This window comes from Malus domestica, chromosome 04 (genome assembly GCF_042453785.1).
Source record: "Malus domestica chromosome 04, GDT2T_hap1".
Lineage (NCBI taxonomy): Eukaryota > Viridiplantae > Streptophyta > Magnoliopsida > Rosales > Rosaceae > Malus > Malus domestica.
The window spans coordinates 3,652,797-3,794,801 of record NC_091664.1 but is presented as its reverse complement, the minus strand read 5'-3'; the positions used below and the strand labels follow the sequence as shown (position 1 = coordinate 3,794,801).

The 142,005-nt window shown below is 38.0% G+C and overlaps 12 protein-coding genes and 1 pseudogene across 27 annotated transcripts; 6 read left to right on the top strand and 7 right to left on the bottom strand.

The window, feature by feature from the left end:
- Positions 1-16,893: 16,893 nt before the first annotated feature.
- Positions 16,894-26,162, bottom strand: LOC114824326 (disease resistance protein RPV1-like). Of its 7 annotated transcripts, XM_070819901.1 has the most exons (5): positions 25,350-26,162; positions 20,163-20,322; positions 19,216-20,059; positions 18,483-18,767; positions 16,894-18,394 (listed from the first exon to the last, which is right to left on the bottom strand). In XM_070819901.1, exons 3-5 carry the CDS (start codon positions 19,894-19,896, stop codon positions 17,108-17,110), a joined length of 2,253 nt encoding a protein of 750 aa, XP_070676002.1. In that variant the 5' UTR covers positions 19,897-20,059; positions 20,163-20,322; positions 25,350-26,162; the 3' UTR covers positions 16,894-17,107. The 7 variants fall into 7 exon arrangements, with proteins under 7 accessions (XP_070676002.1, XP_070675998.1, XP_070675999.1 ...); XM_070819897.1 differs by having other exon boundaries at positions 19,216-21,160; positions 21,332-26,162; XM_070819898.1 differs by having other exon boundaries at positions 19,216-21,160; positions 22,704-26,162.
- On the bottom strand, positions 25,132-25,921 carry LOC103424981 (toll/interleukin-1 receptor-like protein). Its single transcript, XM_070820940.1, has 2 exons — positions 25,350-25,921; positions 25,132-25,222 (listed from the first exon to the last, which is right to left on the bottom strand). Exons 1-2 carry the CDS (start codon positions 25,919-25,921, stop codon positions 25,132-25,134), a joined length of 663 nt encoding a protein of 220 aa, XP_070677041.1.
- A 38,155-nt stretch (positions 26,163-64,317) lies between the features above and the next one.
- LOC103443580 (pentatricopeptide repeat-containing protein At1g06710, mitochondrial) lies at positions 64,318-71,571 on the top strand. 2 transcript variants are annotated; one of them, XM_070820430.1, is made up of 6 exons: positions 64,318-67,412; positions 68,788-69,083; positions 69,486-69,642; positions 69,819-69,880; positions 70,132-70,288; positions 70,850-71,571. In XM_070820430.1, exons 1-2 carry the CDS (start codon positions 64,419-64,421, stop codon positions 68,830-68,832), a joined length of 3,039 nt encoding a protein of 1,012 aa, XP_070676531.1. In that variant the 5' UTR covers positions 64,318-64,418; the 3' UTR covers positions 68,833-69,083; positions 69,486-69,642; positions 69,819-69,880; positions 70,132-70,288; positions 70,850-71,571. The 2 variants fall into 2 exon arrangements, with proteins under 2 accessions (XP_070676531.1, XP_028956711.2); XM_029100878.2 differs by having other exon boundaries at positions 70,132-70,297.
- A 966-nt stretch (positions 71,572-72,537) lies between these two features.
- Positions 72,538-75,317, bottom strand: LOC103443581 (B3 domain-containing protein REM10-like). 2 transcript variants are annotated; one of them, XM_008382452.4, is made up of 5 exons: positions 74,458-75,317; positions 74,135-74,236; positions 73,316-73,628; positions 73,091-73,203; positions 72,538-72,954 (listed from the first exon to the last, which is right to left on the bottom strand). In XM_008382452.4, exons 2-5 carry the CDS (start codon positions 74,216-74,218, stop codon positions 72,634-72,636), a joined length of 831 nt encoding a protein of 276 aa, XP_008380674.1. In that variant the 5' UTR covers positions 74,219-74,236; positions 74,458-75,317; the 3' UTR covers positions 72,538-72,633. The 2 variants fall into 2 exon arrangements, with proteins under 2 accessions (XP_008380674.1, XP_008380675.1); XM_008382453.4 differs by having other exon boundaries at positions 74,135-74,279; positions 74,458-75,316.
- Positions 75,318-75,581: 264 nt separating this feature from the next.
- On the top strand, positions 75,582-82,765 carry LOC103443582 (B3 domain-containing protein REM5-like). The gene is made up of 4 exons (XM_008382454.4): positions 75,582-75,754; positions 76,261-76,573; positions 81,796-81,905; positions 82,261-82,765. The coding sequence occupies exons 1-4, from the start codon at positions 75,671-75,673 to the stop codon at positions 82,579-82,581; spliced, it is 828 nt and encodes a 275-aa protein (XP_008380676.3). The 5' UTR covers positions 75,582-75,670; the 3' UTR covers positions 82,582-82,765.
- Positions 82,766-83,066: 301 nt separating this feature from the next.
- LOC103443583 (probable phospholipid hydroperoxide glutathione peroxidase) lies at positions 83,067-87,846 on the bottom strand. Its single transcript, XM_070819895.1, has 7 exons — positions 87,567-87,846; positions 86,721-86,797; positions 85,332-85,393; positions 85,121-85,239; positions 84,628-84,795; positions 84,498-84,538; positions 83,067-83,345 (listed from the first exon to the last, which is right to left on the bottom strand). Exons 1-6 carry the CDS (start codon positions 87,708-87,710, stop codon positions 84,506-84,508), a joined length of 603 nt encoding a protein of 200 aa, XP_070675996.1. The 5' UTR covers positions 87,711-87,846; the 3' UTR covers positions 83,067-83,345; positions 84,498-84,505.
- An 8,553-nt stretch (positions 87,847-96,399) lies between these two features.
- Positions 96,400-100,566, top strand: LOC103443588 (protein WHAT'S THIS FACTOR 9, mitochondrial). 7 transcript variants are annotated; one of them, XM_070820423.1, is made up of 4 exons: positions 96,400-96,689; positions 97,239-98,713; positions 98,870-98,929; positions 99,121-100,566. In XM_070820423.1, exon 2 carries the CDS (start codon positions 97,349-97,351, stop codon positions 98,624-98,626), a length of 1,278 nt encoding a protein of 425 aa, XP_070676524.1. In that variant the 5' UTR covers positions 96,400-96,689; positions 97,239-97,348; the 3' UTR covers positions 98,627-98,713; positions 98,870-98,929; positions 99,121-100,566. The 7 variants fall into 7 exon arrangements, with proteins under 7 accessions (XP_070676524.1, XP_028956709.2, XP_070676525.1 ...); XM_029100876.2 differs by having other exon boundaries at positions 96,494-97,147; XM_070820424.1 differs by having other exon boundaries at positions 96,548-96,689; positions 99,283-100,566.
- Positions 100,567-101,296: 730 nt separating this feature from the next.
- LOC103443586 (tyrosine--tRNA ligase 1, cytoplasmic) lies at positions 101,297-104,731 on the top strand. The gene is made up of 10 exons (XM_008382458.4): positions 101,297-101,472; positions 101,577-101,724; positions 101,973-102,262; positions 102,344-102,440; positions 102,883-102,988; positions 103,095-103,177; positions 103,367-103,512; positions 103,681-103,786; positions 104,252-104,311; positions 104,429-104,731. The coding sequence occupies exons 1-10, from the start codon at positions 101,360-101,362 to the stop codon at positions 104,447-104,449; spliced, it is 1,170 nt and encodes a 389-aa protein (XP_008380680.1). The 5' UTR covers positions 101,297-101,359; the 3' UTR covers positions 104,450-104,731.
- A 1,214-nt stretch (positions 104,732-105,945) lies between these two features.
- Positions 105,946-109,515, bottom strand: LOC103443585 (uncharacterized). Its single transcript, XM_008382457.4, has 6 exons — positions 109,094-109,515; positions 108,624-108,819; positions 108,382-108,454; positions 107,818-107,867; positions 106,609-106,722; positions 105,946-106,181 (listed from the first exon to the last, which is right to left on the bottom strand). Exons 1-6 carry the CDS (start codon positions 109,431-109,433, stop codon positions 106,049-106,051), a joined length of 906 nt encoding a protein of 301 aa, XP_008380679.1. The 5' UTR covers positions 109,434-109,515; the 3' UTR covers positions 105,946-106,048.
- A 727-nt stretch (positions 109,516-110,242) lies between these two features.
- On the top strand, positions 110,243-120,065 carry LOC103443584 (transcription factor IIIB 60 kDa subunit). 2 transcript variants are annotated; one of them, XM_029100874.2, is made up of 19 exons: positions 110,243-110,653; positions 110,743-110,864; positions 110,987-111,068; positions 111,345-111,420; positions 112,274-112,359; positions 112,454-112,530; positions 112,786-112,842; positions 112,981-113,093; positions 113,694-113,773; positions 113,883-113,969; positions 114,321-114,401; positions 115,215-115,370; positions 115,442-115,600; positions 116,129-116,269; positions 117,024-117,104; positions 118,183-118,296; positions 118,458-118,547; positions 119,282-119,335; positions 119,631-120,065. In XM_029100874.2, the coding sequence occupies exons 2-19, from the start codon at positions 110,806-110,808 to the stop codon at positions 119,832-119,834; spliced, it is 1,797 nt and encodes a 598-aa protein (XP_028956707.1). In that variant the 5' UTR covers positions 110,243-110,653; positions 110,743-110,805; the 3' UTR covers positions 119,835-120,065. The 2 variants fall into 2 exon arrangements, with proteins under 2 accessions (XP_028956707.1, XP_028956708.1); XM_029100875.2 differs by having other exon boundaries at positions 110,290-110,653; positions 111,345-111,450.
- Positions 120,066-120,831: 766 nt separating this feature from the next.
- Positions 120,832-121,942, top strand: LOC103443686 (probable glutathione S-transferase parA). Its single transcript, XM_008382576.4, has 2 exons — positions 120,832-121,225; positions 121,414-121,942. Exons 1-2 carry the CDS (start codon positions 120,893-120,895, stop codon positions 121,756-121,758), a joined length of 678 nt encoding a protein of 225 aa, XP_008380798.1. The 5' UTR covers positions 120,832-120,892; the 3' UTR covers positions 121,759-121,942.
- A 4,104-nt stretch (positions 121,943-126,046) lies between these two features.
- LOC103443687 (UDP-glycosyltransferase 92A1-like) lies at positions 126,047-127,959 on the bottom strand (annotated as a pseudogene).
- A 1,705-nt stretch (positions 127,960-129,664) lies between these two features.
- On the bottom strand, positions 129,665-131,348 carry LOC108169224 (UDP-glycosyltransferase 92A1-like). The gene has a single exon (XM_017334186.3). The coding sequence runs from the start codon at positions 131,280-131,282 to the stop codon at positions 129,759-129,761; it is 1,524 nt and encodes a 507-aa protein (XP_017189675.2). The 5' UTR covers positions 131,283-131,348; the 3' UTR covers positions 129,665-129,758.
- Positions 131,349-142,005: the final 10,657 nt, after the last annotated feature.

Sequence of the window (142,005 nt, the reverse complement as noted above, 5' to 3'; positions counted from 1 at the left end):
TAGAGTAAGGTGGGGCTGGGTTCGGTTTGAAACACTTCGGTTTTTAGCCAAAACCGAAACCAAATCGAAATTTCGATTCAGTTAAATTTTTTTTCGGTTCAGTTTCAGTTCGGTTCGATTTTTTCCAAGATTTTTTTTTTAATTTGGCACAAAATCTGCAACGAATGAGCACTGAAGATGCAAAAACTTCTGCATCAAATGAATATGAACTGGGACGATCGGCCATGGATCTGACATTATTGGGTGTCGATGAGTCTTTCTTGTGGTGGATTCGAGAGCTTTTGTAGAGAAAACACATGCATGTGTTAGTTCTTTGATTTTTCCATGAAAATAAACCAAATAGAACTAAATAGCAGCCATGAGAGATTTTTACTTGGGGGTTTGTTTTTAGTCCCAAACTTCTCATCAGCCATGGGAAAATAATTAAAAGAAAAACCCTACAAAATAATTAAAACAAAAACCCATTTTAATTAAAAAAATCACAATATAAATCATATTCATTTTGATTCAAAAATTACCTGTGAGAGAATAGAAAACTCGGATTAGAATCTTCCAATTTGGAGGGGGTTCTGATTCGAAAGGGGCGAGTGAAAATCATGGTTTGGAAGAAGGAATCCACGAGGAGGATAGGTGAAGACTGGAAAGAGAGAGTGATTTGGAGGAAGAAGGGAATGAGAGAGAGAGAGAGACTGAGGAAGCAAAGGTAGAGATGAAGCAGCAGATGGGGAGAGCGAAGGTTTGAGAAAAGGTGAAAGCTGAAATGGGAGTGAGATGGCTAGGGTTTGTAAAGTTAAGAAATTTTATAAAGAATTAAATATTAGAAACTATAAATAACTTGCTAGTACATTTATAACAACACAAAGCCTGCAGTCAAGTTTGGCAATTTCGGTTCGATTTTTTTCGGCTTCGGTTCAGTTTGGTTTTCAATTTTCGGTTTTTTGAACCCACCCCTAGAGTAAGGATTATGCAACAAAAATGAACCAATATGATCAATGGATAGACCTTTACCATCACCAATGTATACTTTGTCTTCTCCATGATATGAGATGGGAGATTGAATGTTGGAGATGTCATTTGTAATATGAGAAGTGGCATCAGAATCAATTAACCATGATGGAGTATTAGGCTTCATTGAATGATGAACACACATCTCAGCCAACTTTGCAGAAGGTACTTTACCAACAATATCAGGATTCATAAGATCATAACAATCGATAGCCTTATGACTAGTAGAACTACATATTTACATGGTATACGATAACCATATGGATTATAATTGTGAGAGCCATGAGAATTGCCACGGTGATTGAAATTGTTACCTCTAGAATTAAAATTGGAACCATGACTGCCACAATTGTTGTAACTATGGCCTCGATTGTTATAGTTATTGCCCCGATTACCACGATTGTGCTTCACAAAGTTCTGTGATTGAGAATACTGAGCAGCCAAGACTTGCAGTGCAGGAAGAATAAGAGCTTGAGAGGCCTGAGCTTGAATTGAAAAGGCTTGAAATGGTTATGTGACATTGGAGGAAGCAAGTTTCTTTCTTCAAGACAAGGAAAATTCCTTGGTGAGAAGTAAACCGTGCAATTCATCAAGTGTTGTGGTAGAAAGACGAAGCATGATAGAATCAATAAACGTCTCAAATTCATCTGGTAATCCAACAAGGGTAGCTGCAATGAAGTCACGATCGGTAACAGGAGCTTTAACAACAGTAAATGAATAAGAAATCTCTTTGATTTGTTGGAGATATTCAGAAATTGACAAAGATCCTTTCTGAAGAGATTGAAGACGAGATCCCAATTGGTGAATATGTGCATCAGAAACACCACCAATCACAGCTCCAATTTAATCCACAGATTGCGAGAGGATGAAACCCTAACAGTAAATGGAATAACTTCTTCAGAAAGCGTAGAATTTAACCAAATGAGGAGATTGCAATCTTTTTCATACCAAAGTTCAAAGGCCGGATTGATTGAATGATATGGAAGCAGAGGAGAAGGACACGGTTTTGTGCCATCAATGACGCCAATGAGTTTGTAGCGACGGAGAATCGGAGCAAACAACGCACGCCATGGAAGATAGTTGGAGCATTTCAGCTTGATCGGAACAATTCTAAAAGACACGAGTACAAGAGCAAAATGATAGAAATTGAAACCTAGAGAGTGTGGTTGAAGCGCTTAGACTTCAAGAGCTGAACGAAGACACGACAAAGTGAAAAGAAATCTAGGGGTGAGGGTTGAATTCTTGATGGCATTTGGTATTTATACCACACACCCTCTTATCCATCAAAATCCATCACTCATTAAAATCCTAGCAAATCTTTGGTATTTTCACTACAGCTAGACATTTGAAGACTTATTTAAAATCGGCTATCCTTGGATTTCAATGTATTTTTAAAATCCTCTAAAATCAAAATTTGACTACACCATAATTTCAAAATCTTTTAAAATCTTCGTTTAAAATCCTAATTGAACACACTCAGATTTCAAAATCCATTAAAACTATCAAATCCTAATTTGACTACACCCCTTTTATAAAAATAAATGAGCGCGCGGATCATCACCGTGAAACCAATAAGACGAATATACTCGAGCACATAAACTTTGTTTCACCTCTGAAAACCTAAGTTGGCTTAAAGAGGAGACTTATCTGCCATGTATGCTCATTGTTTATTTGTTTGAGCATGCCTTTTCTTCTTCTTTCCATCTATTCTGGCCTTTCTTCTTACGTACTACTCAAAGGCTTGTTGGCATGTCCAAGTAACAAAATAATCTTGAGCACAATCAGGTCCAACTTTTTCCCATGGGTTGGATTGTAGCAGCTGCATTCCATGAGCTAGAAACGGATACCGAATTCAGATAATTTAAAGTGATGAATATTCACATGAGGATAGTGTAGTCCATATCCGCACAGTTTCGAACTTCGGATCTCTGCCATTGTAGAAGAGATTGTTCCAGAATAATGACAACTTGTACATCCAAGTAGCTAAAAATTGGTGGCTCGAATTATGATCAAATACATCTTATCACAGAGTGTTTCTTGGTGCTCTTTTGTTCTGGCTCTTAAGATTATGTGATGACAGTCACGTGGAAGAAATGAGATAGGTTCTGAAAGAGGGTGTCCTTAGACTTGAAATTACAGAAAACTCTCTTTGCTTTGTAACTACAATTTAAAACTTTCAAACCGTTGGTTGGATAATTGAAGCATCTTATGTTTCTCAGATTGAACCCTGCATGCAATCCAACATTTGTAGGAGGAATTGGAAAAGCATAGCCTCATGGGTGTTTATTATGACACCCAAGTGTGCCATATGGGCACATTATTGGTAGGAATAAGAACCCAATTGTGTCCTAAATATGTGCTCATTGAGAGGAGTAATCACTCATGATGCTAGGTTCATTCCATTTCCTCATACACATGTCAGACTGCATGCAGGTTTCAGTTTCAGAAACAGAAGACACTTCCAAGTCTCCAGCCAACGTATTGAAAGTTTCAGATTGTCGTTACAAAGCTAAATGAGTTTTCTATAATTTCAAGTCTTAGGATACCCTCTATAAGAGCCTTTCTCATTTCTTCCATGTGTCATAACAAATCTTAAGAGCTACAAGTCTTAAGAGAGTATATCTTGGTGCTATTTTGCTGTAACTCTTAGGACTATGTGATGACACATGGAAGAAATGAGATAGGTTCTTATAGAGGGTGTTCTAGGCTTGAATTATGGAAAACTCTCTTTGATTTGTAACGGCAATCTAAAACTTCCTATATGTTGGTGGAGACTTGAAGCGTCTTATGATTCTTAGATTGAACCCTAAATGCAATCTGACATCTATAGGAGGAACTGGAATTAACCTAGCGTCATGGTGCTCAATATTTCTCCCAATTGTGTCATATGAGCACATTATTGGAAGGAATAAACACCTAGGTGTGTCCTAAATATGTTCTCTTAGAACATAATTGAGAGGAGTGATGTTAGTTTCATTCTGTTTCCTCATACACATGTCAGACTGCATGCAGGGTTTAGTTTCATAAACATAAACACTTCAAGTATCCAATCAACAAATTGAAAGTTTAGATTGCCGTTACAAAGCAAAAAAGTTTTTTTTGAGCAAGTAATCCTATTAGGAGTCTGGCTCTCGAGATTCGGAGAGCGATGCCTCTTCGATTTTTGAGTAAGTAATCCTGTTGGGAGTCTGACTCTCGAGATTCGGAAGGCGGTGCCTTTTCGATTTTTGAGCAAGTAATCCTGTTGGGAGTTTGGCTCTTGAGATTCGGAGATCGGTGCCTCTTCGATATTTGAGCAAGCAATCTTGTTGGGAATGTTTTCTCAAATGTGAGTAAAGGTTGGGCATTTTTACCAGTCAACCTTGCCACGGAGCACGGAGGTTGACACATATAGGGACTTTCCAGTTATCAAGCAGTGGTGTTGTTCCTTTACCCTTGTGGGTAATGGTAGGGTAGCTAGACCTTCAAAATTTATGTGTCTAAACTTTGTCAGAGATCTTTGGCAAAGTTATCTGTGGTACCCGAGGAGCTGATGTTGCATGTGGGGATTGTCGACATATTTTACTCAGGAAAATCTGCTTCTCAAAATCTGGAGAGTGATGCCTCTTCGATTTTTGAACCAACAACCTTGTTGCCCTTTCTTTTATAGGGGCACCAATTGTGTGCAAGAAGTACGTTCAGAGAGTTATTGCTTGCATGAATTTTCCCCTTATTTTTGTACTTCAGAGATTTATTGCACCTCATTTCTCCTTCATCATTTCTGAGAATGTCTGGCCCATCCGACCATCGTTTTGACTTGAACTTTGGTGAAAAGGCAGTCATGCCTTCTCAAGACAACATATGGCGCCAATCCTTCTTATCCCCTATTGGTCCTCTTACCGTTGGGGACTCTATGATGAAGAATGATATGACCGCTGCGGTGGTGGCCAGGAACCTTCTCACTCCCAAAGATAACAGACTATTTTCCAAACAATCTGATGAGTTGGTTGTTAAGGATTCTCTGGCTCTTAGTGTTCAGTGTGCAGGTTTTGTGTCTAATATGGCTCAATGCCTATTTGCTCGAACCCGCCAAGTCTCAAACAGGAGATCAGATGGCTCAAGCATGAGAATAAACAGTTGCACAGGCTCGCACATGACTATGCTACAAACATGAAGAGGAAGCTCGACCAGCTGCAAGAATCTGATGGTCAGATTTTACTTGATCATCAGAGGTTTGTGGGTTTGTTCCAAATGCATTTATTGCCTTCGTCTTTTAGGGCTGTATCTCGTAATGAAGGTCCAAATGATCAACCTTTGGTGCCTCCTCCTTCTGGGGTTCTGCCCAGTACTGAGGCTCCGAATAATCACCCTCTGGTGCCTCCTCTTTTTGGGGCTCTGCCAACTGCTAAGACTTCTCCTGAGCAACCTTTGTGAAGGCTCCCTCTTGTTTGTTTATTTTGATTCATGTATATGTACATACTTGTAACTTATTAGAGATATTAATAAACAAGTTTTGCTTCATTTCAACGTATTGTGTTAAATACACCAAGGCTTCTTCACTAAGTTCTTTGAATTTTTTCTTTTGTTGAAGCTTGTATGTTGAAGTTTTGTGAGTGAAGCATGTATGTTGAGGTAGTGCTCCCTTAATTTCCCAAGTGAGGAAAACTTCTCGGTTGGAGACTTCAAAAATCCAAGTCACTGAGTGGTCGTGAGACTTCCGAGTATCAAGGTGCAGTAACATATGGTAGGAGTCCCTCAATGTCCGGTCAAGGGAGTTGACGAACGAGGCATTTCCTTTCTAAGTGGTAGCCCAAAACTCCTCCTTCATATATATTTGTTATGAAAGTTGTTAGGCCCAAACAAGAGGAGGCCTAGGCAATTTTTTTTCTTTCGAATTTCCGAATTTTCGAAAAAAAAAAAATATATATATATATTAAGCTTTGTAGGTGAAGCTTTGGTGTTGAAGCTTTGTAGGTGAAGCTTTGGTGTTGAAGCTTTGAAGGTGAAGCTTTGAAGTTGAAGCTTTGTTGGGTACCATGAATTGATTTTGCTTCACACTATCTTGATCAAGATAGTGTGAAGCTTTTGTAGGTAAAACTTTTGTGTTTAAGCTTTGTAGGTGAAGCTTTTGTGGGTGAAGCTTTTGTGGTGGGTGAAGCTTTTGTTGATGAAGCTTTTATGGGTGAAGCTTTTGTTGGTGAAACTTTTATGGGTGAAGCTTTTGTTAGTGATGTTTTTATGGGTGAAGCTTTTGTGGTAGGTGAAGCTTTTGTTGGTGAAGCTTTTGTGGGTGAAACTTTTGTAGGTGAAGCTTTTGTGGGTGAAGCTTTTGTTGGTGAAGCTTTTGTAGGTGAAGCTTTTGTGGTGGGTGAAGCTTTTGTGGGTGAAACTTTGAAGCTTTTGTGGGTGAAGCTTTTGAGGGTGAAGCTTTGGAGTTAAAGCTTTGCAGGTAAAGCTTTTTTGTTGAAGATTTTGTAGGTGAAACTTTGGAGTTGAAGCTTTGTAGGTGAAGCTTTTGTGTTGAAGATATGTAGGTGAAGCTTTGGAGTTGAAGCTTTGCAGGTAAAGCTTTTGTGTTGAAGATTTTGTAGGTGAAGCTTTGGAGTTGAAGCTTTGTAGGTGAAGCTTTGGAGTTGAAGCTTTTGTTGGGTACCATGAATTGATTTTGCTTCACACTATCTTGATCAAGATAATGTGAAGCTTTTGAGAATTTGTAGTTGTCCTCCATTGATGAAGCTTTTATTGGTGAAGCTTTTGTTGGTGAAGCTTTTGCGGTGAAGCTTTGTTGGGTACCACGAATTGATTTTGCTTCACACTATCTTGATCAAGATAGTGTGAAGCTTTTGAGAATTTGTAGTTGTCCTCCATTGATGAAGCTTTGTTGAATTTCCCAATTTTTTTTTTAAGGAAACTAGAAATTTGAAAATGTGGGAGAGACAACATATACACATTTTGCTTCCACACTGTTGAGCAAGAGATTGTGATGCAAGCCATACCTTGTAGTAGTCGAAGGTTTGGATGAACTATATAAATTGAATTTGCTTCGAACAGTCTTGATCAAGAGTGTGTGAAGCTTTCTACGAGTTGTAGTTGCCTTTCATTGATGAAGCTTTTGTTGGCACCATAAATTGGTTTTGCTTCACACTGTCTTGATCAAGAGTGTGAAGCTTTTGAGAATTGTGGTTGCCCTCCATTGATGAAGCTCTTGTTGGTACCATAAATTGGTTTTGCTTCACACTGTCTTGATCAAGAATGTGTGAAGCTTTTTAGAATTGTGGTTGAACTCCTTTGATGAAGCTTTTATTGGCACCATAAATTGGTTTTGCTTCACACTATCTTGATCAAGAGTGTGAGAAGCTTTTAAGAATTGTGGTTGCCCTCCATTGATGAAGCTCTTGTTAGCACCATAAATTGGTTTTGCTTCACACTGTCTTGATCAAGAGTGTGTGAAGCTTTTGAGAATTGTGGTTGAACTCCTTTGATGAAACTCTTGTTGGCACCATAAATTGGTTTTGCTTCACACTATCTTGATCAAGAGTGTGAAACTTTTGAGAATTATGGTTAAACTCATTTGATGAAGCTCTTGTTGGCACTATAAATTGGTTTTGCTTCCCACTGTCTTGATCAAGAGTGTGTGAAGCTTTCTACGAGTTGTAGTGTTGCATTGTTACAAATGAGAAATGTCTAAAGTAGATGCAAGCGGGCTGAATAGCTTGATCTTCGTATGTCATGCACTGAAGTTGTTGTTGGCTTGCAATAAGACTTTGTTGGTGACTATAATTCTTGTTGGGCATAAGTGCTCCCCTAGTTGAGTTGTCAAGCTTGAAGGTTTTTTATTATTTGTGAATGTTAGGAGTTCACATGTACAAATTGTACCACTCGTCTTCTGGTATGTGGAATGAATGGTGAGTTACTTTCATTACTTGGTTGGTGGTACGAATGTGAGTTCCTTCATCACCTTTCATCACATTTCATCACCTGGTTGGTGGCACGAATATGAGTTCCTTCTTCACCTGGTTGGTGGCATAAATGGCAAGTTGCCAAATGATATTAGAGTATGGGTTGTACATTTCATCACCTGGTTAATGGAATGAAGGAGAGTACGGGTTGTACATTTCATCACCTGATTGGTGGCATGAAGATGAGTTCCTTCTTCACCTGGTTGGTGGCATGAGTGACAAGTTGCCAAATGATATTAGAGTACGGGTTGTACATTTCATCACCTGGTTGGTGGCATGAAAGAGAGTACGGGTTGTACATTTCATCACCTGGTTGGTGGTATGAAGATGAGTTCCTTCTTCACATTTCATCACCTGGTTGGTGAGAATAAGGGCAAGGTGTCAAGGCACATTGTAGCAAGTGTCGAATGACACCAAGTATGTTGAACCCTTTCGAAGCACAGTTGGCTTATGTATGAATGTGTTGGAATGTATGATTGAACGAATATACTGTGAAGCTATTCGTTTATTTGTATAGTCTTGTTAACGTATACTTAGACTTTGTTTCATGTTGGAAACATTCATGTTGAAGCTTTGAACCCGAGTGCTTCATTGCTAGGAATGTAAGAGGATTAGGACTGATTTGTCTAAATCACCTCTTTATTGAATTCATTCCAAATAATCTTCGTTACATAGGATGCCAAACGGCTGAAGCTTAACACTTGTACAATGTGAGTTTAGTTGTAATAGTACTTCGAGTGATCAGCGTTTCATGGATGGCCAAAGGTCTTATCATCGGAGCTTCTAAGCTTGTAGGAGCCAGGGTGACTGATGCCAACAACTTCAAACGGTCCATCCCAGTTTGGACTAAGTGTTCCTTCACTCAGGACTTTGTCGCAGAGTAATCTTTTCTTCAGTACCCAGTCCCCCACTTTGAAAAAACGAGGTTTGACCCTTGAGTCATAGTAGTTGGAGATACACTGCTTGTAGACGACATTCCTCAAGTGAGCGTGGTTTATGTGTTCCTCAACTAGATCTAAGTTTAGGGTAAGTTGTTTGTCATTTTCGCTTTGCACGTAGTTCTGGACTTGGAACATTGCTTGCTCAAGCTCAACAGGGACAACTGTCTCTGTACCAAAGGCAAGTGAGAATCAGGTTTTTTCTGTTGATGTTCGATACGAAGTGCGGTATGACCAAAGAACTTGGGGTACAAATTCTGGCTAACAACCTTTATCCTTATCCAAGCTAGTTTTCAAAGTTCACTTGATTATTTTGTTGATGGCTTCGACTTGTCCATTAGACTGGGGATGAGCTGGGGAGGAAAAATATAAGTTGATCTTGAACTTAGAGCAAAACATCATGAACTTATTGTTGTCGAACTGTCGCCCGTTGTCAGTGACTATCACATTGGGAATACCGAATCTACAAAGGATGTTCTTCCATACGAAGTCTTCTATTTTTGCCTCAGTAATGGTTGCCAAGGGTTCTACTTCAGCCCACTTTGTGAAGTAGTCAACTGCAACAATTGCATAGCAGACCTTACCCTTCCCTGCAGGCATTAGGCCGATCAAATCAAGTCCCAATTGGGCGAAGGACCAAGGGCTGATCATAGGAGTGAGCGGCTAGGGAGGGGAGTGAAGAATAGTTGCGTAGTGTTGACACTTATCACATAAGCGAGATATTCTGATAGCATCTTGGTGGAGTGTTGGTAAGTAATATCCTTGGAGAAAAGCCTTGTGTGCTAGGGATCGAGATCCAGCATGATCTCCGCAGACTCTTTCATGTATTTCCCAAAGGACAATTTTCGCCTCTACGGTAGTAAGGCATCTTAAGTATGGTAGGTTAAAACCCCGCTTGTAGAGTTGTTCATTAATGATCAAGTAACAGGTAGCCTTGTATCAAATCTGCTTAGTTTGGACTTTGTCATTTGGAAGGGTGTCATGAGCAAGGAATGTATAAATCGGACTTTGTAAGTTGCACACTTCCGCAGCCATGGTGCTTAGTGCTGCCAACAATTCAACCTGAATTTTTCTCCCAATCTTGTCTTCCACCGCTAAGGCGAGGCGAGCCAAAGCATCTGCATAACTGTTTGCCGCTCGAGGAATTTGGGTGATCTGGTAGTGGAAGTGCTTGAGCAACAATTGTGTTTGTGCCAGATATGCTGCCATAGAGCTATCCTTAGCGTCAAAGTTGTTGGTGACTTGGTTAACCACCAATTGGGAGTCATTGAAGATATCAATTCGTTTAACCCCAAGGTGTTTGGCCAAACGTAAGCCTGCTAAGAGGGCTTCATATTACGCCTCATTGTTTGACACCTTGAATTTCAAATGAAGAGCATACTCCATCGCCACTTTGTCAGGGTCGTAAGGACTAGTCCTGCTCCACAACTCTATTGGTTGGACGAGCTATCAACATATAGACTCCATGCAGGGGCTGTTGGTTCTATTTTCTGAGCTTCTGAGGGTAATGAAACCATTTCTTTAGGCGAAGAAACCATGTCAACATGATATGTGAAGTCGGCGATGAAGTCTGCCACTGCTTGGCCTTTCTCAGCTGGCTTTGGTTGGTAGGCGATGTCAAACTCACCCAATGCTATCGCCCATTTTATCATTCGCCTCGAAGTGTCAGGACTTTGGAGTATTTGTCAAAGATGATGATTGATAAGCACGATGATGAAGTGTGCTTGGAAATAAGGGCGAAGTTTTCAAGCAAACATGACCAATGCTAGAGCCAATTTCTCAATGTTGGAGTATCATGTCTCTGCATCTTGTAAAGCCTTGCTAGCGTAATAGACAGGTCGTTCGACATTACCATTCTTTCGAATGAGAACGGAACTTACTGCTAAAGCCGATACCGAAAGATAGATAATGAGAGTGTCACCAACCTTAGATTTGGAGAGCAGATAGGCTTTACTCATGTAGTCTTTGAGGTTCTTGAATGCCTTGGCACATTCATCAGTCCATGTAATGTACTTCTTACTTCCCTTAAGTGCTTTGAAGAAAGGTGCACATCTGTCTGTGGCCCTAGAGATGAACCTAATTAAAGCTGCCATCTTGCCAGTAAGGCTTTGGATGTCTTTTGAAGTTACTGGTTCCTTCATGTCGAGGATTGTTTTGATTTTCTTAGGATTTGCCTCAATGCCTCGTTGGCTTATCATGAAGCCTAAGAATTTGCCAAAGCCTACGCCGAAGGTACATTTTTTAGGGTTCAACCTCATTCGATACCACTTCAGAATGGTGAAAGTTTCAGATAGGTTAGCGATGTGTTGGTCAGCATGTTTGCTCTTGACTAGCATATCATCAACGTAAACTTCCATGCTCTTCCCAATCTGTTCGGCGAACATTGAATTGACTAGTCTCTGATAAATCGTTCCTGCATTCTTTAGGCCAAAGGGCATGACTGTATAGCAATATAGTTCCCTGTCAGTAGTGAAGGTTGTGTGTTCTTGGTCCGGAGGGTTTATGAGGATTTGGTTGTATCTTGAGTAAACATCCATAAAGCTCAGCAGTTCACACCCTGCCGTAGAGTCTATAAGTCTGTCAATGAGAGGAAAAGGAAAGCTATCATTCGGGCATCCTTTGTTTATGTCAGTGTAGTCGACACACATTATCCACAAGACCTTTTGGAGCAAGAGACTTTCTTTGGTCGAATTTTTCTTAACAATAACCACATTTGTTACCCATGTTGGGTAATTAACTTCGCGGATGAAACCTATGCCTTTGAGCTTTTCAACTTCTGCCTTCATTGCTTCGTATCATTCAGCGTTATAAGATCTTTGCTTCTGTCTCACCGGCTTGGTCTTGGGGTCAATACTCAAGCGATGACATATGATATCGGGAGAGATGTCTGGCATGTCCTCATATGACCAGGCGAAGACCTCAATGTTCTCTTGCAAAAAAGAGATCAATGCCAACCGAATGGGTGGTGACAAAGTGGTGTCAATCTTCACCATGCGATCTGGATAATCTTTTGATATAGAAACCTTCTCTAACTCTTCAACGGGTTGTGTTTGTTGGGTGAAAGAGTCATCTCGAGGATCGTCGGGTTGACTGTTGCCACCGTGAAGATCCAAGTTGGCTTCGTCTGGGCTCGTCTTTATGACTTGGTCATGTATAGAAAAGGTTTCCTTGGGCACAGGCAGGTGTTGTTGCTTGACCGAAGTGTTGTAACATGACCGTGCACTAAATTGATCTCCTCTGATGTAACCATTGCCATAGGAGGTTGGAAATTTCATCAATAACATATGTGTGGATACCATGGCCTTGAGATCATTGATGCATGAGCATCCAAAGATGACATTGTATATCGTTGGGCAATCAACTACCAGGAAGTTAGTGGTAATGGTAGCTGTGTAAGGGCATGTACCAATGGTGAAAGGTAAGTGTATGCTCCCTATAAGTTGCACGATATCACCGGAGAAGCTTATCAGAGGAGAAATCGAGCGATCGAGCAAGTGTTCAGCTACATTAAGTGCCCTGAAAGCTTCAGCAAACATGATATTGACCGAAACCCCCATGTCTACTAGGATTCGTCTTACTTCAAAGTTGGCTATGTGAGCCTCCACAATCAGTGGGTCGTTGTGAGGGTAGATGATACCTCTTTCTTCCTCAGGGTAGAAACATATTGGATCCCAGTTAGACTTTTGATACTTGCCTTCCCTGATATCTTCCACGTGAAACACTTGGTGGCCAGGCCTTAAAGCTCGTTCGCTATTTTTCATGGCCCTATTGGAAGATTCGGATATGGGTGTGCAGCCGCTTATAGAATATATCACATACATTTGGTGTTAGTTACGGTTACCCCTTGAATAGTGAAGGAGGAATCGATCAATTTTTCCTTCACGCGCCAAAGCTTCAATATAATCACGAAGAGTGATACACTTCTCGCCGTCATGGCTGTTATGCTCGTGGTAGCAGCAAAATGTGCCCGTGTTCTTCGTGGGCTTGTAACCCGACTGCCTCGGCATTGGCTTCAGTATCAGGTGTGCTATGCTGGGGTAACTGACCACGCATGTGCCGTTCAAAGGTGTGTATGTCTCATACCTCGGGGTAGAGCCTATCCTGACACGTGTTTGGCCCACTGTGTTGACTGCCTAGGAGCAGGCATTATCATGGCGATACCCTTGGTTATCGCAATAGTGTCTCTTACTCCTTTTACTAAAATGAGACTGGTGAGGATGAAAATCTTTCCTTTTGCCCTGAGATTGATATGTCTGTTGACTTGGTGAAGTATTAAGTAAGGCAGGGGGAAGCACCGCTGCAGATTGGAAGGTTGAGTTCTTCTCATTTGGTTGGATATGGCTTCCACTCCCTACTTGCTGATAAGGGGTGGCTGTGGAGGGTTTCCCTTGATATGTCCTTGCCTCAGCGGAGGCATGGTTGTAAGCATGTGCCATCACCTCAGAGTAAGTCTTCCAAGTGTTGGCATTGATCGTGTACTTGAAGAAACAATCACGTAGGCCTGCCGTGAAGGCTTTGAGGGCAGTCTTATCATCTGCCTCGGCACAACGGGAATACTCATGGCTGAAGCGGCCAGCATACATACATAATGACTCGTCTGGCTTCTGGCGAATAATGTGCAAGTCATCCGTAGAGTGCAAGCGATCGATCTGGAAAATGTATTGAGAAACAAACAATTTCCTCAATTCCTCAAATAAGTCTACCGTCTCAAGTGAAAGACGGCAATACCAGTTTAGAGTTCCGCCAGAGAGGGTGGAGGGGAAGAGAAGACATCGCTTTTCGTCTGTGTGTATCCAGTATGCCATGGTGGACTCAAAGAGGGTAAGGTGTTCAATCGAGTCCTCCTTTCCAGTATAAAGTTCCAAGCCAAGCTTCTGCTTTGTCTTTGCTTTGAGGGGGTGTCGAGGATCCTCCTTGTAAAAGGGCCAGGCCTAGGTTGGTTCCAATCATGTATCTCAGCTTGTCGTTCGGCCTTCAACTTGTTTACTTCTTTAAAGAGCTATAGGACAAGAGGGTCCTGAGTGGAGTCATGTACCACTGGAGCTTTCTTTCATAAATCTCCATCTCCTCTTAGAAGTATGAAGGTTTGATCAAGAGCATGTGATTTTTCCCTGGACTCGCCATATTGACTTCCAAGGTATGTCTGTCGGAACATCTCTGAGTCCCCTATACCTTTGTGTTTCTCTAGGACTTGTTGCCCCTTCCCCAAATAGCCAGCCTGGGACATGGGAGGGGACCGAGTCTTCTAGAGACCTTTGGGTCATTGATCTTCGAGCTTACATGGATGGGATTGTCTCGACGTTGCTTTAGGAAATCTCAATAATCGCGAAAGATGGCTTTCGATCCTTCCACTCATTCTATAAGGAGGTGTCTTCCTCCACTTCTCCTGCTTCAGGTCGAAGTAGCTGGGTTGAGAGAAGTCTCATGTTGATCAATGTTTTGATGATTAACTCGCTCCTCATCAGGGATACCCATGTCGAAGGAAGGTGACCCTCCGTGTTGGGGGGCACCCAGATGATGGTTGATGTCCATAGGGGTAAGGAGCTCATGTGTTTGAGTACGCCTAGTTTCGTGAAGCGTCTCAAAGAGCTTCTCATACTGCTCCTGGAAGACCTCATTCTTCATTGCTATCTTGTTGTTCTGAGCTTCTAACTCATCGACTTTGGCTTGAAGAGCAACCCTATCTCCTTCCTTCTTTCATTGCCTTGCACCAAGTGCAAGAGTGGTGTCATTCTACGTGCTATGGCTTCCTTCGCTCCCCATGTTGGAGAAGGATGCCTGGTCAAAAGAGAGTGTATGAATGGTGGAAACCAGTTTAACAAAGCTGAAGAGAGTGGGAATAAGTGTCGTTCCCACAGACGGTGTCAAATGTTGATGCACAAAATCAGTGGGGACTTTGGTACAACAGAAAGTGTTATGTTTGTGACCTTCACTAGATTGCTCCGGTCACTAGTGTGGATAAGTATGTAAATGGATAGAGACAGGGAAGCAAACACAAAATGTATGTGATTCACCCAGATTGGCTACATCCACAGAGTATAGGAGTTCTCATTAATTGTGAAGGGCTTACACAAGTACATAGGTTCAAGCTCTCCTTTAGTGAGTACTAGTGAATGATTTAGTACAAATGACATTAGGAAATATTGTGGGAGAATGATCTTCTTTTATAGAAGAGAGTTTCTAGCTTTGTTTTGACATTGACACGTGTCATGTTGTGATTGGCTTCTGATGTTGACACGTGTCACGCTATAATTGGCTTCTGATGTCGACACATGTCGCGCTATGATTGGCCTCCTAGTTTGAGGGAAACTCTTCTGGATCCTTGACGGTATAACGTTGACCGGTGCTCAATAGTTTCAAGATTGGTCAAGTATGGTACAAACAAAAATAAACCTCAAACTAAGAAATGTGCACGGAGAACATCTAATTTGCAATTAAGAAATATTGAATAGATAAAACATTGAACTACTTCTTCTATGTTAATGGTTTTAATTTTGAAAAGTGTTGAATTTAATGTGACATTTTGTGTTGTGCGAGCACATACACAATTAAGGAAGCACAGTAACAAGTCTATTTGTTTCTGTATAATCTGCATGTTGATTTTATGAGTGTTGCATCTGTGCATGGACCTTCAAGCCATTATTGACTATTCAAAGGATTGAATTAAGAAAATGTGATTATATTGGAACTCATGTACAACTACTTGAACGGATTTTTTGTTTGTGTATCTTATATTAAATGGTTTGGCGGACTTGTCTGTTAAGGAGTCACCACAGTGTCCGGTAGTTCCTTATCATGATGCTTTCTATTTCTTGTAAAGCGAATTTTCTTTATGACGTATAAGATAAATGGTTACTTGAAAACTCTTTCAGTCAGAAGTTTTTTTTTTTCCGCATAAGTGCCTTTTGGTTTGTTGTGGATGAGCTATCTTACTCTGCCTCAAGCTGTAAATTTACGGTATCTACCTATAAGTTGTCTTTTGTGCTTTTTTTAAGGTTAGTCCAGAATTTTGAAAAGATCTTTGTAACATATTGATCACAAAGATCTTTGATACCACAGCAGCAGCCAGTAGGATTGCTTCTGCTCTCTAGGTCTTACAACGGGACTTTTTTTTTCTTTTTTTTTTTTACCTAGAATGAAATCAACAATTTTTTTCTTCTCCCAAATTTTCTATTTAATGACTTAGATATTACAACTTACAAATGCTCTTTGGGATACTTGGAAAACTTTTTGCAATCATGTAATTCAATTATTTGGAGCGCAGGGAGAAACTCAATTGATGAGTGTAGCTCTTGAACCGCTATTCCACTTAAACGAACTTCAAATCTTTCATTGGCTCCAAGATCTCGGGGAAGTTTTCAAGTTCAGAGCACGAAGAGAGATCGAGATGCTTGAGACATTTCAACTTACAAATGCTCTTTGGATTACTTGAAAGCCTTTTGCAATCATGTAATTGAATTATTTGGAGTGTAGGGAGAAACTGGATTGATGAGTGTAGCTCTTGAACCGCTGTTTTACTTAAATTTAAGGACTTCAAATGTTCCATTGGCTCCAAGATCTTTGGGAAGTTTTAAAGTCTAAAGCAATAGGAGAGATCGAGTTCCTCTGAGATATTTCAACTTACAAATATTTGTTGCTACTCACAAGTTTATGGCAATTAACCAATGATAATTTACCTATATCCCTGGGAAGCTCAGAAAACTCGCGAAGGACTTATACGTTCACTACTATTTAGTTTTTTTAGCCAGCTAAACTATCAGGAATATAAGAAATGATAAAACATGGCCACTTATAGGTTCACTACTTTAGTCATTTTAGCCAGCTAAATTAGTTCTTTCTTAAACTAAACCAATAACATCAGGTTAAAGAGACCCGTGACTTATTGATGGATTTTGCAAGTATGGGAAGCTAGATGAGCTGCCTGAACCTGTAAATTTATGGTGTCTACCTATAAGTTGTCTTTTGTGCTTTTTTTTAAGGTTTGTAAAGACCCTTTCTGTAGCATGTAGAGGTTAGTCCAGAATTTTAGATTCATTTTGAAAAGATCTTTGAAACATAATGATCACACAGATCTTTGATACCACAGCAGTAGCCAGTAGGATTGCTTCTGCTCTCTAGGTCTTACAACGAGGCTTTTTTTCTTCTCCCAAATTTTCTTAAATGACATAGATATTTCAACTTACAAATGCTCTTTGGGATACTTGAAAACCTTTTGCAACCTCGTAGTTAAATTCTTATGAGCGCAGGAAGAAACTGGATTGATGAGTGTAGCTCTTTAACCAATGTTCCACTTAAATTTAAGGACTTTAAATGTTCCATTGGCTCCAAGATCTCTGGGAAGTTTTCAAGTTCAGCGCACGAAGAGAAATCGAGTACCTCAAGATTCTTCAACTTACAAATGCTTTTTGGGATACTTGAAAACCTTTTGCAACCTTGTAGTTGAATTCTTTTGAGCGCAGGGAGAAACTCGATTGATGAGTGTAGCTCTTTAATCGTTGTTCCACTTAAATTTAAGGACTTCAAATGTTCCATTGGCTCCAAAATCTCTGGGAAGTTTACAAGTTCGGAGCACAAAGAGAAATCGAGTACCTCGAGATTCTTCAACTTACAAATGTTTTTTGGGATACTTGAAAACCTTTTGCAACCTTGTAGTTGAATTCTTTTGAGCGCAGGGAGAAACTCGATTGATGAGTGTAGCTTTTTAACCGTTGTTCCACTTAAATTTAAGGACTTCAAATGTTCCATTGGCTCCAAAATCTCTGGGAAGTTTACAAGTTCGGAGCACAAAGAGAAATCGAGTACCTCAAGATACTTCAACTTACAAATGCTCTTTGGGATACTTGAAAACCTTTTGCAACCTTGTAGTTGAATTCTTTTGAGTGCAGGGAGAAACTCGATTGATGAGTGTAGCTCTTTAATTGATGTTCCACTTAAATTTAAGGACTTCAAATGTTCCATTGGCTCCAAAATCTTTGGGAAGTTTTCAAGTTTAAAGCAGTTGGAGAGATTGAGTTCCTCAAGATATTTCAATTTCCAAATGTTGGTTGGTAGACTCACAAGTCTCTTGCAACCAACCAATGATAATTTACTTATATCCCTGGGAAGCTCAGAAAACTCGCCAAGAGATGTGTGCCAATCTAGATTAAAAGAACCAGAGATTTTCAGTTTACACTTGTTGCTTGGAAGTTTCTCAAGGTATCTGCAATGACTTATATTCAAGTAAGAAATTTTTTCGTGAGACCAAACTGATTGGGGCAACTCCTTTATACCACTGCCCAATAAATCTAAGTATTTAATATTTCCTGGCATCTCTGGAAGATACTTGAGACTAGTGCAGAGTGCAAGATGAAGATGAGTAAGCTTGCCAAGATCTTGAAAATACCCTGGAATTTCAGCCAAACTTCCACAACCAGAGAGATCTATGTGCACAATTTTTAGACTCCCAGAGAGATTTGGAACTTCAGTGAGATTTGTAGAGTACTGCAAATCGATCACTTCTAAGTTCACAAGTCTCTGTAACAAGAGTAGAGAGAAATATCAAGATTTAATATAATTTCTACACCTAATTTTATACAAGAATTAAAATAGGCATATAATATACCTGGTCTTCTTTCCAAAGCTTCTTAACTTCGCTACATGGCATATGAAGCTCAACTAGATTTTCCGGTGAAAAATTTGACGGCAAAGATTCCAGTGGATATCTATTCCAGTAAAGGTAACGAAGAGAACCAGGAAGGTCTAGAGAAGCGGTGGATTTGCAGTCAAATATTCGAGAATGCACACTTAGCGCTACTAGGTTTGACATCAGTTTGAAGTCTGCACGTTTCAATGGTCGCACTTCACTGTTATGCCAGTTAAGCAATATAGCTTCAACAATTGGAGTTCCCTGACAATAAGAACAAAGTTTAAATGTATATATTTTCAACGATGTTAAGATGTAATGCTTATTTGGAAAAAGAATTCAACAAAGTTATAGAATAGTCTAGAGTACTTACGATGGTGATGATGTAATAATATATTAAAAATTACAGACTTCCTAGCAAAATAAAAATAGTAGTGTTATTCTTACCACCTAGTTGTATCATCTTTCAAATAGAGGTAGAACCCGCCAATGCATGTGAGTTTCATCTCTATAAGAGAGAAGGTACAAATGATAGTATAGATAGATAGTAAGAATAACATTTTTGCAATAAAAATTCAATCAAGTTAATTTTTTAAGAATCTGACTTCTTTATTATAAATGAGTTTTACTTTGTTTTGTTATCATCTAAAGTTTGTTATTTATTTTTTCCTAAAAAAGAAAAGAAAAAAAATTGAATGCATTTGGCTCTTACCGTGTTACTCTTCAGCACACGATAGACATCCTCATCTATGAAAACCCTATTTCGTTTACCGGGATCTTTAATACATTGTTCTTGAACAATTGTCCTTCCCATTTCTTGTAGTGAATCGTGCATCTCTATGATTTCCCCTTTCCATTTATCTGAATAAATTGATATGAGAGACGTATCAATGAGAATTCTAATTCCGACTGTCGCAAAGAATCCACGAACAGCTAACATTCGTTTTACCTCCTTCACTTCCTTCCCTTTATGAAAACATGCTATATCCAGAAATATCTGCTTCTCATTTTCTTCCAATCTATAATAACTTATTCTCAACACTTTCTGGATATCTTCATTGGGAAATTGTTTCAATTTGTTGAATTCATCTTCCCAGTCTTCTTTGCTCTTGCAATTGAAGAACAAAGACCCTAGAATTGTAAGAGCTAAAGGAACGCCTCTGGCATAACCCCCAGTCTTTTTTGCCAACTCCTTATAATCTGTTCTACGAGTAGTGTTATTCTTGAAAGCATGCAAACAGAAGAGCTGAAGAGCGTCATCTGGTTTTAATAGCTCAACCTCATAGATATTATCCTCTTCAACAGTTTGTCTAAGTGTGCCCCTATCTCTACTTGTGATAATGATTCTACTTCCAGTGCCATACCGAAGATGATCGCCAGCTAAACGTTGCATTTGCTTTGAGCTACTCACATCATCAAGAACAATGAGGACCTTTGTGCGGATGAGCCTATTTTGAACACCAGGTGATCCTATGGATAGGCATTCTTCCTTGAATATCTCACTCAGAAGTTGATTTTGCAAACGATCTAGTCCATCTGGTTTTTCTGATTTCTCCCTGACATTTTGTAGAAAACAAGAACCTTCGAAATTAGAAGAGAGTCTGTGAAATACAGTTTCAGCAAGGGTGGTCTTGCCAATACCATCCATGCCCCAAATACCTATAGTGATGCAAGCGTCCTCTGAATGAATGCCCAATCGCGATTCAATTTGCTCGATGCGGCTTTCAATTCCAACCAGGCCTCTAAATCACATGATGGTTCACAATTCAATTTTGTCCAAATATGATCGACAACATTCTTAATTAGATTTGCCTCCGTCCTAGCATATATATGTATGATTATGTAGAGAGAAAGAAAAAAAAAAGCAATAGTTAGTCTTAAAGGCGGGTCGAAAAAATTCTCATGTAAATAAAAAAATACACTAAAAGTTATAACACCATATATTTCTAGAGAGAGAAAGAGAGAGAATCCAAGAGAAACTTGAAGAGAGAGAGAGAGAGAGAGAGAGAAACTAACTCTTGTTATTTGTTTTCTTAGCATCCAAACTATTACATCATAAGGGTATTTATACAAGAATCTTCACAACTACACATCCTAGCAACCATAACTAACTTCTCTAATCTTATTATAAGTGTCACCCCCCCCCATCACTCTACAAGATTTTCACAGAAGTTGAAACAAATGCACAAAATGTAACAAACACATCATAAAAGTCTGATTTGTGAGATAAAGGAAACAACCAACATAAGTGAGTGCATTCATCAATAAGGGTAACATAGTATTTATAGCCATCAATCGAAGTACATGGTGCAGGACCCTAAAGGTCACTGTGTACAATTTCAAAGGGTATGACAGACTTATTATGGGAAGAAGAAAATGGTTACTTTGTAGTTTTTCCCTCGAGACAACTTTGACACAGCAGAAGTTGTGTCTTTATTACATGTGATATTAGCTTGTTTAAGTAGTAATGAAACTATATGATTGGATGGATGTCATGACCTATTATGCCATAAGCTAGAACCAACAAGCTGACCAAGATAAACAACAGATGGAGATTGAGAAGACTGGTGTATATGAGAACGAGTGGAGAGTGACTGAATGGGATAGAGTCCATTACTGCAACGCCCTTTGTACAGAATTCTCCCTGTGGCCTTGTCCTAAATCCAGAAACAAAATGCATCAAAGATTAGCTAGCAATTGTTATCCAAACAAATCCTATGAACTGACAGTAAGTTGTGTCAATTTAGGAACATAAAGAATGGAATTCAACTTGATAGAATTGACAGGAGTTGTAAGTATAGAAATGCTAATGTGAGAAACTCTCAAACCTTCACCATTAGTAGTTTGAACAACTTCATTATTGGGATAAGGTGAAGCTAGAAACAGGTTGTTAAGATCAGCTGTCATATGATTAGTAGCTCCTGAATCTGTCAACCACACTTGTGGTGACTGAGAAGTAGATGTTACAGACCCAGTTGTGAATGTGAAGAAGATGGCTGAGAATTAGACATCACATGAGGGCCATGATAGGAGTTGCCCTGCATTGAAGCACATGCCCTTGAAGCAAACTGAGGTCCCTTTTCATTGTAAAAGCAATACCATGTGGTATGATTAAATTTACCACATATTTGACATTATTGTCTGTCAGAAGATTTATTAAAACAATAAGGGGCAATGTGACCTGTAGCATTACATAATTGGCACGTCTGCAATGGAGGTGATGAGGGACTTGCAAACTGGTTTGGAGATGGTCCAAGAACACTAGGAGTAGGTGTAGGTAAGACATGAGTTTGTGTAGGATACACTAACCGAAGATTGTAATATCGTTGTGCTGTATTAAATTTGTTTTTGCCTTTTGTTCTTGTCGTTAAAAGACTTGAACCCTCCAGACACAACATATGGCTGACCCCCATTATGATGATATGATGGACCACCACCAGAGGTAAAAGACTAATGAGGTATGTTGGAACCTTTATGCATAGCTGCAGAAGTATTAGCAACCATGGCAGAGAGAAATGAACCATTAATGTGATTGTCTACAATTGTTTCTTCAGCAAGTAATTGAGACCGAAACTCTTTAATTGTCATGACATTTTCTCTACCTCTCACAACATTACGAAATGTATTGTACTCTGGAGGTAGGCCATTGAGAGCCAAGATAATAATATCTTCATCATCAAGAAACACACCAGCGGTTGACAAATAGTCACGAGCTTCTTAAATTTTTTGCAAATACTGTGTCACATAATCGGAACCTTTCTTGATGGTTTGAGGTTAGACTTCATCTGAAAGATACTAGTCTTTGACACAGTGGAGAATTGTTCCTTAAGTCTAGTCCATAATCCCCTGGAACTAGAGCTACCAATGGCACATGACATAGCAATTGGAGACAATGTGGCAATAATGAGCTACATAAGTGCACGATCATGCAATTTCCAGAGTATATTCATCAGTTTCTGTGATAGTTGATGAATTACCAGAATTTACACCTGATTCACCAGAATTCGACCTAAATCGTGCAGGACAAGGGGTTGAGCCATCAACAAATCCTATAATACCATTACTTTCCAGCAATAATTGCATTTGAAAATGAGAATTAAGATAATTTGAATCATCAAGTTTCACATTGACTGGCGTAGAAATTGTAGAAATTAGAGCAGTTATCGGTGACTGAACAAGCTGAAGTTGAGAAGCAGTTACCATTTTTGCAGAGATCAAACCAAGAACTGCGAGTAGAAGAGAAGCTAGCACGACGAACACTTTCTTGAAAACCTAGAATCTTGCAGAAGAAGCTCCGTGAAACCCTAAAATCTTGCAAAAGAGGCTGATCGGAGCTCGTCGGAAGTGATCACAGCTTCCCAGAAGACGATCGGAGAAGATGAAGTTGAAGAGTGGAAGCTGAGTCAAGGATCGAGAAATGCAGCAGCAATAATGGCGATTGATACCATGTTAACCAAGAAGAAGAAGCTTGAATGCGGAAAATCTAGAGAGAGAAAGAGAGAGAATCCGAGAGAAACTTGAAGAGAGAAAGAGAGAGAAACTAATTCTTGTTATTTGTTTTCTTAGCATCCAAGCTATTACATCATAAGGGCATTTATACAAGAATCTTCACATCTATACATCCTAACAACCATAATTAACTTCTCTAATCTTATTACAAGTGTCACCATCCTATGCATTCCAACCTTATGTATTATCTCTATCACCGTCGATATACCAAGTAACCCAATTTTAGTGTTTGTTGATATAAAACATGAAAATCTTGGACAACGACTCTATAACTAATTCTATAACTAATTTTACAAGCGTCTTAATAAAAAGCAGACATTATTTTCTCTTTGTAATTGTTCCTCATTGAGGAAATACACTTTGAAATGATTATTTTAGGAAAGAAATTTGACCTAGACGACGTCTATAGATGAATGCTAAATCCAACGTCGTTCAAATCGAATTATTGGTGCATGCTTACACTTTCGTCTTTCAAGTATACTTTTATTATAATTGGCATGACACATTTTCAGTTGCCAAATGGGAAGGGTCTGCAATCTGTGTGTTTTCCCGTTTTGTTTTTGTGTTAGTTCAGTATTTAGTATTTTCATTTTTCTCTCCTCGTTTCGTGTGAGGTGAATATTAGTATTTTCCTTTTTATCTCCTTTTCATTAGTTTGGCTGCTTTTCCAATAGTAATTTTTGAATGGGTTATAGGTTGCAGCAGTATTCATTTGTGTAAGATCGAATGTTTTGGCTGTTCAATCAAATGATCCTAAATTTCACTACATATGCTGCTTTATTGGATATATTTATATCTATAAGTTCATATTCTTCAGGAAGTACTTACTCCAGAGTTGTAATTAGATTGGAGACTCACTGAGTAAAGTTTTTAGCGTTGTGTTTTGGGTAATCGTGAGATTTAGGGGGTGTATTCAATTGAAATTTTAATTTTAATTTTAATTCTTTTAATGAATTTATGAATATTCAATTAGGATTTTAAGTAATCCTCTAAAATTCAATATGCATTCAATCAGAATTTTAGATAGTTAATTAAAATTTTACATGACATCTCTACAAATTAAATTCCATCAAAATCCATGGATTTATAAATTCATTAAAATCCCTCAGGTTGGGGATTGTGATGGTTGGATCGAAATTGGAATAATCATATGCTGTTTGGTTGCTTGCTTCAAATATAATAAGAACAGTGACACAAAAAATGAATACCCAGTCATTGGTTTACTTTTTCCTCCTTTTCGTTCACAAGTTAAGTGGGAAGGGTAATTGCTACTCATTGTCTACACTTTTTAAGATCTTATAAATCTTTTTCTACATTTATGCATATTTTTCTCTCAAGTGTACAATTCAGCAAAATGAATGTTTATATTTCCATTTACAATAGGATGAAAATAATCACATTAGTTAACCTTTATTCATACTTGCATGCAAAGAATTGTGATAGAAAAGTTTATTGTGGTCAGCTTAGTGGAAAATGTGATATGAACAATTAAAAAGGTCCACTTTCTTCTTATATGTACGCTTTAACATATGTCAGTTTTAATTATTTATGAGCATAAGAAATTTTATTTTTCTCCTCACGGTACACTTAAATTTGTACATCAACATATATTTGTTTTTAATGTATATTATTAAACGCACTTGAGAGAGTATTCAACTACTTTTAGCAATTAAGAAAATCTCTCCTCAATAATTACACTTTTGTTCCATCATCTTCACTAAAATATCATTGATTTACACTAACAACTTCTATTTTTTCAATTTGGAACATAGAAGCAGACCTATCAGGGCAAAAAAAAATTGTATGTGTTGATCAAGGAAGTTCGAAAAGGCTGATTAGTATATGTGTAAATAGAATTGTAAATATGATTGTACATATATGTGCTGATAGAGTTGTTGGAAATATGTGTAAATAGAGTTGTAAATAAGTTCAAAAAGCTAACTGAACTATGCTACATCCGTTTCTTATAAAAATTGAAGACATTATATTTTGTGATTACGCCGTCTATTAAAATGTTCTATTTTGTTCCATTATTTATATTACATGCTACTTACTTTGATGTGATGTTGTTCTCTAAATTACAAAAAAAATTCCACTCTCCTTTAGGATCTGATTTTAATTACATGACAAATTTTTCGACCTGCAGCAGTGTGTGGCCATGAAGTCTTGCTAAAACCAAAATCTCCCCTCTCAATTGCATTGTAGCTAAGCTACAGTGCCACCAATCCCCAAGTTTAAAATAGAGTAATGCTTTACCAAATCTTAGGACAAATCAAATTGTCACAAGTTTAAAGAAAATTTATAATTTTATACAAGTTAGAGAAATGAGTTACTTACCCGCGTTTGTTTGAATAATCAAACCCAGACAAATCGGCTGCGGTCTTCAAAGCATCCCTCCACTTGTGCACCTTATCAATATTGTCCTTGAAACGTTTTTCAAGTTGAGCAAATGCACCCGCATAACTCCCGTGTTGCTTTCGTACATCAGATGGATTGATGTCGTAGAATACGGGTATAACCATATGACCATATATTTTCTTGCATTCGAGTATATGCACGAGTTCATCCAAACACCATGTGGAAGAAGCATAGTTTTGTGAGAAAATGATCACCGAAAGTGTGGATTTCTCGATTGCCTCTTGAAGGGCAGGTCCGATTTCTTCTCCTTTTTGAAGTCTGTTATCTATGTAGGTTTCAATTTTCTTCTGAAGTAAGGCAGCATGAAGATGGCTGGTAATACCATCGCGGGTGTCCTCGCCTCTGAAATTGATAAACACATCATACTTCTCCCGACGAGGGGGGATATTCGCTTCAACACAGTCATCATCATTATCATCAGCAGCAGCAGCTGCAGCAGATGACGGAGAAGAAAATGTTAACGATCTGCAGCACATCTGCAAGATAGTCATTATACACTCCATCTGTTTGTGTTTCTCTCAAGGAACTAACAGTAGACTTGTAACTTGTGAGTAAAAAAGAAGAGAAAGAAGCGAGCGCTTGATAATATATCAAAGAAAGAGAAGGGGATACTTGAGATGGATGAGATTTATTCAGTTCTTGAAAATTTTATGGTCCTCAGGCTTTCCTAGAAAATCATCAAAGAGATGAAACCAACTCAAGCACCTTTACCTTCCGCGTATAAAAAATCAACGCGTTCACACATGAAGAAAGACAGATGAAGGAAACATCACCATCAGTTCATACCTTTTATTAAAGCAAGCTGACTACTCACAGGTCACAGAATGGCAGTGGCAAACACACGGTAAGCCAATGGGCCCCCTTTCCCGGCCTTACGCGTTTTCACTACTACGATACTAATTTTAGGTGTCGGACGATCTGACGGTTAATAAGTTATTTTGACAGATAAAAGATATTCGACACATAATTTATTTATTGTCAGATTAAAGTTACTTTCTGTCCGATATATTCGATATAAATTCCTAGCGGATTTAATCGTCTGAAATTATTATAACCCTCAATATTTTTTAATTCTTTTTTTTTTAATATTTTTAACATATTCTGGCAGTTTCTAAGTTAATGATGTCGGTTATAATCGACATAAATTGACTATTTTATTATTTTAAAATGTTACATTGATTAAAAATAAATAAATAAATAAACAAATAGTTTAATATTTTTTTCACTCATGGTCTTGCTACCTAATCTCTGAATGTTTTTTTTTTTTGCGATTTTGTACACATGCTATCTCGGAGTACATACAAACATATTTGACGGTTGGATCGTTGAAACTAGTTTCGTAGAATGCATATCCTATCAAATTGATATATTTAACAAACACTTAAGAGTTATACTTCCATTAAGTATAACAAATTATCCACTAGTGTAAATATTTTAAATTGAAGATCGAATTCGTTCAATGCATTCTTATAAGGTCGAGGAGTGTAGCTGTAAAAAAATCATCAAAATTGGAGCTAAAATAACCGTTCAATTGTGATTTTTTGTTTATAACCATCGAAAAATTTTGTTTCGTTACCTAATCTCTGAATGTTTGTTTTTTACGATTTTTTATGTATACAATCTCGGAATGTGTAAAAATAAGTTTGACGGTTGGATTGTTGAAAAAAGTTTAATAGAATGCATATTGCATCAAAACTGTAGATTAAACAAACACTTAGAGTTAATATTATACTTCTATTAAGTATAAAATAAGATTTTGTAGTATCCACTAGTGTAAATATTTTAAATTAAAGATCAAATTTATTCATTACATTCTTATAGGGTTAAGGAGTGTAGCTGTAAAAAATCATCAAAATCAAAGCTAAAATAACCGCTAAATTGTGATTTTTCTTTTATAACCGTCGAAAACTTTTATTCCGTTGCCTAATCTTTGAATGTTTGTTTTTTATGATTTTTTACGTATGCAATCTCAGAGTGTGTACAAATAATTTTGACGGTTGGATCATTGAAAAAAGTTTCATAGAATGCATATTGTGTCAAAACGGTCAATTAAACAAACACTTAGAGTTAATATTATACTTCTATTAAGTATAAAATCAGATTTTGTGGTATCCACTAGTGTAAATATTTTAAATTAAAGATCAAATTTATTCATTACATTCTTATAGGGTTAAGGAGTGTAGCTGTAAAAAATCATCAAAATCGAAGCTAAAATAACCGCTAAATTGTGATTTTTCTTTTATAACCGTCGAAAACTTTTATTCCGTTGCCTAATCTTTGAATGTTTGTTTTTTATGATTTTTTACGTATGCAATCTCAGAGTGTGTACAAATAATTTTGACGGTTGGATCATTGAAAAAAGTTTCGTAGAATGCATATTGTGTCAAAACGGTCAATTAAACAAACACTTAGAGTTAATATTATAATTCTATTAAGTATAAAATAAGATTTTGTGGTATCCACTAGTGTAAATGACACACTCCGACCGAAGTCAAGGCATGCTGGCCGTCACGTGAGCGTGACGTAGCCATGTGCGCTGTGTGGAAGTGATATTTTATAAGGAAAGTACGAATAAATTAAAACCAAATACGATAGGTTCTAATTTGAGTTTAAGTGTGAATACACAACCAAAGCACAAGGTCTAAGTGCAGTCAAACATAAGATGTACATATTTAACAACACTCGAAGTTGGTCCTACATGAGTGGTGGTTTGTCAGAACTTTCAGCTGGACACCTCGAGATTCACCGATATACGCTACCTAGAACTTGGAGGGGCGCAAAACAAAGTTGAGTGGGTCAGCAAAACAAACTTATTCAAAACCTTCTTTTTTTCTTTTGAATGTACTAACCCCTCGCCGTAAAACAAGTATAATTTTCCAGCAATAAAGTATATAATCATATACGTAATATATATCAAATCATGCTGAACAATATGAATGTATGTCATGCCAAATATCATAACTGAATGCTTAACATCCTATGTGAATCTGATGGGATAACATATAATCAATTCAACGCTCGGCTATAAACATAATTCATAATCATCTCATCACAATCAACTCAGCCCTCAACTACATATATAGCTCATAATCATCTCATCACATCATGTATAAACATGTATATCCTGCACACATTCAATACCACCTCACGTGGTCTACAATTCATCATCGTATATAATATAATATGCTCTAGTGCTATAATCACGTGAAGCTGTGCGATAAATCGCGGGTCACCTACAAGTCGAACCCACATAAGTGGTCTATACGACATGTTGTACACCTAACTTGGATCCAAGGCGAGCATGCGATGCGGGAGGTGAACATCACGTGAAAGACTGTGCCCCTATCTCTGGGCGGGAGCACTAATATACGTGTGCAAGTAAATGAGCTTTCAATCACATCTCAATCGAATCATATAATTCATCATATTCCAATCTTATCTCATGATTGTTATAAGCATAATATCTTAATTGTATCTCAAATCATATCACAATTATATCTTAATCACATTTCAAACATATCTCAATCACATTTCATACGTATATCCACTGTATTTCATATGTATTTCAAACGTATATCAAATGTATATTATACGTATTTCAAACGTATTTCGTACGTATTTCAAACGTATATTATATGTATTTCAAATGTATATTATACGTATTTCAAATGTATTTCGTGCGTATTTCAAATGTATATTATACGTAGTTCAAATGTATATTATACGTATATCAATCATATTTCAAACGTATATACTTACGTACTTCAAATGTATTTCATATGTATATCAATCGTATTTCAAATGTATATACTTACATATTTCAAATGTATATACTTAAAGGTAGCTTACCTGGGCCTCCTCAGCACCATGCAACAATATGCATAATTATAATAATGCACATACTAAAATATGATGCATACATGATAAGTTGCTTAATTCGTATTTCTTTTAAAATACGTTTTCTGGGAAATACGTCAAGTATACGTATATATATACTGAAAAATAACTGCCCACTCACTGATAAGTAGCCGGTTCGTAAACCCCTCGCCTATTTTGGTTACGTTCTTCGTCCGTATAATTTTCACCTATACAAAAATAATTATAAAACATCATTTAAACGCACATACACAAACATACGTCAATAACTTTCTCATACGTTGCTCAATTTGGGTATGTGAATATACCACGGTGATCTACACGATGTCACGAACACGTGACAATTTTCAGAACTTGATTTGGGTCTCTCACACGCCCTCACACGCCACCTATACGCGCTGCCCACACGCGCGTCTTCTTCCTCGCGTCGGCGGACTGGTTTCGCCGGAGGTGGGTGTTTTGCCGGAATTTCTGGGTAAACTTCAAAGTGTCATAACTTCTTCATTTCTTAACCATTTTCGACGTACTTTATATCAAAATGAAGGTATTGACGAGATGAACACATCCATACCTTCCTTGACCCCTAACTCGGCGTGGATTCACCGGAAAAAGCCCCGAAAGCTCCGGCCAAACTTTGAACTTGTCGTTCTCCGTGTTCTTACGTCCAAACACTTCCAACGAACTACTCCAAGCCTCCTAAGGACCTCAAGAAGCTTCCTATAAGCTTGAAAAGTCCTAAAAATCAACCAATAAAAAGTTGATGAATAGTACCTAAACCGGAGTTCGTATTTTCGACGTGAAAACGTTATAGTTCTTACCTGAAATTGGTATGGTTGGACTCGTATCGTCGAAACGAAGAAGATGGTGATTTTTGTTTCGTCGATCTATGAAGTTTTGATGAACTTGTTGTTTAGTCCGTGGGTTTCGAGAGAAGGAGAGAAAGAGAGCTTGAGAAATTGACGGGAGAGAATGAGAGTTGAGTTTGAGGGAGCTGAGGGAAAATAAAAGAGAGGGTGATTGAGGGAACAAAGTGGAGGGTTTCACAGAAAAGAAAAAGAAAAGTAAGGGAAAAGGAATGATTTCTGTAAGCCCGTGAGGGCATAGGATTCCAAGCTTAATCATTCATACATATACCGCCGAAAACATCCCTATCCGTCCATTATTACCCAAAATATCCATGATTATCCAACTAAAAAAAATTAGGGTAATTAAACACACTTATGAAAACGTTAATTCGGGATGGGCTGTCACAACCTACCCTCCTTATAGAAATTTCGTCCCCGAAATTTACATAATCAAAATACAACACTAATAGTCATAAAACAATCTCGGATACATCTCTCTCATCCGATCCTCTGTTTCCCAAGTAGCCTCTTCCACCGAGTGGTTCCTCCACAAGACTTTTACCAACTGCACCGTCTTATTTCTCAGAACTTTCTCTTTCCAATCCAAGATAGTTACTGGTTATTCATCATAAGTCAAATTCGGGCTAATCTCCAAAGATTGAATTGGAATCACATGCGATGGATCTGCAACATAATGACGAAGCATCGAAACATGAAATACGTTATGCACTTTAGATAGTTCCGAAGGCAACTCAAGTCTGTAAGCAACCTCACCAACTCGCTCGGTGATCTGGTAAGGTCTGATGTACCTAGGGCTCAGCTTACCCTTTTTCCCGAACCTTACTACTCTTTTCCACGGCGATAGCTTCAAAAATACCCAATCATTAACCTTATACACTCGATCAGTAGCATGCCTGTCTGCTAAGCTCTTCTGCCGATCCTGGGCCACTTTCAAATTAGACTTAATTACTTGAACATTCTGATTAGTCTCCTCCACTATCTCAGGGCCCACCAAAACTCTTTCACCAACCTCTGACCAACACAAAGGAGTACGACACGATTTTTCATATAAAGCTTCAAACGGTGCCATCCCGATGCTAGAATGGTAACTGTTATTATAAGCAAATTCCATTAAATCCAACTTTGCATGCCAATCATCGCCAAACTGCATTACAGAAGATCTTAACATATCTTCCAAAGTCTGTATTGTCCTCTCTGATTGACCATCTATCTGGGGATGATACGCCATACTATATAGCAATTTCATACCAAGAGCTTCCTGAAAAGCTGTCCATAACTTAGAAGTGAATCTAGGATCTCGATCTAAAACAATACTTACTGGAATCCCATGGTACTTCACAATCTTAGTGATAAACAGCTCAGCCAACTTGTTCAGAGAATACTTTTCCCTCACTGGAATAAAATGCGCTGACTTAGTAAGTCGATCTACAATCACCCAAACGCCATCATAACCGTTCCGTGTACGAGGAAGCTTGTACACAAAATCCATAGTGATATTCTCCCATTTCCACTGTGGAACGGGAAGTGGTTGCATTAAACCAAACGGTTTCTTCCTTTCAGCTTTAACATGCTGACAAACTGCACACCTACTGACATACTCTGCAATTTCTCTTTTCATACCTGGCCAATAGTAAAATGGCTTAATGGTATGATACATCTTAGTACCCCCTGGATGCATTGCATATGCTGAAATATGCGCTTCATCAAGAATCTATTTCTTCAATTCCTCATTATTTGGCACGTACATCCGCTTATCCTACATAAGCATGCCATCAGATTCTCGAACATTGAGGTCATTTTTCTTTCCTTGAAAAACTGCCAAGATTAAACTCTGAACTTCTTCGTCAATTCCTTGGGCTTCGAGTATACGATCCATTAAAATAGGCCTAACTTGAAAACTAGCAAGTAAAGCTTCTTCTCGTCCGACCACCATTTCCTCTTGTTCTTCAAATCCCAATTGCACTCCAGTGGACCTCAAATCTGCAAGAAGAGGAACACGAGAAGCATACAATGCGTTAACTCGACCTTGAGATTTCCTACTCAAAGCATCAGCCACCACATTAGCACGACCAGGATGATACTCGATAGTGCAATCATAATCGCTAAGCAGCTCTAACCACCTTCGTTGTCTAAGATTAAGCTCTTTCTGGATGAAAATGTACTGAAGACTCTTGTGATCCGTAAAGATCTTACATTTTTCACCATAAAGGTAGTGTCTCCAAATCTTCAAGGCAAATATAATAGCTGCTAATTCCAAATCATGAGTAGGGTAATTCTTTTCATGAGGCTTTAACTAACGTAAAGCATAAGCAATCACCCTACCATGCTGCATTAAAACACATCCCAGGCCATTCAATGAAGCATTGCTATAAATCTCGAAATTACCGCTGTCATCAGGAAGTGCCAAAACAGATGTATGAGTGAGACAATGCTTAAGTTGCTGAAAACTCTGCTCACACTTACTATCCCACTCAAACTTGACTTCCTTTCTGGTTAACCTTGTAAGTGGTAAAGCGATAACTGAAAAATCCTTCACAAACCGTCGATAGTAACTTGCTAAGCCAAGGAAACTCCGTACCTCTGTAACTGTTCGTGGATGTTCCCAATTTTCCACAGCTGAAATTTTTTGAGGGTCTACCAAAATACCCTGATCTGATATGACATGTCCCAAAAATGCCACTTCACTTAACCAAAATTGGCACTTGCTAAACTTAGCATACAAACGGTGCTCTCTCAATTTCTCCAACACCAGAGTAAGATGTTGAACATGATCTACTTCAGACTTGGAATGCACCAGAATGTCATCAATAAATACAATGACAAATCTATCCAAATATTGCTAGAATACTTTATTCATCAAACCCATAAAAACTGCAGGTGCATTCGTCAATCCAAACGGCATCACAAGGAACTCATAATGACCATAATGAGTTCTAAAAGCAGTTTTGTAGACATCGTCACTCTTAATCTTCAACTGGTAGTAACCTGACCTTAAGTCGATCTTTGAGAATACACAGGCACCTCGAAGTTGATCAAATAGATCGTCGATACGCGGCAATGGATAACGGTTTTTAATCGTTACCTGATTCAATTGCCTGTAATCGATGCATAACCTCAAAGTTCCGTCTTTCTTTCTTACAAACAAAACTGGAGCTCCCCAGGGTGAAGTACTAGGTTGAATAAAACCTTTATCAACCAATTCTTGTAATTGAATCTTCAATTCTCTTAACTCAGTAGGAGCCATACGATAAGGAGTTAAGGAAATAGGATTTGTACCTGGAAGCAAGTCAATACTGAACTCGACATCTCTATCAGGCGACAATCCAGGTAAATCATTCGGAAATACGTCAGGGAAATGCCTGACTACTCCCACTTCTTCCAAACTACTAAGAGCAACATCATCTAATATCACATGCGCCAAATATCCTTGACAACCTTTCGATAATAATTTTTCAGCTCTCACAGCTGAAATAACTTCATGCCTCAATCCACTAGACTCACCTACGAACGTAACTTTAGGTAATCCAGGGCGATGGAAAGTCACTGTTTTCCAATAACAATCAATTTGGGCACGATTGAAATGCAACCAATCTGCGCCTAATATCACATCGAAATCCACAATATCTAACGGGACAAGATTAGCTGGCATGACTACATTCTCGACCATCACTGGACACCCTGGATATACATAATCTACGCAACATTTTTCCCCTCTAGGCATAGCAAATTCTAACTCAAACCCTAGATGTGTAGATCGAGGTTGAGTCGATTGAGCAAATGTATGAGAAATTACTGAATGTGTAGCACCACAATCAATCAACACTTTAGCACGATAACCAAGAATATTTAACGTACCCATAATCAAGTCAAGATTATTCTGAGCATCCTGTAGAGAAATGTTGTGGATACGTCATTGGGCTTGCTGTCTTCCTCCTCGACCTCTGCTAGCATGAACACCTCTGCCCTGTGAACCACGTCCTTGACCAAACTGAATGTGCGGCCTAGACGATCCAGCACTACTAATACCAATATCCATTTGTTGTGGTTGTCCTCCTGGCTGCCACTGTGATCCACCAGCTGAAAACTGCTGACCAAGGTTGTTCTGCTGATAAGGCATATAACCTTCTGAATATTGACCAAAACGATTCTGCTGGTAAGGGTCCTGAGGGTATTGATAATGTCTCGAAAGATAAGTAACTGAATCCCCTTGAAGATGATAAGCGCTACCACGACCCATCTGAGTGAAACCACTAAGTCCTGAAAACTGTTGAGTCGGAGCTGGATGTGGCACAAAAGGCTGTAGAGCTCTCTGTTGGCTCTAAGGACAATACTTAGCTATATGCCTCATCTGACCACAATTAAAACACCCACTGTTACCTTGACGACATCCTCCAACGTGTCGATTATTGCACCTTCGGCAAAGAGGAACGCCTGAACCTCCAGAACCACCAGAATCTCTCTGTCCCTGAAATTTAGGGCCTCCAGAGAATCTACCTCCTCGCCGCTGATTTGAGAAGCCGAAACCTCCGCTAGAAGAACTCAAACCCATACCATTTCTTTTGAAACTTTGTGCTTTCTTAGGTCCTTGAGAAAACTGACCTTTACCTTTATCATTTCGCCTTTGATTCTTATCTCTTTCTTCTTCTTCACTGTCACTGGGTAAATTTTCTGAGTTCTCAACCCTCAACAAAACCTCATAAAATTCCTGATAAGTGGTACAGTTTGCAATGGTAGTCATAGAACGCCACTTCTTTTTAGTACCCCTTTTGAAACGTCTAAGAATCTCAACAGGATTAGCAGCAGTATCAGAATCATATTGAGACAAATCAGTAAATTTCCGATAGTACTCATTAACAGACAACTTTCTTTGCCTCAAACTGACTAATTCTTGCTTCTTCTGGTCAAGATATGTTGGAGGAATAAACCTTTTATAGAACGAATCCTTAAAATTCTTCCAGTCTGCTACTTCTTCAGGCAACCATCCACGTTCTTATTCTGAGCCTGGTTTTCCCGATATCTCTCAATTAGGGGAAGCTATAACTAATGCCATTCAAGCTTCACTTCGCCCTCCTCCGAAGACTCCCTTAGAGGCAGTGTATAATTTGAAATTACCTACTTTTATGGGTAATGAAGGACATGAAGGGGCCGAGCGTTGGCATGAGCATGTAGAGAAGACTTTTCGGGTTATGCAGAGTCAAGGCAATCTCCCTGCTAAAAGGTGGGTTGAGACTACCACTTGCTTGTGACAGCCCGTCCCGAATTAACGTTTTCATAAGTGTGTTTAATTACCCTAATTTTTTTTAGTTGGATAATCATGGATATTTTGGGTAATAATGGACGGATAGGGATGTTTTTGGTGGTATATGTATGAATGATTAAGCTTGGAATCCTATGCCCTCACGGGGCTTACTAGGGGTGGGCACTTGAAACCGAAAACCGCAACTGAAACCCGAACCAAACCAAACCAAACCGAACGGTTTGGTTTTGCCGTTTCAAAACGGTTTCGGTTTGAAACCGAACCGAATAGGGGGAAAACGGTTTGGTTTCGGTTTCGGCCCTCCAAAACCGAACCGAAACCGAAACCGCATACCTTTATTAAATGTTAAATTTTAATTGGTTATTTTCATTGAGTCCATACATTTAGTATGGACTCAACCACATCATAACATGGCCACATAAAATAACCTTTTATTCTTTCTTCTAGTCTCTAGTCCGTGGACTAACAAGACCAAAGACTTTTCTTTCTCAAGTTTTTATTCATCCGTGCATTCTTCCTCTTCCACTTCTAGTCTCCAGGCGCTGTCTCTCTCTCCCCTTCGGCCTCATTCTAGGCTCTCCAGCTCCTAGCTTCTAAATTTCAGAGTTCTAATATGGTAAGAACTATGATTTATAACTTGTTTTAGTTAAATTTACTTATAGATTTGAGATTAATTTTAGGGTTGGGTTTTGAATCAAAAGGGGATTTGGTAAGAACTATGATTTATAACGTCGTGAATGATTCAAAATTTCGTAGAAAATTCTGTATTTTTACCTAGAGTCTGTATTTTTGGGGTTGGAAAAGAAATGCACAGACTCGGAGCTCAGAGCAACTCCATCTTTTCTTTCTTCCTTGCATTCCTTTTCACTTAATTTTAACTATAATTTTACTTTTTCCTGGGTGATTTTATGTATATGATTATATGATTCATCTGTTCTACTTAACGTGGCATATTTAGTAGTAACGAAGTTTCTAACGTGGGGATCGGTTAATCGTATGCAACATATAATTTCGAAAGTTGCGAGGTTTGTTCTTATACAATATATGAGTTTTCTTTGTAATTTATATGTACAGTGGTTAATATTTGTAGCTGTGATTGAGTTGTCCTACAAGTTTAGACTCAATGCAGGCCTGAATGAAGAGAGGCACTACTTAACGGAATTGTACTAAAAGTATCTGCTCTATAATCCTTGGTTTGATCATGTACTCAAATTGCATCCTTCCTTGTGGAAACATCTACCCATACGATAAAAAAAAAGTTATCAAACAATACAACATAGGCCAAGCAGGATAAGTGATTCATAACTATTTAACATGTTGAAACTAAGCATGACGTGTTCAATGGAAAAAAAAAATTGGATTTGGATCACAAAACGAACCAAACCTGTTACTCATATGTTGTCCAATAGGGAGTCCAAACACTACTGATAATTGTTAATTGTTGTTGCTGCTTACTTTTCTTTTATGTTTCAGTCAAGATTTGAAGAATCTAGCAAACATAGTTCGGTTGCTCTCTCTTCAACGGGTGACTCCCCTGAGAAGCCGGAGGATGAGACAATAGAAATTGATCCAGAAAATCAAGAAAATGTTGAAGGTGACCCAAAAAATGATGGAAATGAATCTGAAGGTGAAGATGATGCACAAGTAAGTAACTCTGATTCAAGAAAGCGTAGTTGGGTTTGGGAGCATTTTACAACATACTATGTGACGAAAAAAGTGAAAACAATCAATGATAAGGGGGAGGAAGTTTGGGTGGATAAACAACTTAGGAGAGCTAAGTGTAATTATTGTTCGAAAAAGAGCAATGATGGTGACTATGCAGCTGAACCGAGAGTAAATGGCACCTCAACTATGAAACACCACATTGAAAAATATTGTAGATTTTATCAGGGGAATAAATGTAAAAAGCAAAAAGTGTTTTGAGGATAAAAGTAAAGATAACAATGTGGTTGTTGTTGGCTTTTCACAAGTTAATGTATTAGAAGCATGTGTCAAGATGGTAGTCATAGATGAGATGCCATTTAGTACCGTTGATAAGATGGGGTTTCGGCTTTTTTGTGATGTTGGTATTCCATTGTTTAATGTGCCTTCTAGAAGAACACTTGTTAGAACTTTTCTCAACATGTATGAAGAATGGAAGACTTCTTTGAAGAAAAACTTAAGTGGGCACAGAATCTGTCTCACCACCGACACTTGGACAAGCACACAAAATATCAATTATATGGTTCTTACTGCACACTTCATTGATGATGAATGGAATATGCACAAGAGGATCATAAACTTTTGTGTTATTCCTAACCACTATGGAACCACAATTGCAAAGTTAATTGAAAATTGCTTGTTGGAATGGGGGATAGATAGAGTTATGACAATCACAGTGGACAATGCTTCCGCAAATAAAGTTGCTTTGGATCAACTTATGGTAAAAATGAATAGGTGGGAAAATTCACAAGCTATTTTAGGTGGCAAGTATTTACATGTACGATGCATCGCTCACATAACCAACATAATTGTGAGTCATGGGATGAAGAGGCTAAAGAATGGTCTTTTAGCAATACGAAATTGTGTGAGGTTTGTGAGGAGCTCTCCACAAAGATTGCAGTTTTTTAGGCAAGCCGTGAATTTGGTGAAGTTGACGTGCAAAGCAACGGTTTGCCTTGATTGTCCTACTCGGTGGAATTCTACATTTGTTATGTTGGATGTAGCTTTGAAGTTTAAGAAGGCCTTTGCCACTATGGCGGAGGATGTAAAAAGTCCCTTTGTGGCTTACTTTAAGGAAGTTGAAGATGAAAAAGATGAAGATGGGGTGTTTATTGCTTGCCAAATTAAAGGGAGGAAAATGGTTGGACCACCTACGGAAGAAGATTGGCTCAAGGCGGAAGCTTTTGTCAAGTTTTTACGGGTGTTCTATGATGTGACTTTGAGGGTTAGTGCTTCTACACATCCCACAGTTCATACCGGCCTCCATGATGTCATAAAAATAGAGACCGCTATAAATAATTTAGAGTCCCGAGCCAACATGCAAGTCGGTCTACCTTCGGAGCAATTATTGAAGGCCATGGCTTCCGACATGAGATCAAAATATGAAAAATATTTTGACTCATACCATGAATTGAACCCTCTAATTATGATTGGACTTGTTTTGGATCCAAGGTTCAAGTTGAGGCATGTCACACAACTCTTTAAAAAGAAACTTTCCGATTTTGAGGCATTATTGAAAGCTAATGAAGTAAAAGATCTATTGCATGCCCTTTATGATGCATATGCTCCTAATGTTGAAGGTGGAAAACACATGAAGAAAGGCCCTTCACAAGCACAATATTCTTCTACTTCATCCGATGTGGTGTCAATGGAAGATGATCTTGTTGATGAATGGATGCATTTTGTTGAAGATAGTGATGAGAAAGTGGTGAGAGATGAGGTGGACTCGTATTTGTTGGATCCTTTGGTGCAAATTACAAAAGAGGAGTCCACGAAGCATTTTAACATTCTCTTATGGTGGAAGATGAATGGTACTAAGTATCCTATCTTGGCCGCCATTGCAAAAGATATTTTTGCTATTCAAGTCTCTACCGTGGCATCGGAGAGTGCTTTTAGCACCGGGGGTCGAGTAATTTCAGATTTTAGGAGTTCTTTAACTCCTAAATCGGTAGAGGCCTTTATATGCATGCAAAATTGGTTGAGGGGCGATAGCATTATTACTTTGGAGGATGATGCACCTTCGGTTGAGCACATTGAGTTCTATGAAAGTATTGAATCGGGTAAGTATATCATTTCAAGTTAAAGAACTTTCGTAGTTTTCTTTTTCAATATATTTTGTTCTTTTGTATGTTTTTTAAAGTTTCTAACAACTAATGTGATTTATATTGTTTATGTTTTGTATTATGTAGAGGTGGCCAAATCAACCTCAACTCTCGCCTCTCTTACTCTTAATCCACAATCACAACAAGCTCCAACTCCAAGTCAATCAAAAAGTTCTAGTGCACAAGGATCAATGGCTTCCCATCCATTGTTTTCAAATTTACAACGTGCAAATTCTTCACAAGTATCGGCTTCTCAAGCCCGCTCACAAGTTCAAAGACCTCCTAAACCTTCGGCTAGTAAGTGTGCAAAAGGAAGGGGAAAGGCAGAAGTTTGAAACTTGAATGATGCAAAGTAAGTGTCCTAAACCTTATGGTATTTTGATTTTTAATGTTGAACTTTATTTTAAGTTAAATTTTAATATTGTCATCATCAAGTTGAAATATTTTGTTGCGGTATGAATTATTTTTTTTGTGCTGAAAACTTCCTTTGTCTCCTTAACTGGTTATGTTTAAGAAAATTCTAACTACAATCATTAATGATGCCAAACTGTTTTACTTTTAGTTTAGCTTATGAAGTAGTGTTTGGCTATTCATACTTTCTTGTGACAGTAACAAAGAGAGCATACAATGTAGTTTTTAGCACTTTAATAGTTTTTTCAAACAACGAAACCAAACCAAAACCGTTTAAAACCAAACCAAACCGAACCAAATGGTTTGGTTTCATTTCGGTTTTAGCTTCAAAACCGCACCAAACCAAACCGCAAAAACTTGCGGTTTTGGTTTTGGTTTCACTCAAAACCGCACTAAACCAAACCGTGCCCACCCCTAGGGCTTACAGAAATCATTCATTTTCCCTTACTTTTCTTTTTCTTTTCCGTGAAACCCTCCACTTTGTTCCCTCAATCACTCTCTTTTATTTTCCCTCAGCTCCCTCAAACTCAACTCTCATTCTCTCCCGTCAAGCTCTCAAGCTCTCTCTCTCCTTCTCTCAAAACCCACGGACCAAACAACAAGTTCATCAAAACTTCATAGATCGACGAAGAAAAATCACCATCTTCTTCGTTTCGACGATACGAGTCCAACCATACCAATTTCAGGTAAGAACTATAACGTTTTCACGTCGAAAATACGAACTCCGGTTTAGGTACTATTCATCAACTTTTTATTGGTTGATTTTTAGGACTTTTCAAGCTTATAGGAAGCTTCTTGAGGTCCTTAGGAGGTTTGGAGTAGTTCGTTGGAAGTGTTTGGACGTAAGAACACGGAGAACGACGAGATCAAAGTTTGGCCGGAGCTTTCGGGGCTTTTTCCGGTGAATCCACGCCGCGTTAGGGGTCAAGGCAGATATGGATGTGTTCGTCTCGTCAATACCTTCATTTTGATATAAAGTACGTCGAAAATGGTTAAGAAATGAAGAAGTTATGACACTTTGAAGTTTACCCAGAAATTCTGGCAAAACACCACCTCCGGCGAAACCAGTCCGGCGACGCGAGGAAGAAGACGCGCGTGTGGGCAGCGCGTACAGGTGGCGCGTGAGGGCGCGTGAGAGACCCAAATCAAGTTCTGAAAATTGTCACGTGTTCGTGACGTCGTGTAGATCACCGTGGTATATTCACATACCCAAATTGAGCAACGTATGAGAAAGTTATTGACGTATGTTTGTGTATGTGCGTTTAAATGATGTTTTATAATTATTTTTGTATAGGTAAAAATTATACGGACGAAGAACGTAACCAAAATAGGCGAGGGGGTTATGAACCAGCTACTTATCAGTGAGTGGGCAGTTATTTTTTAGTATATATATACGTATACTTGACGTATTTCCCAGAAAACGTATTTTAAAAGAAATACGAATTAAGCAACTTATCATGTATGCATCATATTTTAGTATGTGCATTATTATAATTATGCATATTGTTGCATGGTGCTGAGGAGGCCCAGGTAAGCTACACGTAAGTATATACATTTGAAATATGATTGATATACATATGAAATACATTTGAAATATGATTGATATACATATGAAATACATTTGAAGTACGTAAGTATATACGTTTGAAATACGATTGATATACGTATAATATACATTTGAAATACGTACAATATACATTTGAAATACGTACAAAATACATTTGAAATACGTATAATATACATTTGAAATACGTATAATATACGTTTGAAATACATACGAAATACAGTGGATATACGTATGAAATGTGATTGAGATATGTTTGGAATGAGATTGAGATATGTTTGAGATATAATTGTGATATGATTTGAGATAGAATTGAGATACAATTGACATATTATGCTTATAACGATCATGAGATAAGATTGGAATATGATGAATTATATGATTCGATTGAGATGTGATTGAAAGCTCATTTACTTGCACACGTATATTAGTGCTCCCGCCCAGAGATAGAGGCACAGTCTTTCACGTGATGTTCACCTCCCGCACCGCATGCTCGCCTTGGATCCAAGTTAGGTGTACAGCCTGTCGTATAGACCACTTATGTGGGTTCGACTTGTAGGTGACCCGCAATTTATCGCACAGCTTCACGTGATTGTAGCACTAGAGCATATTATATTATATACGATGATGAATTGCAGACCACGTGAGGTGGTATTGAATGTGTGCAGGATATACATGTTTATAAATGATGTGATGAGATGATTATGAGCTATATATGCAGCTGAGGGCTGAGTTGATTGTGATGAGATGATTATGAATTATGTTTATAGCCGAGCGTTGAATTGATTATATGTTATCCCATCAGATTCACATAGGATGTTAAGCATTCAGTTATGATATTTGGCATGACATACATTCATATTGTTCAGCATGATTTGATATATATTACGTATATGATTATATACTTTATTGCTGGAAAATTATACTTGTTTTACGGCGAGGGGTTAGTACATTCAAAAGAAAAAAAAGAAGGTTTTGAATAAGTTTGTTTTGCTGACCCACTCAACTTTGTTTTGCGCCCCTCCAGGTTCTAGGTAGCGTATATCGGTGAATCTCGAAGTGTCCAGCTGAAAGTTCTGACAAACCACCACTCATGTAGGACCAACTTCGAGTGTTGTTAAATATGTACATCTTATGTTTGACTGCACTTAGACCTTGTGCTCTGGTTGTGTATTCACACTTAAACTCAAATTAGAACCTATCGTAGTTGGTTTAATTTATTCGTACTTTCCTTATAAAATATCGCTTCCGCACAGCGCACATGGCTACGTCACGCTCACGTGACGGCCATCATGCCTTGACTTCGGTCGGGGTGTGTCAGTAAATATTTTAAATTAAAGATCGAATTTATTCATTACATTCTTATAGGGTCGAGGAGTGTAGCTGTAAAAAATCATCAAAATCGGAGCTAAAATAATCGTTAAATTGTGATTTTTTTTTTATAATCGTCGAAAACTTTTGTTCCGTTATGTAATATCTGAATGTTTTTTTTTACGATTTTTTATGTATGCAATCTCGAAGTGTGTACAAATAATTTTGAAGGTTAGATCGTTGAAAAAAAATTCGTAGAATGCATGTTGCATCAAAACGGTAGATTAAACAAACACTTAGAGTTAATATTATACTTCTATTAAGTATAAAATAAGATTTTGTGGTATCCACCAGTGTAAATATTTTAACTTGAAGATCAAATTTATTCATTACATTCTTATAGGGTTGAGGAGTGTAGCTGTAAAAAATCATCAAAATCGGAGCTAAAATAACCGTTAAATAGTGATTTTTCTTTTATAATCGTCGAAAGCTTTTGTTCCGTTACCTAATCTCTAAATGTTTGTTTTTTTACGATTTTTTACGTATGCAATCTCAGAGTGTGTACAAATAATTTTGACGGTTGGATCGTTGAAAAAAGTTTCGTAGAATGCATATTGCGTCAAAACGGTATATTAAACAAACACTTAGAGTTAATATTATACTTTTATTAAGTATAAAATAAGATTTTGTGGTAACCACTAGTGTAAATATTTTAAATTAAAGATCAAATTTATTCATTACATTCTTATAGGGTCGAGGAGTGTAGCTGTAAAAAATCATTAAAATCGGAGCTAAAATAACCGTTAAATTGTGATTTTCGTTTATAACTTTCGAAAACTTTTGTTCTGTTACGTAATATCTAAATGTTTGTTTTTTACGATTTTTACGTATGCAATCTCGAACTGTGTACAAATAATTTTGACGGTTGAATCGTTGAAAAAAGTTTTGTAGAATGCATGTTGCTTCAAAACGGTAGATTAAACAAACACTTGAATTAATATTATGCTTCAATTAAGTATAAAATAAGTTCTTGTATCCACTAGTGTAAATATTTAAATTGAAGATCAAATTTATGCATTATATTCTTATAGGGTTGAGGAGTGTAGCTGTAAAAAAATCATCAAAATCGGAGCTGAAATAACCGTTAAATTGTGATTTTTCTTTTATAACCGTCGAAAAATTTTGTTCCGTTACCTAATCTCTGAATGTTTGGTTTTTACGATTTTTTACGTATGCAATCTCGGAGTGTGTACAAATAATTTTGACGGTTGGATCGTTGAAAAAAGTTTCGTATAATGCATAGTGTCAAAACGGTAGATTAAACAAACACTTAGAGTAAATATTATACTTCTATTAAGTATAAAATAAGATTTTGTGTTATCTACCAGTGTAAATATTTTAAATTAAAGATCGAATTTATTCATTACATTCTTATAGGGTCGAGGAGTGTAGCTGTAAAAAATCATCAAAATCAGAGCTAAAATAACCGTTAAATTTATGATTTTTCGTTTATAATCATCAAAAACTTTTGTTCCGTTATGTAATATCTGAATGTTTGTTTTTTACGATTTTTTACGTATGCAATCTTGGAGTATGTACAAATAATTTTGACGGTTGGATTGTTGAAAAAAGTTTCGTAGAATGCATATTGCATCAAAACGGTAGATTAAACAAACACTTAGAGTTAATATTATACTTCTATTAAGTATAAAATAAGATTTTGTGGTATCCACTAGTGTAAATATTTTAAATTGAAGATCAAATTTATTGATTACATTCTTATAGGGTTAAGGAGTGTAGCAGTAAAAAATCATCAAAATCGAAGCTAAAATAACCGTTAAATTGTGATTTTTCTTTTATAACCGTCAAAAACTTTTATTTCGTTGCCTAATCTCTGAATGTTTGTTTTTTACGATTTTTTATGTATGCAATCTCGGAGTGTGTACAAATAATTTTGACGGTTGAATCGTTGAAAAACATTTCGTAGAATGCATGTTGCGTCAAAACCAGTGTTCTAAAACGCGCTCTAGGTGGCCGCCTAGGCGGCGCCGAGGCGCTAGACGGCAGTGTTCCGCCACGATTATACCGAAATCGTTAATTAAATCGGCAAGGCAATTAGGTGGCGTAAGGCAGATGCATAGGCGGGAAGACGAACGCTAGGCGGGCAAGACAGAAGTTGGACGGTCTGGGCAGTCTTGGAAAATACGAATTCCTACCCAGAAGCAGTCCAACGTTGGGCAATCTGGGCGCTCTGCGTCTCGCTGTCTTGTCTTCCCGGGTCTGGCTGTCTTGTCTAACCGAGTCTTAGTGTGACGATGGTATACGAGATGAGGGAGAGAGAGATAGAGAGTGCATCTGCAATTGCAGAGATGCTGACGGCGGCCATGGTTTTAGAAGCGAGCAGTCGTAGTTAGGGTTTTGTTTTCTAAAGGTGAGTTGGTGACTGGGATGACCATTTCACCCATAAATACAAGTGCTCTTAATTTTATATTCTAATACGATAAATGGGTTAGCCGGCCTTTGGGTTTTTTGTTAGGATGCTATTCAAAATTTAAAACAAGCCCAATCTTGCATTTTGTTAATTAAAATAAAAGGCCCAACAAAAATTAATGGCTAAGATAATGATACAAAACTAAAAAAAAAGTCTAAAATTTTAGACATGTATATTTTTCTTTAAAAAAAATTAACATATTATTCAATGTTAATTACATATTATATAATAAATTGAATTAATTTATATGATATATAACAAATTTACTTAAATCCGCCTAGTCCGCCTAGGCGTCCGCCTAGGCCCCGCCTAGCCGCCTAGGCGCCAGGCCCTAGCCCGCCGCCCGACTAGCGCCTAGCGTTTTTTAGAACCTTGGTCAAAACGGTAGATTAAACAAACATTTGAGTTAATATTATGCTTTAATTAAGTATAAAATAAGATTTTGTAGTATCTGTCACATCCCGGCCCGGGGCGGATCACTTCCCGGGCCCGCTCCACCACCGTAGCACGATATTGTCCGCTTTGGGCCCCGACCACGCCCTCACGGTTTTGTTTCTGGGAACTCATGAGCAACTTCCCAGTGGGCCACCCATCCTGGGAAGTTGCTCATGAGTTCCCAGAAACAAAACCGTGAGGGCGTGGTCGGGGCCCAAAGCGGACAATATCGTGCTACGGTGGTGGAGCAGGCCCGGGAAGTGATCCGCCCCGGGCGGGGATGTGACAATTGGTATCAGAGCTTCGAAAGAAGTGAAGCTAGAGTTAATTCTCCAGCTGAGGTGCGGAGTTTTCTTGGCTTGGCAGGTTATTATAGACGGTTTGTTCAAGACTTTTCTATGATTGCCTTGCCATTAACGAAGTTAACCAGGAAGGATGTTAAGTTTGAATGGGATATGTTATATATTCTTAAGGAAGTCCCAAGGAAGCTCGGAGTGCTTCGTTGGCATGAATTGGACGTCAGGATCACGAGTTGTAAGTTTGGCCGATTTCTTGAATTTTTGAAAAGTTTGATCTCGTAGTTTTTAGGCCCTAAAATTAATCCAACGTGATAGTAGGTGTTTAGGGCTTCATTTTGTTATAAATTACATGAAAAATGGACGAAAAACGAAGGAGAATAGTGGATTTGAAAAATTACCCAGTTTCCGGCGCCGGCGACGGTCGCCGGAGCTGAAGGTTGAAGGTGACGGAATATTCCGTCAAGTTTGACGGAATATTCTGACGCCGTTAGTCAGTTTTAACGGTTACCGTTATAAGTTAACGAAATATTCCGGGAATATTCCTAACTGCCGTTACTGTGCCATCAGCATGCATGTCACGTGGCCGCGCGTGGGGGGCACGTAGGTCCGTGCCACGTCAGGCGCGTGGGGGCGCGTGAGGACTCCAAAAATTATTTTAAAAATATGGGGATGATCCTGAGATTGTGTAGGTCACTGTGGTATATTCATATACCCAATTTGAGCATCGTATGAAGAATTAATTACTTAGTTTGGTTTAGGTGTGTTAAATGTGCGTTAAATGACGTTTTTAGTTATTTCACTTCTAGGTGGGACTTATAACGAGGACGAGCACTTCCAGGGGCGTCAAGGGGGTTACGACCCGGCGACATACCAGTGAGTGGGCATTTATTTTTATATATATACCTATATACTCGATTTCCCCAGAAATCAAAATTAAATGAAAAGTATATTGAAATGAAATGAAATATGATTTGATTGCCATGCATAGAATGTTATGAATATTATGAACTGTTGTATGATGCATATATGTAAGATGGTGCTGTGGACGCACAGGTGAGTATCAGGTGAGTATTTAATTACTGTTATGTTGATGATGATGATATATATTGAGCTCAAATCCTGCACCATGGTTTAGTGCTTATAGTATTCACCGCATCGCACGCTCGCCTTGGATCCAAGTAGATGCTGGTCGCACAGTCCACGCGGAGTGGGTGCGACGTGCCAGTCGTAGAGTGTTAGTGAGATTGCGACTGGTGGGTGACCTTAGATTATGTGTACAGATGATTGATGAGAAAAGCACTAGAGCGTAATATTAACCATTAAGTCGTACAGACTACATTAGGTGGTTCCGACTTATGTGCAGAAGGTCGGACAGGTCACAGAGGTGACTCCGGCAGAGTGAGAGTGATAGATTTTGAGCTCTAGGTTCAATCGTTCAGGGCCATTAGAGGGCCTCCGATTGATTACTTTCTTTTACCTGATTTATATTATGTCAATGCATTCATACTAAAATGTTGAATTTGGCATGGTACATTCTTTATTGAATCTGTTATAAGATTGATGATCGAGATGGTTGAGATTTATATATGCTATATACTATTTTCTGGGAAAGTATACAGGTTTTCAAAAAGGGGTTATAAATGTGGATTTATGAAATGATTTGGAAAAGCTTTATTTTCGCCCACTCACGTTTTCTGTTTTTCGCCCCTCCAGGTTCTAGTTGATAGTTGAGGCGTTGGTGGCCTACGAGGACTACTTCGGCGTTCTGACAGACTAAATAAATGTAGGATTCACCCGAGGGTGTTGTAAATTAGTTATGGTCCTACTTGACTGCACCTAGACGCTTATGCTCTGTTTATGTGTGTTTAGTACACTCTTATGCATATAGAATGCTAGGTTGTTAATAACTGAAATTAGTGGTTTTCGTTGACTCGTATTTTATTATTTAATCGTTTCCGCTTGCGTTTATGGTTACGTCACGCTCACGTGACGGCCAGCACGTCCTAGTCTTCGGGTTAGGGTGTGTCAGTATCCACTAGTGTAAATATTTTAAATTGAAGATCAAATTTATTTATTATATTCTTATAGGGTTGAGGAGTGTAGCTGCAAAAAAATCATCAAAATCGGAGCTAAAATAACCGTTAAATTATTATTTTTCTTTTATAACCGTCGAAAACTTTTGTTCAATTACCTAATCTTTGAATGTTTGTTTTTTTACGATTTTTTACGTATGCAATCTCGAAGTGTGTGCAAATAAATTTGACGGTTGGATCGTTGAAAAAAAATTCATAGAATGCATATTGCATCAAAACGGTAGATTAAACAAACTCATAGAATAAAAATTATACTTCTATTAAGTATAAAATAAGATTTTGTGGTTTCCACTAGTGTAAATATTTTAAACTAGTTTCGTAGAATGCATAAATTTGCCAAAATTTTGAAGTGGGAAGAGTAATTTGTGCTAAATTTTTATTTATGTTTTTCAAGTATTGGTTTAACCAATATTTAGTTTGTGTGAAGACATTTTCATTGTACAATTCTCTTTTTGTTTCTTTATCACATATTTTACATGGATTATTATCTATTCAACCAAAAATGTAAAAATTATATATTAAACCATACAATTATTTATTTAATTTTTAAACCATACAATTATCTATTAAATCATACAATTATTTATTTAATTTTTAAAAACATATTCTATTTAAATACATATTATTTATTAAACCAAACAATTATTATTTTATTATTTAAAATCGTAACAAAATTTTGGGGGGGGGGGATTTTAAAATTTAGGGGAAAGTTTAAAATTTTCAGAGGGAATTTTGGGGGGATTTTTGCATCCATTTTGTTTCTGTCAGTTATAACCGACATTAATGAGAAGTTTCTGTCAGTTTTTATTTTTAAAAAATATTTCTGTCGGTTTTAACCGACAGTAATAAAACATTTCCACAATATCAACCCTCCATCTCTTCCTTGCGCCGATGCTTCTCCCTTCCCCCTTTTCTCCTCTCCTCATTTCCTTCTCCTTCTCTCCTCTCCTCATTTACCGAAAATATAGATATATTTATTTATTTATTTTGGTTGCATGCATGTTGAATGTTGAATTTAAGTAGTTTGATAGCAGACTAATATTAGAAATAGAAATGTGAAATTAAATAGTTTGGAACTTTGGAACGTCAATTTGACTTGGTAGGAATGAATTGGTATTTCAATGGATATGAAATTTCAAATTGGTAAGAGGTAAAATGTCTAAATTTCAATTGATATGAAATTGGGCAACAAAATTTCAGGCCAAAAGCCCAAGTTTTAGCCCACAACCCAAAAATCTCAAATTTCAACCCAAAAGCCCAAAACTCAAAATCCAATCCTGATCCATACCGAAATGTTGTTCCGAAATTGGTTTTCAAATTCTCGTCCCAAAAAATTTTGGTTTGGGATTTGGGATCTCATTTTTGGGTTGGAATCTCATACTAAACCACCTCTAGTTAGTGCGGACTCCGGCATGATGACACAAGCCTGTGTAGATTGCAAGGAGCCAGTGAGGCTAGCAATGCAGAGATCAAAGACTTAGGAGCGATTAGGTTACCCCTTTATTCTTCCTTGTATTATTTCTTTTGGGACTTATATTTTAAGCGCCTATGGGCATGTCTTTGCCCTAGTGAGAGTTGTGTCTTTTGAGAGTACAAATTTGTATATATTTTGTGAGGAGAGCCCATTATGATATTTATTTTGAGGTATTGGTTCTAGTATTTTATTTCATATCTTGTACGTATGTTAAGATGTCCCCTACGTCCCTATGTCACATGTGGATTCTGTATCCCTATGTTCATATTCTTTAGGAAGTACTTACTCTAGAGTTGTAATTAGATTGGAGACTAACTGAGTAAAAAATTTTGGGCTGTGTGTTTGGGTTGGCGTGAGATTTAGTTTCAGGTCAGGGATTGTGATGGTGGATTGAATTGGAATTATCATATGCTGTTTGGTTGCTTGCTTCAAATATGATAACTACAGTGACAAAAAATGAAAACCCAGTTATTGCCGTTGGTTTACTTTTTCCTCCCTTTCGTTTATGCAAATTCATTATATTTTGTGCTTACACCGTCTATTAAAATGTTCTATTTTGTTCTGTTATTTACATTACATATTACTTTGACTTTTTTTTTTTTTTTTTTTTTTTTTTTTTTGGTTACCCTCCACCACCCACACAAATACAAGCACAAACACACACACCAGGTTTCGAACCTGGAACCTAGAACTACCCCACCCCTTACCCACACCCTCACCACTAGGCTATTCCTAGTGGCTTATATTACTTTGATGTAATGTTGTTCTCTAAATTAAAAAAAAAAAATATTCCACTCTTCTTTAGGATCTGATTTTAATTACATGACAAATTTTTTGACCTACCGCAATGCGCAGACATGAAGTCTTGCTAAAACCAAAATCTACCCTCAATTGCACTGCAGCTAAACTACAGTGCCACCCCTCCCCAAGTTTAAGAGTAATGCTAGCTTTACCAAAATCTGAGTACAAATCAAATTGTAACAAGTTTAAAGAAAATTTATAATTTTATACAAGTTAAAGAATGTGTTACTTACCCGCGTTTGCTTGAATAATCAAACCCAGACAGATCGGCTGCAGTCTTCAAAGCATGCCTCCACTTGTGCATCTTATCAATATTGTCCTTGCATCGTTTTTCAAGTTGAGCAAATGCACCTGCATAACTCCCGTGTTGCTTTCGTACATGAGATGGATTGATGCCGTAGAATACGGGTATAACCATATGGCCATATCTTTTCTTGCATTCGAGTATATGCACGAGCTCATCCAAACACCATGTGGAAGAAGCATAGTTTTGTGAGAAAATGATCACCGAAAGTGTGGATTTCTCAATTGCCTCTAGAAGGGCAGGTCCGATTTCTTCTCCTTTCTGAAGTCTGTAATCTATGTAGGTTTCAATTTTCTTCTGAAGTAAGGCAGCATGAAGATGGCTGGTAATACCATCACGGGTGTCCTCACCTCTGAAACTGATAAACACATCATACTTCTCCCGACGAGGGGGGATATTAGCTTCAATACCATCATCATCATCATCAGCAGCTGCAGCAGATGACGGAGAAGAAAATGTTAACGATCTGCAGCACATCTGCAAGATAGTCATTATACACTCCATCTGTTTGTGTTTCTCTCAAGGAACTAACAGTAGACTTGTAATTTGTGAGTAAAAAAGAAGAGAAAGAAGCGAGCGCTTGATAATATATCAAGGAAAGAGAAGGGGATACTTGAGATGAATGAGATTTATCTAGTTATTGTAACTTTTATGGTGCTCAGGCTTTCCTAGAAAATCATCAAAGAGATGAAACCAACTCAAGCACCTTTACCTTCCGCGTGCAAAAAATCAACGCGTTCACACATGAAGGACAGATAAAGGAAACATCATCATCAGTCCATACCTTTTATTAAAGCTAGCTGATTGCTCACAGGTCACAGCGAATGGTAGTGGCAAACACTCAGTAAGCCAATAGGGCCCCCTTGCTGGCCTTAAACGTTTTATGTACAAACTTTGTTGCTCGATTTTCAGCAGAGCATCCAATGTAATCAACAAGGATGCCACGATGGATTGATGAAACATCGATGGACATCATATTATTAAATTTGTACAGAGAAATTATATAGCAGCTTCGTGCTCCAACTTGCAACAAACAATCACCAACACCAGTGATAAGGTGCTAGGACGCAACAGTCAATCACCAAAACTTGCAACAAACCACGAAATTATTTTCGATACATCATACACACAGCCTTTTTTTTCCCTCAGAAGCGATACACACGGCTTTAGTATTTGTACAAATTCAATAATCACCAAAATAGGCCAGTAGCCAGCAACAGATTTCATAGTTCATGTTGATTTTTTTTAAGAGATAATATTTACGGAGTGATTTATAATATATGATCTCGATAATAAGCATTGAAATTTGTGTATCATTCATGCAATGTTTGAAGAATGGTGTTGGTCTATACCCATGCATCCTGGGTTCGAATCCCGCATCTCTTAATTATTGTAATAATTTTGAACAATTTCGAACCCTTCTCCCTCCCTTTAATAATCATAAATTCTTTAAAAAAAAAAAAAAGAATTCTTCACAATTTTGTGTAGCGAAGCAATGTAAATTACTGGGTTTAATACAACTGTGCTACGGTGAGGAAATTTGAGTGAGGCGCTCAATCAGTCGGCTACAATAAATTAGTAATGAACTCACTATCTTTGAAAGTCGGTCATAAAATTACGCACTTAATCAACTACAAGTAAAGAAGAATATTCCGCCATTTAGTACTACGATCTGGTGATATTCCTCTTCACTTGTAACTGAGAGGTTTTAGATTTGATTCTTGCCAAAGACGAATTTTTTAATCATATTATTGCTAGTCCATTGTCAGGGTACCCCATCTCTCTTAGCTGTAGATAATATCGTTTGTTATATATAAAAAAAAAAATACTACTATATTATAGTAATTTTTTTTAGGAAATACTATATTGTAGTAATTAAATGACAAATAAAAAAATTGTTCAAGCCAAACAACATTTTGACAAATTAATTGATGTGGACTAAGCACAAAAGAGTATAGGGTTTGGTTCAGTTCAAAACGGTTCGGTTTTTTGCCAAAACCAAAACCGAAATCGAACCGAAATGTTTCATTTTTTTTTCAATTCTTTTTTTGTTCGATTTTTTTTCAATTTGGATTTTTTCGGTTTAGTTTCAGTCCGGTTCGTTTTTTTCAAATTTTTTTTTTAATCTGAAAATTGATAAACAAATAAATCTGGCAATTGGTAAAGAAATGAATCTGGAAAGAAACAAATCTGCAACACCAAGAGCAACACAAGCACATAATCAATCAAAATACTATCTTAATCCACAACTCACAGCAATAATTACATTCATTCGTTTGAAATTCAAATAACTAACAAACCCACAACACAAAAATCGAACAAATATGCAATACGAACCAAAACAACAAGCCATAAATTTACACCAAAATTTACCCTAAAAAACCCATAAATCGACAAAATAAATAAGAGAGATTAGGGAGGACGATCACGTTCATTAGACTAGGCATAAACCTTTTGAAAAAGAACACAAGTCTCTCACTGCCAGGGAAGATATTGTCATGGAAATAGATGGCCGTGGAAGTTTGTTCCAAGAAAGGCAAGAAGTTGTTTCTCACAAATATGAAGCTTGGAATAGAAAGGAGGATGCTCCCCCAAAGTCAGATCAGACAGTTCATCTCATGGAAAAGATCGAGAAGCTCCAAAATAGGGTTGTGGGTGGGCTGTTGAGACGACGAGATGGAGAGACGATGAGAGTAGGTTGTCAAGATGAAGGAAGGGCTGGCTGCGTGTTATGGAGAAGAATTGAGAAATTGGAGGCAGGGACATGGAGGGAGTCTGGAGGCAGGGGATGACAGAGAGAAAAGGGGAATGAAAAATAGAAAATGTGCAGCTAGTACTACTAGTGGCTAGGGTTTTGTTGATTTCTAATTCCACAAAAGACTATAGATTTCAATCTTTATAAATAATTTAGTCGCACAATCATAACAAAGCAAAACATGTTGCCAAGTTGGCTTCAGTGAAACTTTTCGAGCTGGAGCGCATGGGTTTGAACCTTCATGCCTCCAAGATTTCGGAGAATTTTGATAAATTTATGATTTTTTATAATTAAAATATTATAAAAAATAATTAAATATAATTATATATATATATATATCGGTTCGATTTCCCAACCTCAAAAATCGAAACCGAACTTACCAGATTTGGTTCGATTCAGTTTGACAACTTCAGTTTGGTTTTTTTTATAGTCTCAGTTCTGACACGCCCTGATCTCGATGTCTGAGGGACATCAGGATGACCACGTGTTGGCCGACACCCAAGAGTAATGCAAGCCATTTAATAAATGCATATGCCGAGAACATGTGAAACATGCATATAAATTTCGCTCGTAATTATAGGTATGTTTGCCAACTTCACTAGCACTTTCTAGTGCATGTTCATGCACACACTGCACCGACATATGGGTTTGCATAATAGCCTTGCCGACTTAAATGATGCTAGAAGTTCTAGCATATTATGCATGTCCACCGACTTAACATGCAGATTTGAACTAGAATGGTCTAGTTCATTTACAGCTGGACCAAGTCCTCTAGAAGCTTCTGCCTTCCAAGCTTGCTGCTTCTATTTGCTAGACTTTTCTAGAATCCAAACACCAATTGGGCTGGTGTTGATCTTCAACAATACCCTCTATACGAACCTTTCTCATTTCTTCCATGTGTCATCACAAGTCTTAAAAGAGTATCTTGGTGCCATTTTGTTGTAGCTCTGAGGACTATGTGATGACATGTAGCTCTGAGGACTATGTGATGACACATGGAAGAAATGAAATAGGTTCTTCTAGAGGGTGTTCTAGGCTCTAAAAATATAGAAAACTCTCTTTGCTTTGTAACGGCAATCTAAAACTTCCTATATATTGGTGGAGACATGAAGCACCTTATATTTCTTAGATTGAACCCTACATGCAATCTGACTTCTGTAGGAGGAGGAATTAAGCTAGAGTCATCGTGCTTATTATTACTCCCAATTGTGTCATATGAGCACATTGGAAGGAATAAACACCCAATTGTGTTCTAAATATGTGCTCTTAGAACACAATTGAGAGGAGCAACGCTAGTTTCATTCCGTTTCCTCATACACATGTGAGACTGCATGCAGGGTTCAGTTTCATAAACATAAGCACTTCAAGTATCCAATCAACAAATTGAAAGTTTAGATTACCGTTACAAAGCAAAGGAGTTTTCTGTAGTTTTAAGTCCTAAAATACCCTCTATAAGAACCTGTCTCATTCTTTCATGCATGTGTCGTCACAAAGTCTTAAGAACCACGACAAATGAGCACCAAGATACACTCTCTAGGACAAGATATATTTATGTTGAGAGCCACCAATTTTTAGCTACTTGGATCGACAAGCTGTCATGTTGAGGTACAATCTCCTTCGAAATGACAGAGATCCAGAGCTAAAAATTGTGCAAACATGGACTATGCATGCTGTTAAAAATATTCATCACTTTATATTTTCTAGATTTCATACCTCTTACTCCGGTCTGAAGCTCCATTGAAAAAGGAGATGGATTGTCTACCATCCCCTTCCCATACCTTCCCCATGCCCTCTTGTTTTGTGCGGTCACGGTTAAGCCACGTCAACATTTTATATTAATTTTTTTATAAAAATAATAAGACAAAAAACAAATGTTAACGTGGCTTAACCGTAACCGTACAAAACAGAAGGGTATGGGGAGGGGAGAGCAGACAATCCATCTCCATTGGAAAAAGCTTGACCTGACTCTATCAAAGTTTAACTTCTTCAATGCTCCTCGAGGATTGTGTTCTTGGTCCAATGATCAATCAAGCGAAACACAGAAAGGAATATTGAAGAGTGCTTCACGTCTCAGCTGGGGAATTTATCTTCCTTGGTTTTCCATTTCTCTGTGTTCGTAATCGACAACCATTTGATCTACGCAGCCGCAAAAACCCCTCGCCTCAGACAACTTGTTCTACCAACCTAGAACCCGATTGCAGCGATTGGATTTGAACACGCCTCATGGCTCAAGGAGCTCAAGCTTTAACCAATGTGGCAAGATATCGAGGATGGCACAATGGTCGAACATAAAAGCAAAGAACAAGAGTGATTTGAAAGCAATATGAATTGCAATGCGTAGTGATTTGAGGAAGACTATGAATGTATATGGATTGGCAATAACATCGAATAGATTTATATAGAATTACCATCAAATACGTTTAAGACACACGTGTTATATACGGATTGGCAATAACACGTCAATATCTCATAAAGTTTTTGTCCATGTGGTGTACGTAGATTGGCAATAACACATGACGTCAATATTTCTCCAAATATTTGTCCTTGTGGCAGATACAACGGCTATATTTAGATTGGGACTAACTCACAATATCATTAAATTTTGTTTTCAGTGACGTTGTAGGATTTTAATACTCATTTAAAATTCAAATGAATTTGCATTTAAAACGTATCCCAAATTCATTTTGGCCGAGTTTATATTTATCTTTTTTATTTATATTATTTGTTGTTTTTTACATAATCCACATGACATTACGTAATTGGCTTTGTGGGCCTTACATTGGTGCCACATTATATACTAACGTATTTCGTTAACAGAGTTAGATGGGAGGACAACATTGATGAATGAAGCAAGAGATGAATGATGAAATTGATGAGTTTGGAACATAAAGAACCAAATTGATGAGTCGACAAAACATAAGGGACTATTTGTGGTAGAACTCTAGAATTTAGAAGTTCCAAACTTTTTGGTTTGCCAAAAATAAAATCCTTATATTGACTTAGTATTGGCTTTATAAGGAGTGAGATAGTGGTTGTTCATTATTTTGGAATTTGAAATAATTTTAAAAACGAATGATTAGTCCATGTGGTATTATTATGATTGGCTTTCTAGGCCCCTTTGGGTCCCACACATCACACTAATGAAATTTTTAATGGAGTTAGACGGTAAGGACTACATTGATAAGCAACAACAACAACAAAGTCTTTTCCCACTAAGTGGGGTCGGCTATATGAATCCTAGAACGCCATTGCGCTCGGTTTTGTGTCATGTCCTCCGTTAGATCCAAGTACTCTAAGTCTTTTCTTAGGGTCTCTTCCAAAGTTTTCCTAGGTCTTCCTCTACCCCTTCGGCCCTGAACCTCTATCCCGTAGTCACATCTTCGAACCTGAGCGTCAGTAGGCCTTCTTTGCACATGTCCAACCCCATTTTGTGTATGTGTTGATGCTTCACCGCCCAACATTCTGTGCCATACAGCATCGCCAGCCTTATTGCCGTCCTATAAACTTTTCCCTTGAGCTTCAGTGGCCTACAACGGTCACACAACACGCTGGATGCACTCTTCCACTTCATCCATCCAGCTTGTATTCTATGGTTGAGATCTCCATCTAATTATCCGTTCTTTTGCAAGATAGATCCTAGGTAGCGAAAACGGTCGTTCTTTGGTATTTCCTGATCTCCGATCTTCACCCCTAACTCATTTTGGCCTCCATTTGCACTGAACTTGCACTCCATATATTCTGTCTTTGATGGGCTTAGGCGAAGACCTTTAGATTCCAACACTTCTCTCCAAAGGTTAAGCTTCGCATTTACCCCTCATGAGTTTCATCTATCAACACTATATCGTTTGCGAAAAGCATACACCAAGGAATATCATCTTGAATATGTCCTGTTAACTCATCCATTACCAACGCAAAAAGGTAAGGCCTTAAGGATTGTTGATGCACAAAATCAGTGAGGACTTTGGTACAACAGAAAGTATTAAGTTTATGATCTTCGTTAGATTGCTTTGGTCATTAGTGTGGATAAGCATGTAAATGGATAGAGATAGGAAAGCAAACACAAGATGTACGTGGTTCACCCAGATTGGCTACGTCCACGGAGTAGAGGAGTTCTCATTAATTGTGAAGGGTTTACACAAGTACATAGGTTCAAGCTCTCCTTTAGTGAGTACAAGTGAATGATTTAGTACAAATGACATTAGGAAATATTGTGGGAGAATGATTTCGTAATCACGAAACTTATAAGTACCTAAGTGTGGTATCATCTTCACTTGCCTTATCTGTCTCATAGGTAAATGTGGCATCTTCTCTGGAAGTACTCTTCCTTCATCCAGAGGTGGTATCTTTAACTGGTAGAGATGCACAAGGTAATGTATCAATTTCACTTGAAGCTTACTTGTAGTTTCAGGCTTAGTCAAACGCAATACAAACCATGTAGTAGGAGTCCCCTAAGTCGCCGAGCTAGGGGATCTGCTGAAAGAGGTGACAGACAAGGTAAGCAATCAGAGCTCCAAGCAATCAGTCCCAGATCAGAAGTTTGATTTCAAGTTCCGGCTGATTGTTCTCATTCTCCTTATCTTGCAGGCAGCATGAAGGATAAAGAGAAGAAAAAGGAGAATAGATGATATGAGATACTTTTGCTTTTGAAGAAGTAACTTTCCACAGGCTTATTCTTGAACTGGGCTGGAGGGTTTTCTGGTTTCCTCCAGAGTATAAGGCCGACTGAAGAATTTGAGGGTCAAAACAAGTCCATTAAATCTAGAGTACGTTCGACCCTGCTGATATGGGATACTTTTGTTGTTGACAAAGTAGTGCATGTATCGGCACGTGTTCTATTACGCTTGTCTCCACATGCTTCCTTGTATCCTTCTCACTTTCCCTATCTGTTCCTCAGGCAGATGTGGTATCTTCTCTGGAAGCATAAGATGTTGAAGATGAGTACTCGAGAGCAATGTCAGGTAAGTAATCAGGTAAGGGGTTCCAGGCAGTTAGTTCCTGACTAGAAGCTTGATTCCAAGTGCTGACTGATTGCTCTCTTTCTCCTTGTCTTACAGGTAAGAACAAAGCCAAAGGAAAAGACAGGGAAAAATCATGATATGAGATACTCTTACTTTTAACCCTGATGATATGAGATATTCTTGCTCTAGTGTAGCTTGTTTGCAGAGGTATTATCGGGGGGAAAGAAAGCTGAGTATTTCGATAGACTTTGTTGGGAGTGCCCTCTCATATATGAGGAAGGGTTAAGCATTTTTGCAGGTATGCCTGTCCGTTGAGGATGAAGGTCGACATATATAGGAGTCTCCCTAACAACAAGTAGTAATGTTATTCCTTTACCTTGCTTGGTCATAGCACGGTAGTGGGAGCTGCCAGCTTCACGTGTGTCAAAGCACTTTGAAAAAGTGGTATGTGGTATCTGGAAAGCTGATGTTGCGTGTGAAGATTACAGACAAGCTTTATCCAAGGAGATCTGGCTCTCGAAGTTGAGAAAGCGATGCCTTTTCGGTTTTCGAACAAGCAATCCTGTCGGGGATCTGGCTCTCGAGATTCGGAGAACGGTGCCTCTTTGATTTTTGAGAAAGCAATCCTGCTGGGAGTCTGGCTCTCGAGATTCAGAAAGCGGTGTCTCTTCGATTTTTGAGAAAGTAATCATGTTAAGAGTCTGGCTCTCGAGATTCGGAGGGCGGTGCCTCTTCGATTTTGGAGCAGTCAATCTTGTTGGGAGTGTTTTCTCGAATATGAGTAAAGGTTGGGCATGTTTGCTAGTCTACCTTGCCTTGGAGCACAGAGGTTGACACACAGGGACTTTCCAATTATCCAGCAGTGGTGTTGTTCCTTTACCCTTGTGGGTAATAATATGGTAGCTAGACCTTCAAAATTTATGTGTCTAAACTTTGTTAGTGCTGTTTCTTTGCTATTCTTTTACCCTTCTTGGTCATAGCGATGTAGTGGGAGCTACAAGCTTCACATGTCTAAACTTTGTCAGAAATCTTTGGCAAAGTTATCTGTGGTACCCATGAGCTGATGGTGCGTGTGGAAAGTGGATGATTGAACAGTAAGATTCACATGCTTTCTACTTCACCAGAAATCTTCAACAGAATGCCCGTAATTTCAGCAAAGTTGAGTGTGCATGTGACAGGTGCTGACAAGGCTGAAAAAAGCTGGTGCCTCTTCGATTTCTAAGATCGGCCCTCGTGGTCTCTGAGCAGCCTAGCTTTTGAGAAAGCAAACGCCTCTTCGATTTCTGAGATCGGCCCTCGTGGTCTCTGAGTAGCCCAGCTTTTGAGAAAGCAAACGCCTCTTCGATTTCTGGGCAGGCGCCTCTTCGATTTCTGAAGCTCCGTCGAGTGCAAATTTTTATAGAGGTTGGCTTTGTGGAGCCAAAAATATTCACAGGGCGACACGTGGATTTTTGGACAAAAATGACAAAAATACCCTTGTAGTACAACGAGGTTCCTACGCGCAAGCAGCGGGCAACCCTCTTTCAACCAAGACAGAAGTGCCCAAAATAGATAACAATTCAAAGTCCATCTCATCAAATCCTTTCTACAAGGTAATTCCCAAACACATTCCTTTTAAATTATGTTAATTGGCTAATTAATGGGTTTATTGCCTAATTAACCCATTAATTGTCAATTAAACCATCCATTATATCCAAATAACTACAAAATACATCCAATTCAACCCTAAAACACCACATGGCCGGCTATCCCCATTTCAAAACCTAATCCATCACTTTTTTCTACCTTTTTCACAATTTCTTCCTTTTTATTACCCAATAAATTCAAAAACCACCAAAACATTCATCTTATGTTTAATAGCCAAATAAATTGGCTAATTAAACCTAAATTAAACCTAAAAACCCTAGCCACCTCCTATCCCTATAAATATACTCCCATTCTCACCAAAAAGCTAATTCCAACACTTTGGCAAAAATCCCAAAATTCTCTAAACACTCTTTCTCTCTAAATTCTAACTTTGGCATCGGATGTTCTTCGGCCAAAGCCCCCCTCATTCATCGTGGGCGCGTGAGGCTCTTGGCCTTAACCTAAGGTGTTAATTGTTTTGTAGGTGCAACATCGTCCAAGATCGAGGAGGAAGAAATTTGCATCCACAGGCATTAAGTTCCAAAACACACTTGAATCTCCACCAATAGAAGCTATCTTCTTGCACTTCTAAGATCTTGATTTGTCCGACCTCTTCTTTCTTCAACACCTTTGAAAATGTCTAGCCCCTCTAACCGTCGTTTTGATTTGAACCTTGTTGAAGAGGCAGCCACGCCTTCTCTAGACAACATATGGCGCCCATCTTTCTTATTCCCTACTGGTCCTCTTACCGTTGAGGATTCCGTTATGAAGAATGATATGACCGTTGCGGTGGTGGCCAGGAACCTTCTCACTCCTAAAAATAACAGACTACTTTCCAAACGGTCTGATGAGTTGGCTGTTAAGGATTCTCTGGCTCTGAGTGTTTAGCCCAGCTTTTGAGAAAGCAAGTGCCTCTTCAATTTCTGAGATCGGCCTTCGTGGTCTTTGAGCATCCTAGCTTTTGAGAAAGCAAACGCCTCTTCGATTTTTGAGATCGGCCCTCGTGGTCTCTGAGTAGCCCAGCTTTTGAGAAAGCAAACGCCTCTTCGATTTCTGGGCAGGCGCCTCTTCGATTTCTGAAGCTCCGTCGAGTGCAAATTTTTATAGAGGCTGGCATTAAGTTCCAAAACACACTTGAATCTCCACCAATAGAAGCTATCTTCTTGCACTTCTAAGATCTTGATTTGTCCGACCTCTTCTCTCTTTAACACCTTTGAAAATGTCTGGCCCCTCTGACCGTCGTTTTGATTTGAACCTTGTTGAAGAGGCAGCCACGCCTTCTCCAGACAACATATGGCGCCCATCTTTCTTATTCCCTACTGGTCATCTTACCGTTGGGGATTCCGTTATGAAGAATGATATGACCGCTGCGGTGGTGGCCAGGAACCTTCTCACTCCTAAAAATAACAGACTACTTTCCAAACGGTCTAATGAGTTGGCTGTTAAGGATTCTCTGGCTCTGAGTGTTCAGCCCAGCTTTTGAGAAAGCAAGTGCCTCTTCGATTTCTGAGATCGGTCTTCGTGGTCTTTGAGCAGCCTAGCTTTTGAGAAAGCAAACGCCTCTTCGATTTCTGAGATCGGCCCTCGTGGTCTCTGAGTAGCCCAGCTTTTGAGAAAGCAAACGCCTCTTCGATTTCTGGGCAGGCGCCTCTTCGATTTCTGAAGCTCCGTCGAGTGCAAATTTTTATAGAGGCTGGCATTAAGTTCCAAAACACACTTGAATCTCCACCAATAGAAGCTATCTTCTTGCACTTCTAAGATCTTGATTTGTCCGACCTCTTCTCTCTTTAACACCTTTGAAAATGTCTGGCCCCTCTGACCGTCGTTTTGATTTGAACCTTGTTGAAGAGGCAGCCACGCCTTCTCCAGACAACATATGGCGCCCATCTTTCTTATTCCCTACTGGTCCTCTTACCGTTGGGGATTCCGTTATGAAGAATGATATGACCGCTGCGGTGGTGGCCAGGAACCTTCTCACTCCTAAAAATAACAGACTACTTTCCAAACGGTCTAATGAGTTGGCTGTTAAGGATTCTCTGGCTCTGAGTGTTCAGCCCAGCTTTTGAGAAAGCAAGTGCCTCTTCGATTTCTGAGATCGGTCTTCGTGGTCTTTGAGCAGCCTAGCTTTTGAGAAAGCAAACGCCTCTTCGATTTCTGAGATCGGCCCTCGTGGTCTCTGAGTAGCCCAGCTTTTGAGAAAGCAAACGCCTCTTCGATTTCTGGGCAGGCGCCTCTTCGATTTCTGAAGCTCCGTCGAGTGCAAATTTTTATAGAGGCTTAAGTTCCAAAACACACTTGAATCTCCACCAATAGAAGCTATCTTCTTGCACTTCTAAGATCTTGATTTGTCCGACCTCTTCTCTCTTCAACACCTTTGAAAATGTCTGGCCCCTCTGACCGTCGTTTTGATTTGAACCTTGTTGAAGTGGTAGCCACGCCTTCTCCAGACAACATATGGCGCCCATCTTTCTTATTCCCTACTGGTCCTCTTACCGTTAGGGATTCCGTTATGAAGAATGATATGACCGCTGCGGTGGTGGCCAGGAACCTTCTCACTCCTAAAAATAACAGACTACTTTCCAAACGGTCTGATGGGTTGGCTGTTAAGGATTCTCTGGCTCTGAATGTTCAGTGTGCAGGTTATGTGTCTAATATGGCCTAACGCCTATTTGCTCGAACCCGCCAAGTTGAATCATTGGCGGCTGAAGTGATGAGTCTCAAACAGGAGATTAGAGGGCTCAAGCATGAGAATAAACAGTAGCACCGGCTCGCACATGACTATGCTATAAACATGAAGAGGAAGCTTGACCAGATGAAGGAATCTGATGGTCAGGTTTTACTTGATCATCAGCGGTTTGTGGGTTTGTTCCAAAGGCATTTATTGCCTTCGTCTTCTGGGCCTGTACCGCATAATGAAGCTCCAAATGATCAACCTCTGATGCCTCCTCCTTCTAGGGTTCTGTCCAGTACTGAGGCTCCAAATGATCCCCCTTCGGTGCCTTCTCTCTCTGGGGCTCTACCGACTGCTAAGACTTCTCCTAAGCAACCTTTGTGAAGGCTCCCTCTTGTTTGTTTATTTTGACTAATGTATATGTACATATTTGTAACTTATCGGAGATATCAATAAATAAGCTTTGCTTCATTTCAACGTATTGTGTTAAATACACCAAAACATTCTTCACTGAGTGGGGTCGGCTATATGAAGTCTGAAAAAACACCAATTTATGAGTTTGAAACATAAGGGACCAAACTGATGAGTTGGCAAAACATAAAAGACCATTTGATAAAACTGAAATAACACATATATATATATATATAATAAAAGGATGCGGTTGCTAGTGATATTTTAATCTTTTTCAGGTCTTAGTCTCATCTGATCTGAATCTAATGCTAATGGGACATGGATTGACAAGTTAGACTCGATGATTTGAATCTGTTAATTTGATTATAAATGGATATGAATATGGATCAGGTTTGAACTAATCCGAATCTGATCCACTTACAGATCAATTTTGAGGTCATAAGTTCAAATTCCATTGAAGACATTTTGAAAATTCCATTGAAGACATTTTGAAGTCATGTATTCTTTGTCGCCGAAAAGCTGATCGACTAGTCACCAAATGCCCAGCCAATCACCCAAAAAGTTGAGGGTTGCCAGAAAAGTTGCTTGAAAGTTGGCTGGCTAGCTGGCCACTAATTATCGAAAAATTTAGTGAGATTTAGTGATATGTATAATATGAATTGGATTGACCTATCAATTGGTACCTAAACTAAAAATATGGTGATTTTTCAAAAGCTTTTCCTAGAAATGGTACATCTGAAGGGAGGCATATTGTCTGCCCTCTTTTTCCCATACCTTTCTCATCCCTTCCTATTTTGTGCAGTCACGGTTAAGCCACGTCAACATTTTATATTTCTATTGTTTTTTGTTTTATTATTTTTATTAAAAAAATTAATATAAAATATTGACATAACTTAACCGTGACCGTATAAATAGGAAGAGATAAGAAGGGCACGGAAAAATGAGGGCAGACAATCTGCCTCCTTTTGAAAAGCCTAAAAACCGTTTTTGGCAGCAAATCATTTCAGTGCTTTTTTTAGAAGCACTTAAATATTTAATGGTTAATAACATTTTGCACCTTAGAGCGTCTCCAGCAGTTCTTTAATTGAAACTCTTCAGATGGGAGCAGATTGTCTTTTTTTAGAAGCACTTAAATATTTAATGGTTAATAACATTTTGCACCTTAGAGCGTCTCCAGCAGTTCTTTAATTGAAACTCTTCAGATAGGAGGCAGATTGTCTGCCCTCCCTTTCTTATGTCTTTCTCATCCTTTCCTATTTATACGGTCACGGTTAAAGCACGTCAACATTTTAGATTAATTTTTTAATAAAAATAATAAAATATAAAATAATAGAAATATAAAATATTGACATGGTCTAATCGTAACCGTACAAAAAAGGATGGGAAAGGTCTGAACAAAAGAGGGCAGACAATCTGCCTCCTTTCCAAAACCCGTTTCAAACAGGCCCTTGCAAGTCTTTGTCCAAAAAAACAAAAAAAAAAAAGCCTTGTAAGTTTTATCGTCTTTCTTTCCGGCCTGAGAACAAAACCCCATCATAAACCCTGAAAACAAACACCCGCTCCAAGCTCTCGCCCCTCAAAAATGAGCAGAAGGCGGTTGAAAACTCTCCTCTGGCAATCAATTTCCACCGTATCTTCGTCACCTCTGAAGTCCAACCCCTTTTTCTCCACAAACCCATCACACCCATTCCCTTCTCCATTCAAATCCCACCAAAGTCTAAAACTTTGCTTCCCCAGATTGCTTTGCACTTCGTCGGAGGACAATCTCGATGGTCTGGTCGATCCCAACGACTTGTGCAAGCCGGAGAGTTCCGGAGTTGAGTCTATTTCGGAAGAGGAATTAGCCTCTCTGCGCGATTCGGTGTTGGATACCAGTGCTGGTGGTGGGTCTTCGATGCCAAAATTTGAATCAGCTAAGTTTTCTAACAATGCCATTTTGATTTCGAATGCTATGAGGAATAATATTGATGAGTTTGATGACAAAACCCAGAAGTTTCTTAGGCAGTTTAGGGATAATCTGAATGAAACTCTGGTGGTGGAGGTGTTGAAGCTTATACAAAATCCTGCATTGGGTGTGAAATTTTTCATATGGGCAGGTAGACAAATTGGGTATAGTCACACTGCTTCCGTGTACAACACATTGTTAGAGTTATTGGAGTGTGGTAATAAGAGGGTAGCAGATCATTTTCTGCAAGAAATTAAGGGTGATGATAGAGAGGTGCTGTGGAAGTTGCTTAATGTGTTAATTCGGAATTACTGCCGAAATGGGTTGTGGAATGTAGCTTTGGAAGAGCTGGGGAGGCTTAAGGATTTCGGATACAAGCCAACTCCAGCAACATACAATGCTTTAGTTCAAGTGTTTCTAGAAGTAGATAAGTTGGACACAGCACACTTGGTCCATGTGGAGATGTTGGATTCAGGGTTTAAGATGGATGAGTATACATTTGGTTCATTTGTTCACGCCCTTTGCAAAGCTGGGAGGTGGAAGGAAGCTCTCACATTGGTTGAGAAGGAAGAGTTTGTGCCCAATACTATTCTTTACACGAAGATGATATCTGGGTTGTGTGAAGCTTCACTTTTTGAGGAAGCTATGGATTTTTTGAACAGAATGCGATGTGATTCTTGCATTCCTAATGTTATGACCTATAGGACTTTGCTTTGTGGGTGTTTGAAGAAAAAACAGCTCGGTAGGTGCAAGAGAATTCTTAGTATGATGATCACAGAAGGTTGTTATCCAAGCCCTCAGATATTTAGTTCGCTTGTACATGCTTATTGCAGGTCCGGAGAGTACTCTTATGCTTATAAGTTGCTTAAGAAAATGGTAAGATGTGAGTGCCAGCCAGGCTACGTGGTTTACAATATCTTGATTGGTGGTATATGTGGAAACAGGGAGTCACCAAGCCCAGATATGTTAGATTTGGCTGAAAAAGCTTATGGTGAGATGCTTGATGCAGGGGTTGTGCTAAGTAAGGTCAATGTGAGCAATTTTGCATGGTGTCTTTGCGGTGCCGGAAAATTTGAGAAAGCCTATAAGGTTATCAGCGAAATGATGAGCAAGGGTTTTGTTCCTGACACTAGTACATATGCGAATGTTATTGGCTTTTTGTGTAATGCCTCCAAGGTAGAACAAGCATTTTTGTTGTTTAAAGAAATGAAAAGGAATAGTATTGTTCCTGATGTCTATACCTATACTATTTTAATTGATAGTTTTTGTAAAGCTGGCCTTATTGAACAATCTCGGAGCTGGTTTAATGAAATGATACGAAATGGTTGTGCTCCAAACGTGGTGACATATACTGCTCTTATACATGCATACCTTAAGGCAAAGAAGGTGTCTGATGCTGATCAACTCTTTGAGATGATGTTGACTGAATGTTGCAGTCCTAATGTTATTACTTATACTGCTTTAATTGATGGTCATTTTAAAGCTGGTAGAATTGAAAAGGCTTGCCAGATATATGAGAGAATGAGAGGTAATATGGACGTCCCTGATGTTGATAAGTATTTTGGAAGTGATGATCAGAGTATTAGCAAACCTAATGTCTATACTTATGGGGCTTTGGTGGATGGTTTATGCAAAGCACACAAGGTTAAAGAGGCCCGTGATTTATTGCATGCTATGTCAGAAGAAGGTTGTGAACCTAACCATATTATTTATGATGCTCTTATAGATGGATTTTGCAAGTATGGGAAGCTAGATGAAGCACAAGAGGTGTTTGCTAAGATGTCAGAGCAAGGGTACAGTCCAAATGTGTATACGTACAGTTCTTTGATTGATAGGTTGTTTAAGGATAAAAGACTGGATCTCGCTTTAAAAGTCTTGTCCAAAATGTTAGAAAACTCTTGTGCACCAAATGTTGTTATCTACACAGAGATGATTGATGCCCTGTGTAAAGTTGGAAAAACAGATGAAGCCTATAAACTTATGCTGATGATGGAAGAAAAAGGGTGTTATCCAAATGTTGTGACTTATACTGCAATGATATATGGCTTTGGGAAAGCAGGTAATATCGAAAAGTGTCTTGAGCTTTTTAAACAAATGAGCTCTAAGGGTTGTGCTCCAAATTTTATTACCTATGGGGTTTTGATAAATCATTGCTGTTCAACTGGACTACTGGATGAAGCTCGTAAGCTTTTGGATGAAATGAAACAAACGCATTGGCCTAAGTATATGGCAGGCTACCGTAAGGTTATTGAAGGTTACAATAGAGAGTTCATGACCTCTCTTGGGCTTTTAAACGAGATGAGTGAATGCGACACAGTGCCAATTACTCACATATACAAAGTTCTGATTGATAATTTTGTAAAGGCTGGAAGGTTGGAAATGGCTCTTGAGCTGCTTGAAGAGATTTCATCATCTTCACCGTTTACATGTGTGAACAAGAATATGTACACTTCATTGATTGAGAGTCTTTCACATGCAAATAAGGTCAGTAAGGCACTGGAGATGTTTGGAGACATGATGAGGCATGGTGGTTTTCCAGAGCTGGATACATTCTTTCATCTTATTAAAGGGCTTATTAAAGCTAACAAGTGGGATGAAGCTCTTCAACTATCAGATAGCATATGCCACATGGTTTGTCTCTCTAATTTGTCTTTTCTTCCATACTGTAGTTTTCAACTATTTATTTTACATAAAAATGTCTTTTTTCTCTTTATGTATATTTTCAATCATTTCTTTTCTTTTATTTGCTTCTATCTTTTAGGTGGGAATATGATACATTTAATGCCCTAGAAAATGGAAAAAAAAAAAAAAATCCTATGCCCTTTATTTCTTAGGCCTTTACCTTTATTTCCCTGAGCCTCACAATCAAACCCTAACCAAATAAACCTCAATCCAGTGCTCAAACTAAGAATTGTGCTTGGAGGACATTTAATTTGCGTTTAAGAAATATTGCATAGATAAAACGTTGAACTTCTTCTATGTTAATGGTTTTAATTTTGATAAGTGTTGAATTTAATGTGACATTTTGTGTTGTGTGAGCACATGCACAATTAAGGAAGCACGGTAACAAGTCTATTTGTTTCTGTATCAGCATGTAAATTTTATGACTGGCCATTTTGCATCTGTGCATGGACCTTTATGCCATTATTGACTATTCAAAGGAATGAAATAAGAAAATGTGATAATATTGGAACTCATGTACAACTACTTGAATGAATTATTTGTTTGTGTATCTTATATTGAATGGTTTGGCTGACTTATCTGTTCAGGAGGCAACCCAGTGTCCGGTAGTTCCTCATCATGATGCCCTTTATTACTTGTGAAGCGAATTTTCTTTAAGTTGTATAAGATCGGTGGTTACTTGAACAATCTATCAGTCAGCAGTTTTGTTTTATCTCTCAACTTTGCCTTACTGTCTTGGTAGCATTTTGCATAAGTGTCTTTTGATTTGTTGTGGATGAGCTATCTTACTTTGCTGCAGTATGTGATTGAGCTGCCTCAAGCTGTAAATTTACGGTATCGACCTATAAGTTGTCTTTTGTGCTTTTTTTAAGGTTTGTAAAGACCCTTCTGTAGCATTTAGAGGATAGTCCAGAATTTTAGTTTCATTTTGAAAAGATCTTTGAAACATAATGATCACACAGATCTTTGATACCACACCAGTAGCCAGTAGGATTGCTTCTGCTCTCTAGTTCTTACAACTGGGCTTCTTTTTTTTCTTTTAAAAAGAAAAAAAAACCGAATTGTTGATGAGATCAACAATTTTTTCTTCTCCCAAAATATCTATTTAGTGACTTAAGATAATATGCTTTATTTATTTTGTTTTATCGATTTTTAAAACTATTATCAAGAGATAATCTATGCTTGTTTGGTGCAAACTTCAAAAGTATGGGAAGCTGTAATCTGAAACAGTTGGTGCTGCTGATATCTAATTGCCTCTGCTTGTCACTGTAAATTATTTGTTTTTGTTTTTCATTCTTCTTATATATCTCAATTATTTGCGCAGGATATCCATTGGCATATGCAAGAAGAGACATCTGACAGAAATTAGTGTGTTTTCTAGACCATCGTTGTTTGTTACTCATGCACCATCTGCTGACTCACTGGACCTGGTGACCTGGTTGACGGTTCTGTGGAGGAGTGGACCGCATTTCTATCAGAGTCCGTGTGCAAGCATATGCAACATGAGGATGTGAATGACTATTGCTTGCTTAATGAAGTGACTACATTTTTACTTCACTTTGTGAAGCGGCTAGAAATTCAAGAAAACTGGAACTTTTATCTCCTACCTATTCAAAGGAGGTAAGTTATCTTATATAATTTCATAGCATGGTTACCCCAAAAATCTTGAGAATGCAGGATCCAATACCAATACTTCCCCATGATGCCTTGATGGATATCAGATGTTCCAAATCTGTATCTTGTTGAGTTCTTGGAATTTTTTATTTTTGGGTATGGGATGGATATGTGTGAGGCATATATGATGGATACACAAGGGATACAAGCAAGAATAGAAGGGGTTATTTGTAAAATTTCTACAGAAGAATTGGGGGGTATGATTGAAAGAGGGCATCTTAGTGGGCATTTTAAAATGTTAAAGGGGTTAATATGAAAACAAAACAGTTCGTTAGAATATTATTTGATTGTAATATTCCTTGTGGTCTTCAATTCATATCTAGTTTTTGGAAAATTGTGGTTTTGCAGTATCATCTCACATTCCCTAAATTGTATCCATACAACATAGTTTCGATGTTCTGCCCCAAGGCTTTCAGATGATGCTGCTTAATGAGATTATGCAGCAGGTCTCTGCTGCTAGAATTTATTTACTGCTCCAAAGCCTTTCATGGTGAATCGTCAAAAGGTCAGAAATTCAGGTTTTTATTATTCATATCTCTGCACTTGTTTAAATGTATCATTGTTCAAATACTTATGTACTAGGTACAGATAATTCACTATGTTATTTGCTACTTCATCATGGCAAGAATGATATTGTGCAGCTCTATTACTTACTGCTGTTGTTGCTTGTTGAGTGAGCAGGTTGGTGACGTGGAATTTAGTTCACGGGAAGTTGTATTTGATTTCCAATCAATCATGTCAAGGTAGCAGTGTTATTAAAATATCCATTTCGCAGTTTTGTTGGTATCTAGGATATGCATGAAAACAAAACAGTATTGTTCGAAAAACAGTTTACAGGATGAAATTTGTGTATGAGCTTGAACTTATTCTGCCTAGTTACTCTTACAGCAATTACTTATGAGTTATGAATTGAGTGTAATAAGGATTATGTGATCAGAGCTGCGTTTGGAAATTCTCCGCAAGATCTCATAGGGTGTCTAATTTCAAATTGCAGGCATTATACAGATGCAAGAAGCCCCAGATAAACTTCCTCGTAATGACAAACGATGCCAGAAAAGTATGTCTGGGATTTGCTGTCACAAGCTTCCTACTTGTTAACCTTGAGGATAGTCGTTGATCAACAAACAAAATACTGTGCTTGAATTTATGAAGTAAGTCAGGTATGAGATACGATTGGTCTCTTATAAGTTATAAGGATGTCTGATGTCCTCATTTTAGAGAAGAATAACTTACAATGTGCTCTAACGATCCGAGCCATCAATGTATTGAGTTCCTTTTCAAGATTGTTCCTGCTAAGAAATCAACAAATGTGAAATTAGTCGTCTAATTGTCATTAAACAAATCCATTTACAAGGACAATGTTTTTAAACATAGAAATTATCATGATGATAGTCAAATGACTAGGCGATGCATGTAAATCCTTGGTTAAGCAATATCTTTGTTTTAATGCACTTACTAGATTCTTTCAACTCTCCCAGACCCTGCGTAAAGCGGGAGCCTTGTGCACTGGGTACGACCTTTTTACTAGATTCTTTCAACTCCCGCAGTTATTTTGTTCTGTTGCACTTTTGGGCAATACTTTTTGGATTCTTTCAACTCCTGCTGTTGTTTTACTTTTGGGCTAGCTAGTTTTGGATTGGATGAATTTCAACGACCATAATTGCTTTTGTTATCTGCATCGATTTAATAGCATGTGCCCATTTTGATTGCAGTGCATCTAACCAACATGAGGAAACTATTCAACAACATTTCGAGTCATCTTGAATTTCGGTTTTCATGTACGAGGTGATTGCAAGGGAAAAGGTAGGACATGGTTCGAGTCACACTAGCAGCAGCAGCAGCATACCCATTTTGGAGAATGTGAACAGATAAACTCCTCTCCATAGTCGGTCCACCATTGCACTGTTTTGGGAAAACATGGAAAATGTTGAAACACCCTTTTGACAAAATTTGGTTGTGGTGCTCTTCTGGTTGCGGGTTTGTAATTTTTGTGCTACGATGTCTTGGCTGAATTGTGACCACTTGGTCATTTTCTCTAGTGTTGCTGGCTTGGTGCTCTTCTTTCGGACAATGTTCAGCTATCTTCGACCACTCGCTTGTACGAATGTTGTACGTGACCAAGTTTTCTTTTACACATAAATACAAGATATCGTTGTTATTTGGATCCAAAGCAAGCAGATTAACATGCGGGCAGCGCCGGGGCATATGAGTGCCCAAACAGACAGAAGAAGCGAACATTTGTCGTAGTTGCACGGTTGCAGACATCCTTGGGACGTATACAAAGCCCAACTCCAGGCTTCTCATCAGATGCAGTAAAACATTGTTTATCAATAATACCGACACCAGTTGATTTAGTCCTCTTCTTGTTCTTGTACTTGATGTTGAACAGATCAAATCAAATCCAATAAGAAAGGTCCCTTCCTTTGTATGTCAATCCAAAGGAGGGGAGAGAATCCTCCTCCTGTGATTAGTCGATAGACGGCTACGAAATTGTGTCTACGTCCTCTCTCTTTTATTTTCTTTTTTGGCTTTTTTGCCAAAATAGTTCATGAGAATTGCATAACTTCTTACTTTGGTCCCTGAGATTTGAAATCGATAGAATTGGTTCTTGAGTTTGTCCACCTCAATTTTTGTCAAATCATTTTGGTCCTTCGGTGAAAAATTATGTTAAATAAGATCCAAATGATAAAATTACCCTCAATATAATAAACAATAGGTCAAAATGATCGATGGTAGACAATCTCAAGGACCAAAGTGAGGAGCTAGACAAATCTCAAAGATCATTTTGATTAAAAAGCCTCTTTTTTTTTTTTTTTTGTTAACTTGATTTAGGTGCGGGAATTTGATATATCTACCTTCAAATGTAATTTGTTGTCTGGAAAATAATTTTCGCACACCTATTTTCTTCTTCAACTTATCCGTGCTGATTTGTTGTCCGTTAATTTCTTTTTTATTTATTCAATTCAAATTCCGCAAACAAACAAGGGTGGCATGGGATCATTTGTTGTCCATGACCACCAACAACTTCAAACAGCTAGGCAAATTAAATTACAACCTCCTTCTTTACTTCTTATATTTTTATTATCATCCTTATCTTCCTTTTTTTATCTTCTTTTGTGCAACTTTATTTTGCGCATCAAGCGCTCAATGAAACGCCAATGTTGACAAGTTTGGCAGTCTTTAACATTATTTTACAATTTCCTGTAGTCACTCTTGATAAGCCTTTACATATCATAGTAATTGTTAGCATAAGCCTTTAGTAAATGTTGGCAAGAATCCACAATGAAGTTTTTTTTTTTTTTTGTCAAAATCATGATCCCATTATTTGAAAATCCTGACTCCGTCACTACAACGGTAAGTTAGGGAATATAAAAGCAGTGTTGATCACACACAAATAGACTAGCATGTTGCCACCACAATGAATATGTTCTTACTATGATTCCAAAAACCTCAATAATCTTGTTCCACAATCAACCCTTTATAATGTCAACTAGCTCTAGTTTTCCACAACAGAGTCAGAGGCATCAAGTTCAAGCACAACGGTAGGCCTCTTTCCTCCGGCTTCAGCTCTGAAAAAATGAATCTTCATTTCACTTCTCTTTTCGTTGACAAGCTCAAACACGGCGGTGTCCCCGGGTGAAATGTTGTTCGCATGCCAACATTTCAGCAACCCTTCCGTCATGAGCAAACGACTGCCACAAGATTTTATCTCTTCGACCCGGAGCTTAACTTTCCATGTTTTCCCATTCGGGTCTGTAAGCCTCACCCTCTCCTTTTCAATGAGACCTTTTGCTACAGCTAGCTTCTTGGGGACAGTCTGCAATATGCTGGGAACATCATCAGTGACTAGTCGGTTGGGTATAGCGCTGAGATGGCGTGCCTTTCCCAGGATCTATCGGGGAAGGTTTCATAAACGTAGTTGGCTTACAAATTGGGTTGAAGAAAGTACTCACCATTCGATAAGGAATCTTCGGCACAGTTGCTTTGAAGCATGTTTTATACTTTGATCTGAACGCGATGTGTCCATCTGATGTTTCTTTCACATCAGCAGGTTTGTACAACATGCCTGTAGAGAAAATAGCACATTCGAACACATTGTCTCCGAACGGATACACATGCCTGTAGTGTATATATATATGTATATGTATATATGTATATACAAAACTTGTATAACTTACTTTTCTTTCGGTTACGAATACTAGCTAGATTTCCAGTTGTATTCTTGGCAGCTACAGCTTCCTCCTTTTCACATCCGGTTGGATTATAGATTTTGACATCAAACTTTGTGTCGCCATCGTACTTAAAAACCAAGAAATTACCGATTTCTAAGAGATGATCCTCAACGAAATTCTGCCAACCCTTGCGGAAGAAGAATTTTCCATCCTCTCTTCCTTCCAAACCTACTGTCCATGATTCCCCACTCGGGCCTCTAAGAGTGCATTTGCAGGGAGGCCGTCCATTGAAATTCTCCATGAATAAAGGTGGCAGACACTTCAAAGTATCATGGTATCAGAAAACAGAATTGTGGTTGTATGACATCAAAATATGAAAACAATTAATATAACACCGCCTAATTCTATGCCAAATCAGAAAAGCCATAGCATGTGTGGCTGAATCAATCAAAATGAATGAAAGATCGTAAGTCCGAAGAGAAGTTTGTTTGATTTTTGCGGTTACAAAAGTCTGATTTGTTTCAAATGGAAGGTTCATCAACATATTAATCACAAGAAAACACTTTGTAATTTTGCAGCGGAGTCTGAACAGAAGCGTTTGTTTTGGCCTTGGTAGGCAGGGTGCCTAACAAATATATATTACAAAGAAAACATGCTCACTAAGTAAGAACCAAGAACAAGAATCTAAAAGTTAAAAGGCATGTCTTCTCCAAATGCCAGAACAGAGAAAGAAACAGATAGTATTTATCATCCATTCGCTCCTGCAGCGATCGATTTGAATTAATCTCAAGTGAAAACGAGGCTAGTAAAGGGGCAGGATGTTACCAAATGCCGAGAGAAGTCATCATGAACCAGGGGCTTGAAAAAGGATCGAACTCTCCATGAAGGATTTGTTGAATTCCTCGCCATTTGAGGGGAAAAGCTTTACTGAAATTCCGAAAATGGGTGATCATCCACTTCAACAAGTAAACTGAAATCCGAAAAATATTGTAACTATTTTCAACAAACAACAACTTCATAAAGGAGTAAACTGGGGAAACAAGATAAAAGTACTCCTAAAAGAATGTTTGAAATAGATTATCTGCATGCTGTCTAACTATGAAGCTTACACTGGTTTCATAGATATACAATACGATGATAAAACATACATGCAGATTCTTCAGGGGATTTTCTGGGAGAGAAGATTGCCTCAAGACACTATCCTTTGTCTGACTAGTTTTTCCTGGGAAACATTGGACACGAGGAGGAGGAAAAGTAAAACTTGTGAAGGAGGTAAAAAGTTCAGCCACCAACCATCATCAGTTTCTTTTAATATTCCTCCCATTTTTAGCAATCAAAATTGACATGCATTGAATCATTTGCATGTGCATTATTTGCTCCTTTGGGATGATGAAATATATACAACTGATATGGAAACTGTAGACAAATTCATGGAAATGTGAACTTTTCCAGTTTTGAACAAGTGATCATCTCACCTTCCCCAATCAATTACTCCACTTTCGACCAAAAAATAAATAAAAGGAAATAATTAAAGAGATCATTAGAAAGAAATTTAATTTTATCATTAAGGAGACAGTTATTCCTACTATTTGCTCAAAAAATTAAACTTATATCAAGTTTAGTCTGTAATTATGCAAGTTTTGGGCCTTTGCCCTAAGAAGGCAAGCATGGACTGACAGAAACATAGTTACTCACTAATCCGAAAGCTAAATGGAAATGCACTTGAACAACGTCAATCCGATAAACTTAAAACAAAAAAACAGAAAGAAGGAGTCATCATCGACTAGGGCCTTGAAAAAGGATCGCACTCTCTGTGAAGGTGGCATTTGAGCTGAAAAATCTTGGCTAAGTATGATCGAGCTGGGAGAGAATTTGAGGTGAGGGATTGCAGCTGATGCCAACTCTGCTAGCTGGCTGGTGATCTTTGTCAAACTATACGTGTGAATTACATAAACAGTCACAAATTTATTGAAGGGGGGAATTACAAGTGCACCCACCATGCATGTGCATTATTTGCTAATTTGGGATGAATTATTACTGCATTTAATAAATATTTAATTGATCTGTCTAGGTGGGTTTTTCCAGTTTTGTATTGCCTTGAACAAGTGACTTTTTCAAAGTGAAGAACCAAATTTAGCATCGATGATGCATTGGATTCTTTTTTCCTGTCATCTCACCATCCCCAATCAATTACTTCGGCCTCATCAGATCACGTAATTATCTAAAGATTGTTTATTCAATGCATGAGAATTGTCATCAGCATTCTGAAAAAGTTAACAAGCACTGCTTCCTCTCTTTTCTTTTCTTTTTCGACAAGGGAGGAGTTACGCGACGTCTAACTCCTAAAGCTTTTCCGCTCAAATGGCGAGGAAATCAACAAATCCTGCACGGAGAGTGCGATCCTTTTTCAAGCCCCTAGTTGATGATGACTTCTCTCGGCATTTGGTAACATCCTGCTCCTTCACTAGCTTCCGTTTTCACTTGAGATTAATTCATGATCGGTTGCTGCAGCAGTGAATGGATGACAAATACTTTCTGTTTCTTTCTCTGTTCTGTCATTTGGATGAGCATTGCCTTTTAACTTTTGGATTTTTTTGTTCTTGGTTCTTACTTATTGAGCATGTTTTCTTGGTAATATATATTTGTTAGGCACTCTGCCTTCCAAGGCCAAAACAAACACTTCTGTTCAGACTCTTCTGCAAAATTAAGTGTTTTCTTGTGATTTATATATAGATGAACCTTCCACTTGAACGAAACAGACCTTTGTAACCGCGGAAATTAAACAAACTTCTCTTCGGATTTACGATCATACATTCATATTGGCTGATTCAGTCACACATTCTATGGCTTTTCTGATTTGACATAGAATTAGGCAGTGTTTGATTAATTGTTTTCGTATTTTGACGTTATACAACTGCATTTCTGTTTTCTGATACCATGAAACTTTGAAGTGTCTGCCACCTTTATTCATGGAGAATTTCAATGGACGGCCTCCCTGCAAATGCACTCTTAGAGGCCCGAGTGGAGAATCGTGGACAGTAGGATTGGAAGGGAGAAAGGATGGAAAGTTTTTCTTCCGCAAGGGTTGGCGTCATTTCGTGGGGGACCATCTATTAGAAATCGGGAATTTCTTGGTTTTTGAGTACGATGGCAACACAAACTTTGAGGTCAAAATCTATAATCCAACTGGATGCGAAAAGGAGGAAGCTGCAGCTGCCAAGAATACAACTGGAAATCAAGCTAGTATTCGCAACCGAAAGAAAAGTGAGTTATACAAGTTTCGTACGTGGTAAAAATAGAATTTTTACGGGATAAATTCCTATTACTTCCTTGAAATATATACAAATACAATCCTTGTTCTATAAGGAAACTAAAATTAAAAAGGACACAACAAATAATCCTTCCTAAAAAAGGATTCCTAATATTTACATTATATTTACATACTTATTTTTGAAGACTCACGTTTACACTCCCCCTCAAGTTGGTGCATAGATATCACACATGCCCAACTTGACAAGTGAGTCACCAAACTTTCGTCCACACACTGCATGAGTAAGAACATCTGCAAGTTGCTCCTCTGACTTTACAAACGGTATTGATACAATCTTCTTTTCAAGCTTCTCTTTAATAAAATGTCCATCCACCTCCACATGCTTCGTTCTATCATGCTGCACCGGGTTATCAGCGATATCTCTTGCGGACTTGTTGTCACAATACAACTTCATAGTCTCCTCTAGTTTAAACCCAAGTCCTAAAAGAAGTTTTCGTAGCCAAAGGATTTCACAAATCCCTTGAGCCATTCCTCTATATTCGGCCTCAGCTGAAGATCGTGATACCACCTTCTGTTTCTTACTTCGCCATGTCACCAAATTTCCTCCAACAAAAGTAAAATACCCAGAAGTAGATCGTCTATCAGTTACATCACTTGCCCAATCTGCATCAGTAAACCCTTCAATTCTCAAATGCCCGTGTTTCCCATACAATACTCCTTTTCCAGGTGCCGACTTCAAGTATGCCAAGATACGCATAACAGCAGCCATGTGATCCACATTTGGTGAATGCATGAATTGACTCACAACACTCACAGCATAAGCAATATCAGGACGAGTATGAGCCAAATAAATAAGTCTCCCTACAAGCCTCTGATATCTCCCTTTGTCAACCGATTTCTGACTTGGATTCAAATCCAAATGATGCTTCTCAACAATAGGAGTCTCTACTGGCTTACATCCCAACATACCAGTCTCTTTTAATAAATCCAGCACATACTTACGTTGAGACAAGAATATACCTTTAGATGAGCGAGCAACTTCAACTCCCAGAAAATATTTCAAATCTCCTAAATCCTTCATTTCAAATTCGGCTGCAAGGTTTCCTTGCAACTTGGACATCTCATCAACATCATCTCCTGTTATAATCATGTCATCTACATAGATAATCAAGGCTGTTACTTTATTTTGTTTACGTTTTACAAATAACGTATGATCAGAATGACTCTGACGATATCCATTCCTTCTCATCACTTGAGTAAATCTATCAAACCATGCACGAGGCGATTGCTTAAGCCCATAAAGTGACTTACGCAAACGACATACTCCAGTATTCCCACCATTGCTATATCCAGGAGGAAAATCCATATATACTTCTTCCTCCAAATTCCCATGGAGAAATGCATTCTTCACATCAAACTGTTTTAATGGCCAGTCCATATTTGCAGCTAAAGAGATAAGAACACGTACCGTATTCATCTTGGCAACCGGGGAGAAAGTCTCTTGATAATCCACCCCATATGTTTGAGTATACCCTTTAGCCACCAACCTTGCTTTGTATCTGTCGACCGTTCCATCAACCTTATATTTAACTGTAAATACCCATCGGCATCCCACGGTCTTCTTTCCTGCGGGTAGCATCATCACCTCCCAAGTATTATTTTTCTGTAATGCCAACATCTCCTCATCCATTGCTTTCGCCCAGTTTGGATCTTTTAGAGCTTCCTCCACTCGAGTTGGTACTTGAATAGACTCCATATTGCTCACCAAGGTCTGACGTTCTAGTGCAAGCTTGTTACATGATACATAATTGGCTATCAGATACTTCACCTTCCCTTCAGGAGAAAACCTATCAGGAGGCACACCTCGATTTTGTCTCGGTGGCAATTTATAAGTACTTACATTATTACTTGGATCAGCTACATAATCATTTACAATACTTACCTCAGGAATATTCAGAGAAGACGTATTGGGCGTCACGTTGGAACCAGAGAGAGAGGGCGTACTGGACTCAGCAAGAACAAGTGTAGTGGCTTCGGCAATGGACTGTTGAGCACTAGGACATTCCTCGGCACTAGCTAGCCGAGCCTCTAGCCGAGGTTCTCTGATGGGCTCGGTCAAATCACCACCATCATCTGAGTTGTCAACACACTCGGTACTCTCTGTACATTCGACACCAACAAATCCCGGTCTTACACGATGTTCAATAATCACATCTCCCCCTAGATCCAACCAACTCAGATTACCAATATTATTCTCCCCCTGGTGATCTGATGTAGAAGGTACCGAAGTGTAGAAATATTCTGATTCAGAGAAGGTCACATCCATGGTTACATACATATGCCGGGTTTCAGGATGGTAACACTGATACCCCTTTTGGTGAGAAGAAAAACCCAGAAAGACACACCGTAATGCACACGGATCCAATTTACTACGATGTATTTTCTGAATATGAACATAAGCCACACAACCAAAGACTCGAGGGGTGAGAGTATTACGGGACACCACGGGAGCATGGTGTGTGAGGACTTGAAAAGGCGTTTGAAAACTAACCACCCGAGAAGGCATACGATTAATAACATACACGGCATAGGTAACTGCTTCAGGCCAAAAACGTGGAGGAACGGAGGCCCCAAGGAGCAAGGCTCGGGCTGTTTCCAAAATATGGCGATTCTTACGCTCTGCAACCCCATTTTGTTGCGGAGTATGCGGACACGTGGTTTCATGGAGGATCCCTTGATCACGTAGAAAACCCGACAACTCAGAATTGATGTATTCTCCTCCATTATCAGAACGGAGAACCTTGATAACAGAAGAATATTGTGTCTGAACCAACTGAGCAAATGACCGAAATATGTCACTAACATCACTCTTATTTTTCAACACATAAAGTCATGTCATACGAGTGCAATCATCAACAAATGTAACAAACCACCGGATTCCCGAAGAAGTAGTAATTGGAGAAGGCCCCCAAACATCGGAATGCACAAGATCAAATGGAAAAGGTCTTTTATTCATACTAGGAGGAAACGAAGCACGATGGCTTTTAGCAAGAATACATACTTCACAATGTAAGTCTGATTCATTTATTCCACTAAATAAACTAGGCACCATATGTCTTAAATATCTAAAGGATGCATGCCCTAATCGACGATGCAATAACCATACTTCTTGTAGATTACTATCACGGAACACTCGTACTGCATGAGCTCTGCCAGGAACGACATCATCCACATAGTACAACCCCTCTCTCTTAGTGCCACGCCCAATTATCTCCTTGGTCTGAATATCCTGAAGTAGACAAAAGGACGGATACATTAGAACAACACAATCCAATTGTTCAGTAACCTGTGGTATAGACAGTAAATGATGTGATAAAGATGGAACAAGTAAACATCGGTGTAAAGGGAGAGAGGCCGTGAGATACACGGTGCCAGCACCAATAACAGGAGCACGGGTACCATTGGCGGTGGCTATATATTCCCTGTGAGATGTTGTCATACATTGAAACATATTCTTATCATATGTCATATGATCCGTTGCACCAGAGTCCAGAATCCAACATGTATGATGCTTAGTATCAGCGGCCAAAAGACCATGCCCTACAGTACCTGCGGTGGAGGGCGAGTCACCATGGGTAGAACGAGTCAGCAAGGATTGACTCGGGTCATCACCAGGAGTGTCGGCCTCCTTTGTTGATGGTGGGGCTGTAGCTAGGGAGGCACGGTCTCCATTGTTCCCTGCACTTCCACGCTCCTTTGCACGCAATTTCTTCTTCAATTCTGGAAACCAATCAGGCACCCCATGCTTAGCAAAACACGTGTCCTCAGTATGACGGGTTTGTCCACAGAAAGTACACTTCAAATCATCTTTATTTTCTCGGTTGAAGGGACGAGAATTTAAAAAGTGATTAGAAGAATTATTAGGACGAGGGACAGCAGCTGGCCGAGAAATCATGGCCATGGACGGCGGCCCACCTTGGTTGTTACTTCCACCCATCATAGTAGCATGTCGTTGTGCTTCACGCCGAACAACAGAAAACACTTCCTCAACAGATGGTAAGGGTTGAGTACGTAGAATATCACTCCGTACCTTATCAAAGATATCATCCAAACCCGCCAAAAAAGCATACACACGATCAATTTGAATCTCTTCTCGAAGGGTCTTGAGATCCACAGCACACTCCATCTTGATTGGTCTCCTTTGATCTAACTCCTGCCAAACGGACTTGAGGTCAGCATAATACACACCAACTGGCCGGCCCTCTTGACGGAGTCTGAAGGATTTAACCTTCAGTTCATAAATTTGAGAAATATCCGAACCATCATAATAGGTCCGAGCCACCTCTTCCCAAACTTCTTTCGCAGTACGCAGGTGAATAAAAAATCCCATGATAGCAGGTTCCATGGAATTGATTAACCACCCTTTTACTATTGCATTCCCTATCTCCCATGTCATATATTCAGCACTATCCTCAGCAGGCTCCTTGGTACTCCCAGTCACAAAGCCCTTCCTACCGCGTCCACCGATGTGCATCTCCAAAACCTTGGACCAAAGAGGATAATTTGATCCATTTAATTTCACGGTGTTTGGTACAGCAGACGCATCACTCTGAATGACGACAGGATTCAATACTGGATTATTTGTTGAGTTACTGCCTTCCAACTTCAATACGCCACTGCCTCCTTCTGATGCCATTCGGCTTTACCACACACACACGGCAGAAACAGCAAAAAAAAACTGTGACGATGAGTCACCACACTGCTGCGCAAGCAGCAATACCACACACACACGGTACTTTGCAGAGATCAGTCAACCACACACACTGCTGCACACGCCAGCAAGAATACACACACACACGGCAACACTGTTTTCTGCATAAGATTTGCAGAAAAACAGCCAACCAAGCACAGCGGAAAAACTAGGGTTTCGGCAACACTGGCTCTTGATACCAAATAGAATTTTTACGGGATAAATTCCTTGTATTACTTCCTTGAAATATATACAAATACAATCCTTGTTCTATAAGGAAACTAAAATTAAAAAGGACACAACAAATAATCCTTCCTAAAAAAGGATTCCTAATATTTACAATATATTTACATACTTATTTTTGAAGACTCACGTTTACAGTAAATGCTTGTTTCTTTCTTTTCTTCTTATGTCATGTGTTACTGTTTGGAGACATTGTGTTCGAATGTGCTATTGTCTCTACAGGCATGTTATACAAGCCTGCTGATGTGAAAGAAACATCAGATGGACTCATCATGTTCAGATCCAAGTATACATGCTTCGAAAGAGATGTGTCGAAGAACCCTTATCGAATGGTGAGCACTTTCTTCAACACAATTTGTAAGCCAATGATATTTATGAAACCTTCTCCGATCCATGGAAGCGCATGCCATCTCGGCATTATACCCAAAATGACTAGTTATTACGCTGCTCCCTGCAATCGCTTAGAATTAAACACACGCCATGCACAACCTAACGTCACATGTGTTTACTACCAGATCGATAAACTATTGGGTTGATCTGGGTTTAATTATAAGCGATTACAGGGAGCCTCATTGCATTGGTGACTAGTCCTTTTGACGTAGGTGCCTACGTGCGCTTCCTTGGGCCGTGACACAGGTGACTGAGCATTTTCTTTCCGTTTTTTGTGTTCCGTCCTTGATATTGCAGACTGTACCGAAGGAACTAGCTGTAGCAGTAGGTCTCATTAAAAAGGAGAGGGTGAGACTTATAGATCCAAATGGGAAGTCATGGAAAGTTAAGCTCCGGCTCGATGATACAAAGTATGGTAGCGGCCATTTGCGCATGACGGAAGGGTTGATTGCATGTTGGCGTGCGAACAACATTTCACCCGGGGACACCGTAGTGTTCGAGCTTGTCAATAAAAAGAGAAGTGAAATGAAGATTCATTTCTTCAGAGCTGAAGCCGGAGGAAAGAGGCCATGTCTTGTACTTGAACGTGATGCCTCTGACCCTGATGTGGAAAACTAAAGCTAGTATTTACGTTACATTAGACTCTCGTATCGCAATATTCATCGGTTGTAATATTTTAAACATGGTCGTACCCAGTGCACAAGGCTCCCGCTTTACGCAAGGTCTGGGAGAGGTGAAAGTCGGCCATGGATCGACAAAATTAAATAGAGACGTGCAAAATGAGAAATGAGTGTGGAAATCATTTTTTTCCGGCATCAAATTACTTTCGAAGGTAGATACATCGAATTCCCGCACTTACAAACACTCACAGGGTGGGTAAACAAACCAGTCATTTGACAAACCAAACTAAATCAGCTGGTTTGGTTCCCATTTTAATCAAAAGCCAAGTTAAACGTCGATTGGTATGATAAGCTTTCTCAACATTCTATGCTTCCACGTTTTGCCTGTTCATGGATGTGCAAAGTTTTTTCAAGATATAGTTAAGCTAAGGTGCAGCAGCAAGGAATGTCTTTGAACCGGAAAAGTCCCCTTAGACAAGAAAATTTATGCAAACAATAGGCTGTTTTTTATTATTGATGATAGAATATCGATGTTCATATAGTACAGATACAGGTTCGAATAGGCTTCCCCTCGTACCACACGCGCAACCTTGAACAAGTATTCATCTACTCATTCATAACAATAAGAACAAAGGTAAAAAATTATAGGTCGTTTGGAGTCTAATCAAACTTTACACATCCATCGTTATGCTTTGATCATTTTCTTCATCTGCAAACACGTTTTTATTTCCGGTGAGGCCAAACCAGACACTTCCTGCTGTCCTGCAAATATCACAGCGAAAATGGTAAGAGTCAGAACAACACAAGTTTCTAAATACTAAATGCTAAACGTCTTTCGTTTACAATACGAAACTTTTGATATTTAGAATTTTATACTAGCTGATATGTCAAAACATGTTTTAGGAACAAAAGCATGGCAAACAACGTACATATAAAATGAAAGTTGTGATCTAATCCAAAATGTTCGTTATCTAATTAGTGTTTAGAACCAGGTCGCTCAAGCAAAAGAAAAAGCGAACAACTATTTTGTTCAAACAACTATCCAAATTGGTACTTCACCTCAATTTTCCCCAAAAATTCATCCAACCATGGACCACTCCTACGCTTGGTTTTTAACAGTGTGAAATACATATTCACACACGAGATGTTCTTGTGAGAGTTATAATAATGAGGTAATACTTGCTAAAGATGAAAGAGAAGATTACCAACATGGTTTTTTTTCTTTTTTTCTTTTTTTTTTTTTTTGACAAAAGATAGCGTTAGCAAGTTAAATTGTTAAATGTTAAAGGGGAGGAGGACCCACACCAGGGTGCATAGGCATTATTGCCTCCCGTCATTGCGGTATAGCACCATCTGCGAAGATTAGCAACATGGTGGAAGGGATCATATTGTCATTCGGACTTTCATAACCTTGGATGAAACTCTGACGTAAATGTCACCTTATATTTCATATTCAGGAAAAAGAAACCAAACTGTTATTGTGCTTGTTCATCTAAAGAAGATCAAACAAGAACGTATCAAGAAAACCCAGATCTCTAATAGACTAGATAAACTCCAATTCTGCAGCCGGCTCGATTCCCTTGCAGAACATGTAGGTCAAAAGGGTAAATACCTAAAAGGGAATAACTTAACAGAGCACAAACTAGTATCATTGTTCAACTCTAAGGTCCCTTATGGTCAGCATGTGAAAACACCACCGAAGACCCGAAAAATTATCCTACATTTAAAATGATCTAAACCATTCTATCATAATAAAAGGAGGTATAGCATGAAGCAATGACATGCAGAACTGGTCCCGGCATTCGGGATTTAAATGTCATTTACCAAAACGAATGTTTTTTTAATAAAAATGTAAAGTCAAACACCAATGCAACCGACTGTAATGTGTATCATTTCTCAAAGAAACATACAGACCTTGATACTCAAGAAGATTCCAACAAATTCTGGATGTCTTTCTGCACAGAGCAAAGATAAATAAATCAGCAGCTGTTGTCTTCATTATCGCCAAAGCAAACAAACAGATAATCACAAAAACCACTCTGACCTCAATTTTAAGAGGTGATGTCACAGGAGCATATCTCTCCACAACCTTCCCTTCTTTGTTAACCAGAAACTTCGTAAAGTTCCATTTGATGCCACTCCCAAAGATCCCACCTTTCTGTACCTTTAAGAATTTGTAAAGGGGTGCCTCGTTCTTCCCATTCACCTCAATCTACAATGACCACAAGTAAACTAAATTAGTTGTGCATGAATTAGTTAATCTAGTCACTTTATATGTGTAGTAGTCGTTAAATATTAGAAAAGCCATCAATCAAAAAATTATTTAAGTAAAACCGTAGAACCAGTTCTCTGCATTTTATTTGATGTATGAAATTTGAAGAGCACATAATCTCTGTGCACTTGTGTGGAGATACTCGTTGAGAATATCTACCAACAACCATATAGCACCAAGAACAAACAAAAGATTTCTATTTAGAATTTTGCATACGATTGCTGACATACTTATTGTTTATTTATTTTCTCCAATATAAGGATACCTTGTCAAAGATTGGAAATTCAGCTTTAAATCTAGTGCATGCAACTTCTTGAATCTCCTCATTGTTTCCCGGCTCTTGTCCTCCAAACTGGTTGCAAGGAAACGCCAAAATCTCAAAACCTGCCAGAAATTGAAAAGTAAAACCCCCATGGATAAGTATGAAACACATGAATCAACAAATTTTTGGCATTGCTCTGCAAAGGTTCACATACCTTTGTTTTTGTACTTTTCATACAAAACACTTAATTCCTTGTAGTTGGATTGTGTTAAACCACTGCAAAATTAATAAAAGAGTGAGCCACGAAGGACAACGGAGGTTACAAAGGTGAAATGCATGTCGAACACTTAATTCAGCTTAGAACAACATGATTCACTAGAAAATTCATCATCTAAAAGTTCATCTGAGCATAGAAAACGTGTACAGTTACCAGTGAAATGCTCTGAAGAAAGATGTGTTTATCAAGATCATAGAAAAAGGAGATTAAATAATTAGTCTTGCCTTTGAATCTTGAAGGATGGACACCGTAGTACCAGATAAAATTCTTTTCCATTTAGGGGATCTATTGCTTGCTACACAGTACAATTTTTTTTTTTTCTTTAAACAATCTGATGAAATTTTACCAACTAGTGAACACAACTAAGATTTCGTGACAAACTTCCTGGTATCAAACAGGAAGACAATAACTACAATTTTCAAAAGGAATTTTTAGATTCAGATTTTTTATATATTTTATGCTAACTAAAGTCCATGGCTTTCAATCTGTCAATTACAATTCAAGTAGAAATATCACTAAAATATTACATCATAACAAAAGAAAATAAAACGAAAGTTACGAAAAGAACAAGGAAACATTTGTTGAGATTATCAAACAAGACCTATGTTACATACAATATGAAAAGGACAAATTAATGCATCTGTGATAAAATGCGTTATCCTAAATACAATACAATTTAGACCATTTTACAGATCATCTGAAAGTAAGAGAAACAATCTAATTTAACTTTCCACATCATGATAATGTATGTGTAGTCCGCATTTTTTTCATATATAATCTCCGTAAAATTCAATTCGAAGGTAAGAACCATGTATTCGTTCATAAGGAGTCGGACATTTAAGGAACATATATGCATAACATGAAAGCTGAACCTGTATTTAAACTAGGAGAAATCATACTTAATAAAGACTTAATATTCCAAAAAGAAAAATATTCTTAATGAGAGGATCATACCTAATTAAGTAATTATAGTATACAACTACAAAAATGTTCTTTATAAAGCGGTATTTCTTTTTTGTTCCAACTTTGAAGCATACATATTATCTCAAACGTCTATTTCCAAATGTTAAATCTCTCTCTTAAGAGCACCAGCAGATATTAAAACTACAAAGAAAAATTCTTTAAAGCCCTCCTTAATTCCCCATAAATTATGTTTAAAAACAACGCTCCACGGAAAAGGTCGATAGAGATTTATTACCACAAGATTTGTATCATGAATTTCCAAATATGCAAAGAAGCACACGAATGCAGGGTGTCACGATTAACATGGAATAGGGATACAAAAAATGTCAAGAAATCATTCACAGAAGAGATCAAGTTAGTTACCATTTTGAAGCAACATTCACAATCAGAAGAACCTTCCCACTGTATTCACTCAGATTTACGTCGTTACCATGAATATCCTGCAACCGAATTCAATGCATAAACAAATATATTTCAGATCAAGTTGTCAAATAGAACAGTCTACAATTTGAATGTACTCAATCAGTATTGAATCTGAAATTCCAAAGTCATTTCATCAAACATAATGCAATATAAGATATAAGTTATAACTACAGAAATTTGTAGCTGTCTCCTAAAACTCCAGAAGAAGCATCACAAAGCAATTGATCTGGCCGGAACGGCCTATGCTTTTGTTCTTTTTCTCTCATAAAACTTCAATATATTTAATTTCATATCTGTAACAACAAAAATCCGAAAAAAATTCAAAATATCCAAAAAAAATCATAATTCAAAAATCGAAATGTGAAGAGAAAAAAAATTGATACTAAGAGGAAAAGATATGAAGTATTTGGGGCTATCGGAAGATATAGTGCAAAACCAAACGCAGTGGCGTTCTAGGATTCAGAGCCGACCCTATTTAGTGGGACAAAGCTTGGTTGTTATTGTCGTTGTTATGATACTAAAGTTAACGTGACCACACAGAAAATCAAAAGCAAATAGAAGGATGAAACTATTCACAAACAGAGAAGAACCACCTCAAAAGCAAGATGCCAGAACTACGGCTCCATAGTCCAACTGAATGGATTCACTACTATGTTGCTTTGCAAACAATTAAACTTAATATACAAAAAGCTCATATCTTTAATTTCCATTAGTTTCTCCCCAGATTTTCTCAGCAACCAAACATAACATATGAGAATGAAACAGAAAAGAATGAAAACCCAGTACCTTGACAGTGAAGTCGTAAACAGATTTGGAACTTTCTTCAGCCATAATTCGAGGAGAAGAGAATTGAGAAGTGTAAAAGTAGCAGAAGAAAGCAAAACCCAGAAAGAAGAGAGAGACCCAGTTGGTGAATTTCAACAAACGCATGCCAACGCCTTTCAGCAATTGGGATGGTCCTCTTTAATACGGCATTGACAATTTTGCCATTTTTTTTTTTCTTTGTCTGTCAATTATTGGCATTTCTACTCTGTTTCCTTCTTTTTTAAGCGTTTCTGTCTCCATTTAAAATTGGTGGAGGAGGGATGGGTGGAGAATTTTTTGGTGTAATGGGCGATGAATAATTAATTTGGCATAATTTTTCTCCATTTAACATAAAAATTAAATAAAAATGTCATCATTTAGCATTAGCTTTTGCTCTATGATATTAACATGATATCAATAAAATGAAGGATTTTTATCACAACTAGTTTCTCAAATTGACCATACCATCAGTGTGATCTTTGAAAATAAAAATCAATTAATGTATTTCCTGAATATGAATGTCACGAATCAATATAATCATTTCATTAAAATTTCATTATATTTCTGTTAATATGCTTATGTGGCACATATGTGAATCCACAAATCTATTTAATATTTGCCACATAGATAAATCATTAAAACCTATACAAAAAAACTAAAAGTTGTTCAACAAAAAGAAGACACCTTCTCGGCTTCTTCTTCTTCGAACCAAACCGCCAAACAACAATTCTCGTCTTATTTTATATCTTTTTTTATCGTAATCCCTTTGTTTTGTTTTGTTTTTTTTTTTTTTTTGTTTACATTACATTAAATAAAATTAAAGTAAATTCCCTAAATCAACCACCAAAGCCAATCAAGGTGTGGGGAGCAATGGTGGTGCCAGAATTTTTCTTTTGGGTGGGCTAGCTAAAAAAATTAGGGTTCTTTAGAAAAAGATCCTTAAAACTCTTATTTTCCAAACAAAAACCCACCTAATATTAAATATCTAAATAAAACCCAAATTTCAAATAGAGTGCCATGTAGACAAATATATAACCAATTATTATCACATATTTACAACTTATGCCACAAAACCCTAATTATGTCAATAAATATTATTACTCACCCTAATTATGATTAGTAATTAACCCATATGGAAAATTTCACCTTTCTTGTATGGTAAATATTAGGAATATATATATATATATATATATATATATATTACTTTAGCCATCTTCATAAACAATTATGGGCACATTTTTCATATGGAAAAAAAATATCCTTTCTACAATCAGTTATTTTGCATCAAATAATAATATTGTTTGATAAAAACAACAAAGAACCAATTAATATTCTTTTATGTTGTAGGTAAATTATTTTACCTAGATTATTACATACATTAGGCATTTTTTGTTTGTTATCATATATCCTTGTTAAAAATAATTTAAGGAAAACTAATGAAAAGGGCTTGAAAACTTTGAGTTTTAATGATAAAGACAAAATAAAGGGTAAAGTGAATAGTACCAGGATTGACTTTTTAGTGTGAAAACTAATGAAAAGGGCTTGAAAACTTTGAGTTTTAATGATAAGGACAAAATAAAGGGTAAAGTGAATAGTACCAGGATTGACTTTTTAGTGTAAAAATGTGGTTTTTCGTTAAAGTGAACAGTACCGGGTGCTTTTCGTTAAAGTTCCCAATAATTTATCTATATTTATATGTAAAATATAAGTAAATTAATTTTGAATCAAATAGCATTTATTTTGTAGGTAAATTAAAATAGTAGTTCCATTATTTTGGTAAAGTTAAACAGTGCCTAAATTATTTCGTAAAAATTAAACCAAGACAAATTATCTCTATTAAAATAAAACAGTAGATATTCGAATAAAAAAAAAAAAAAAACAGTAGCTACATTATTTTCTTATAAGATTAAACAATAGGTAAATGATATTGTAGGTACATTATGTTTGTAATATAAAAAAAAGAAATTGAAATTTATAAACAAAAAGTAGTATATATATTATTTTTTAATCAAATTTCCTTTATTTGTAGGTGAATTATTTTCATGCATTATTATATATATTGGGTACATTTTACTACTAATATATATGTGTGCAATAATTTACCTATATTATTATACAAAATATAGATAAATTTATTTTGAAATCAAATAACATTTTTTGTTTTATAAGTAAATTATTTTGCATGTATCATTACATATATAGGGCAAATTTATTACTAATACACATGTCCAAATAATTTACCTATACTTTTTAAATATAGCTAAATTATTTTATAGTGCTCTTTCATATTTTCATTTGGTAAGAAAATGACAAGATTAAATTAAAATTGTCTAATTTTATGAAAATTTGAAAAACAATTACGAAATCTTAAGGAAAGTATAACATTATTAGTTCTTTTTTGCCTTATCATACAATTTGTTATGACATATTATTATTTTAAATATTAATGCATTTTTTCCATTAATCTCTCCTTTCAAATCTGCATAGAATTAAATGTTTACATTAAAACTGTTTTTAGGGGTATTTTAGGCATCTGTAAAATGTAAAATGTGTAAAGGCAAACAAAATTAATGAATTTGCTTATGTGGAACCTAGTCATTGGGTTTTATTCAGATAAAAAGACTATGTCGGGTTTTATGTAAAGAAACTTGAGTTTCAGGGGCTAAAATTATATTTTCAGAAAAAAGTATCCTAAAATCAAATGATATATTTTTTTTGCTACATACATATTGTATGCAAAAATTTAAGTTTAACTTCTGTATTTGTATACTTAAAATTTACTTGGCATGAACTCAACAAGCTTTGCATTTGCAAAACTTAAAAATTACAATGAATCATCAAATTTACATATATTTAGATTCAAACACAAGAAGAAGGTAAAAAAACTTGACATCTCAATTACAATCACACAACTAACACAAATCAAAACAACGAGAGTAGATGTAAAGGCAATCTTAAAAAAATTGATTGAAACTAATATAAAGCCTACTGAATCAAAGCAGAATAATCTTGAACAAAATGGCATCACAATTTCCATGATAAGTTTTATATTTCTAGTTGTGCTAAATACTCGCCGAGCTAATTTCATTAAAAAATAATTCTTCTTGCAATTTTTTGTTCATTTATTATATTAGACTATGCACTAAAATATATATACATATGCCACAAACTCTCCTGGGCTATAGCCCATCGTAGCCTTTGGTGTGGCTACACCATTAGGGGGGCGGAGGGGGAGGGGGCATCTCCAATCGGGTTGGCCATAGGGCCATAGTTCAAAGGATAGTTCTTTTTGACACAAAATTCATCTCTAATAGAGGTCTGGGTCAAAAAATCTTGGAACTCACAGGGCCAAAATACAGCCATATGGCCAACGGGTTGGCCATCTTTAGCCAGCCAACCCGCATTTTCAGTTGGGTCCAGCTGGATTTTTTTTTATGACGAAATTTAAAAATTCTAATTTTTTTTCTATAAATACCTAAGACATTTATACACAATTTCTCACATCATTTTCACCATTACATACTATCTTACCTCATTTTATTCAATTATTCACATTCTATTCACCTTAGACACTCTTTTCATACACACCCTTCTCTTATCTCTTCCAATAATTTTTCCTTTAATTTATTCAATAATTTTGAAATGGCCACACGTCTTCAAGTGGTACTTAAAATATGTCTCGATACTTATTCATTTAGCAACAAATGACACTCAAAGTATATTTGTAAACCTTATTTTAATATGGTAGTTTAATTCAATTAAGCAATAAAATTAAATGTAACATCCCACATCGCCTAGGTGAATGAATCTTGTAAGTCTTATATGTATATTCTCATCTCTACCTAGCACGAGGTCTTTTGGGAGCTCACTGGCTTCAGGTTCCATCGGAACTCCGAAGTTAAGCGAGTTCGTGCTAGAGCATTCCTAGGATGGTTGACTCACTGGGAAGTTCTCGTGTGAGTTCCTATAAACAAAACCGTGAGGGCGTGGTCGGGGCCTAAAGCAGACAATATCGTGCTACAGTGAAGTCGAGCCTGAGAATGGTGGGGCCCGGGCAGGGATGTGACATTAAAGAACAAACTTAAATTAATAAATTATTGAGGGGACTAAAAAATAACCTTGGAAATGATATAGAAACATGGCTTAATACTATTCATTAAAAAATAATTTCTTGTAGGGCTAGAATCTGGACATAGGCTAAACATAACACCTTCGTTGGAGATCGCCTAAGAGGTCTTAGGTCAAATTCGCGACGAATTTGAATCACATTATTGTTAGCTCGTTGTGAGGCTAAACCCACATTCCCCGCCCGGGCCCTACCATATCTCAGGCTCGATTTCACTGTAGCACGATATTGTCCGCTTTAGTGAAAGCTTGACATTATAGATGTGCTTACAGGTTATTTTTTTTATTGATGTTAAATTTGTAATTATTAAGGAGAGTGAGAAGAGTTTGAAACTATTACAATAATTTAGGTCGGGCAAATAGGTCGTGTTGTGATGTTTGTATCGTTTTCGTGTCATGTCTGTTATGTTAATGGGTCGTGTTGTGTTAAACTCCTTATCTTAACAAATTCTTAACATGTGACTCAATAACAACCTGATTCATTAACAGGTCATATCGTTTTGTATCAGGTTAACTAGCCATGCTATAAATTGTCATGTCTAATGTTTAGATTTGGCAAACAATATCTTATTAGGTTCTTAGCAGGTAACCCGATAACGACCAGACTCGTTAACAAGTTAACGTGAAGCTTGCTATTTTTGTATTGCTTCGTGTCGAGTTAATGGGTCGTGCAATAAATTGTCATGCCTATGTTGGATGGTTGAGTGTTGCTCGTGATTCACATATGCTTATGGAGATGTTAGTTTTTTAGTGCATATTTAAGTTATACATCTGAACAAAAGTTGTTAGATATTGTTGAAGAAAATTTGTAATGGCTCTTATTCAGATTTAAAACTAAATATACATTAGAGAAAATTTACTTCAGCTTGAAGGCTAAAATATAGTCCTTTGACCTTATTGTCCTTCTAGTAGGCAACCAATTTTTTTTAAGTTTTGTTATCTAACCAATATGTCAAATTAAACTATTAATTTGTTACATTATAAAATAAACAACTAAATTAATAAAGGACATTTAATTCATTATTAAATTGACACCCGTTCACCTTCCTTGATGAAAATAAGAAAGAGGTAGTATAATTGCACCGATCAACTCAACATTAATTATAATAAATGATTACATCACTATCAACGTCACATAGGAATCGACAATTCCTTGGAAAATGCTAGTGTGGTCTTTACTGTTATAGCGTTTGTGGATTTTTAACAGCCAACATAATCATATTCGAATCCTTTTGGTGAGGATTTTGAGGATATGTGAATCGTGTCCGTTCATCGAACATCGTGCGGTTATTTTTTGTCAAATACTGTTTATGTGTATTTTTAATTAAAAATATTGAAAATGATTTTTGACCGTACTATGTACGATGAACGAACACAATTCACGGATCCCCCAGATCCTCACAAATAGGATTTGGCGAGGATCCGAGTTATTTTAAGAGCAGTTCCACCGTGGGCTATTGTCCGATGGACTGGCTCTCAAACAGGGCCAGAGAGCCCGAATGGGGAGGTCCAACGTGTACTGGCAATGGAGCCTGAGCGGGCTTGAAGGAGAGGCCCCACAGGAGTTGCCAGCCTGAGAGCCTGAAGGCTACGTGACACAAGGCTGACATCTGGGCGACGTCAACCATCATCTCCTCTGCATTTTTTGCCGCCATATATTCCTGTTGACCTAGCTTTGTCACAGCCCGTCCCGGAATTATAAATTCCGAGGACGTGAAAGTACGAAAATAACCTTAAACGTGACAAGGTGCGTAAGTGTGAAGTTGGTTTTAATCTAAGTTCATAACTTTTGGTTAATTAAAATATCTTGTGGGATAAGAACTTAGAATTAGGTTTACATTTATTGTATTAATTTTAGTTAAGGACTGAGAAGGGGCCACGTGGGATCCCCATTCCTTATTTCCCTCCCTAAAACCCGTAACTCCTTCTCTCTCTTTTTCTTCTTTCATCTCAGAAAACTCTCTCTCTCTCTTACTCTCGAACATACGGACTCACACACAACCTCAATCAAACCTCCACGAACGTCCAAGTTAAGACTACCATCGTGATCCTGAGGACTTCACGAACACGGGGATACCAAATTCAGGTGAGTTTCATTTCGAAAAACCCTAGTTTTTAAAGCCTCGTGAAATGGCACTGTTCATGATCTTCTAAATGACTACGTTTTAGGCTAAAACAAGCTCACCGTGAGCTTAAGGAGGTCACGAGGAGGCTCGGAGTGCCTAGTTTGAACAAAATGGACGTCGGGATCACGAGTTCCATGAAGGCCGGTTTTTGAGAATTTACCCTTTCGAATTTCAGGCGTTTTTACAAGTTTTTGAAGGTAAGGACTTCTTCCGCTCTTAATTTAGAGCATGTAGGAAGAAATTTGAGTGAAAATGGTGAAGAAATGGCTGAGAAAACTCAAGTTGCAGGTTTACCCAGTTTCCGGCGCCGGCGATGGTCGCCGGAGCTGAAGGTTGAAGGTGAAGGAATATTCCGTCAAGTTTGACGGAATATTCTGACGCCGTTAGTCAGTTTTAACGGTTACCGTTAGAAGTTAACAGAATATTCCTGACGCCGTTAAGATTTCCGTTAGGGTTACTGCGCGTGGGCCGCGCGTAGACCCGTGGCCTCGCCGGCGCGTGGGGGCGCGTGCATGGTCCAAAATTATTTCTAAAAATATGTACGGGTTCGTGACGTCGTGTAGGTCACGGTGGTATATTCATATACCCAAATTGAGCAATATATGAGGAGTTATTAGCTAAGAGTGGGATTATGCGTTAAATAACGTCAATTTGGTTACTTCTCGTATAGGCAAGGATTATACGGACGTTGGGCATGGCTAAGGGAGGCTCAGGGACCTTCGACACGTCGATGTATTCAGTGAGTGGGCAGTTTTGTTTTCCGTATACATATATACTTGCCGTTTTCCCAGAATTTGAAAATGCATGAAATTATGCTTTAAATGAAAATGTATAAAAGTATATGAGATATATTAGTTGAAATGCCATGCATAGAAGTATGTGAAAATTATATAGAATTATATGAAAAACGTGAATCGAATTGCCATGCATGAAATAATATGAATTGATATATGATGCATATGTATGAATTGGTGCGGCGGACGCACAGGTGAGTATCAGGTGAGTATTTAAATACTGTTATGATGATGTTGATATATATTGAGCTCAAATCCTGCACCATGGTTTAGTGCTTATAGTATTCACCGCATCGCACGCTCGCCTTGGATCTAAGTAGATGCTGGTCGCACAGTCCACGCGGAGTGGGTGCGACGGGCCAGTCGTAGAGTGTTAGTGAGATTTCGACTGGTGGGTGACCTTAGATTATGTGCACAGATGATTGATGAGAAAGCACTAGAGCGTAATATTAACCATTAAGTCGTACAGACTACATTAGGTGGTTCCGACTTATGTGCAGAAGGCCGTACAAGTTACAGCTAGTGACTCCGGCAATAGGCCGTACAGGTCACAGTTGGTGACTCCGGCAGAGTGAGAGTGATAGATTTTGAGCTCTAGGTTCAACCGTACAGGGCTATTAGAGGGCCTCCGGTTGATTACTTTCTTGCACCTGATATGATTATTATTGATGCATCCATACTTAACTGTTGAATTAGACATGGCATGGCATGATTGATAAAGAAAAATGTTGAGATAGTAAAAATAAAGTTTTGAGAATATATATGTATATTTATATTTTACATTTCTGGGAAAGTATACAAGTTTTACGGAGAGGGGTTACAACGTTTTGAGAAATGTTTGGATTTGGAAAAGAATTGTTTTACTGACCCACTCAATTTTGGTTTTGCGCCCCTCCAGGTTCAGGAATCAGAAAGGTGTGGTGACTACGAGGAATTCGACGGTGTTCTGACAGAATGGATCAGATTAGGACTCACCTTCGGGTGTATCAACTTATAAATTGTATAATTAAAGCTTCCGTACTGTGCAAATGGTTACGTCACTCTCACGTGACGGCCAGCATGCCCTCCTTCGGGACGGGGTGTGTCAAGCTTTCCCTCTTACTCTCACTCCACAACAACTTTGTCCCCATCGCATACATCTCGAGTGCTGGGAATAATCTTAATTCGATCGGCACCAAGATCTATATCCTCTCGATTAAACCCGTTTGCTCGAATTTTAAGAACCCAATTTCTGCATCATCGACATAAGCAGAGATGACGGGCCAGTGTGAGAAGAAGGTGGAGAAGTTTCAGATGGAGGAGGAAGTGGCGGTGTGTTTGGCGAAGTACATCGCCGACTTGTCGACCAAGTTTGTGAAGGAGAGGGCGAAGTACACGTTTTGAAATTAACCAGGCGACCTAGCTTCACGACACCTTTATGCACCACACCGTTTCACGAAGCCATGGACTACAGAAGTGCAGAAAAAATTAAGAAGGGCATTCATGTGTGCTCCTCTGCTGTGTGTCAAAAGTGCAACAAAAAAAAATGATAGAAGTTTCAAGAGATAGGAATAGATTTACAAAAGAAAAAGATAAATTAATAATATAATATTAATTTATACAAAGTAAATAATATAATATTAATTATAAATAAATAATACTAATATTTTATTACCGATTGTCAAGACTATTTAATGTAACGGTAGTAATACAAAAATAATTATTATTAATTAAAGACAATTACTTTTTGCTTGGTGGCTTAAATAATGAATAGCGTCTAACAGCTCAATTGCAGATAATTTAAGGAGCCGGATTCTGTCGCCTCCTTTTTGTCTGCCCTGAAATCCCTTGTTTAATCTGGACCGTTCATCCAGATCCAACGGCTAAGACCAACGCCACCTCCTGCAAGCCTTAACAGAAGCGAATATACCTCTCTCCTCGCCGTCTCCAGCATCTCAGACTCATCAAGCATCACCAATCCAGTGGACCTGTTCAGATAGTCGGGGAAGCAAGCTATTGGAAGCCGTTGAGCACGGTGGAGATTTTCTCAAGGGACGGTGGTGGACGGTGGTGCGGAGAAGGTGGGATTTCAGGCCATCGATTTTCATTCGGTTTCACGGACGTCGTATTTTCCGTTTATAGAATAAGAGGGAGAAAGATAAGGAAACAACAGTGCCATCGCCTTATCAATTATTCACTCACTCCCCATACATATCGAATTTAATTATTCATTCTTTAATGTAATCAGAACTGGTTGAATTTCGTTTTCCAATTGTTTATTTGCTTGTTTTATATATTAATCATTCCTGTGTTCTTGCTGCTAAACTGTAGATTTTCATTTGCAATTACAAAACTGTAACTTTTTATTTTGTTTTATCATTTTTCGCTCGTAACATAACTCCGATCTTACATTGTCTGTCCCAAGCCCGATAAAGGAGGAGGGGGATGGTGTGAGGAAGTCGACATCCGCCACTCTTATTTCACGTTGAATACTTATGATTTTTCGCTCGTAACATGTTCGATAAAATGCCTAGCTCAGGTTGTGTTTAAGAGTAATGTCATGTTCGTTGTTTGACAATCTGCTGGAACGTTGCGTTTGTTTATTCCGGTGTTGATTTTTCCTTTTGCAGTTGCGCGTCTTGGGTTGAGCACACAGTCGTGCCCTTTAGGCTAGCATAACGGGAAATGTAGAGAACTCAAGAACGCTGCTCGTCCCGTCCATATTTACCAAGAAAGGGTCATGGCCCAGTGTCTTGTGATTGTTAAGGTAGGCGGGTTTGGTTTCCTCCGTGGATGTCTGCAAGAATTTAACCATCAGCAAACGCGTGGTCTTGTGAATGTGAAGTTGAAATGGGTGAAAGATAGGGCATTGGATTTTGTTGTGGCTTCTGAGAGGGATCTCAAGGCTGCCAGCATTCTCGTTTCCGTTATTTCTTCCTCACCTCAGTGCAGCCTCCCTGTATACCGGCTCACTTGTCATCGGGGACAACTCGGTCTTCCTCACGATCTGAAGCTTGCTACTTTTATTAGGAGGTACCCATCTGTTTTTGTTGAGTCCTATGATTTTTGGGGCGGAGGCGCTCGTGTCCCATGCTTTGGCTTGACTCCTGAAGCCCTACAACTACACCAAGAGGAACTCAATGTTCTTGAGCAGAATCGAATGGATTTCATTAATAGGCTTCGAAAACTGCTCATGCTCACCCAGGCTTGGGCCCTTCCCTTACAAACCCTTGACCAACTGAAATGGGACCTGGGTTTGCCATATGATTACGTTCATTCTGTGATTCCATATCACTGCGACCTGTTCTCTTTTGTACACCTCCCTGATGACCGTGTTGGCTTGAAGCTCTTATCCTGGGATAAGGACCTTGCTGTCTCCCAATTGCAAAGGAACTCTGCCCGACAACAGAAGGAAGAAGACGTAAGAAGTGGCTGTTTAGCTTTTCCAGTTGGATTTACAAGGGGTTTTGGATTGAAGAGGAAATGCATGGAATGGTTGAAAGAGTGGCAGACCCTCCCTTATACCTCTCCGTACTCCGATGCCTCCCATTTAGATCCTCGTACAGATGTATCCGAGAAGAGGATTGTAGGGGTCTTTCACGAGCTTCTTCATCTAACTATAAACAAGAAAACTGAACGTAAGAATGTGAGCAACCTTCGCAAACCTTTGGCCCTACCTCAGAAGTTCACTAAAGTTTTTGAGCGCCATCCAGGTATTTTCTACATTTCAAATAAATGTGCCACTCAAACTGTCATTCTAAGGGAAGCCTATGACCGTCAAAAACTATTGCAAAAACACCCTACGGTCGAATTGAGGGAAAACTTTGCAAAGCTGTTGAGAAAAGGGTTCCTAGATAGGAGCAAAGGTTTGTACAAGAAAAATAAAGGTGATGGAATAGATGTGGATCCATATGCTGATGGTATTGGTAATAACCAATTCAGTTCTGAAGAAGAGTCAGATAATTTGTTTTATGAGTATGACTCAGATGAGCAACATGAACCTAGGATTCATTTGTGAAGAGGGTTGGGTCGGGGTGATTCATCGCTTCTGGACACCATATGTGGGATCAGCCTCATGATCACTGGCAAAATTTTGCAAATAATGGTAACTATGTTTATTGTTAACCTATAGAAATTTGTGATCTTTCTGATATGACTCATTGTTACCTATCATTCTTCACCTTCAGTGGCGATCTTTCAGTTAACGTTTTTATTTCCTTTACTGAAATGGTGATAATGTCAATCAGTTTATATTTTGCAGTCTTGCTTCAAATCTTCTAATTACACTCCACCTCTGTGTTTTGCAATTGAGCCTATTGAGGTATTTGTTTTCTTATCTTTACTTGTCCTCTTCTCTATTTTTGATCATTTAGAGAGTACTGTGCAAAAAATTGACATAGATGATTACAACAAACAGTGCTATTTTATTATTTATTCTCAGATCAAATTCTTCCAAATTACCTTTTCATTCTTGAATCTTGATCTTTGTTTCTCTACTTGTCTTGATTTCAGACGATTTTCTCTTCTGCATTCTCATTTTTTTGCTATGCAATCATGGTGACCGCTTCTCAATTGACAATTTTGCAATACGTAATTGCAAATCTCATTCAAAATGTCACAAATTCTGTGAATGTCAAACCCGATGACGACAATTATCTGAATTGGAATTTTCAGCTGGAACTCTTGCAGCCTTTCTTCTAGGTCACAGGATTATTCATTTTGTAGATGGGTCCAAAGCATGTCCTCCTCAATTTCCTACTGGGTTAGAAATCAATTCAACTTGTGAAGACACTGATGCATATCAGATTTGGAAGATGCATGACAGGACCCTGATGGAGCTGATCAGTTTTACTCTCTTCTTCTGCAACTTCCTGTGTTATAGGCAGTGACAGTGCTCCAGAAATGTGGATTAATCTCGGATAATGGTTTGCAACTGTTACTTGAACAAGTAATTTGCAAAAAGATATTTAAAAACGTCAGCAAAGGGTCCGAATCTATCATTCAGCATCTTCAAAGAATTACAGAAGCAAGAGATCGTTTATTTCTGTCGTTGTTGGTGTGAATTTTGCTGATGAAGATAATGTAATTCTTGCTCTAATAGGGTGTCAGCCGAACACAGCACTTTTATTAGGTATGTGTTTAGAGGCCAGGAAAGTGCAATTTCTCTCAAAGATTAAAGGTCTAGGTTGCTTTCTAAAGAGGCAACTCTTGATCAGAGTGTGAAATCCCCTTGCTCTGTTACGGTAGCGAAGAATCAATCTATGATGCCTAAAGCTTCATTCTTTCATGCTGGTCCCAAGTTTTCAGAAGGCTAATCATTCTATGGCGGTCACCAGGGTTCAAGTTATAGAGTTCGTGGCAGATGAAGATTTTATTTCAACACTAGCAGAAGATTTCCTAGAGCGAAGCCTGCATCTGTTCATGGTAACCTCTGGTGCTGCTAAAGCACAGTTTCCTGTTTCAGAAAAAGGGCACTATGCTTCAGGTTGTTATCGTAGACATGCAAATCACTCTTCTCAATCGCCTTCTGTTGCATCGAACCATGCCATATATGTCGGAAGATTGGGCATACTGCTCCCGTTCTCATTGATTTTTCACAACGACGACTACACAAAGCAACGAAAGGTTCCTCCTCCGACCATCATTGACTGCTACGAGTGCCAATGCAACGATTGCACCATGCTCCTGCAGGATTGCTGGGTTACGAGTTCCGGTGCCACATAACGTATGAATCATATGATGCAGATTTCTCAAATTCATCTTTTGGCAACACCATTACCATATGCCTCAAGCAATTACAACTGCCAGTGGCTCAGGTTTCTGAAAGATGTATAGTTTCTTCAACCGGGAACTTGCATCTCATACTGCATATTTTTGTTCTTTGTTCACTTTTGAAATTGAATTCGTAAATTTCATTTGGTTGCTCCAATTATTTGAAATTTATTTATTCACATAAAATTTGTGCCCCTCGGTTGAAGGATGGTTATCTTCTTTGTTATTAGTATCATCCCTTTTAGTGTAACGATGTATTTACGTTCAGAGATGAGGAAGTTATTTGGTATCGAACTCGTCATTCACAATATTCGAATCTAAGAATTCTCAAGAGGAGTAAGCGGAGTCAGTGATACCTCCGAGGCAGTGGGTGTCATGTTGAGTTTGAAATCAAAATTCATCATCTTTCCTCTCTACGATACCATGAGAATCAATGCATGCATGCATCTAGACCGACGAATTTTTTTTCAACCATTTGTATTATGACATAATGGTCGGTTTCGGGCACATTGAAGGGGAATGAGGATCCTTTTCGGATCCTTTTTATGAGGATCTTGGAGATCCTCCAATCACATCCGTTTATTGTATATCGTGCGTTAAAAAATCATTGTAAATATTTTTATTTAAAATTAAATATAAATAATATTTGATAAAAATTGATCACACGATATACGATGGACAAAAACGATCGGAGCATCAGGATCCTCAATCGAAAATGTTTTGGTGCACTTTTCTTTTTAACGGACGGGGCGAACAAAGTTGATCCCAGTTTTATTAGCAAGTTACTGGTTTTTATGTTTTTACGACTTTCAAAACTGTCACAGCCGTTGGATTTGTATCCTTAATCCCAGCCCTCCATAGTGGTGGGGTCCATTGAAAAAGGTCGCGTGAAAGAATTAAGAACAAAACAGATAAACCCTAAAACTTAGCCGCCAAGATAAACTACTACGCACTCTCTGCTTTCTCTCGTAGCTCTCTAATGGCGACCGAAACAACAGAGCAATCCCCGCCGGCCGACCAAGTCCAGTCGCTTTCAATATCCGAGCCTCAGGCCGATGACCAACCCTCCAGTTCATCAAATCCAACCACTTCGTAAGCTTCGATCAGTGTATTTTTTCCTTTCCGTTTCTAAATTCGCTTGTTGATCTGAATTGTTTTCGAAATTGTGTGTTTGTGTGGCTGTGATTTTTCTGAAGATTGAGCTTGGAGGAGAAGTACCAGATCGTGAGGAGCGTGGCGGAGGAGTGTATTCAGGAGGATGAGCTTCGAAATCTGCTGGCTCACAAGACTGAACCCATCTGCTACGACGGGTTCGAACCCTCCGGTCGAATGCACATTGCTCAGGTTTTACATCGGTTTTTCTAGGAATCATTAGATGTGTAATTATAAAACGTAATTGATATGAATTGTGTATTTGTGAATTTGAAAAGGTTCTAAATTTGAACTTTGTAGTGTGTTCTTCGTGTAAGTTCATTCGGGTTATAGAAGAATTTCTTTGTGTTTCGAAAGAAAGATTGTAGTAACAAATTTTAACGGCGGATATTTGTTTGAGCATTGATTGTTTTATGAGGTTTGAATGGGTTATTGTGTAGGGAGTTATGAAGACTATTAATGTTAACAAGCTGACATCTGCTGGCTGCCGAGTGAAGATATGGATTGCAGATTGGTTTGCGCAGTTGAACAATAAGATGGGGGGTGATTTGAAAAAGATAGAGACAATTGGCCGCTACATGATTGAGATATGGAGGGCTGCGGGGATGAATTTGGACACTGGAAAAGTTGAGTTTTTGTGGTCGTCAAAGGAAATTAATGCGAGAGCACATGAGTACTGGCCTCGTGTGATGGATATAGCTCGGAAAAATAAACTTCCGAGAATAATTAGGTAGCTACTGTATTGTGATGCTTATTGTGCCTAACTCCGTGGACCTTGTACTTATATGCTTTTTTTCTTCTATATTTCCAGGTGTAGTCAGATTATGGGTCGAACTGAGCAAGATGAGTTAACGGCAGCCCAAATTCTCTACCCTTGTATGCAGTGTGCAGATATATTCTTTCTTCAGGTAGCTTGCTATTTTACTGTTGAATTTTTGTTAGTAGGTTTTGTTTCCCGTGTAGCATTATGTTGAAACTGAATATGACATGAATTATTAAAGGAATGCTGCTAACTTTTATGTATGGAGTATATGATAGGTCCACTTAGGACATTGCATTTGCTTTGTGCTACTTCAGTTATTGAACCTATTGTATCAAATTACATGGATATGAAAAGCGTAATAGTGACACTACAAATAGTACGAGGCTCATAAAAGTCCATTTTACTGGAGCTCCATAAAGGGAAATCCTGAGACTCACTATTTGCCTAGATCTTGCTGAGACGATGCGTCTTCTGATCAGGATGCATGTAAAAGAAAAACTGCTGGATTTTGTTTATATGGAAAAGAAGAGGTAAAAGATATCCATGTTGAAATAAGAGTGATCTGTAAAATATTTTTCCTTTGACAGGCAGACATCTGCCAGTTGGGAATGGATCAACGTAAAGTCAATATGCTTGCAAGAGAGTATTGCGATGACATCAAAAAGAAGAACAAGCCTATTATCTTGTCACACCGTAACATTCTAAATCCTATTCCACCTGTTGCAATTCTGATGTTTTATCCTTTAACATGGGAGTGGTGACATGGTTTTTGTTTGTTTTTCTAAATGATGATTTGCAGACATGTTACCTGGTTTGCAGCAAGGGCAGGAGAAAATGTCTAAAAGTGATGTGACGTCCTCCATATTAATGGAAGATGAAGAGGTGGGTTGCTACTAGCCTACTAGAGGTGAACTAAATTTTCAATTTCTGTGAGGGTCAAGGTTAAATTATCTGTATAAGCTGCATGTGGATTGGAAGACAAATGTATTCAAGTTTTAAGCTAGGGCGTTTATCTTCCATTGTAATCCACTATATATTTGTTTAATTTTTTTACATATATCACTCTCTTAGGCTGAAGTGAATTTGAAGATAAAGAAAGCTTACTGTCCTCCAAATGTTGTCGATGGGAATCCATGTATGGAATATGTGAAGTATCTCATTCTACCTTGGTTCAATGGGTTTTCTGTTGAGCGGACTGAAAAGAATGGTGGAAATAAGTAAGTGATAGACTTTAGATCAAATCTGTATTGGTTAAAAATTTTAATTAAAGGATTTTTTGCTAATTCAGCTTTACATCCTACCGAGAATTCCATTTAAAAACAAATTGATCTTGTTGTCTTGGCTAATTGTACTTTTTGGTCCCCTTCCTTTTCCTTCCAATACAGAACCTTCAAAACCTTTGAAGAATTGGCTGCTGATTATGAAAGCGGCGAGCTACATCCAGCAGACCTTAAATCAGCTTTATCAAAAGCATTGAACAAGATACTGGAGGTATGTTCACTTTTTATACGTATGTTTCTTAGATTTTTATCTCTCCCGAATTGACAGCCTGATGCCAATTTGACTAACCATGAGAGTGGTGACGATTTCACCCCATACTTAGTTGTTAGAGGATTTTCAAAATGTTAGCATTACACAGTTAGGATCGGGGAAATAAATCTATATTTGATGAGCCTAACTGATCTTGCTCTCTAGTTTAAATAAACAAATGAACCATCTTTCATAGGTTCAAGAATTTCTGCTTTTACGTTAAATAGTTGACCTGTCTCATGAAAAAAAGATCCTAGAGCTTATCGGGATCTCTCTTTCTGCTTTAATCTCAAACTGCAAGTATATTTCTTTTGTAAATTATGCCTACCTGGTAAAAAAACGAAAATTAGAAAAGAAGGGAGAAAGAGAAATGCCTGGCTACTCTTTGCCGCTGCTGGGTTAAACTTTCTTATTGTCGGTATGCAGCCTGTACGAGCACACTTCAAGAATGACAAAGCTGCCAAGCAACTATTGCAAAGTGTTAAGGTATTTTTCTTTTTCGTTTGATACAAAACGCTTTTCGTCATTGCATATTTCAGAGTTATTAATTCGAAGTAGCGCTAAGGTAAGAAAACTGAACCGAGCCGTTCTGTGGTTTTGTAGAACTATAGAGTCACCAGGTGATAACATTATTGGAGCTTGGACTTGTCATCGTTACCCTTCTGCTCTATCCTGAATGCTGGATGAAAGGACCTGTATTTCTCAATTCGATATCTCTGATATATTTGACAACACCTGATGGGATTCTTTATATACATGAAATTGTTCGGGTTCCATACATCGCTATTCGTTCATATTACAGTTTCATGCGTTTTCTGAAACTGTAAGGGAGGGTTTTTCTTTAGCCCTTCTGTTTTTTGTATCACGTAGAACAATTCAAGAAGTAAACAAACAATTTTGCAATGCGACGTACGCCTAAACCTAATTTGCATCCTTATGGGTTATGCTTAAGTTTAGCTAAAGAAGAAAACTTTACGACTTCTTTTAGTATATGGTAGTAAATTTCTGTAGTAAATCAATAAATACCGTAGATATTCATTGCTATCGGGTAGGATGAAGTTTGCATTTCATCCCTTTTCATATGCTTGATTTTACGGATATTTTGTCGGACATATCAATAATTTAGTGGATATGTTAAACAGAGAATATGTTGGTGAAAATGGTGATCCAGTTATCGCAAATCCCTCGAAACAAAGAAAAGTAAAGACAGCCGCTGGCTGTTTAAATAAATTTAACAAAGTATTTGGTCCTGCAGCGACACAAAGGTGTAGGCATTGATTTCTGTCATTACTATTGGCAAACTTATCTATACTATTATTAAGAAAACCCTTATTGTCAACTTTTTTTTTCCTTTTTGCCCTCATTTTTTGTACACACTATTGACAAAAGGAGAGTAAAATAGTAATTTTGTATCTTTTGACAAAATGACAATCATATCCCTATTTTTCCTATGTTATCCTCTTTTTTTTTGAGATAATGACAATCATATTTTTTCAATTTTACCCTTACTTTTGATACACAATATTTATATGAGGACAAAACAGTAATTATGTAATATTAAAAAAAATGACTTATTAAGAGAAATTGTTCACATGCACACAAAATGTGTGCTCTCTGCTAGTATTTACCTAAGTCTACAGAGGACGTATTTGCTATTTAGTACTATGGTTTAGTAGTATTTCACTTCACTTGTAAGTGAAAGATTTTAGATTCAGTTCTTGCCAAAAAACGAATTTAAACCGCATTATTATAAACTCATTGCGAGGCTTAGTCTACTCTTCACCCCTTAATGTAGATGAATATCGTTGTTCAAAAAAAAAAAATAAAAAACAGATGACATATTCCCTTGATTTGTTCTACCCTTGATCGACACAATATTTGTCTTTGAATGACCTTACTTAGTGAGATAAGGGTTTTGTTGTTGTTCATACCTACACCATAGTACGAGTTTATACATGTTTTTGTTTTCTCATATCAGCCATTGACCATGTCTTGACATATTGTTTTGTGTTACTTTTAGGATGCTCGAGCATACGAATAATTTTGTTATTAGTTAATTTTGTACGATTCCTTAGCACAGTGGAAATATTGCTCCTTTGTGCACAATAGATGTTCCCTCGTGGACATAAAACAACTTCATATTATCAAGATTCAAATGAATAAAAGTTAAGAGAGGATACTTGACATAGCTCAAAATTTGCACAAAAAATGGACTAAAATTTGTTATTCATTCGGGCCCCTCTTTTTCCCCTTAAGCTCCTTCCCAGATGTTAACGGACCATAAAGACCGAGACGCAAGCAACCTTGTTGTAGTCGATCGTGAAAGTAGTTCTTGTACAAGTCCCAGAATTCATCTCTGCCAAATAAATTGAATGTGAGGCATGTGGAGTGCATAAAGTTGAAAGATTTTTTATTCAAAACACAGCACAAAGACGAGAAGAAACGAAAAAGCATATATCAAGCTTCTTCTCTGTGATTTTTGAACTATCACTGCGCACTCTGGCCAGCGAACTTGGAGAAAAGGGTGAGGGTTAAGATTCTTCAAAGACAACCATTAGTTCGGTATCAAATTATGGATTTGAGCATAATATACGTTGCAAAAGAATCTCCCGAGAAGTAATGTATAAACCTTAAGGAAGGTTTGAAACTCCACCTTGTCATTTGAGATCCGAAGGTAGGGCTTTGTTTTGTTCATTATTTAGGAAGGGGGAAATCAATAAAAACGGAACAGAAAAATCCTAGAGAAAGCAAATGTAATGTAGAGAGATGACTCATAGCCTAACCTGACTTGTGGAAGCGTAATCAGGGAATAGCCCTTAACATCTGGGTGCATGTCCAGTACAATCACCGACAGTCGTGAAAGCCCCAATGCCTCAATGTCAATTAGCTTCTTTATCCTGAAATCGATGAGTCGAAGTAAGAACCAAATTATGCAATTTACACAACTGAACTTGAAAACAGGAAAGATAAAGGACATGCCATTGCCATATGATAATGCAGGTCTGCACCCTTATGAACTAAAAACGAAGTAAAAGGGAAGCAAACCATGAGCATAGATAAAGCAGATATTCAACCTAAACTTTTCGAATTTTCTGGAATAACGCTATATACGCTGCTAGAATCCAACAAACTTGCAAATTGCTAAAAACACAGTACAGAAATCCAGTGCTAAGGATGAGTCTCAGTCGTTCCATTAGGAACAATACCAATTTTAGTTTTATCTTCCTAATGTTTACCCCATCCAGCAAATACATGATGCAGGATGGCAACAAAATCCTGAACTTCTCTTTCGCTTGACTTCAGCTACCAACTTACCCGGCAGAATACAAAATTACAAATTGGTTTCTGGGGATCTAAGGGACTCAAATTATGATAGTATTGATCTTATTATACAAATATCAAGTCTAATTATAATCGGAAAATCAGTTATAATGCATATAGGTCAAGGGAGAAACAAGGATGTTGAGTTGAAAACAATTATGAGAATAAGTTACAGGAACAAAAGAAGAGGAAACAAAATCCCAAGGCAAACCTGACTCCAGGGTGAGCATGGTGTAATTTCTAATCAATATTGATTCACATACAAACTAAATATAATGATGTGACTTATAACTGAAACCTTAAAGAATAATTACTCCTAGCTCTTAGTTTTCAAGCTCTATCATATCCCCATTGGCGGCTTGGTACTTTCTTTATCTTTACTGTTTCATAGCAAATAATATCAAAGCTGTAGTTTCTAGTTAAAATGAGCTTTATTGGGTGAAATTGTTTTTATATAGAAAAATATATTTTGCATAGCCCACACTACACAATGAACACCAAATAAATAAAGAACCCCTCATGTTACTTCAAAGTAAAGAACACATTAACATTGCACCGTGTTCATTTGAGATGATACCGTGATTAAATGTAGCATTAAGTAAAAGCTGCAAATTTTGGGTTGTGGTAAGCAATGAAAGATTACTGCATGTACAGGAAATTATGATAAATACCTGTTTGGTGTACCACTAGCAATATTGACGCGGTTTTTTAACAAGGATACCTGCATAAAGCATAAAGGGGTTGAAAGAGAACGTACACATACATATGCAAAAACACAGCTGATATGCTAAGCAGAGAGATGAAATAGGAATAGTTACAGTACTAAAATAACAGTAAGAAATGTTATAAAAAATAAAATGGTAATGCAACATTTATTTACAAGTTTACACCCAAAAAGATTCACAATGAACCTGGTGATAGTTTGGAGTGACCATGAAGTGGACACAACTGGTTTCAATCCTAGTCATGATATGTTTGTTTCAAAAATTTGTAGACCATCCAACACAAGCATTTAAAATTGAAGGGAAGGGCAATAGATTTCCCTGACTCCATGCCTAGTAACAATTCATGGTAGTGTATAAACTATTGCACGTGGGTAAGCTCAACATGCTGAACTATAACCAGACATATGCTAATAATCCTAGCAAATAGTAGAGCATGGCGCAACATTGCGGAGTAATATGTAGTAATAAATGTGCCATTAACTAGAGAATTTTTAAATTCTGAGTAACTACCTGTTCTTCAACTTTCATATGCTTAGAGAACAGTTTTGCTGCACGACATTCATTAGTCAACAACCGGAAGCCCCTATAGGAACAGAATAAATTTTCAGCGATATGCACGTAACAAGAGGGGTTAATGTCTCTGGTGCTACTGAGACATTTTACATGAAAATCAACATAAGGGGTTTGGCGAGATCAAATTTGCAAATGGTTCAGGTTATGGTACTATAAGGAAGGAAACTATCGTTATTCACCTAAGAAGTTCTATCGCTCTCAACGCAGATGTACTAATAATAAGAACTGCTGGACTCCCCGGATCAATTTTTCCATCCACAAGATCCTTTCCACAAAGTTCTTGTTTCCATGATGGACCAAAAGCTTCCTTCACATGTTTCAACAAGCTGCTGACATCTTGATCCAAGCTTTCAGACAGATCCAGAATACACTTATCTGCAAAATTAAGCGAAAAAATTTGAGTTCGTTCCTCAGGCGGGGGCATTTCGACCATTGTGCATGCGTACTTCAACGTAATCAATAAATTCCACAGATAGAAAATAATGCTGAATATAAATTCAACGTCAATACTGAACTAGTTTCACTGAATTTCGAAAGCTAGCTTTTTTCTCAAATTCCCCAACATTTTCTCACCAACCAAACAGACTGCATAATCAATAATATGCAAGAAAAAAAATATAAACAGAAAAATTAATAATATAAAAGGTACCATTAAAGGACTCCAACTCGAGAGAAGAAAGCTGAACGCCATTGGCGGACTGAAACTTGTCCAGGAAGAAGCTGAGCTGCGCGGACGCCGATGCCGGTTGTACCTCAGCACCGTCTCTTAAACCATTGTCGTTTTGGCTGTTTTGATTGCTCGCTTTCTCGTCAGTTGGGTTTCCATTGCCGCCGCCATTGCTGAGCCGTTGCTTCTTCTCCTTCTTCTTCTTGCTCTTGGTGTGGGAGTTGGCCTTCGTCTTCTTCGTCTTAGGGCCGAGCGGCCTGCCCTTGTTCTTAGGGTTTCTGTGAGACAGCTTCGATGGCTTCTTTGCTTTCCCGCTCCCCATTTTTGCAGAGCTGCTTGTTGACACTTTCTGCTAAACCCTAAAAAGGTTCCAAGACTTAAACTTTCTTGCCAGCTAGGAATTCGTTTGTTTTTAGCCATTATGCCCTCGCTTTATTTCGAAAATTCATATTTTGCCCCATTCACTTTTACCCAATGAAAAGAGTGAATTGAAAATTTGGTCCCTGATTTGTGGTTGTTTCTCTTTGGTCCTCAAACAAGGACCACAGTGACGTTAGCTTCAAAATTCATTCGGCAAGAACAGTGATAAGTGGAATTTAATCAAATTAGTTTTGGTTGAAATTAGGGTGGACTTGGGTATATATATTAACTATTGAAAATCATTGAGGAAATTGTAGAAACTGTTATTTAATTTTAACCTAATTAGAGTAATGGTCATTTAATTAAAAATTCATGATTAATGGTCCTTAACTCATCAAAACGTGCAGCTATGATCATTTTCATTAACTTAGTTAAAACTTCTGTCAAAATGAGTCACGTACCACGCACATTGAATTAAGGAGCGAATATGGAAACCAAATAAGAAAAATTGTAGCCCTCAACTCCAAACCAATTGGAGAAACAGTCCCCCACCTTTAATGCAATTGAGTAATGGTCTCTCAATTTATCCTAATTGTAGCTAATGGTTATTTCTACATGACTTATTTTGACGAAATTATGACAAGCTGATGAAAAAGATTATAATTTTCGTCTTGATAAGTTAAGGGACCAATAATCATAATTTTTTAATTGAGAGATCTTTTCTTTAATTAAGTTAAAATTGAGGGATAATTGGTAAAATATTCCCAAATCATGGATAACAATGGAAAACCCCAAAACCACCGATGCACTGTTGAAACAACCGCCACCCTTGCCTTTCTTCCCTCTCTTCCTCCTCCTCTGTATCTTTTCGATTCCCAAAACCTCTCCTTTCTCTCCTCCGCGCCGGCGCCGTCTCTGCTTAGCCCAAATCCATCTTTCCTCGTTACAAGCTTCGCTCACTCGCCCCCACTTGTCCACGTGGACGCGCCCCCGCATCGGAGCAAAAGCCATCCTTCCAGGTTCGCTGACTCCGGTGTTTTATACGGCGAACCAATCGAGGCCCTAAATTTTTGCCAAACGTGCTCTCTCTCATCTTCCCACGTTTGTCCACTCGTTCTCACGTCAGACCCCCACTCACTCTTGGCGGTTTTGTTTTGCTGTCAAAGCCCCCAAAACCGAAAGGTATTTCATACTCCCGTTTGAGTTTACTGAGAATTTAAGATACAGCTCTCTTTTTCTTTCTCTTTCTGATTTTCTCGGGAAACAAACAGGGCGGTTGCTCTTCCTCGTAATTGGGGAAAATCGGTGGCGGAGTTGGCTCTTAATTTCAAAGAATGGTTTTTTGCTCTCACTGTAGAAAGCCAGTTTCTGGAATTAGCGATGGTGGTAGAATGTGAGTATCCCAATTTTTGTTTGTATAATTTTATTTTATATTTTTAGTGTTTTTTTTACATAAAGAATTTATATTGGGGTGTTATGAATTGGATTGTGATGTTGCTTTGCAATTGTTTGTAGTTCGTGTCCCGGATGTGGAAAGGTTTTGGAGTACGAACAATACAGTGAGGAAACCACATTCGTTAAAAATGCAGCTGGACAGGTATTTCCCAATTTCCTTTTAAAAAAAAAAATATATATATATATATATATATATATATTACACTTGGTAACAAATGCATACTAAGGCTCGTTTCGGAGTGATTGTGGGACAGCCAGAATCGCTTCTGCGATGTGCTTCTCCATAAAATTAGTTTATGAGGAAGCACATGGAATGTATTTCTACATAAAATCACTAAGATGTGATTTTTTGAGTGATTTTATGGAGAAGTATTGATTTTATATTCTGTTTAAAGCTTTTCTGTGTATGTGTTTGCAGAGCCAAGTGGCTGGAAGATTTGTACGGACCATTCAAAGTGATATCTCAGCTTCTCGCGAAAGGATCTTCGAGAATGGTATGGCTCGTTGAGCTTTTGTTTTTCAAGGTTTGGCTTTTTTATTGCTTCTTTTTTTTTACGCTTTCATGACCCCGTGTAATATTGGCATATGCTTCCTCAGAAATATAATTACTTCTATTAACGGAAGAGTTCCATTTTTCAAGTACTTTGTTTTTAAAAAGAATTTATTTTATTTCTTTGGTTTGGGTTCTAAGAAGTGCTAACCTCTGGGGAGTGGGATTGCAGGAGTAGAATTTTCTCTTGAGGTTTGATTTTAAGTTAGTGCACTTACAAATTAATGAACACGATAAGAAAATCTGGTCGGGGACTTGCAGTAGACATGGAACTGGAAAATCGAAATGTTGCAGGGATCATGTGTAAGCATTTCTGGTCAATCAACTAGAAGAAAGCATTTAGGTTGCACTATCAACTGGAGTGTGCTTTATTCAGTCATTTACAGACTCAACACCCCAATACACATATAGAAGGGGCATAACCGCTTGCATTTGTGTACAGACATGTAATATACTTAGTACTTGAGTCTCTTTGAGTCCATTGAATGAGTTTTGGGTGAAATCACCTGCCATTAATCAAGGCAGGTCATAAGCCAGCAGCCAGAGTAAAGACTAGAGCCAGAGTCTGTATTACCGCTTTGTGTTTTTCTTTAAACTCAGCACATTCTGTTGTTACAATTTATTCATGTCTTGATGTTAGCAGTTACTCAACTTGCACAAACTAGGATGTTTAATTACTACTTTCTTTTTGAAAATTTAATAAACTTTAACATGTCAATTTTATCATGCTCAAGAGTTAATGAAGATAATGAGATTTGTCTTATCTATTGTCTCATTGATTGTTTATGGATTTGCAGCCGAATATGAATTAAGATGTATGAGAAATGCTTTGGATATGGGAGACAATGAAGAAATTGTTGACATAGCTAAGCGTTTTTATAGAGTACGTCTTCATGTATTTGAGCTTCATTGTTTCTAGTTACAGAAATTGTGGAAATCTAAAAGACTAAACCTGTGATCTTCTTCTCCTTTTGAAGATTGCAGTAGAGAAAAATTTCACCAGGGGGCGTAAATCAGAGCAAGTACTGGCTTCATGTCTTTACATTGCATGCCGGTAAGAGAACCTGTTTGCTGTTTTATTTATTTATTTGTTTTATTCTATAAAGAAACAGTAAAGAAAGAGACAGAAAATAGATGAGGGGTGGCAAGCAGATCACCCCAAGCAGCCAAGAAAAAAAAAAAAAAAAAAAAAAAAAAAACAGTTAAGCTGTTTAATTAATTATTTCCAGCCATGTTTATCTTCTTATTCATATTCAATTTTACCCCATGATGATATGTGCTAATATTGAACTTGAATCTTGTCTCACAGGGAAAAGAGGAGGCCGTATCTTCTTATTGATTTTTCGAACTACTTGAAGATAAATGTGTGAGAGAGCCTTTCCTTTTTTTTCTTCACTTTTGACTTTCTTCTCCCTTGCTTTCAGTAATGACATTCTGATTTTGGATTTAACCATCAACATTTGCCCTTGGGTTTAATATTGCTTTCCTATAATGTGATTCGCAGTTATGTGCTAGGTGCTGTGTTTTTGCAACTTTGCAAAACTCTTAGGCTCAATGAGCACCCAATTGTCCAAAAACCTGTTGATCCTTCTTGGTTTATTCATAAATTTACAGAGAGTAAGTGTGAGAACTCTGCAATAACAAATAGCTTTCTTACTCTAGGATTCGGATTTAAATGCAATTTGTTCACAAAGTAATTGCATCACTTATTTCCAACAAAGGGTCATTACTTTTAAGCAGTGTTGAAACTTTTTCGGCTGAGTGGTTATATGGATGAATATGTATTCAGTTAATACTACAAAAGTATCAAATCCAACAAAGTGTGTTCTCATTTGCTTTTCTGGTTTGATGGGACTCAAATGCAATGGGACATGGGGACACGGACATCAATTCATATTTATTACTGCTTTAGTTGTACATCCTCCATATTTAACATCTCTGTTTTGTGCTATGTTAACCTTTTGAGCAATTTATTAGGCCTAAACACTTAAAGTTTGCAGCTAGAAGTAGCTAGTTGGGGCTTAGATAATTTGGATTTCTATTTACAATTTTACTTTTTCCAAGCATCTTCAATTTGTTAATGTCTTATGTCACACTATTTTTTATTTATGTCTTTTGTTTTGGGTATAAGTCCTCTGTACCTTGTTCCTTCTGGTACACGTATTTAGGTTTGCTGGTATAACAGGGATACATAACAGTTACAAATATGCCTTGTAGGTTTACCAGGAGGAACGAATAAAAGGGTCATGCAAACTGCACTGCGGATTATCACTAGCATGAAACGGGATTGGATGCAGGTGTGCTAACCCTTTTCAGCATAATATTGATGCATTTTGGGTGTCAGATGTAGTGTTAATCTTCAAGTGAGGTTGAATGTCATATGAAAGATCTTCAATTCTTTTACAGACGGGCAGAAAACCCAGTGGGCTATGTGGTGCTGCGCTATATATATCTGGACATTCACATGGTCTCAATTATTCCAAGTCTGATATTGTAAGTCACACTCAGTTGCTACTCTACAGTGGTAAGAATATTTTGAATGAGTTGGTTTTTTCGTTATAGATCATCTATTATATGGGCACACCAGTTAGATTTTTTATTTTATTCCAGATTTCTAATACAAAAAATTTTCAGCAATGAAAGAGTACACATTGTTTTGTTTATATTGTGTCAAGTTATGAATTTCTTGTTTCTTAATCAGATTCAGTTCAGTCCTGTGCTCTAAATATGAAAACTCTTTTGTCCCATCAAATTTTTTCGTAAAAATGATTATGTAACAATTCAAACATTTGATGTTCATTCAGCCCTTACATTTCATATGATGTATCTTGTATATTTTATCAGACTAGGATTGTGCATGTTTGTGATGCAACATTGACCAAGCGGCTGGTTGAGTTTGAGAATACTGAATCCGGAAGCTTGACGGTATGTTACTTGCAGTAGGACAATTATTGTAATTTGTAACATCTGCATTTCAGCCATATAGCTTACATATATGAGGACAGTTTTAAATTTCCTTCATCATTTCCATTTAAATTTCCTCCATCATTCTTTACTTGCCTGTACATTGCCCATCACTCCATCTCCACATTTCTCTTGACTTAGAAACAATTGAATGGTAACATCAATTTGACATGCCAATACATTTCTATGTTATTGTAGTCACATGCGTGTACAATTCCTGGGTTTTGTATAAATTTTTAAATAAGTGCATGTGGTTCAGTATCTTAGTGGATATGGTGTTGGGCATATGATGGCCTTTTCCCAACCAACCCAGGTTAGGGCCTAGCACGCCCCTATTATATTAAAAGCCTTACAGCCCTGCGTGATGGAGACTACTGCATAGGGATCGATCTGGAACACGGTTTCTGCCTATGCGTCCTGGGTTCAAAACTTCCCCCTCCCCTAAATTATTGTAACAGTTCCAACTCCTGCCCCCTCCCCTTAATGATAATAATAGTTTTTTAAAAGTAAAATTAATGGACATTTTTTAGCTTAGGGTTCAGTGATTATATTATTTTGGTTGTCCTTTGGGCTTTAGTTGCAATTGCTTTTAGCATTTATCTATTTCTCTGTATTTGACATTTAAATAAGTTGCAGAAAAATTTAGACCTAAAAGGTATTCAGTATCTGATTTTTTTTTTGCATACATTTGTTTGGGATATGTAAGTACTGAACTCTTATACTCCCCACCTTGAAGCTATTTTTATTTTATTTTTTATTCTATTTTTTTTTCAGATTGAGGAATTCCTTGAAAAGGCCAGGGAGCTGGAAGAATTCAGCAAAGAACCAATTTTGGCATTAAAAGTGGGTAATGCAGATGATGTCCTTTGTGAGCATAAGGGTAGTGGAAAACCATTTGCATATGGACTTTGTAGAATTTGTTACGATGATGTGAGTCCAATTCACTTTTTTGTTTCCATAGGACGTACAATGTATGTTAAAGCTTTAATGGGTTGGTGTAGTTTATGCAAATTTCAGGTGGACTTGAGGGAGGGTCTAATCCTCCAGCTTTCCAGCGTGCCGAAGTAAAGAGATCGGAGGAGGCATCTGCTGAGCAAATTGCTACGGATTCTGGTGTTGAACCTTGCCAAAGCCCGGACAACAGTAAACAGTTGCCAAATGTAACCATTACATTTAGTTATTTTTCTGCTATGTGGTTAGTAATTGGTGGTAAAATAACAATAGTGGTGTTTCATATTTCTGTTATTTACACATAATATGTAAAACTCTTCGGGCATGATTTAAGAGTTGATAATGTCCTAATTTCTTTTTGAGGGTCCAGTGTTATTTGATGATATGGAATGGTCTTGATTTTTCCTTGTTTGGGTTATACTTTTTTGAGATGCATGTGGGATGGAACTGAAGGTTGAGTCTCTGTTATGCTTGTTTGCTTTGGAAAAGCATTATGAGGACCCACTACATTATGTTTGTTATAAGTGCTAATAGATGGAGAGGTATAGTAGGTCTTCTGGAGGGCTCAGACCTTCTCTCTAAGGCTAGTTTTCCATATTGAAATAGATCTCCAGAACTTTTGATTCTCCTCAATTCTTTATAATAACTCTTCCACCTTGTACACCTTAATTACTATCCTTGTCAGTCATATAACAAAGTTGCTCTGATGTTTATTTTTCCTCATTTCATCTTGATAGTTTGAGAAAGAACTGAACAAATCAAAAACAGAAAGCAAAGACGAAAGAAAGCAGTTTACAGAGCCCGAAAGTACCACTGTTGATGCGGATGCTGAAGATTGTGATAAGCCTGACAACCTCTCGGATATCGAGGACGCAGAGGTTTGTAATTATTAACCTAGACAGGTTTTATTTTTTATTTCTGTTCTCTGTAAAAGTACTTTTGCTTGTAACATAACTTTTAAGTTCCATTTACCAAATACATGATTGGGGCTGCTCCAGAGATATGAAAGTTGATTATTAATGATTCTATAATCTAAAACTAACAGCAACACTGTATGAGCTGAAAGTTTCTGTTTGTTGACTCCGTTTCATTAACAGTTATTCCTATGTCAGATTGTAATAACTGTATTGGTTATGTACATGTGACTTTATATTTTTCTATTATATGTGATGCGTTATCTTTTCAGCTATTACTTGATCCTGTATAATGGTTTAACATAGTTGGTTTGCCTTTTTGTTATAGTTTATTTTGTTTGCACTTTCAAAATACAACTGATTAGCGGTCGTAATGGTTAAATGAACAAATAGCCTTTTCTCAACGTCTTTTATTTGGGTTTATTCCCATTGTTTTAAATTTGCATGTCCCACCTTGAGTTTAACATCAGAGAGTGTGCTTACACATGTAATTGAGATATCATAAATGATTGGTTTCCATTGATTGGTTACAAATGTATCTACCGTGATGACCACCTTCTGATGATAGTAATTCATAATTCTGTACTTGTATTTTTTTTTTTTTTTTGCCTGAACTATTTATTTGTTTTTATGCACGTGATTCATTTTTTTGCATCGATTTTGGTTCATTGTGTTTGTACTTTTAGATTATTACTTACTAATTTGAGATATTGCACAGGTTGATAGCTACCTTCTAAATGAAGAGGGGAAACGTTATAAACAGATGATTTGGGAAGAAATGAACCGGGAGTACATTGAGGTACCTTTATTGACGGTGTTTAGTTACCATTTTGTGATTCTTCGACAGATTGTAGTTATGCATCCCAAATATAATGACAAAAGATGTATATCTAATATATCTCTACAGAATTGAAAGGGCTGATCTCTAGTCCTGGAATTGACATTATTTTATACTGGATTATTTAGGGTACTTTACTTGATTACTTGCTAGAGTAAAGGGGCAGTAGCTCTCAAACCTTGACCTTTTAAAGTGGAAAACGAGCATCCATAGTAATGGGGTCCCCGTTTCTGAGAACGTGGAAGTATATTCATGTTTCAGTAGTGAATAAACAATAACCACTTCGATATGAAGAGAGTTTCTATTTGAACCCATTGTTTATCAATGTCCCTTTACAATTTAAAAATAAAATCACAAACCCAGTTCCAGCAGAGCCGTCAGAACTCTCCATTCCTATCAGACTCTGTCCGTGTCTCCCCAAAACCTGCAAAGTTCAGATCCGGCAAGAGGCCATTGACCCCATTCTGACTGAGAGGTCCTTGACCATAGTGGAGCTGGGTTTGTGATTTTAGTTTTTAAAATTTTATAGGTGATAATGGGGAAAAAGGAACTGCTGGGTTGGAAAAGTCAAATGCTTGGTTAAAATAGAAGCCATAATATTATTGGTGTATGAGAGAATCAGCCTTTCTTTTTGTACGAAATGAAGAAATTTGTAATTCAACTTTGGCTAGTGAGTTCTTTGTTGGTCTAATTGTGAGGGAGAACGTGATAACCATTACCAAGTATGTATTTTCAAAGGAAACAGCAGAGAGGTTGGTTAAGAAGACCAAACCAAAACAGAAAAATATATACGGCTTAGAACGCTAGAACCTATAAAACACTGAGTACAAACAATTACCTTAGAGCCATCAGAGAACAGCCTTTCCAGTCTAGCCTCATTACTGGGAGAAGTCGGGGTTGGCAAGGTATATAGCCATCCCAAATCATTCTAAAGCCTAGCCGTGTCACGCATGGCATGATATATCTGCATCTATGTTGGTTTTATGCTGTCATCTTCCATACTGGTCATATATTTCACTAACCCAGTAAAGTTTTGCAGGAGCAAGCAGAAAAGGAGAGACAAAACAAGGCTGCTGGTATGGATCATGACATTCCAGAAGATGCAAAGAACCTTGGGCAGGCTACAGCGGCAGCTATGGCAAAGAAAAGAAAGGTTTTTTCTCCCATCTTTTTGATAAGTGGAACCTATTATGCTATATCGTTTCTCTTTAATATGATAAACAGATTTTATTTTATTCATAGGCGCAATTGTTTCGTCTTCATAAGTTTTCACACGATTTGCAACCTCCTTATTTCTGAAATTTTAATTTTCAGGAAAGGCAACTAGCTCGAGAAGCCGAAGCAAGGAGTTCTACTCCAGCTAAAAATGCTGCAGAAGCTACCCACCAGATGTTGACTAAGAAGGTATTTATAGCTTCCTATATGGAAAAAAAGAAAAAAGAAAAAAAAAAGATGTTACAACGGAGAGGCTTTAGTAGTTAGCTTAATTCAGTAGCTCATTCCTGGCCACTATCTCTTTTTACAGTAAGGATTTAGGACACTCAAAAGTGGGAGTGTTTAGGCATGACCTTTGGATGTCTTAATCTTAAACCTTACGATCTTGAATTGGTATTTATTTTAGCTCCTTAATTTAATTTCTTGCTCGAGCTTTTCATGATCATTCATCTTTATTAGTTGATCAATTTTAAGTTTGGAGCAATTTCCCATTAGGGTGTAGTGATAATTTATTATTTATTTACAAATTAGTGCAAATCCCAAACATCCCAAGTCGAATCATAAACCGGACTAGGTTAGGGCCCCTCAGCAGTTTCATATAAGTTGTCCATTTTCTGGTATTTATGACTTTTGAGTTCACATGCGATAAGTCTTAGATAGAAGTTGCATAAAGAAAATGACATTAGGTCTGCAAGCTTGGGGTGAGTTAGTCTGTAAGTTTGTTGTAGGGTAGGGCCTACTGAAAGTCTGTAAGGTGTACATTCCTGAAATTTTCTTGATTGACCAAATGCTGAAGTAAACTGGTGGTTGATAATATGCTGTATGTGTGGAGCACTTTGTTCGTTAATCTTTTACATTGATTTGTAGACCATATTGTCTAGTTCTTTCAGATTTTGATGGATTTCAACATGGTTTCCTTGCAGAGACTCAGCTCAAAAATCAATTTTGAAGCCATTGAGCATATATTCCAAACAGATGTATGTGCCTCTCTTCTTGGGTTCTAGTTTTTAAATGCTGAATCTCTATTCTCTTTTATTGCTTGCATGCGGCATGCCTATGGCGAGTTTCATACCTGTTTTTTCGCTAATTTTATTTTTGGAATCTACTTTGAATCTTCTGTATAATCATCGTGCAATATTTATTAGCTAGCTGCTAATATGTCTCTGTTTTGTTGATAGCGTAGGCGTTGTATGTACTTTCATGGTTTGGCGTTGAATGCGTGTTGAATTCATCTGCTGATGATGTATATATGGTTTTTGCTTGTTCTAACAGGAAGCTCCAGATGGCTCCAAGAAGAAAAAACTTGAATCTCATCTTGACACTGACAAAGCGGACGACAATGTTGATGAGTTGGGTCCAGAAAATGAATATGAGGACGAGGAGGGAATCGAAGGAGCATTTGGCTACAATCTTGATGATGAAAATGTTGATGAACAACCATACGACGATGAAGATTATGGTTATGATGGCTACTGATGGTGCTTTCTGTCAGCGTCTTATTGAAGCCCATTGGAAGCTAGATTCAAGTGTTTCCATCTATCAAAATCGATATGGTTTGCTCGGTCACACTCCGAACACATTTCTGCAGCCTTCCCCTAAGATTTGTTTTCTTACTGAAAGTTGGATACTGGACACTTTTAGTTTATTTTTTGTAATGTAAGACTGAAAATACATTTTCTTTTTACAAAATTTAGTGTTGTATACGAAGTGTAGGCTGTTTTTCGTTTTTTTTTTTTTTTTTTTTGTCATAACTGAGACAATCCATTTTTTTAACGGGTTGACACGACACGATACGTTAAGCTAACGGGTGAGTATCAGATTTTCAAGTATCAACTTGGTAGGTTCTCAGCATAGACGCAACGCAAGGGATTACGTACATAGCACGTAAATTTAATTTATGTAGAAGCAGACCATGAATCTGAGGTTAAAAAAAATAGCAGTTTACAGGAGAGATTTTTATTTTTTTCTTTTTAAATTCTTGTTTTGTTTTCTATTAATTCTATGATTATTTATTTCTCACATTGGGAAGACATACAAGCGATGTATATGATTATTTATTTCTCACACTGCGAGGAAGATACAAGCGATATATAGAGGGAGGAATTAAACTCAGGACTCCAGATGTAAGGAGGAATGGCTATTAACCAGCTATGCTACAAAGCTTCTGACCTGAGGACTCGTTTGGATTTGATTTTAAAATAACTAAAACCCCTTTTAGAAAAGAAAAAAATGTTTTTGGGTATCAAAAACACTTGAAGTGTTTTTTTAGGATTTACTTGCATTTTTACAAAAAAATGATTTTAAATACATTTTTACCAAAAACACTGCTAATAATTTAAAAAATATTTTCAAACGAACCCTAAGTCGCCTTTATTGTCATAGGAAAATCAATTTATTTATTAGCTAGTCATTCATACAGGCCAAGTTTCCTTGTCAAATAATCTATATGTATATACCTTGGAACTTCTTCTTATTAATCCATATAGATATAATAGTCCCAACTTTGCTCCAAACAGCAGAAAGGAAGTAATCAAATGGGTGATGGGGATGAAGTGGTTCTTGTGGGATTCTGGACAAGTCCTTATGTCATGAGAGTGAAAATTGCTTTGGCGGAGAAGGGAGTCCATTACCTCTATTTGGAAGAAGAACATCTTCTCCAAAATAACAAGAGCCCTTTGCTTCTCGAAGTCAACCCAGTGCATCAGAAAGTTCCTGTCCTCATTCATAACAATAAGCCCGTATGTGAATCCCTCATCATTCTTCAATACATTGCTGACGTTTGGAGTGATCACAAACCTCCTCTACTTTCAGAGGATCCTTATCGGCGATCTAAAGAAAGATTTTGGGTCGACTTTTTCAACAAGGAGGTAACTCATCCTCGAGTGAAAATTGTACCTATTTCTTCAATCTTTAATTCCAAGAATATCCTTTAACAGTTGAATAGTTAAGTACCGATGTTGTCTCAAACTTAATCAGTTCCAGCTGGTGGGAGGGTTTTATCACGAAAGGCCTCGGGCGTCGGTAGGGTAAAATCATTCATTATATATTTGTGCAGATAGCAGACTGTGGGAGAAGGATGTGGGCTTCCAAGGGAGCAGACCAGGAAGCAGCAAAGAACGAGTTTGTAGAAGTCTTAAAGCTGTTAGAAGGCGAGCTTGGGGAGAAGCCTTACTTCGAAGGTGATCGTTTCGGCCTCCTGGATGTCACTCTGGTACCATTTGCCTGCAGGTTTTACACATATGAGATGTTTTGCAATTTTAGCGTGGAGAAAGAGTGCCCAAAGATAATGCAATGGGTGAAAAGGTGCAGCCTGAGGGAGAGTGTTTCCAAGACCCTTCCTGACAAATATAAAGTCTATGACTTCGTCTTGGAAGTCAAGAAAATGCTTGGAATAAATTAGGTGCTAAGGACTCGTTTGGTGGAAATGACTGGATTGGAATGGATAATCCTTTAAATTCCATTATTTTGAAGGTTATGTAGAATGATTTTTCGTTTTGAGGGGATTAGAAGAGGATTAGAAATGAAGAAAACTTCTCCCTTTTAATCCTCCCATTTTGGTGACAATTGAAATGGATAACTTTTGTTCTTGAGTAATCCTTCGTCTATCTCTATGTTGGTCACAATTTATTCATTTCTTTTTTCAACGTACTTTTAAAATAGCATCACATCCATTTCAATTCAATCATGTGTACCAAACGAGGCCGAAAGCTTGACAGTTTAACAGTTGCATGGAGTGGACATGAATCAAGTAATGCCCTTGTTTATAAAATAAAAGAGAGTGAGTGAAGAGGGAGAGGGAGAGCGTACACAACTGGTTTGGGATAACGCCTTTAAAAATAACTATTCATGTTAATTAGCTGTAAAATAGAATGGTTGAGCATTTTATGAACCCTAGTTGTAAAAGTGATGTGTGTAGAATATAATTGTTGTTGTTGTGCTATGAAGTCTAATTATAAAAGTGATGTGCGTAAAAGGATAAACAGCATTATTTAACTAATTAATGTGGGTAATAAAAACATTAAAATTATTCATTAAAGACCCAACTCCATTTTTTATGAAATCAATTTTTCACAACATTACAGAAGTGTTTTTAAAAAGATTAAAAAAAATTTAGAATAAATATTTTTGGATTCTAAAAGCACTTCTTGCAGGAAGCACTTCAAGTGTTTTACTAGGATTCACGTGCATTTTAACTAAGCATTGATTTTTCATACATTTTCACTAAAAGTACTTTCAATCATTTTAAAAGTACTTCCAAACGAGCCATATCGCAACCTACAACCTACAGCCGATTACTTTTAAAATAAGTAGGATACTTACTGGGTTAATTACTGTGACATCCCACATTTCCCAGGGGAGTGGATCATGTAAGCCTTATATGTATATTATCATCTCTTTACCTAGCACGAGGTCTTTTGGGAGCTCACTGGCTTCGGGTTCCATCTAAACTCCGAAGTTAAGCGAGTTCACGCGAGAGCAATCCCAGGATGGGTGATCCACTAGGAAGTTCTGCTCGCGTGAGTTCCCATAAATAAAAGCGTGAGGGCGTGGTCGGGGCCCAAAGCGGACAATGTCGTGCTACAGTGGAGTCGAGCCCAGGAAGTGGTGGGGGCCCGGGTCGGGATGTGATAATTTGGTATCAGAGCCCATCCTTGGCCAGAAGTGTGCTGACGAGGACGTCGGGCCCCTAAGGGGGGTGGATTGTGACATTCTACATTACCCAGGGGAGTGTATCCTGTAAGTCTTATATGTATATTCTTATCTCTACCTAGCACGAGGCCATTTGGGAGTTCACTGGCTTAGAATTCCATCGGAATTCCGAAGTTAAGCAAGTTCGCGTGAGAGCAATCCCAAGATGGAACCTGAAGTTAAGCGAGTTCACGCGAGAGCAATCCCAGGATGGGTGACCCACTGGGAAGTTCTGCTCGTGTCAGTTCCCAGAAACAAAACCGTGAGGGCGTGGTCGGGGCCCAAAGCGGACAATATCGTGCTACGGTGAAGTTGAGCCTGAGATGTGGTAGGAGCCCGAGCCGGCATGTGACAATTACACTAACATCCCCTGAGGTTTATCGAGTTTTCACAAAACCCCTTCACATTTGAGACATTACACTAACACCCCTTCATATTTTATTTCACCTTCACATGATCCCTTCAGTCAAAATTCTTCTAATAAATTGATAAGTTTACCCTTATAACTAATTACTCAATCAACGATAAAGAAATCCTTACAATTATATATAGAAAATGAAAATATTAAAAAATAATTTAAACATTAAAAATTGTCACTAAAAATATGTAATGCCTGATAACGGGGTGAAGATCAAACAGATTACTATTGTTGAAGTTCTTCATCACAAAGTGGTGGCTGTGACCCAATTATCTTGCACAAAATACTGAATTCTCTTTGAACCCTAAATTTTTGCACAGTTTAGTTTCTAAACGTTTTACATCTACGTTTAGTTCTACCTTATGTTATACCCACTGCACACTTTGCGTCATATGAAATCATCAACGTAAACGCTTAAACAACGTTCCAAAAGAATCCAACAAAAATTTCAAACAGATTCATCGTGAGAGAGATAGGGAGAGGGAGAGATGAGGTGTAAATGGAGATAACGCCAAATTCAGAGATGTTAGGGTACTAGATTTGACTGCAGCAAATCAAAATCCACAACGCGAAAGTGATGGTCTGAAATGAATCGATCTTGCAACGGCTAAGCGATGCAGAGTGGCTGACCACAAATCTAATTTGACCTACGACGCAAGATCAGCTTTATTTGCTGGATTGTCGACGTCTTCTTGTCCCGTTATATCAGTTTCATCAGTGAGGGATGGTTGCTCTTCATTTTTTAGAGTCTGAATTTGTTGTTGAAGTTGAAGTGGTAGTTTGTGTGGTGGTTTTGGGAAAACACACAAAGGAGGGTCCGATGGTGGCTAGGGTTGCAGACTTGCAATGGAGTCAAATGCAGGAGATTTCATGGGAGTTTTTGGAGTGGTGGTTTTTCTATTTTAATGTTTTATTTATTTTTAATATTTTCTTTCTATATATAATTATAAAGACATTTTTTTATTGTTTACGTAATTAATTATAAGGGTAAAGTTGTCAATTTGTTAGTAGAATTTTGAGTGAATTGGCTATGTGAAAGAGAATTAAAACCTGAAAGGGTGTTAGTGTAATATTTTAAACGTGAGAGGGTTTTGTGAAAACCCAAAAAACCTTAAGGGATGTTAGTGTAATTAACCCGATATTTACTATACACTTTTCTCTCTTAACCTTAAAGTGAAATATTTTTAAGGTGAGAAAAAAAATATACCAAATGGGACGTAAGTTTTATGTATGTAAATATTGGGGTTTGAAGTCCCTTTTTATATACAAACTAAATCTTGTTTTAATATAATAGATATATTTACATTAAGAAGTGAGAGTTAAGTTAAGCTACAAAATAGGCTAATGTATTAATTTGGTATTTTCGTTCATGAGATTCGACATAAGCCCCTCTACTAAAAAGAGTACTACTAGACCGTAATCTCTACTAATTAATAAAACATTCACTGTCAACCAAAATCCTATGAAATTACTAGTTTAACCCTCTAATTAAAACAAAACATGAATAAGAAATATGGGACATAAATATAATTTCATATAACCAAATTTTGCTGTTTTTTTTTTCAAAACCTCACCTACATATAGTCCTAACATATCTCTAAAAAAATAAAAAAAATAAAAAATAAAACTTCTCACTCTCACATTCTCTATCACTCTCTTCCTCTCTCCTTCTATTTCAAAAACAAAAATAAAACATTTTCTCACTCACTTTGTGTGTGCCCATATGCTAGTATTAAATATAAAAGGTTGAATTGTAGGTTGAATAAAGTTTCACTTTAATTCATATAGATTCAATTTTCACAAGTTTAGACATGTAGCATACATAGAAAGCATAATGAGGGCCTTTGTTCAAGTTTCAACCCTACCCTCTTAAGCCATGTGCAGGCTTTTTTGGACTTTGGATGCCATCCCCACAGCCTAACATCTTTTGAAAAAAAAAACCTATCCCTTTGCAAACATATGAATTTTTTAGGATAATACTTCGGTACTCACTAGTGTATATTTTATGTATCCCTCTACCTTGAGTTGGAGCGTTTTACTAGACTTAACTACTCAATTGCATCGATTCTTATCATTCTAGGAGCATTTGATCCACCTTCCTATTGTAAAGCATAGGTTCCACCAGTGCATAATCAAACGAGGTAAGCTCCTACTCCCGACCTTCGAGAGCATTTTCAAGCATTTTCACATTCGAACAGAACCACTTAGCAGCACTTGCCACCGAGAATATGGAGCTTTAAGCACATTCAATTGACTGGTAGTACAACGGTCCCTTATAAAATCTAAGGAATCTTAATGAAACACTATTGATACTGTTCGCTTTTAACATTAAGGACATTTTTACCTTGAAAAGTCATTCCTAGAACTATTCACTTACACATTTATTTTGTCATTTTCATTAAAACAAAAGTTTTTGAGAACTTTTGGTTAGTTTTCCTTAAAACCCAAAGCCTTTTCTGCTTTGGCCCAATAAAAAAATTATCACGTATTATTTGTTTTTATAGTCTAAGAAGGATCAAATAACATATCCATTATTATTATATATATATATATATATATTTTTTTTTTTAAATAGCATATGTGTTATAATATCATTTGACAAAATCATAAATAAGTACACACTAGTGAATACTCAAGTTTATCAGCTCTCAAATGACTTGAAAGTGACAATATTATTCTTTAAATTTCAACACAAAACTAATTAATTAATAAATTACATCTCTAATTGATTTTTACCAAATCTTGTTTCTTTGATAAAAGAGCAGCCACAAAATCCTCCATTGCTTTAACAGAAGACCCCTTCTCCTTTCCTTGATCACCATCATTATCTCTAATTGATCCTCTTATCTTCTTCTTAATCTCACCTGCATTTTTCCTCATCTCCCCTCCCTTCCCACTCTCGTCCATCACCAGATCAATCACCTCCTTCCATCCAATATTACTCTGCACACCCCTTGTCAGCTCCACACTCACACCCATCTCCTCCACCAACATCTTCGAATTATAAGCCTGCTCCGCCGCCAACGGCCACCCCACAATCGGCACGCCCTGGCTCAAGCTCTCCATCACTGAATTCCACCCGCAATGGCTCACAAAAACCCCTGTGGATTTGTGTGACAAAATCTCCAACTGGGGTGCCCAGTTGTGCACTAGCAACCCCTGTTTTCGTTTACTCATTCTTTCCTCAAACCCGTGCGGCAGCCACTCTGCTCTGAACTCACCCTTTAGATCAAACCCCACCGGAGGCCTTATCACCCAAACGAAAGGCTTCCCGCTTTCTTCCAACCCAACAGCCAATTCCATCATTTGGGTTGCCTTGATAGTGTTCTGAGAACCAAATGAGATATAAATGACAGAACACGAACCTTGCGAGTCAAGCCAGTCGAGGCATTTCTTTGCGGAAAAGGCTTTCCCCGCGCGCTGCCTCGAGACCTTTAAGTCCAATATGGATGAGTTTTTTAGTGCATCAGTAGGAATTAGAGGACCAACGCACCAACTTGAACCTTCAAGTTATCCCTCAAGATATCCAATCCCAACGGCTAAATTTCCTCCACGGTATTACACAGGCAACCAAAAGATTTTGTAGAAAGCGAAATCTGGGACTGGAAAAATCTTGACCAAGAGTCTGTACCGTCTGCAGCTCTTACAAACGAACTCAGCTGAGAGATGTGGAACCTGCAGTGTTCCGGGAAGCCGGGGACGGTGAAGTATTCGTTGCTTGCGGAGCGGTGAGGCAGGTTGAGCCAGACTGATGTGTAGGCTGCAAAGCCGTCACTTGTGTTGAAACTCACATTGACAGTGCCTAAGCTATTCGCAAGATCGGTAGCCCATCCGAAGAACACGTCAGAGATCAAACAGAGCGGCGGGCAGCGAGCGGCCTTCCCTTTTGATGATATTGGTGATAAGGCGGCGAGCAGGAGGTTCGAGGCTGAGTGAGGCGGCTAAAGGAGGGTTGATCATTTTGGAGAGGGGGAGGTTCTCTGTGGTTTCTGTGTTAGGGGGGAGGTCGTGGTCTGAGCTGCAGAACGGAAGTTCGGCCAAGTGGATGTTGTGATTGGATGAGGAAAGGAAATGGTGGATTGGAGGGATTTGATGTTGAGAGGGGTGGTGGCGATGGTGATTGAGAAGTTTGTTGACTGTTGGATGTGCTTTGCAAGTGATAGGAATGGTATGATATGGCCTTGAGCCATAAATGGCAGCATTACTATATGCTCTTTCTCAAATCCCCCTTTTTTTTCTGATAATTTTTTGAATGACCTATAATGGTGAGAAAGAGGGAGAAGAAGAATAATTATTTTCCAGTCTTTGATAGTCTTTGATAGTCCGGACTACTGGGTACTTCAACTTTTTTATCAATTACATTGGCATTTGAAAAAAATTGTCATTTCTTTAATTTTTCATACTACTAAGTAGAGAGTAGTGACAAATTTGAGGATTTTAACAAATCGTCGGTGCCAACTCTGTATTCTGTGAAATTCTGATGGTTACCGACATTGCCACATTTGAAGTTGGAGTTTGGAGAATACTAAAAGCCAATGCATCACCCGACCCGATACATTTCTTTGCCTAATTAGGTTTGTTGTATAAACAAAAGAGGTTGCCTAATTAGGTTTGTTGTATAAACAAAAGAGGATGTCACGTTGAAACAAATTATGTATTTTGTTTCTTCCTCTTGTTTTTTTTCCCTTATGGTTTGTAGTTCAGTTATGCATCAATATTATGCATGCTTTTGCATTTCTCAGGTTGCGTAGCGTACGTTACAATTTGAAACATTTTGCATTTCTCAGGTTATGTATCAATATTCCCGTACCAACATTACAAAACATTGTACCAAAAAATATGAGGTGGTGGAGAGTTCATAAAAAGTCTCACTTTAAAAGAGTCTCCTTAGCATTTCTGTCTCCAAAAACATTGTAGAATTATAGGTGACAACTTCTCGAAATGAATACTTCATCTTCTACCTTCAGCGTCACAATTTGAAACTATTTCTCTAAATGTCTTGAATCTAGTAAGTTGTTCCCCTTAAAAAATTAATATATCTACTTCTACAAAAGCAAGAAATGAACTTTCTATACCGTCTCATTATTTAGCATTTAAGGGTATCATGGAACCATGAATTTCGGACCACAAGATCGAGCTGGTCGGAATGACTGATATCTCATAAGCTCCGGAGCGAACCTCTCGATGTGAAGTGAATTGACGGCAACGAACTATCGGAGCAAGTCACTTCGAAAAGTCTCAGATCGTGTTAATGGATGGGCAGAGTAGTTTTAACCGCCGGATAGCTAGAAAAGAGGTGCTTATTAATGAGGTAACATCGTCACTGCCAAACATATGTCTTGCTTTAAACTGCTAGTAAATTTATATAAAGACCAAGGACGATTGCTCACACAGTTCTGGTGGAAAAAAAAGGGGGCAATTAGCTGGAATACACTATTCTAATAGGATACTGTGGCAGTGATGGAGTGGCTAATCAAGAGGATGATATGAAGAGCACCTAAGGTTATTCTAATAGGTTGAATAAATTTCCACTTTAATTCATATAGCTTCAATTTTCACAAGTTGACATGCAGCATGCACATGAAAGCGTAATGAGGGCATTTGTTCCAAGTTTCAACCCTACCCTCTTAGCCAGGTGCAGGCTTTTTTGGACTTTGGATGTCATCCCCACAGCCTAACATATTTTGAAACAAAACCTATCGCTTCGCAAACATATAAATTTCTTAAAGGATAATACTTCGGTACTTACTAGTGTATATTTTATGTATCCCTCTCGTTTGAGTTGGAGCGTTTTACTAGATTTAGCTACTCAGTTGCATCGATTCTTATCTTTCCAGGAGCATTCAATCCACCTTCCTATTGTAAAGTATAGGTTCCACCAGTGCATAATCAAACGAGGTAAGCTCCTACTCCCTTGGCTTTCGAGAACATTTTCAAGCATTTTCGCTTTGGGAGAGAACCATTGAGCAGCACTTGCCACCAAGAATATGGAGCTTTAAGCTCATTCAATTGACTGGTAGTACAACGGTCCCTTATAAATTTTAAGGCCATTTCCGCTTTAGCCCAATAAAAAAACGTATTATTTGTTTTTATAGTCTAAGAAAGATCAAATGACATATCCATTATTTCATTTTTTTTTAAATAGCATATGTATTATAATATCATTCAACAAAATTAGAAATAAGTACTCACTAGTCAATACTCAAGTATCATCAGCTCTCAATTGACTTGAAAGCGACAATATTATTCTTTAAATTTCAACGCAAAAACTAATTAATTAATAAATTACATCTCTAATTGATTTTTGCCAAATCTTGTTTCTTTGATAAAAGAGCAGCCACAAAATCCTCCATTGACTTAACAGAAGACCCCTTCTCCTTTCCTTGATCACCATCATTATCTCTAATTGATCCTCTTATCTTCTTCTTAATCTCACCTGCATTTTTCCTCATCTCCCCTCCGTTCCCACTCTCGTCCATCACCAGATCAATCACCTCCTTCACCTCCTTCCATCCAATATTACTCTGCACACCCCTTGTCAGCTCCACACTCACACCCATCTCCTCCACCAACATCTTCGAATTATAAGCCTGCTCCCCCGCCAACGGCCACCCAACAATCGGCACGCCCTGGCTCAAGCTCTCCATCACTGAATTCCACCCGCAATGGCTCACAAAAAAGCCAGTGGATTTGTGTGATAAAATCTCCAACTGGGGTGCCCAGTTGTGCACTAGCAACCCCTGTTTTCGTTTACTCATTCTTTCCTCAAACCCGTTAGGCAGCCACTCTGCTTTGAACTCTCCCTTCAGATCAAACCCCACCGGAGGCCTTATCACCCAAACGAAAGGTTTTCCGCTTTCTTCCAACCCAACAGCCAATTCCATCATTTGGGTTGCACTGATTGTGTTCTGAGAACCAAATGAGATGTAAATTACAGAATTCGAACCTTGCGAGTCAAGCCACTCGAGGCATTTCTCTGCGGAAAAGCCCATTTCTTTTCCGGTGCGCTGCCTCGAGACCTTTAAGTCCAATGCGGATGAGTTTTTGAGTGCATCATTAGGTACTAGAGGACCAATGCACCAAACCGGAAGCTTCAAGTTATCCCTCAAGATATCCAATCCCAACGGCTCAATTTCCTCCACAGTATTACACAGCCAACCAAATGATTTTGTAGAACCCGAAATCTGGGGCTGGAAAAATTTTGACCAAGATTCTGTACCGTCTGCAGCTCTTACAAACGGATTCAGCTGAGAGATGTGGAACCTGCCGTGTTCCGGGAAGCCGGGGACGGTGAAGTATTCGCTGCTTGCGGAGCGATGAGGGAGGTTGAGCCAGATTGATGTGTAGGCTGCAGTGCCGTAAGCCCCGCCTGTGGTGAAACTCACATTGACAGTGCCTAAGCTGTTTGCAAGATCGGTAGCCCATCCGAAGAATACGTCCGAGATCAAACAGAGCGGCGGGCGGCCTTCCCTTTTGATGATATCAGTGATAAGGCGTCGAGCAGGAGGTTCGAGGCTGAGTGAGGCGACTAAAAAGTTGATCATTTTGGAGAGGGGGAGGTTCTCTGTGGTCTCTGTGTTAGGGGGGAGGTCGTGGTCTGAGCTGCAGAAGGGAAGTTCGGCCAAGTGGATGTTGTTGTGATTGGATGAGGCGGAGGAAATGGTGGATTGGAGGGATTTGATGTTGAGAGGGGTGGTGGCGATGGTGATTGAGAAGTTTGTTGACTGCTGGATTTGCTTTGCAAGTGATAGGAATGGTATGATATGGCCTTGAGCCATGAATGGCAGCATTACTATATGCTCTTTCTCAAATCCCATCCTTTCTTTTTTTTTTTTTTTGATGATTTTATCAATGATCTGTAATGGTGAGGAGTAGGAAGAAGAAGAACAATTATTTTCCGTCTTAAGTAGACACTGGCAGTTGAGAAACACTGATATTTCTTTATTTTTTCTAAAGATTTTTTTAGATATAGACCCTTGAAACTTCTATTTTTCAAATAAAAACCCAACTAAATTTAAACATTCAAATAAAACCTAAATTTCAAATAACCTACCATGTAGACAAATATATAACTAACTATTACAATTCATTTGCAACTTATGCCACAAAATCCTAATTTGGTCAATAAATGTTATTACTCACCCTAATTATGATGAGCAATTAAATCCATATGGATATTTTACCTTTCTTGTGTCATAAATATTAGCAACATAAATAAATTAATTTACCGAATTAAAAAAAAAAAAGACATATCTTGTATGCAAAAAATAATATTGTTTGAATCATGTAATTACCTACAAACAAATTAATTTACCTACTTAAAAAATATTATACTAATTTACCTGCATTTTGAATCATGTAATTACCTACATACAAATATTATACTAATTTACCTACTTATAAAATATTATACTAATTTACCTACATTTAAATTAACTTACCTACTTATTAATATTATACTAATTTACCTACATTGAAATTAATTTACCTATTCAAAAAAAATAAAAAATTAGTGATTAGATAATGTTCGAATGTTGTGGGTTTGTGCTTGTAGGCAATTAAATAAACTTTTAATCTAATGCACATAAATCATGTGGGTAAATTAGACCATTTTGGAAGTAAATTAGACCTTTAAATTTTGGTTTGATGGAGTAGGTAAATTAGACTATTTTGTAAGTAAAAATTGTGTGGAACATATAGCTTTTGTTTTGTGTATTAGAGATTGGAGTATTAGCCGAAGCTGTTTTAGATTTATTGTTGTGTTGGTAGGTAAATTAACTTATATATTTATTGCACAAAATTATGAAATTAGTATTATTATTATTCAATTGGCACGTTATAACAATTTGAAAGTTAATACATTGAATATACAATACAACAACAACAAAGCCTTTTCCCACTAAGTGGGGTCGGCTAACATTGAATATACAATGAATGGCATAAATTATTTTGTAAAATATATAAAATTAATTAAATGGATATAACAAGTAACTGGTCCAAAAACCCCATCCAAGTATTAATAGGGATAGTGTCACAGCCAGTCCCGAGATTTTCTTATTAAGGACGTGAAATGTCGGATTTGACCTTAGCATGGGCTAAGGTAAGTGTGTGTGACATTATTTGGATTATTTCTATATAAGTTTTGGATTTAAATTTTAGTTTTATAAAATTTTGGTTAGGGAATTAGATGATGGAGGGTGAGGATTTGATGTTGGACCATCTAAACCCCTGCCCTCTCTCTCTTCCCGTAGCACTCTCTCTCTCTCCTCCCTCACGGCTTCCTCTCTCTCTCTCTCTCTCTCACTCCCAAAGTGTACGGACAAGACCCAAAACCATCCAAAACTCAATGGGTCGAAGCAACCAAGGTAAGATTCTTCATCCTTGTGATGCTCTGAGTTGTTTTATGCTAGTTTTAGGACGTGGAACCTTCGATATCACGTGAACCCGAACCCTTCATTTTTTGTCACTGTTCATGCACACGTGAAATGTTGTGTTTCAGGGAATTCTAAGCTTATAGTGAGCTTAGTGAGGTCCCAAGGAAGCTCGGAGTGCTTCGTTTGAAGGTTTTGGACGTCGGGATCACTAGGTTCGATTTTGGCCGGTTTTGCTTGGAATTTTCCGGTGAGATTTAGTTGTTTTTGGAGCTTAAAAGTAGTGTATCGTGATTCTACATGTTTGGGGCTTCATTTTGATATAAAATACGAAGAAAATGGGTGAGAAACGAAGGAGAACAAGGAGTTTCAAAGTTGGCCGGAAACCAGCCGCCGGAAAGTTCAGTCCGGCGAGCCAAGGTTAGGGATGATGCGCGTGGGGGCGCGTGTCCCCGTGCCTATCCTAACACGTGGGGGCGCGTGCGGCCTCCAAAAATTTATCTAACAATTTCTCGACGTCCATGACGTCGAGTAGGTCGATGTGGTATATTCATATACCTAAATTGAGCATCGTATGAGAAGTTATTTCGAATTGTTGGTTATGTGTTTAAATTAACATTTTTATAGTTGTTTCGCATATAGGTGACACCTATCCCGAGGACGAGCACATCCAGGGACGTCACGGGGGTTACGACCCATCGACTTACCAGTGAGTGGGCAGTTTTGTTTTCGTATTACCTATATACTACTATTTTTCCTAGGAAATGCGTTTATTTGCAAATTATGATTTAAATTGCCATGCATGCAATTGTTGAGATATTTGGTTTGATAAGTGATGCGTTTATATGTGAATTGACGCGGTGGACGCACAGGTGAGTTTTTATATTATTTAGATGGATTATTTTATGTGAATTGCATTGAAAGCTCATAACCTGCACCCTAGGTGTTAGTGCTTATATTATTATTCACCACACCGCACGCTCGTCTTGGATCTAGTAGGTGGATGTCGTACAGACCATGTGAGGGTTCCGACATGCTAGTCGTATAGACCACTAGATGTGATTCCGACTAGTGAGTGACCTTAGTTATGCGCGCCGATGATTGATGAGAGAAGCACTAGAGCGTATTTATACACCTTTCATCGTACAGACTACCATATGTAGTTCCGAGTGACGTGCAAAGTTGGGCCGTATAGGTCACTGTGGTGACTCCAGCTAAGTGGGATGTTGAGCTTTAGAATCAGCCGTACAGGACCACTGTAGGGTCTCCGGTTGATTTATTATTTCACCTGATTGATATTGATGCATTCTGATTATATTTTGGCATGGCATGGCATATCCTTTCTGAGATGTTATGTTGATGGATGTGAGCTGAGTTTTGATGATATATATATATATATGTCTATATACTATTTTCTGGGAAAGTATACAGGTTTTACGGTGAGGGGTTAGAAATGTCTTAAATGAAATGTTTTGGAAAATCTTTGGTTTTACTGACCCACTCATCTTTGTTTTGCACCCCTCCAGGTTCTAGTTAGCAGTTGGTGGCTCTCGAGGTCTTTTTCGGCATTCTGACATACGCTCTACATGTAGGACTCACCTGCGGGTGTTGTACTTTTTATTATGGTCCTACTTGACTGCACTTAGACCTATGCTCTGAATTTATGTGTTTTACCTTATAACTCATCCTTTTATTCTAGTAGGTTGTTACTACTAGAGATTGGTTTAAATTCCTTCTTATTTCTGTTATTGATTTGCTTCCGTGTCGCACTTTTGGTTACGTCACGCTCACGTGACGGCTAGCACGCCTTGATTACCTCGCCTATGAGAAGTACGTCCCTGGCCTGGCTGATTGGACGACCTAGATGATCCTGCACCACCAACAGCAACTTCCCCCTGACAAGGCTGACCTCCCTGATGCCACTGAGATCCACCAGCTGGCATGGATGAATAAGAAGAATAACCCCCAAAGTCCTGGGAATACCCCGTCTGAGGATAAGGCTCCTGGGGATACTAATAAGGTCTCTGGGAGCATACGGAGCAGCATCCCCCTGGTAATGGTAGGCACCACCATGACCCGACTGGCCATAACTGCCTGGTCCAAAGCTCTGCTGAATCGGCGCTGGAGGTGGCATAGTGGTCTGCTGTGGTCTCTGCTGACCCTGGGGACACTGAGAAGCCCGATGTCTCATTTGCCCACAAGTAAAACAAGCACCACCACCTCTTCTGCACTCACCATGATGACAAAAATTACAACGGCGGCACCACGGAGCGCCAGAACCAACAGCCCCACCAGAATCCCTCTGCCTTTGAAATCTGGGCCCACCAGAAAATCTTCCACCACCTCTCATCAGGCCAGTAATACTATATCCACCACTAGAAGAACTCGAACTCGCTCCACTCTTCTTAAAATTCTGCGTCTTGCGAGGTTCCGGAATAGAGATAACCTTACCTTTATCATCCTTCTTCTGACCATCATTCTTGTCCTCGTCATCCTCACTATCACTGGGAAGGTTATCAGAGTCCTCCATCCTAACCAAAATCTCGAAAAACTCATGGTAATCGGCGCAGGGAAGTGCACTGGCAAAAGTCCGCCACTTTCTCTTAGTTCCTAACTTGAAACGTCGAAGCATCTCTCCCTGATTACCAGCTGTATCAGGGTCATAGCGAGACAAATCAGTAAACTTTCTATAGTACTCATGAGCTGTCATATTCCTCTGTTTCAACCGAGTAAATTCCTGTTTCTTACGATCAATATACTCTGGAGGGACAAATCTTTTCTTGAAATTATCTTCAAATACCTCCCAATCAGATGCCATAGCTGGGGACATAAAATGCGTCTGATTCCTCCACCAACCTGCCAGCTCTCGACCCAAAAACCAGGTAGTGGTCTCAACCCACCTATCAGCCGGAAAGTTCCCCTGACTTTGCATCACCTGAAACGTCTTTTCAATATGATCTAGCCATTTCTCTGCCTCCTCGTGACCCTCATCACCCATAAAACGATCTAATTTCAGATTGTACATGGTCTCCAAGGGTGTCCTCTGAGGAGGGGGAGGAGGACGAATTACATTCTGAAAAGCCTGAGCCATTGTTTCCCCCAACTGAGTGATATCCGGGAAATTAGGTTCAGGAGTACGGCGGGACTCCCTACGCTCTCTATGAGGCGGCATAATTCTGACAGAAAACATCAAAAGATCATTAAAGCATTAACAATTATACAGGACTGCAACCTAGGCTCTGATACCAAACTGACACACCCCGATCCAGAGGATCAAGGCGTGCTGGCCGTCACGTGAGTGTGACGTAACCAAAAGTGCGACACGGAAGCAAATCAATAACAGAAATAATAAGGAATTTAAACCAATCTCTAGTAGTAACAACCTACTAGAATAAAAGGATGAGTTATAAGGTAAAACACATAAATTCAGAGCATAGGTCTAAGTGCAGTCAAGTAGGACCATAATAAAAAGTACAACACCCGCAGGTGAGTCCTACATGTAGAGCGTATGTCAGAATGCCGAAAAAGACCTCGAGAGCCACCAACTGCTAACTAGAACCTAGAGGAGCGCAAAACAAAGATGAGTGGGTCAGTAAAACCAAAGATTTTCCAAAACATTTCATTTAAAACATTTCTAACCCCTCACCGTAAAACCTGTATACTTTCCTAGAAAATAGTGTGTGTATATATATATATATATATATATATATATATATATCATCAAAACTCAGCTCACATCCATCAACATAACATCTCAGAAAGGATATGTCATGCCATGCCAAAATATAATCAGAATGCATCAATATCAATCAGGTGAAATAATAAATCAACCGGAGACCCTACAGTGGTCCTGTAAGGCTGATTCTAAAGCTCAACATCTCACTCAGCCGGAGTCACCACAGTGACCTATACGGCCCAACTCTGCACGTCACTCGGAACTACATATGGTAGTCTGTACGATGAAAGGTGTATAAATACGCTCTAGTGCTTCTCTCATCAATCATCGGCGAACATAACTAAGGTCACCCACTAGTCGGAATCAGATCTAGTGGTCTATACGACTAGCATGTCGGAACCCTCACATGGTCTGTACGACATCCACCTACTTGGATCCAAGACGAGCGTGTTGTGTGGTGAATAATAATATAAGCACTAACACCTAGGGTGCAGGTTATGAGCTTTCAATGCAATTCACATAAAATAACTCATCTAAATAATATAAAAACTCACATGTGCGTCCACCGCGTCAATTCACATATAAACGCATCACTTATCAAACCAAATATCTCAACAATTGCATGCATGGCAATTTAAATCATAATTTTCAAATAAACGCATTTCCTGGGAAAAACAGTACTATATAGGTAATACGAAAACAAAACTGCCCACTCACTGGTAAGTCGATGGGTCGTAACCCCCGTGACGTCCCTGGATGCGCTCGTCCTCGGGATAGGTGTCACCTATATGCGAAACAACTATAAAAACGTTAATTTAAACACATAACCAACAATTCGAAATAACTTCTCATACGATGCTCAATTTGGGTATATGAATATACCACATCGACCTACTCGACGTCACGGACGTCGAGAAATTTTTAGATAAATTTTTGGAGGCCGCACGCTCCGGGACAGGCACGGGGACACGCGCCCCCACGCGCATCATCCCTAACCTTGGCTCGCCGGACTGAACTTTCCGGCGGCCGATTTCCGGCCAACTTTGAAACTCCTTGTTCTCCTTCGTTTCTCACCCATTTTCTTCGTATTTTATATCAAAATGAAGCCCCAAACATGTAAAATCACGATACACTACTTTTAAGCTCCAAAAACAACTAAATCTCACCGGAAAATTCCAAGAAAAACCGGCCAAAATCGAACCTAGTGATCCCGACGTCCAAAACCTTCAAACGAAGCACTCCGAGCTTCCTTGGGACATCACTAAGCTCACTATAAGCTTAGAATTCCCTGAAACACAACATTTCACGTGTGCATGAACAGTGACAAAAAATGAGGGGTTCGGGTTCACGTGATATCGAAGGTTCCACGTCCTAAAACTAGCATCAAACAACTCAGAGCATCACAAGGATGAAGAATCTTACCTTGGTTGCTTCGATCCACTGAGTTTTGGATGGTTTTGGGTCTCGTCCGTACACTTCGGGAGTGAGAGAGAGAGAGAGGAAGCCGTGAGGGAGGAGAGAGAGAGAGTGCTACGAGAAGAGAGAGAGTGCAGGGGTTTAGATGGTCCAACATTAAATCCTCACCCTCCATCATCTAATTCCCTAACCAAAATTTTATAAAACTAAAATTTAAATCCAAAACTTATATAGAAATAATCCAAATAATGTCACACACACTTACCTTAGCCCGCGCTAAGGTCAAATCCGACATTTCATGTCCTTAATAAGAAAATCTCGGGACGAGCTGTGACAGATAGTTTAGGCATTCGGAAAATACACAATTTAAAAAGTCAAACTTAATTAAAGAATTTGTTTAGTTGGAGGCTAGTCAATGGGTTTTATTCAAGAAAACAAAAAAAGATGAGTTTTAGTAGAGGAAAATATAGTTTCAAAGGTAATATCAAAATTTCAGTTTTTCTAACTACTGAAGTAGACGGTAATGAAAACATTGAGGATTTTAACAAATCGTCGATGGGAATTAAAACAAAAATTGGGTTAAGAAGGACCGACGTGAAGGAAATTATTGAGAAAATATCTTTTCATATATATCAAATAATAAGCTTACACTTGGTATTTATACAATGGCATAGCGCGCACACACTTGTGCTGCCAACTCATCCTAACTACATAAAAAACTAAGCCTAACTAATCACACCACTATCAACAGATTACAACAGAATTAATCAAGACTAAGTTTTATCTTTTACAAGAGAATTGTCCTTAATAGAAATGCCTTCACAATGCCAACTCTGGATCGCGATCCGTGGAGGAAATGCCTTCACAATGCCCACGCTGTATCCTGTGAAATTCTTGTAGTGTCTGACATTGCCACATTTGAAGTTGAAGTTCGGAGAATGGTAAAAGTCAATGCACCAGAGCCGATACACTTCTTTGCCTCATTAGGTTTGATGTATAAGCGGAAGAGGAAGGTTGCAACGTTGAAACAATATCATGCATGCTTTTGCATTTCTAAGGCTGCGTTGCGTACGTCGAGACTGAGAGGAAGTCCCTTTCTCAGAATACTAAAAAGACTCTCAAAAGTGAGACTCTACATGTACTCTCTATTACCTCATAATTTTGGCACAATTCCCGTACTAACATTATAAAACATTGTGCAAAAAATATGAGGTGGCAAAAAGTCCTACTTTGAGAGAGTCTCTTTAGCATTTCTCTCTCTAAAAACATTGTGGAATTAGAGGTGATAACTTTTCCGAATAAATACTACATCTTCTACCTTCAACGTCACAATTTGAAAATAGTTCTCTAAATATCTCCAATCTAGTAAGTTTTCCGCTCAAAAAAATTAATATATCTACCTCTACAAATGCAAAAGATGAACTTTCTACACCGTCTCACTGTTTAGCATTGAAGGGTATATGGGATCATGAATTTCGGACCATCGGATCAAGCTGATCGGAATGACTGCCATATCACATACGCTCTGGAATGAACCTCTCGGAAAATGGCAGCAACGAACTACCACTGCAAGTCACTTCGATAAGTCCCAGATCATGTTAACGGATGGGCATGGTAGTTTTTATCGCGGGCTAGAGAAGAGGTGCTTATTAAAGAGGTAGCATCGTCACTACCAAACAATTTTGCTGGTAATAAATTTATATATAGAGTTAGAACAATTGCTCCTGCAATTCTTATGGATAAACTAAAAAAAACCTCACTAAAAACTACACTGGGCATATTCATTCAATAGCAAAAATAGACACAGTTATGCCAAAATTTGGAGGTTAACAAAGGTCACTGTGGTTTGGTGGGCTCAGGGTAAAAGCAATAGAAATCTAACAACACGGATTAGATTAAGTGGGTCACTCTAAAAAACTTGGTTACGTTCATTGAGATGCCGTATATATTGAATAAAGGTTACAAAAAGCGTTAGGAAATAGTCTTTTTTTTCTTCTCTTTCGTGTCCAACCATTTATAAAAAGTACGCATCCCTCTTATATAAGCCCTTGGTGAACCAAAAGCCCTGGGTTCAAGTGTTTAATCGCCTCAGCATATTCACTCACGTATACCAAACGAGGCCCAAAGATGCCAGCTTTACAGTTGCATGGAGTGGACATGAATCAAGTAATGCCCTTTTTATTAAATTAGAGTGAGTTGAAGGGAAAGAGGGAGAGAGTGCCCAATTGGTTTGGGATAACAACTTTTTGAGAAAACTATTCATGTTAATTAGCTGTAAAACAAAATAGTTCAGCATTTTATGTATTGGAAAGGGATCCTCGGATCCCTTTCTACCTAATCAACCTAGTTCGGAATCTGAATTGTTGAAATTTGATCAAATGGTTACAGTTATTATCACTTTTAGGGTTTCTCTATTGTTCTTTGTTTTTGCTGCATCTGGACCTAAGTTTGTGTGGGTCTCCCATTGTATCTTAGGTTGTAATTCTCCTATTGCTTGAGCCTTTTTACTCTTTTATTATATCTGTCTTTGCTTTTTAAGGGTTTTGTATTTTGTTTGGACTTAGTCCATCAGTCACATTTGTAATTCTCCCCTTATCTTAACTAAGTTTGTTTTCTTACAAAAAAAAAAAAAAAAAAAAAAGATCCACTTTAATTCATATAGCTTCAATTTTCACAAGTTTTTTTTTTAAGTACTTTTTATTACAAAATAAATTTTTTTTACAGACAGACAAAGCCCAAAGCTAACATATTAACATAAATAAAGGGGGCCAAAACAGAACAACACACTACAAGAGGTAAGATACAATTAGGCCGAAAAAGCAAAACACGAACACCGAGCCTAGAAATTTCTACCGTTTCCTCCGCAGCCAAAGATCATCCCAATCTGTCCAATTCCTCTTCCACAGCCAAGCAACACCTCACCAAATGTCACATCCAACTCCAATCTGTTTCCGAAGCACAGTCATAAAGTAAGGATAGCCATCAACCAAACGAGAGAAGCCAACTATCAAGATAAGTCCGTGGAGATCCACGAACGTGTTCGAAACACTCGAGCCAGTGAAATAACTAGAGCTCTACACACAATCTCAGTAGGTTGTATGACTGAAAATCGGAATATGGATGAACACAAAGGATAGATACTGTCTGGAAAAGAGAAGCAGGACATATAAGTATAACAACCAAGGTGAAAAAATAGTAAAAGCAAGGAAAAAATACAAGAAGGAAAGAAAGGGGAGGACGGCAACCGACCTCGGCCAAAGTTAGGATCCTCGCCACCAGTTTTGCTCAATTTAGAGGCCTCACACAAAGGGATGAGAAAAAATCCCTAAAACCGAGAAAGACTCTCACTAGAGAGGGAAAACTATTCCAATCAATTTTCACAAATTTAGACATGTAGCTCACACGTATTTTTAGAGAATCATCAAACTTGAGATGTTACACTAATAACAAAAGGAAAATGTTAAAAAGATTAAATGTTTTCGATTATTTTTTTGTAGATTTCATAATATGACAGATGGTTGAACTCTTTTTGTAAAAAAAATTTCTTTTCAATTTGGCCACAAAGTCCATCCCATTCCAGCATTGTTATCATAGAAAGTGACTTTCAGGAAAATTTATTGATAAACAAGAAAGAGTTCAACTATTAATCGCCACATCATATTTTTTACAAAAGATAATCTAAAAAGTTAATCTCTCTATTATCACTCATAAAGAAAAAGAAGATGTTATTAACAAACAACAAAACCTTATCTTATTAAGTGGTGTCACCCGCATGAATCCTTCGTTTTTTAGCAAAGTCTTCGGTTAGCGCTTTTTATTTTTTATTTTTTTATTTTTTTTTGTATGGGACAGAACCCTAAATCAAAGACAGAATATATGGAGTGCAAGTTCAGTGCAAATGGAGGCCAAAACGAGTTAGGGGTGAGGATCGGAGATCAAGAAATACCAAAGAGCGACCGTTTTCGTTACCTAGAATCTATCTTGCAAAAGAACGGAGAATTAGATGGAGATCTCAACCATAGAATACAAGCTGGATGGATGAAGTGGAAGAGTGCATCCGGCGTGTTGTGTGACCGC

Excerpts from the sequence above, each read along its gene's own strand:
- LOC114824326 (XM_070819897.1), bottom strand. The coding sequence starts at position 20,151 with ATGGATGGTATTGGCAAGACCACCCTTGCTGAAACTGTATTTCACAGA. Across the intron at positions 18,768-19,215 it reads GTGTGCTGAAGAGTAACACG|GGAACTCCAATTGTTGAAGC; the intron begins GTAAGAGCCAAA and ends TCTTATTGTCAG. Across the intron at positions 18,395-18,482 it reads AGCTTTGGAAAGAAGACCAG|AGACTTGTGAACTTAGAAGT; the intron begins GTATATTATATG and ends CTCTTGTTACAG.
- LOC103424981 (XM_070820940.1), bottom strand. The coding sequence starts at position 25,921 with ATGACTATCTTGCAGATGTGCTGCAGATCGTTAACATTTTCTTCTCCG. Across the intron at positions 25,223-25,349 it reads GATTATTCAAACAAACGCGG|CTTAGCTACAATGCAATTGA; the intron begins GTAAGTAACTCA and ends GTGGCACTGTAG.
- LOC103443580 (XM_070820430.1), top strand. The coding sequence starts at position 64,419 with ATGAGCAGAAGGCGGTTGAAAACTCTCCTCTGGCAATCAATTTCCACC. Across the intron at positions 67,413-68,787 it reads CAGATAGCATATGCCACATG|GATATCCATTGGCATATGCA; the intron begins GTTTGTCTCTCT and ends TTATTTGCGCAG.
- LOC103443581 (XM_008382452.4), bottom strand. The coding sequence starts at position 74,218 with ATGGCGAGGAATTCAACAAATCCTTCATGGAGAGTTCGATCCTTTTTC. Across the intron at positions 73,629-74,134 it reads ATGACTTCTCTCGGCATTTG|TGTCTGCCACCTTTATTCAT; the intron begins GTAACATCCTGC and ends GATACTTTGAAG. Across the intron at positions 72,955-73,090 it reads CGAAGATTCCTTATCGAATG|ACTGTCCCCAAGAAGCTAGC; the intron begins GTGAGTACTTTC and ends AGCATATTGCAG.
- LOC103443582 (XM_008382454.4), top strand. The coding sequence starts at position 75,671 with ATGGCGAGGAAATCAACAAATCCTGCACGGAGAGTGCGATCCTTTTTC. Across the intron at positions 76,574-81,795 it reads TATTCGCAACCGAAAGAAAA|GCATGTTATACAAGCCTGCT; the intron begins GTGAGTTATACA and ends TTGTCTCTACAG. Across the intron at positions 81,906-82,260 it reads CGAAGAACCCTTATCGAATG|ACTGTACCGAAGGAACTAGC; the intron begins GTGAGCACTTTC and ends TTGATATTGCAG.
- LOC103443583 (XM_070819895.1), bottom strand. The coding sequence starts at position 87,710 with ATGCGTTTGTTGAAATTCACCAACTGGGTCTCTCTCTTCTTTCTGGGT. Across the intron at positions 85,394-86,720 it reads GTGAATGTTGCTTCAAAATG|TGGTTTAACACAATCCAACT; the intron begins GTAACTAACTTG and ends TTAATTTTGCAG. Across the intron at positions 84,796-85,120 it reads AATTTCCAATCTTTGACAAG|ATTGAGGTGAATGGGAAGAA; the intron begins GTATCCTTATAT and ends TGGTCATTGTAG.
- LOC103443588 (XM_070820423.1), top strand. The coding sequence starts at position 97,349 with ATGGCCCAGTGTCTTGTGATTGTTAAGGTAGGCGGGTTTGGTTTCCTC.
- LOC103443586 (XM_008382458.4), top strand. The coding sequence starts at position 101,360 with ATGGCGACCGAAACAACAGAGCAATCCCCGCCGGCCGACCAAGTCCAG. Across the intron at positions 101,473-101,576 it reads TCATCAAATCCAACCACTTC|ATTGAGCTTGGAGGAGAAGT; the intron begins GTAAGCTTCGAT and ends ATTTTTCTGAAG. Across the intron at positions 102,441-102,882 it reads CAGATATATTCTTTCTTCAG|GCAGACATCTGCCAGTTGGG; the intron begins GTAGCTTGCTAT and ends TTCCTTTGACAG.
- LOC103443585 (XM_008382457.4), bottom strand. The coding sequence starts at position 109,433 with ATGGGGAGCGGGAAAGCAAAGAAGCCATCGAAGCTGTCTCACAGAAAC. Across the intron at positions 106,723-107,817 it reads GCTAGTGGTACACCAAACAG|GATAAAGAAGCTAATTGACA; the intron begins GTATTTATCATA and ends CATCGATTTCAG. Across the intron at positions 106,182-106,608 it reads ATTACGCTTCCACAAGTCAG|AGATGAATTCTGGGACTTGT; the intron begins GTTAGGCTATGA and ends TTTATTTGGCAG.
- LOC103443584 (XM_029100874.2), top strand. The coding sequence starts at position 110,806 with ATGGTTTTTTGCTCTCACTGTAGAAAGCCAGTTTCTGGAATTAGCGAT. Across the intron at positions 118,297-118,457 it reads CTATGGCAAAGAAAAGAAAG|GAAAGGCAACTAGCTCGAGA; the intron begins GTTTTTTCTCCC and ends TTTAATTTTCAG. Across the intron at positions 119,336-119,630 it reads AGCATATATTCCAAACAGAT|GAAGCTCCAGATGGCTCCAA; the intron begins GTATGTGCCTCT and ends TTGTTCTAACAG.
- LOC103443686 (XM_008382576.4), top strand. The coding sequence starts at position 120,893 with ATGGGTGATGGGGATGAAGTGGTTCTTGTGGGATTCTGGACAAGTCCT. Across the intron at positions 121,226-121,413 it reads TCGACTTTTTCAACAAGGAG|ATAGCAGACTGTGGGAGAAG; the intron begins GTAACTCATCCT and ends ATATTTGTGCAG.
- LOC108169224 (XM_017334186.3), bottom strand. The coding sequence starts at position 131,282 with ATGGGATTTGAGAAAGAGCATATAGTAATGCTGCCATTCATGGCTCAA.